Source organism: Dermochelys coriacea, chromosome 14 (genome assembly GCF_009764565.3).
Source record: "Dermochelys coriacea isolate rDerCor1 chromosome 14, rDerCor1.pri.v4, whole genome shotgun sequence".
NCBI classification, from domain to species: Eukaryota; Metazoa; Chordata; order Testudines; family Dermochelyidae; genus Dermochelys; species Dermochelys coriacea.
Window position 1 is genome coordinate 22088458 of NC_050081.1, and position 144179 is coordinate 22232636.

The 144179-nt window shown below is 45.3% G+C and overlaps 2 protein-coding genes and 1 long non-coding RNA gene across 10 annotated transcripts; all 3 read right to left on the minus strand.

The window, feature by feature from the left end:
• Window positions 1-13403: 13403 nt before the first annotated feature.
• Window positions 13404-19734, minus strand: LOC122456716. Its single transcript, XR_006275740.1, has 3 exons — window positions 19217-19734; window positions 17113-17191; window positions 13404-13848 (listed from the first exon to the last, which is right to left on the minus strand). It is a non-coding gene; the product is annotated as an uncharacterized LOC122456716 (long non-coding RNA).
• A 20481-nt stretch (window positions 19735-40215) lies between these two features.
• PMP22 (peripheral myelin protein 22) lies at window positions 40216-73376 on the minus strand. 2 transcript variants are annotated; one of them, XM_038372037.2, is made up of 5 exons: window positions 72983-73376; window positions 69840-69940; window positions 68860-68959; window positions 48256-48396; window positions 40216-41848 (listed from the first exon to the last, which is right to left on the minus strand). In XM_038372037.2, the coding sequence occupies exons 2-5, from the start codon at window positions 69915-69917 to the stop codon at window positions 41682-41684; spliced, it is 486 nt and encodes a 161-aa protein (XP_038227965.1). In that variant the 5' UTR covers window positions 69918-69940; window positions 72983-73376; the 3' UTR covers window positions 40216-41681. The 2 variants fall into 2 exon arrangements, with proteins under 2 accessions (XP_038227965.1, XP_038227964.1); XM_038372036.2 differs by having other exon boundaries at window positions 71694-73230.
• Window positions 73377-84196: 10820 nt separating this feature from the next.
• TEKT3 (tektin 3) lies at window positions 84197-120778 on the minus strand. 7 transcript variants are annotated; one of them, XM_038371772.2, is made up of 8 exons: window positions 120613-120778; window positions 101496-102103; window positions 100599-100682; window positions 94846-94916; window positions 93570-93713; window positions 91725-91947; window positions 86416-86570; window positions 84197-84544 (listed from the first exon to the last, which is right to left on the minus strand). In XM_038371772.2, exons 2-8 carry the CDS (start codon window positions 102072-102074, stop codon window positions 84328-84330), a joined length of 1473 nt encoding a protein of 490 aa, XP_038227700.1. In that variant the 5' UTR covers window positions 102075-102103; window positions 120613-120778; the 3' UTR covers window positions 84197-84327. The 7 variants fall into 7 exon arrangements, with proteins under 7 accessions (XP_038227700.1, XP_038227697.1, XP_038227699.1 ...); XM_038371769.2 differs by having other exon boundaries at window positions 120589-120770; XM_038371771.2 differs by lacking the exon at window positions 120613-120778 and adding an exon at window positions 120426-120544.
• Between the last annotated feature and the right edge of the window lie 23401 nt (window positions 120779-144179).

The window sequence follows — 144179 nt, forward strand, 5'->3', positions numbered from 1 at the left end:
TGTCTGCCCGCCACCACGCAAGCACACCGTGCATGTGCATGAGAAAGGGTTTGACTCATGCGAGTGAGGAGACGTGTGATGTTATCAATCTTATCTAAATGTGTTCTCTCTCTAGATTCTATACGTGGCTGTTGAGGGGGTTGCAGGGTTGCCTTGTGGTTAGGGTTGGGGCGGGCTTGCCTTGGGGGGGACAGGATTAGTGCCGGGTATTTTGCATTTCAAAGCTGATAACCCTTGCCCTAACCACTGTCTTATTGACAATTTGAGGGTGGGTGTCTGTCTATCTCTCTGGAACTGGCATTTTTGAAAAAAAAAAAAAAGGTTTTATCAGCAAATTCCCGAACAGCTCTAATTCTGTGCTCAGTTTTAGACTGCTCTGACCGAGCCTGTTGCAGACGAGTTCCCTAAACCTTTCCCCTTCCCCATTTAAGCAGCACTGTTTTGGGAAGAGGTAATTGTTCAGCCATGTTTTTCCAGAATGATTAAGATATCGTTGGAACTGCAGATTACCTCAAAGGCATGGAAAGCTTAAGGATCTGCCACTGGGGCAGCTCATGTTGTGACCTGTAGAGGGAGAGCCAGGAGGAATGGTGCAAACCATAGTGCTCTGCCTGTAAAATGGAATTATTGAAAGCCAAGGGGTTGGGATCATTGCACATAGCAGGCAGTGGGTCTTGTGCTTTTCACACTCTGGCCTAGCGGATAAAGGATTAGACTGAAATTCAGGTATTGGCTCTCAAGCTCGCCTACTGAGTGACCTTGGACCTTCCTGTGCCTCATTTTCCCTATCTATAAAATGGAGCTAATGATCTAACTTCCTTTGTAAGGCATTTTGAAATCTGATGAAAAGCGTTAGATAGGAGCTAACCATTGTTATTTTATGATGCCTTGTACTCTAGAAAAACCAGCCACCAGCCTGAACCAAAATGCAGGATATGAATACAGCCCAAATTCCCAGGAAGTTTGGGGTCTGGATCTAGACTTCATGCTTGGCCTCTTCTCTGTGAGCCCAAGCCCCTAGTTCCTCATATTTTACAAATCCCTTTACAAGGCACATGAATAGGGTGCACTGAAAAACAGAATTCATATGTGTAGTCAGAGACTGAAGGCTGTGTGTGAGTTTGCATTTCTTATGCATGCTTATCTGTGAATGCATTGATTGGAATATTTCTTAAGAGGAAACAATTCCAGTTTGGTGGAAGAGCTCTTTGTGCCAGATTTCTTGTCAATTTAGTATTTGCATCATTTAAAAGTCAGTGCCCAGTAACCTAAACACCAGGATAAAGCACGGTTTTTCTTTTGGAATATATTATACATATTCATGGGCCTCCACGCTGCAATGCACTCAGCTCAGCAGACCACTTGTCGCCATCAGTGCCAGCCCATTGGGGGCCCTATGCAGGAACTTCCCCTCCCCCCACAACACATACTTATGATAAATAGGTGGGCCCCCTTGAGCTGCTTGGGACCCTAAGCAATTGCTTAGCATGCTTATGCCTAGCAGTGGCTCTGATCATGCCAGATCGAGGCAATAGGGCCAAATTCTCTCTTGACTTCATTGGGGTTATGTGGGCTGTAGTCCACAACAGATTTTTGCCCATGAGTGAGAGTTTGGGACAGACAACACAGACATTAAGGCCCTGATCCTGCAAGGGGCCGAGTGCCACTTGAGCTACTCAGCATCCTCAAACATCCATTGCCTTCTATGGGAGATGAGGCTGCTCTCATGAGCTGATCAGTGTTTTACAGGATCAGGTCCTAACTCCATTGATTATTCTTAACATGAAAGGCCCCACAGTTTTAAACTCAACCAGCCTACCAAAGTCAACTGCGCCCTCTTGTGGTGAGAGATTTAACTTCCAAATTGTCCAGACAAATTGGCCTGATAAAGGATTTGAAGATTCACCAATACAGAGGCAAGAAGCAGATACCACTGTGGAATATATCTGCTGTATTTTCTATATATTACATCTATGTTTTCTCTGTTCCTGTTTCCTCACTGGGCCACACTGACAACCTTTGGAGAAAAGCTGCCTGCATTTTATGGGAATATTTTACCTCAATTGAATTGTCAATTTAGGACATTTTTGATGGGGATCAAATATCTGAAATTTGGGGGTGGGGGGGGAGATTTAAGATTGAAACTGGAAAGGTGTTTGTCTTGGCTTTCTGCTGTTGTGAAATCCGTGTTTTCATTCCATTTGGGATCAGTTATCAGCATAATTTTGGAAATATCCTTTTCAGAAGGCGTACGTCACAATCCCATTCCCATCAATAATATTCTGACTCGTCTCCTCATTGAGTCTTTGCCCCTTTTCTGGTTGTCTTCTTTATACCCAGGGCTGCCTGCCAACTCTTATGATTTTGTTGCAAGTCTTGGGATTTGGGGTGCTTTTTCTTCAAGTTTCAGCCCCTGGTGTCATCACCAGAGGAGAGAGGTTCTGGACCAGTCACCCAAGAGCAGGAGGGGGGCAAACACCCAACCTAGCTATAAATTGGAGCGTTATCAATTTACAAATGGGATTATATGCCAGCATGGCCCATGATACCAAGGGACTGGACTCGCTGACCAAGGAGGTCCTTCCCAGTCCTATGTTAGCATGTCAGTTTCTTTAAAAAAACAACAACATAGTTCTAGCCCTTGTGGTTGTGGACAAAAAGCTGGAAACAGGGAACCCTAAAGTCTTCAAAGCCAGAAGGCCAACAAAGAGAACCCCACATTTATCTTTTTCAAAAGTCTCAGGAGTTTTGAACATTCGGGGTTGGACCTACTGTGTATTGCAGCAGCACCTAGAGGCCCCCAAGGGAGGTCAAGGCTCCATCGCGCTGGGTGCTACGCATACACCTGGTGAAATACAGTCCCTGTCCCAGAGAGCTCACAGCCTAAGCAGACAACACAGGAAGGCGGTTGTCCTATCAGCATTTTACACGTGAGGAATTAGGAAGGGCCAGCAGCAAAACAAGAATTCTGGTTCGCAAAATACTGTGAGGTTTCGGGATTTGTTTTCATTCCACATCAGGATGACCCCAAAACCAATTGTTTTCTCTCTGCTCCGGCTGACTTGGGATCTGAACTCGTTGTCTCCTACAGCCCAGCTGAATATCCTCACCCTGAGGCGATAGCATCTGTGAGCTATGCCCTTCCTCTCTAGTTTGGATCAGAAATTCCACCCTGGGTCTGAGAAAGCTTTCTGATTAAAGTTCCATCCAAAATGATCCATTTCCACAAAAAGTTTGTTTGGACAAATCAGCATTTTGTGACAAAACAAAAACATTCTGTTGAAAACTTTCTAACTAACTCTAGAATTAAGGCATAGAGATTAGGTAATCTGCCCAGGGCCACACCTGGCCTCTGTGTGGCAGAGGCAAGAATTTGCACATTGATTCCTCGAGGCCTAGCTCAGTGGCTTAACTGCAAGGCAATCCTGAAAGATAGCCTGAAAAGGTACCTTGCCCAACCCTTGCCCATGTTTCTTTCCTATCCCCTGTAAAGCGGCTGCAAAGAGTTGGGAGATTCATTTTGGATAGTGTCACGCAAACTGTAAGTGCATTGTGTTGCACTGGGGTGCATTAAAAGGAGAGGATGTTAACAGACATATTTATTCCGTATGAACAGTACCAAGAGGAAGGGGGGTCGGGGGGGAAATCAAGGAAAAGATGAATGGAGGCTGAAGATACAGAAAAAAACCACATTCACAGTCTGAGCTAATAATCTCTCAACTGACACCCTCAGGGAAGTGGCGGGAGCTTCATCCCTGAGACATCTCAAACTAGGGACAAAGCTTTAAGGTCTAGAGAGTGTCTTTTAAGCCACAAGCCCTGAGCAGGAGGCTGTGTGCAGTGCACCATAGACAGGAATGAGACAGCGCTGGGAGGAACAATGTCAGTAGATGGTCCCTCCTAGTGTGCCAGCTTACAGATGGAGGATGGAGCCACGGCCCCACCTGCTCCCTGTCCCCTGCTCCTTTCTCAGCTTCCTGTTAACTGAGAATGGTGGGAAGCAGGAGACAGTAACCCCTGTAGTTCCCAGAGTGGAATGAACACAGAGACTGTGATGGTGCAGGACCCCAGCCCACTGAGCAAGGGGAGGGAGAGGTTCCTTGTTCATCCCTCCATTGCTGCACCTTTAAGCTTAGCGGGATACACCATGTTCTTCTCTCTGATGATCTGTCTACATTTAGTTTCCATCCACAAATAAAACAAGGAGAGAATATTACCCGAGCAGTTCACTATGGCTTCCTCCTGACAATGAACCAAAGGTGTCCAGCCAATCAAGGCAGATTAAAACAATAAATATATGCAGTGGGAAGGTTTCCCTTGAAACTTGATTGAAGCTGCGCAGAGACAGAGGCAGACATAGACACACGTCAGCTTTATTTACAACTCACCGAGGTGCAGCGGGCCCTCCCATGACAGCTCAATCTATAATGCATAAGGCTTTGACAGCCACAGAGGAATATTCTGAACTAAAGTCAGCTGCTGCAAATCTCCACTCCTGCATCTGAACTGCCCGTGACCAAGGGAAACTGCCCCCAGCAGAGGAAGGGAGAAGATTCTTTTGTCCATTTCTTTTTCAAGGCTCTTTTCCTTTGAGGAAAAAGGATGAGTTCTGAACCACAAACCAGTTCAATGACAAATCCATGATAGCAGATCATTCACTTCCATTTGCATGCACTTTTCCCATCATGCATCTCTCCTATGCTCGCAGTTTGATAACACCAGGCCGTACGGCCAGATAGTTTTAATTGGAGCAGGCCTGGGATATTCATCATGTAAATGTGTGCACCCCACCGTGCTCAGTAATCTGCAGGGTCACAGATTAGACTCATACAGGAGTTAATTTCCTGGGTCTGACTAGACATACAGGGATTCCTCCTGATCTATGTATTACAGCTGGTTGCAGGTTATTTTTCCTCATCAAAATGTAAATTCAACGAAAAAGTGGGTTCTTTGAAAATGAAAAGTTTCAAAGAAAAAATCTTTTGATTACATTTTCTGGTTTTTCATCAAAACAGAGAGTTTGGGTAAAGAAAAATTTTGAGTAATAGAAAACTTTTTTTTTGAAGCCTAAACCTGAACATTTTTATTGAAAACAGCTTTCAAAGTCCAACTTTTTTTGAGTTTTAGTCAGTAAACCAAAAACTTTTCATGGAAATTGTTGACAATTATTAAGAACCCCTCTTTTTTTTTCCATTTTGGCATTATTTGACTAGTTTTACTTGGTATCCCATTTATTTGGCATTGTACTGTATATATTTGCCACCCATTACCACATACCACCCCAATTTTGTCCCATTCAAATCTGTAGTGATCTCAGATACCAGTGGCTGTACCATTGGCACGTATGGACATTTTAGTGGCAATCACTGTATTCTGTCAAATCAGCTACTGCAGTTAGGCCGTGCACTCAATTTTACGAGATCGCTCAAGAATTGAATCGACATAAAACTAAAAATCTTATATTCCAGGTACTGGCCATGAAATCATACATAGCAGCCACCCTGCACTTTTAGGAGTGTGTCTTGAAAGCGTTTGTGCTGCTGTTAGATACAAAAGTTTCCTCTGCTGACCCACCAGCCTGAGTGGGCATGGCTGGCAGGTCATGCTCACGAAGACAACATGCATTATGCACAGGCATTGTGGCATGCATCTTCAGGCATAATGAGTATGACTGGCAGATCGTATTGTCTATGCCACAAAGGGCAGTGGTCAGAGATGTCAGCATGCCCCACTATACCACCAGCTATAGTAGGCACAGTTGAAAAGTGGTGCATGTTGTACCACCAGGCATAACAGACAGCGGTAGCAGAGCTTGTACTCCCAAGCACAGTGGGCCTTGCCAGCTGCTCCTTGTGGTCAGGGACTGACTTTTGGTTGTGCATGTGTGCAGCACCTAGGTGTGCAGACCTGGGGCCCCAGTCCCTGACTAGGGCTTCGGAAAGCTAGGTCATAATTAATAATACACTGAAAACAGTGGCGGTGATAAGCCAAATCCAAAATGTCAACATTTCTCTGTATATAAAAAAAAACCTCCCTCATTTTAACTGTGCTGTCAACTAACTGCTTTCTCCTGCACCCAAACACTCTGCATGGAAGTGGCCTGGCAAGGGAGCAGATTTAGGTGCAGACTAGTCATTGGGATATACGATGGTTCCCTGTTCTAGAGAGTTTTAATTACCTGAGCTATCAGTTTTGGTTTTTATATCACACCCATCCCCTTTGTAAGTCAGTATTTTGTGGAGCTGACCCACTATTCCCTTGCACTGGCTGTCTCCATCTGTTGTTTCTTGTCTTATACTGAGCTGCAAGCTTTTTTGTGCGGGAGGAAGGGAGTGTCATTTTGTTCTGTGTTTGTACAGTGCCGAGCACAATGGTCCAGGGTTGGGGCTGCTAGGTGCTACCACAATACAAATAATTAAATGAATCACAGGCATATACAGATGATTCAGAACATTTGTAACAATGAGAAAGCCCATAATGTCTCATAGCACAGCCCATGGCAACTTATGTTATTTATTGACCTTTACGTTTCAAATAGCATGTCATTCAAGATGCAAACAGCAAACATCTCTTTGTTAATGACCCATTGGCAACTCCAGACCTTTATCAATCAATTAACATGTAAATAATTAAAACAATATTTTTGAATAAAACGTTCTATCTAGGAGGCTCTCTGATGTGTGAATTACGGGGTATTAATTCATACATAGTTTTCTTAATGGACCTCGACCTTCAGCCTCATGTCTAGCAACAGCGACGTGTGAATTAATTCACCATATTTCACGCACTGTCAATTCATCACATTTAAAACACACAAACTCCTGAAAGGTCGCCGAGATGGCCCAACCCTTTGGGGAAAAGACAGCGCTGGAAGGGACCAGCAATGGCAGGTCATTCTATTATGCAGCCTTCTGTACCTTCCTGTGACACATCTGGCACTGCCTGCTAACACCGACAGAGTCCTACGCTCTACTGACCACCGCGCTCCGCCAGTGTGAAAATCCCAGCCTTTCTAGCCGTTTACCAAGAGTCCCAGCCTGCACCTCAGATGGTCCATTTGAAAGGTAGCCTCTCAGGCCCACTAACAGGACGAGTTTAGTGCTAACATCTCCCTCATCCACACTACTTCTTGCCGCACCTCCTCAGAGGTGTCCCCCAAAGCGTCGACAGAGTTTGGTATTGCTCAGCTCATGTGAACGGATGTGATCATAGGCAGTGGCAGACTATACCCATGCTGACAGGGGTTGCCCCATCACTCAAGGGGGTGGGAAACAACAGCAAGATTTACACAGCAAGCCCCTGGGGGTAAGGACGGTCTTTTTGTTCTGTGGTTGTACAGCGCCTAGCACAATGGGGCCCTGGGCCATGATTGGGGCTCCTAGGCACTAGCACAATACAAATAAATAACTGAAACCATGGGTGTATAATGAAAAGGGACTGGGGTAAGGAGTTCTATTCTGGAGGGCAACACAGGAGGGAGGGGGAACCTGGTGAGTCCCCCACCTGCCTATGTCCCTGTCCCTGGAGTTTCCTGTTTCAAGGGCCCTCTTCTTCCCCTTCCTTAAGCCAGGGGTTGCACAGCCCCTGAACCCACACACGGCTCCTGCCCCATACTCCATCCCTGCCTCCTCTCCTGGCCTCGCTCATGCTGCTAGGTTAGAGATTTGGGAATGTGGGGATATGGGGGAGGAAGCAGGGCAGGGGATGTGTCATGCTCTCCAGCCCCTCTCTCCAGCCATCACAAAAGGGTCAGCATTAAGCTGAACTCCGACCACAAGCACAGCCACCTCTGACACTGGCTGTGGGTGCAAAGACCCCCATAATGGCTCCAGCCAAACACCCAGGGCTAGCTTCAAATACAGAAGGCATCGTGTTCCCAGGCCCCATTGCCTGGGGCAGAGGGATAGTTCCAAAGAGGGGCAAATTCTATTCTCCATCCTTCAAGGCAAACTCAATTCAAATCAAATCTGGACTGGGGTCATGCCTGCTTTTGCCGCACTCTGAGCTGAGCTTTAATTAAGAGGTAAAATTATTAAAGCTGCAAATTATTATAGCCTCAGGATCCTGGCCCAGTGATATCAAGCAGATGGTCCAGGGGCAAGCAAAAGCCCTTTAATAAAGAAACATTTGTTATTCATGAGCATTAATTATGTCCGCTTCCCTCATTTTAAACTGTTCTGGTTGTCAGCCCTGGTATTGTGTGGCAAAGAAGCATGATGAATTAGGCAAACCCCTTCTGGTTCAGGACATGTTCTTTGTGTGACGAAAATTAAAAGAATTATCTCCCAGAAGATAGAGTGATTAAAATAAATACTCCTATTTCCTCTCCCCCTTCCCACCTTTTTCCTTCCAGACTTCTAACTTTCACTTTGCCACTGGAGAGCATCTCCTCTTTTCAGCCTCTGGGATGGACAATGGCTGAACGTGGAACTGAGCAAGACACAGCATGGAAGGTTCTTCTGGTAAAAGCACAGGACTAGGATTGAGGAGACCTAGATTCTCTTTCACTGGTAGATTGTGAGGCCTTGGGCAGGTCACTTATCCCCTCCGTTCATAATAGCATAATGCCTAGAAGGGAAGGGTTGCCTAGAGGGTAGGCCTGTGGGTCAAGCCTCAAGAGATCCAGGTTCAGTTTGGTCTTCTGCCACAAGCCTCCTCTCTGACCTTGGGCAAGTCACTTAGGCCCACATGTGCAAAGGGATTTAAGTGCCTTACTCCCCTTGAAATTAATAATGTTGAAATCAGTCAATGGGAATTAGCCACCTAACTACGCTTGAGCATCTTGGCCTTATTTTGTCTCAGCACCCCATCTGTCCAGGAGAGGATGAGAGCACTGCCTGGCCTCACAGGAGCGTTCTACGGAGGAGTGCATTAAAGATGATTAGGTGCTCAGATACTATGGTGAATGGGGCCCAGAAGTACCTGACTAGTATTAGGGGCCTGTTGAGCTCGGTACTATACAAAGTCAAAGATAGTCCCTGCTCTGCCGAATTTATAATATAAATAAATGTGGTGTAGATGGGGAAACTGAGGTGAAGGAGGTAGTGCCTCGCCAAAGGTCACACATCAGGGAGGTGGCAGAACCTGAATTAGACTCCTGGTTTCATGGCTCCTGACCATGCCCTATCCACTGCCTGCATGCCTCAGTTTCTCCATCTGTAAAACAAGGGGCAAGGATACTGCCCTATCGCACAGACCTCTTGTGAGTTTCAGTTTAATAATGTCTGCAAGATCCTTGGATTCCTAAGAGAGCTCAGCATCCCACACGCACCCCACCTGCTGAGGTCCTTGAGAGAATTCTGGCCATGAGGTATGGTGATTAGTTTATTATATCTGTTGAACTCACAACCGAGGCTGGTCCACTGTAAAGGGAAAGGTAGGGTGCTGATTCAGTGGGTTCATTGCCTGGATATATGGAGGGCCCAAGACAGGAGCAATGCTAATTACCTTTGGATTCTAGGGCATCAGCATTAGCAGAAGCTGGGAGCATTACAGAGCTGCCCTCAGGACAGGGTAGTCTGCTGGGTTGTTCCTAATGCAGTCTTACAGAAAGAAGCTAATTGCAGCCTTCAGGTGCTGGGGAGGGACTAATTAATGACTTATTTCCCCTAATTTGGGGGAGAGAAAGCAGTGGATGAAAGGGAGGAGATGCAAGCCGCTGGTTGCCCATAGACCAGCAATAGTCACTTCTGATGGGAAGCAAGTTTCCCTAGAGCTGACTGGAAAGTCTTCATGGAAGATCTTTCCAATGGGAAATGCCAATTTCAACAGCAAAATGTCCTATGGGGATGTGTCATTTTTGACTAAGTTTCCCTAGAACCGAGGCAGGTTTCTGGGGAGCCAATGACCCTGGCTCCTAAGTAGCCAAGCTTCTCCACAGCACACCAGGCGGGCTGCTACAGAGGGGAGCTGCCAGAGCTTCCAGGGTCCCCTTCCATCCACCAGGCAGGCCATCAGGGAACCAGGAGTCTGAAAGTACTGAGGGTGCTGGCTCCCAGACACCCAGCTCCAGAGCAGCCCACCAGACAGAGTGCCCAGAGCCGGGACTCCATCCTCTTTTGCAGAGAATTTCAAATTTTTTAATTTTTGTTCCAAATCAGAGCAAAAATCAAAACTTTAACATATCAAAACCCTAATGGAATGGTCTTTCTCCACCCAGTTCTACTTATTACACATTAGTGGGTCCAGCCACGGCCAGATCCCCACAACCACGGGACTGGGAGGACTTTGGGGTGGGAAGAATATCTTTTGAAAACAAGATTTGTCAAAAATGTCCCCTTTGCGAATAGCCCCAATTATATGAGCTAAGATAATTATTGAGAAGGGGGCTGGGAGAGGGAGAGAGCGGAGAGAAACGGGAAGCCATGTGCTTCAAGACTTAATGAGCACTAACCAATGGAGAAGCAGGCTCTTTACCACAGCCAGGTACAAAGGAGGTGGAAGTAGCCCTCTAGAAAGAGAAGAGCTAGGGGTTGGACTGAACAGTCCTGATGCAGGAACTCTAGGAATAGCCAAAGCCGGGGAGAAAGCTTTATGCTCAGCCTTTTGTTATATGTTCACATCCATTCCTGTTAATAACCCCCCCATCCCTCACTGCCATGCTCTGTGTTAAAGAGTAGCTCAGACTATGTCTTACACTATGGAACCTTACAGTGGCACAGCTGCACCGCCGGGAGATCTCCTGCGTAGCCGCTCTTTGCCGACGGGAGAGAGCTCTCCTGCTGACATAATTAAACCATTCCCAACAAGCGGCGTTAGCTGAGTCTGCTGGAGAGCCTCTCCTGTCCACACCAGCTCTTTTGTCGGTGAAACTTATGTCCGCCAGGGGTGTGTTTTTTTCACACCCCTGACCGACAAAAGTTTGACCGACAAAAGTGGTAGTGTAGACAAAGCCTCAGTCTCTTTGGCCCAGTCCCTCACTAGTCAGGCAGCAGGAATGGCAATAAAGGCAAGATTTGATAGAAGTTTATGTTCCCCAGAAACTGCATGGAGGCCGCGAACCTTGTTTCACTTTGGCCACCAAACAGTCAGAAAGATAACTTTCCATTACTACTGGCTAGGCTTGCTTACAAACCAGTGTCCTAGAAGTCACTACAAACCCTTATACCCTCCTTGCTAGCTCCCTGATCTACAGGTTCCAGACTAGGGGACACTTGAGGCAATCATTATTTGTAGAAAAGTAGAAACAATGGTCACACAACCTACATTTTGGGGTGAGGGTGGAGACCTTGAGCCTGGGGTTTGCAGGGACAGGACGCTCTGATGGCTGCTCTTGAAATGAATGTCCAAGCACCATTCTTCTAGGGGTACATTCTGTCATTCTCTGTGCCTGGTCCCATTGAAATCAATGGAGGCTACTCATGTAGAAAGAAAGAGCAGCAGTATCTGCTGCTCATAAGCAGGACACAGCCCAGAAGAGCACTGACTGCACCGTGTTACCTGTAGTCCCTCTGGGGGCTGGCCAGGGGTGACTTCCTTTCCTCAGTCACTTTACACTCACTGCAGCAGTTCTGTAAAGCTAGGGCAGATCTTTATCTCCAGCCTTCTCCCTGGCTTTGCATTAAAGATGTTGCCTGGTGCTCGCAGGCGGGTCTGAGTTCTGGCTGCTAGCTTTCAAGGCAGTGGTGTTGATTCAGACATCTCTTGGTGAGGGAGGGGCAAATTCCAGGCCCGGCCCAAGCAGGGATGCCACTTTAGTCCTTGCTCATTCCCCCTCCCCACCCCTCAGGAACCCTGGGGCTCCTTCGGCTAGGGAGCCTCCCCTCTCTCTCACCCACACAGTGTATGAGCTGGTACCACCAGAGTCCAGTTCTTGGGAGACTCTCCTGTGCACCACTGCACAGGAACAGACTCTCTGTGTGCCAGGCTGCAACATCATTTATACCCTGGACAGCTCAGTGGTTTGAGCATTGGCATGCTAAACCCAGGGTTGAGAGTTCAATCCTTGAGGGGGCCATTTAGGGATCTGTGGCCTGGTGACCACTCCATCCGGACAGAGGGCCCGTAGAAGGTCCCGGAAGGAAGCAGGAGTTTTCTAAGGCTGACAGCAGGAGAGCAGCTAGAGGGGTTTGCCAGCTGACCTCCCCATGCCAGGGCCAGAGGCAGGAGAGCTGGGGAACAGCAAGAGGGTCTGGGGGAAATGAGGGCTGCTTCCCTGACAAGGATAATCTCCCAGCAGAGAGGCTGTAGCAGATCCTGCTGGGGAGAGCAGGTTGAAGGGCTGGGGTGGCTGTCCCAGAACTGGCCCAGAAGAGGATAGACGAGGAGCCAAGGCGTGACACAAGGTGCCAGCATGTGGGACACAGGGCATCCTGTCCTGGGATTTTAAGGGCTCTGTGCATTTGGGTCATAAATGGACTATTTGGGGGTCTTTTGTTAGGGACATATTTGCATTATAGTTTTGATAATAAGCTGACCTCAAAGAAGGGTACTGCTGAAGTCAGAGCGTCCTCAAGTTACCTGAGAGGGGAAACCATGGTAGGTGCACTTGTCATGGCATGGCCTGCCACAGGAGGGCGCTCCAGGCAGGGCAGGGCAGCCCCCCCCCCCGTGTGTGTGTAAGCAAAAGATTCATCGTACAGCACCTAGCACAATCGGGTCCCCACCCATGGCTGGGGCTCCTAAGTGCTGCAGAAATCCAGATAAATAATATCTTCTGCAGACCAGGACAGTAACACACAATCCCCAGTAGGTTACACTTGCATGTTGTGTCCTCTTATAAAAAATGCTGCAGAAAGAAAACCCTTCAGAATAACAAATTCAGATGAAGTCAAGGTCAGCCAGTGAATAGCCAAAAGTGAGGCTAGATTTGTAACAGGCCTGATGAATAGCACCACCTTCCATCACATACAATTAGCACTAGTTTCCTTCACTTATTCCACTACTAAAAAGGCTTCCTTAAATTTCCCCTGATGGGGACCTGAATCAGCCTGCAGGGAAGAGCTGCTCCATATCTAATGTTCCCAGGGCTGTGAGAAATGGCAAGCCATAGAAACCTGCTCAGACAGTCTGCTCTTTAGCCCTAGAGGGCATGAGCTGACCTAGTCTGACCTTACAGCACTAAACCGTCTGCCCTGGCCCCACCAGCACTGCGGCTAATAGATCCCCCCTCTGCAGAGCTCTGTTTAAAGACCACATCGTTTACATTAATAGAGATTTATTGGTTCCTCCTTTTTTTGCCCTGAATCAGCCTCCCTTTTCCTCGATCTTTGTGACCATTTGGCTTTTCATGGACCAACCACAGAGCAACATGGGGCTGCAAGATGCTGGGATTCTACCTGTACAAACAGCATTGCAGAATTCAGCAGAGATGTATCTCAACCATGCTTAAGGACCTCAGTAATCAAGGCCTTGGCCATCTTGAGATTTCAGTCATCTAGAATGCCATGATCGGTTGGCACGGTGAAATTTACCAGTGGGAAATCTGACTCTCAAGAGAAACTTTATTCTCAGTCCAAGAGCTGTACTACAGACCTGCCAGCAACAGGGAGCATTACTCTCAATCAGTCCGCAGATAAAGTAAGTTTGCGGTCTCTAGCCAAAGAAGCTTTTAAAAGCAAACGCTCCTACATATGGATCAGTTTGGGGGGCTAATGGAGTCCAAGCTGCAGTTTGGCTCCTTTTGCCATTGTGCAAAGGGCCAGTATCATGGCTCCGCTGATCATGTTTAGGTGTAGCAACAGTAGTGCCTAGTGGGCGGTCAGGTTATGCCACGTCTCTGCGCTGTTGACTGTGTCCGAGCCTGTGCAGAGGGGAACAGGCAGCATCCGGCAGAACGTTGCCTAGTATTCTAGTGTGAGGTTAGTGAGAATTCTGTGTAGGAAGGAGGCGCAGAGACAATCCCTGGAGCTGGAAAGAGAGGGGCAGTATGCACCAGACAGGAAAGCTTTGCCCTTCATTTGCACTCAGTGACGGGTGCATCCGTCTCTCCGGAGGCACAGGCTAAATCAACTATTACTTCATATTCATGGCACATAATTTCTGCCTGCATCCCAAAGCACTCCACAGACATGAATTAACTGAGCCTCAGGCCAAGCCCCTCCAACCAGGTAGCTCAGTGTCACCAGTTTACAGCTGGGGAAACTCAGGCACAGAGCAGTTAAGAGATTGTCTATGCACTGATCTGCACCAGTGTAAATTACAGTGTGATTTTAAACAGATGTAGATAAACTGACACAAAAAGCTGTGTAGACACTCCTATTTCCTTTAGGTTGACTTTTGTTTGGCTTAAATCACTTAACAGGTTTAAGCTAAACAAACAAAAACAAAAAAACACCACACTACGTCCATACTGGGGTTTTGCCCACTTTAATTAAACCTATAACACAAAATGAATTTAATGAAATCAGTGTAAATGGGAGTGTTGATCAAAGCCCAAATGAGTTGCCATGCGTCACAGAATGTATCACTTGAACATAAGAATTGCCATACTGGGTCAGACCAAAGATCCATCCAGCCCAGTATCCTCTCTGCCGACAGTGGCCAATGCCAGGTGAGCCAGGGGGAGTGAACTAACAGGTAATGATCTAGTGATCTCTCCCCTGCCATCCATCTCTACCTTCTGACAAACAGAGGCTAGGGACACCATTTCTTACCCATCCTGGCTAATAGCCATTCATGGACTTATCCTCCATGAATTTATCCAGTTCTCTTTTAAATCGTTATAGTCCTTGCCTGAGGAGGTTCTGAAGACTAGGAGTTCCACAGGTTGACTGTGCGCTGAATGAAGAACTTCCTTTTATTTGTTTTCAACCTGCTACCTATTAATTTCATTTGGTGGCCCCTAGTTCTTATTTTATGGGAACTAGTAAACAACTTTTTCTTATTCACTTTCTCCAAACCACTCATGATTGTATATACCTATCATATCCCCTCTTAGTCTCCTCTTTTCCAAGCTGAAAAGTCCCAGCCTCTTTAATCTCTCCTCATGTGGGACCTGTTCCAAACCCCTAATCATTTTAGTTGCCCCTTTCCTGAACCTTTTCTAATGCCAGTACATCTTTTTTGAGATGAGGGGACCACATCTGTACACAGCATTCAAGATGTGGGCATACCATTGATTTATATAAGGGCAATAAGATATTCGCAGTCTTATTCTCTATCCCTTTTTTAAAATGATTCCTTACATCCCGTTTGCTTTTTTGACTGCCCCTGCATACTTCATGGACGTCTTCAGAGAACTATCCACGATGACGCCAAGATCTTTCTCTTGATTAGTTGTAGCTAAATTAGCCCCCATCATATTGTATGTATAGTTGGGGTTATTTTTTCCAACATGCATTACTTTACATTTATCCACATTAAATTTCATTTGCCGTTTTGTTGCCCAATCACTTAGTTTTGTGAGATCTTTTTGAAGTTCTTCACAGTCTGCTTTGGTCTTAACTATCTTGAGCAGTTTAGTATTGTCTACAAACTTTGCCATCTCACTGTTTACCCCTTTCTCTAGATCATTTATGAATAAGTTGAATAGGATTGGTCCTAGGACTGACCCTTGGGGAACACCACTAGTTACCTCTCTCCATTCTGAAAATGTACCTTTTATTCCTACTCTTTGTTCCCTGTCTTTTAATCAGTTCTCAGTCCATGAAAACTTACCCCATGACAACTTAATTTATGCAAGAGCCTTTGGTGAGGGACCTTGTCAAAGGCTTTCTGGAAATTTAAGTACACTATATCCACTGGATCCCCCTTGTCCACATGTTTGTTGACCCCCTCAAAGAACTCTAATAGATTAGTAAGACATGATCTCCCTTTACAGAAATCATGTACTACTTCACACAACACACAGTCAACCTGTGAAATTCATTTCCAGGGAATGTTGTGAAGGCCAAAACTATAATTGGATTCCAAAAATAACTAGAAAAGTTCATAGATGATCAGTCCATCAATGGCTATTAGCCAAGATGGTCAGGGATGCAACCTCACGCTCTGGGTGTCCCTAAATCTTTGACTGCCAGAAGTTGGGATTGGACAACAGGGGATGGATCATTTGATAATTGCCCTGTTCTGTTCATTCCCTCTGAAGCACCTGGCACAAGCTACTATTGGAAGACAGGATACTGGACTAGATGGACCAATGGTCTGACCCAGTATGGCCGTTCTTATGTTCTCCCTCTGCCAAACACATCTAGTGATCATGGAGTGTTTTGCCTCTTGATTTAATTTGGCCATGATTTATTTTAGCTATATTTATAAAACATGCTTCCATTGCACAAAGCTCCGTCCACATGAATGCTTTTAGGAATTACAATAATCGCAATATATATTGCCTGAAAAATAGAGCATCATAGGTAGTGCTCCCACCCCGCAATAGGCCTGCAGAGGAGCAGAAGGATAGATAGTTAAACATGCCATGGACACTCAGTACTAGAGCTGCTCAGGGCTGAGTTACTGTGGCAGGGAGGCGCTATGGAAGAAGCGCACATTGCCACAGCCTAGATCACCTCTGTTCTGTGGGGAGACAACTCCTGTCTCCAGGGCTCTGAAAACAGCATCTTTTGGGAGCACTGAATTTGCCTCCAAAAAAAAGAGAAGTCACACATGCATAGCTGGCATATGCACAAGGCTTATACTTTTGCATGCATAGGAGATCCAGGCAATTGTCTGCTCAAAACCATGCATGTTTATTTTTGCATGCCATTGCTTGCTTGCACCCACAAAGGCATAGTTTGCACATGCAATTCCCTGCTTTCACCAGTGCGTGAATAACTAGTAAGCAATTACCTCCTTGCACCTGCATGTGTATAATTTGCATATACAATTACCTCCTTGTACCTTCAGGTATATAACTTGTGCATGCAACTACCTGCCTGCAAATCCTGTGTACCTATTTTCCATGCACAACGTAGGTGCCTATTGGTGCTGACAATCCAATCCCTACCCAAGCATTTTTACTAAACTGGTTAAAATCCAAAGTTAAACTCCCTAGTTTCATTTTGTGACCAAAGCTGCAGCATACCTCCCTCCCTCAAATCTCCCATAGCCAAGCTCTGCTCCTGAGCAATGGGGTCTCACACAACAGGCTGGCTTGTGATTGGGAAAAGGTAACCCATGGAGCTTTAACAATGGGCTGCTGAGCCTGTCACTTCTGAAATATTCCAGCCACCATACCTGCTCCTCTGTGGCAAAGGGGTCAGGTGCAGTTCCACCTATAGCTGTGTAGTTGGAGACACCAGCACTCAGGGGATCTCTCATTAAGGGGAAGAAAGGGGAGAAAAGAAAAAAGATTAGACACTGAATAATAAGGGAAAAGTAATTCATTATCCCAGCTTACTCCTATTAAATAGTCCCATCTTCTTGGCTGGGGAATAGGTGCTGGGAGTTGCTGCCATGTGCTAGGGCAGATGGGAACACTTCCAAATCACCCCCAGGTGCTTCACGGTGAATTAGAGGCAAGGCAAAGCAAGGGAGGGAGGTTAAAGATTATGTAAAGGGCTGGGCCAGGGACACCGCAGGGGGCTCCTCAGTCTGTATCATAGACACTAATTTAGTTTAATTTACTTCAAAGACTTTCCTGTATAGTGGGACATATGCGGATCAGATCTATTTTTCCTGGGGAAAGGGGTAGGGAGAATACTCCTTTTTTCCTGAAAGCAGAGAGAGAGGTTTTACAAGGCAGATAAGAGAAGCGGCGGGAAGCAGGAGGAAAAAGAACAAGAAGGAAATTAAAGCACCACCACGGTTTAAAATAAAGCCTGTCTCAACACAGAACCAGCACCCCAGCAATAAAACCACCATGCAAATGGCTAAGCAAAGACTCCCTCAGAAAGTGCATCCCTGAGCGAAAGTTTAAAGAAGATGTTTAATTACCCCGAGAGGCAAATAAATGAGAGAGGAGAGCAGAAATTTGGTGCTTTTAAACTTTAGCCAGTCTAGCTGGGGAAATGGCTTGTGAACTCTAAACTGGAGTGTGAATGTTTTCCCAGAGTAAACAATGAAGACAGATCCAGAGGCAGGTGTACCTATGGGGCATTGAGAATAATGAACCCTTAGCACTTTCCAGAGCGCTCTTCTCTTCCCAAACTCTTTGCAAATAATGACAAAGTTCCTCATGAATTCATTTGTCTATACACATTAGAATGGTCAATTCGCAAGTGTTCAAAAATCATGAGTCAGATCCCCCAAAATTCCGGAGATTTGCTTAAAAATCATGAGATTTTTTTTTTTTAAAACAATTTGGGGTTGTTTTTATTTAGCTTTGGTTTGGGAGCCTTTGGGGGCTCTACTCAGGTCAAGTTTTCAAACTTCTCTCCCCAGTCATGATACTACAAACTCCCCCCACCCATGGAAGCTAAGATACTCATGTGTTCACATAACTCCAGCAGTCAGGGACTTAAGAAAAACACCAGACAGCACAAGGTTTGCAATGAAATTGTGAACACCTGCAACACAGTTAATGGTGGGGAGAGAGGAGGTTTGCTGAGGATGGCGTGATTTGTTTTTGGCTCTGGAAATCCAGACCCAGGATGGTTCATATCCAAGGTCACATTTTATACAGAACATAAAATGTTAAAAGGATCTGATGAAAGATTCCAGTGTGGACTAATCAATGGCAAAACACTAGGGTCAGATCCTATGAATTGGCCTACATGCACTGAAATCAGTGACACTACAACAATTTACACCCTAGATCAGTGGTCAAAAGGGATGTATAAGGAATTATATCTACACTGTATTCTAGAATAATGGTCCAAAACACTACTGTTTACAGTACTATAGTACAGCATTTGGAAACATTACTGTAAAACACTTACAATATTTAGGGCTAGGTCCAGGGCTTTGCTGGTCTATCTCCCAGGGGTCTCCCGGCTCTGTGGGAGAAGTAATCTACACCAGTAGTTTTTGCCCTACAGGCTGTTCTCCAGGGCTCTGTGTTAGGAGCAGTGCATGGGAAGTCAATTGTAGTGTGTAACAACTTTACTGGTTTCAGAGTAGCAGCCGTGTTAGTCTGTATTCGCAAAAAGAAAAGGAGTACTTGTGGCACCTTAAAGACTAACAAATTTATTAGAGCATAAGCTTTCGTGAGCTACAGCTCACTTCATCGGATGCATTTGGTGGAAAAAAGTTTTTTTCCACCAAATGCATCCGATGAAGTGAGCTGTAGCTCACGAAAGCTTATGCTCTAATAAATTTGTTAGTCTTTAAGGTGCCACAAGTACTCCTTTTCTTTTAACAACTTTACTGAATCCACTAATTTCCAGACAATGCCACTCACCACCATTGCGCCCCCTCACAGGCTTGCAGGGGCCCTCATCTTGGCACCCCCGGTGACCACTTCTTTGGCCCCAAGATGGCCTCTCTGTTTACACCTTCCATGAAGCAGCCCTCCAGTCAGGTCAGATTTAAGGTCAGTCCCCTTCCAGGGTAACCAAAGTCCAACCAAGTGGCAAGCCAACATCTAAACAAACTACATGTCTGCCCATCTTGGGCCCTCCTGGGCTCAGCTCTCACCCCTTCTGGGCTCCCTGAAAGTCCTTCCAGCTCTGTTACAGACAGCTGACTCCCAGGCTGCCTTGGCTGGAGTCCCTCTCACAGCCTACAATTCACTGAAGTTCCCCGTCCTTGGCCCCTGCTCCCACAGAGCTCTTTCCTCCTTTTAATGGAGCGCTGTCTCTCCAGAGACTCTTTTCCTCCAGGCAGATTCCCAGGGCCACTCCATGGCAGGGACTCCAGCAGTTTCTCCCAGGGACCTCCTTGTTTCTTTCAGACCTGTCTCAGGGCTTCCCCCAGAAGCCCGAGTCACTCCTAGGAGTGTGCGCTCTTAAGCCTTTTTATTAGGACGCCCAGGTGTTCACCATCTTCACACCTGAGCCCATTAGTCCCAACCCCAGGCCACAATCCAGTTAATCATGGCACAGGTGCAGCTGGCCCCATCTCCCCTTAAAGGGGCCTGCCCGCTGCAATATCTCCCTATTTTTATGGGCCAGCAGATGATGGTATTTCTATTAACTGGCTACCGCCACATCTCTTTTATAGAGCACGCCTGCAACACCCCAACCCAAAAACTCCCAACCTTGCGATGAGGCTTGAGTTGGCTCAAAGCTGCCCAGGAGGAGGCTGTGTAAGATCTGTTGAAATGGGCTCCTTAAAATAGCTGCCCAACGCACAGCGATTGCAGGGTGACCTATCTCGTGGTGGGCTAGAAATCCAATGAAACAGGCTGTCTCCCAGAGATTTTTTTTTTTTAAATCCATTTTTCTAGAGATGAAAAGTGCTCTTTGATGGATGGAGGCTCGTGATAATGAGAGTGAATTTCAAACAGAGGTGCCAGGGGAGGAGCAGCTGGGAGGCGCTGGAATCGGGCACTGTTTGGATTCCACACCTCACCCCTGTTGGAATCTGACTGATTTTTCTTTTGTTTGCAGTGTTTCCTTTTTGCTCTTCCCACCTCTTATCCCTGCAATGAAAGGGGGTGTGTGTCATTTTTTAGATAACAAATAATAGAAAAGGGCAAAAATAGCCCTAGATAAAAAGTGACATTGACGAATGCAGAATCTAAAGCCGAGGGATTGGGGTGGCCTCCAAATCACAGAAGCAGCAGCGTCTCAGCAGTCTCTGCAGAACATACTCAGCCATTTTAAGTAATGAAGAGCGTTTGAGAGCAGTGTGGTCGAGCAGGTAGAGCACCAAGCTAGCACACAGGAGACTTGACTACTGTTCCTAGCTCTACTACTGACTTGCTCTGTGACTCTGGGCAAGGTGTGTCCTCCAAGTGTGTGCCTCTTTCCCCATCTGCCTGGCAAGGTCTCCAGGGCAAAGACTGTTTCTTAGTCTCTATGCGTGCATAGTGTCCAGCATGATGGGCCTTTGCTAGGTGCAGGACTGTCAAGGTTCCTTCCCCACTCTGAACTCTAGGGTACAGCTGTGGAGACCTGCATGAAAAACCCCCTAAGCTTATTTTTACCAGCTTAGGTTAAAACTTCCAAGGTACAAACTATTTTACCTTTTTCCCCTTGGACTTTATTGCTGCCACCACCAAGCATCTAACAAATATATAACAGGGAAAGAGCCTGCTTGGAAACATCTTTCCCCCCCAAAAATCCTCCCCAAACCCTATACCCCCTTTCCTGGGGAAGGCTTGATAAAAATCCTCACCAATTTGCATAGGTGAGCACAGACCCAAACCTTTGGCTCTTAAGAAGAAGGAAAAAGCAATCAGGTTCTTAAAAGAAGAAGAATTTTAATAGAAGTAAAAGAATCACCTCTGTAAAATCAGGATGGTAAATACCTTACAGGGTAATCAAATTCAAAACATAGAGAATCCCTCTAGGCAAAACCTTAAATTACAAAAAGACACAAGCAGGAATATACATTCCATCAGCACAACTTATGTTATCAGCCATTTAAACAAAACAGAATCTAACGCATATCTAGCTAGATTACTTACTAAGTTCTAAGACTCCATTCCTGTTCTGTTCCTGGCAAAAAAAAAAAAAAAAAAAAAAAAAAAAAAAAAACCACACAGACAGAGAGAACCTTTGTTTCTCCCCCACTCCAGCTTTTTGAAAGTATCTTGTCTCCTCATTGGTCATTTTGGTCAGGTGCCAGCGAAGTTATCCTAGCTTCTTAACCCTTTACAGGTGAAAGGGTTTTTCCTCTGGCCAGGAGGGATTTTAAAGGCGTTTACCCTTCCCTTATATCTATGACAAGGACAGATGCTGAAGGAGTTCAGGGGAGCAGGATCTGCCCAGGGACACAGCAGAAAAGGTTGGGTTTGTGTCCTGGGCAAAGGAGCAGCCATCAGAACCTGCAATTATCCCATTCCAAATTCCACTAAGTGTTTCTGCTATGGAGACAGCACACTGTACTTCTGTGAATCTGTCTGTGTTAGGGTTTAACACTGCTGCCCATCGCCATCATTTCGGAGCATCTCCCCGGATCTGAATATCACTCACCTAATTCAAGCCCCTACCACGTTCCAGAGCCTCCTTCATACAAAGACAACCAAAAACACTCAGCAGCAGCCAGACTTGGTGCAAGCGGACAAGCTCCATAAATTACAGGCATAAAGAGTCAGTGCTCAGGGAAGCAGAAATAATCACATTAAATAATTACAAGGACTCTGGGGTCAAAGTCAGGGCCCAGAGACAAGAAGGAGAGGTTTGAGGGCAGGTTTGAATATTGGGGAGGTGGGAGGATCGGAGAGTTCTGGGGACTAGAAACTGACTACAGAGCCTTTCACTTCCCCTCACCAGTTCAAAGCCTGCCTAGGTCATTAGGGAGACACAAGAGGCTCCAGCCACCCACTCCGATGCCAGGCACCATTGGCCTGGAAATCCTATCCCGTGCATCTGGCTTCTGCTTGGGGTGGAAAGAAAATGTCAAACAAAACAATTGTTGTTAAAGGTGTTTGAACATCAGGTTAGGTTTTGATTTGATTCCAGGTTTGGGAAAAATCCAGGGCCAATTGCCTAAAGCAAAACTTTGGATCCAAACCCTTCAGAATGCTTGGGAACGTCACAATACAAATCCCCATCTGGCCTCAAACCTTGGAAGTGTCCCTGCTCTTTATAATGGGGCAAACCAACCCCTCCTCCTGAACTTGGGCAAGTCAAAATCTATTTCTCATTTTTACACCTTGAGCCCATTTCTAATTTGATCAGAACCAGCTGCTCCCATGAACATACCAGCTGTTGCAGCCAGGCAGTGTTTTGTGGCCTTGTGGCAAAGTTGCGGCAGCAGCATGCCCATGAGGGGAGGGTGGGGGACCATATGAGGTGCTGTGACAGCTGTGCCTCTGTTTCTCTGGTGCCTTCTTTGGCCTGTTTCAGCCATGGGCTTGACGTGACCCTTTACAGGGCCTCAACAGATTTCACCAGTAGACAGCACAACAATTGAATCTTCAGCCCAGCTGGGATCAGCTGGCAGCCTCCTCCTTTGCAGGCCAGCCCCAGCTTCAAACTGTCCCAACATCAACCCAAGTTCCCCAGTTTCCCTCCCACCTCCCAAGGGTGGTCACGTTCTCCCTCTAGCCAGGGATTGAAGCAGGCTGCAATCCCTGATTGACCCCTGTCACCAGTCAGGGTTCCATCTCCAGACTCAGCTTCCCAGGCTTCTCTTCCTCAGCCCAAAAGACAAAGCTACCACTCTCTCTCAGCTGTCTTGATCTCCTCCTTGGCCCTCCTGCAGCAGCCCTTTGCTCCGTTCTCTATGAACTCCCAACCCCTCACTAGCTGGGACTGATCACCAGCTATGCCTAATACCCCTCCAGGTGCAGCCCAGTGGGTTAATGGGCTTTCCAGGCCACTTTAATGCTTTCATCACCTGCGTGGGGCCTATTTGAAACAAACCTGGGACCTGGGTCAAGCGGGGCAGCGTCTCTTTAACAATTAACAAATATAATCAGACATAGTATGACTTAGCGAGCCCCACATGTAAAAGGTGCTGAGCACTCTTTCCTTGCCCTGAATTCAGTGGGAGCCGAGAGGCTGGCTGGGCAGGGCACTGGATTGGGTATGGTGGGGAACAGTGCAAGTGACAGACTTTGTGGCTAAACAGAGAGCTCCAGTTTCAGGTGAGCCCATTATAAAGTCAGGGTCATTTGCAAAATTCCGATCCCCTGGGTATTCAGGAGAGGAGGGACTTGCTTCTGGCCTAGCTGGGGGCACTCGTGAGAACTACACACACTTTAATAACATCTGGTTGCAAAGTAGGTGCAAAAATGTCCAAGACATGGGTGATCTCTGCAGAACCCGAATCTCCTTTTTTCCCCCCCATCTCCCACCACACACCAATGTCCTCTGGGGTAGTTTTCAGTGAGGAGGCCCTGTCCAAGGTCAGCTCCTCCATAACATTTTATGTCACATAAAACAAGAACAACAAAATCTGTGCTCCCCACCCTCCATTCTTGCAAAAAGAGAGTAATAAAAAAATGACTGTGGATGTGCTCCTTTTTGTTTAGCTCATAAAAACAGAGTAAGCGGCTACTTTAACCAAAGCAGGAAAGGAAACGAAAAGGATGATCTGTACCAGGGCTGCTTGATTTGTGCCTCATGCACAAATCAAAGGGTCACTTGCTCGCACTGTTTTCTCCATGCAGCTTGGTCAGGATAATTAATTATGCATTGCTAACAAACTTTACCGCTTTGCTAATTGACTTCAATAAATTTCTCCCAAATCGCTGCAAGGTGTTTGGAAATGGGGTAGGCCGGAGGTATCGCAGGCCTGGGTTGCTTGATGTATTTATCTGGCCAATGATAGTTTCAGGCCAAGATGCTAACGAGTGATTTTTGGGTGCTCAGTTGGAGATGCCTTAAAGAAGCCTAATTTTTTTTGGAAATTTGCTGTGCTCTGAAAATTAGACCTATTGAAGGAGTCTTGAACTGACACCCCAAAACTAAGGAACCCCAAATCACTAGTCACCTTGGAAAATCTTGGCCCCAGAATCTGCAGCCTAAAAACCTCTCATTTGTTTATAAAAAGGATATTTCTACTAGCCCTTATGGCCATGAAAGAAACTTTCCCTAATACAAATTGATGCAATGTTGTATATGACACACAGGAACCGGTGAAAGGAACAAAGTTGCCTCATTATTGTGTTAACTCTGGAACTTACTGGCAACACTTTAAGAGCTAGGTTTGCTTAAGCAGGCAGTTGTACATGCAAATGCACACACAGTTATGTGTATAAATACTACTAATGCACAAGCAGAAAGGCAAATAAGTCAATGGGGCAGAAATGGTGAAAACTGCAAAAATGTCCTGTGTCAGTTTTCCACTGTGCAGTTCTGAATGCAACAATAATTTTAGTAGCTAAATTTCACTCATGCCCCGATCCCTCCGTCCACCTAGGAAAAGTGCAAATTCAGACCGGACTCCAGACTCTGCAAGTCAGGATTGACTCTAATGCAAATACGGATCCTCTGAGTCCAGTGACCAAGAAGTTTCCATTAGGAGCATTCTTAGGTTCCAGCATTTATATTTGGATTTCCACTGGATTTGTAGAGCCTTGGAAACAATCTAAAGACCCAAATAAAGGCAGATCTGATCTTCTTGTGATGTCTGGCTTCCTGGGTGGTAGAAATACCCTGAAGAGGCCAGATCTGACTTTATTTCAGCCATGCCACCTTCCAAAAATGCCTAATAAACATATAACCAATAACTGAAACACTGAGGTCTTTGAGACGTTTTGGATCCTTGCAGAAATCAGATGCACAGCCCTATTCTGGCTTCCATCTCTGATGGCACATTCGGTTTCCATCACTGTCCATTGTGATCCACCAACTCACGAGTCCTGAGCAGTAACACCTATTGTGAATGTTCTTTGGGCACGTCATGGGGCTCTACTCATTGTTGGGGCACCCCCTCATGGCTGTGTCAGGGAATAGCTCCACTCTGTCTGACTCCTCTTCAGTCTCTGGCTCGTGCTAAGGCCCCTCTCACACTCCAGGAATTGCAGTGCTTCCTCTTTGTGGGTGAGGATGCTCCCTCTTCATGGCTTGGCCCTTTCTCTTCATGGCTTGACCCTCCGGCCCAGGCCATTATTCAGTTTGCTCCTTCAGGGGTATCAAAATCTGACTGGACCTGCTGGCTAAGTATCGTTCCCAGCAGTCCTCTAATTCAAAGCTATGCCATTCCCCCAGTGACTGGTAGGGGAACCCGGACCCACCCACTCCTCTGGGATCCAGCTCAGGGATCAAATCAGCAGCCAGGGTCTGCACTGTTCCAAACCTTGCTGATGTTTCTCTGAGCCTTTTCTGACTCCATCTCTATCAGTCTTCTGCTCCACTGCCCTTCGGGGTAAAGCCTTTCCTCAGGACCTTCTGCTCTCCCCCGGGTTTCCTCCTTTCCCCCTCTAAGTCCAGAGAGTGACTGCAGCCTTCCACATGCAACTCTTTTCTGCCCTCTCTTCCTGGCCTTGTACCAGCCCCTCCTGCTCCTGGGCTCCATCCTCCATCAGGGATTGCTTGTCAAGCCTAATTCTCCTTCAGGTGCTGCCTAGCAGGTTAACTGGCCCCTTCTGAGCCCCATTAACCCTTTCCCAGCTAGTGTGGGGTAAACACCCCATCACAAGGCAGGTGAACAATAACCAGCTTTGATCAGAAAAACTTTTACAGAACCACTTTGCATCAGCAAATGCAGTTCCATCCATTGTTGAATCACTTTGTGAAATCATGTCAATAGCGCCAAAATTTTGTTTCAGAGGAAAAAGTTCTGACAGGGTTAAAATGTCCCATTTTGACATTTGCACAACAAAATGCTTTGATTTGTCCTTTCAAACTGATTGTGCACTTTGAAATTCTTTACATTTTGTTTCATTTTCTATATTAGAATAGAATAGAACATTTAAATAGTCAAAATCAAATGCCCCTATCAACCTGAAACCATTTTTTTTTCAGAATTTTCTTTTGCAGAGAATTTTCAGGTCTCATTCCTAATTGGAATGAAAACAAAGTACAAAATCCGCCATGAAATGGAATGTCCATTCTTCGCACTAGCACTAATGTACAGAAGTGCTGAGTCAGACAAAGAAAGGGAGTTACAAAATCACAAAGGTGACTTCGTATAGAATCCTGCAACGGAACCAAGCTAGTGAAATGGCCGCCAATAACCCTCCAGAAACAGGAACATAGGAATCGCCATACCAGATCAGACCAATGATACAGTTAAGCTAATATCCCTCCTCCCCATCACACCGGGCAAACCAATGACTCACCTAATTTAGCATCCCTCTAGGTCAGAACACTGTCTCATCTAGGTCAGTATCCTGTCTCCAGCAAGGACCTGTAGCAGTGGCTGCAGAGGAAAGTGTAAGCCTACATAATGGACAGTTGCACCTATGGGGGGAGTTTCATCCCAGCCCCTGTGGCAGGCTTATGCCCTGGAACATGCTGGTTGAAATCCCTTATATGTTTTTCACTACAGCTAATGGAACGGGGGTGGTTCTAGTTATTCAAATAACTGTCCAAGCTAATGGTGCACGTCCTCTTGCTGTTGTATTATGAAAGCTGGGAAATAAGAGCAGCCACAGGACCTTTTCATTCCATTTGTTATTTTGTATCCCACTCTGTTATGCCCCCCCCTTCCCGATTTGTCTCCTCTCTAACCTGCAGAATCTCAGGCTTTCCTCCTATGGAAGCCTTGAATCATTTCCTTTGTTCTTTTCTGAACGCCCCCCTTTCTGTGTTGTGGTCAACTAGAACTACAGACAAGAGCATCCCATTCATTTATACAATGGCATTAGAATAGTCTCAGTGTTGTTTTCCAGCCCATTCCATTCCTTATGCAGTCCAACGTGCTTTTAAAAGCATCTCTACTCATGGAGCAGAGATTTCCATTGAGCTGTCCAGAGGCCTTTTTCCCAAGAGATCGTAGTGACCTTAGATCTGGTCTGTCAACACACTTGTCTACCTGAAATTTCATTTAAAATATGTGGTTTTAAAAAAACTGGGAGCCAGATCTTGACCTGGTTTCAGTGGAATGACTCTGGTTTACAGCAGCTGAGGATCTGGTCCTGATTCAATATAGTGCTTCTGAACATGATGAGCTAAGAGCCCTGGGTTTGACTGCAATCAAGTACATGCAGGTGCTGTGCAAGAAATACATACACATTGCTCAGTGCATGGCAGTCCTCAGCCCTGTCATCCCAGCCCGGGAGTTCCAGGCGTCGAGGCTGCCATTCCTGCTGAACTAGATTATGGAGTTGTGATGGGAACAATAGGTTGAGATGAAGATTTAGACCCCAGTCTCCAATGCATTTAATGTGCATTCATCACCTCTTGCACAGCTGCCTTTGAAATACATTAACCCTTTCCGTCATACCCCCAGCTCTCGCCCGTGTTTTATTGCTGTGTAATACAAGCAGAACTACACGCTCAACCCAACAATAAAGTTTAGAGCCTCTGAGCTAAGCTGAATCTGACATGAACGATAATGTCTGAAACAAACCTCCTTGAGGCGCTTTAAATGTCTCATCTCTTGCTGCCTCACGGGGGAACTTTATATGACCCCAGCTGCTCTGCAAACCCCGTTCTCCTCTCCCTACCATGGTAGAAACATCCTTTGTCTCCCTGGTCCTGGGTGTGCTATTGGCTGGAGTTCTTTAAGGGCCTGATCCTGCAAAGTGCTGAGCATCTGCCACTACCATTGGCTTCTACAGGAGCAACTGGTACTCAGCACCTTGCAGCAGGTGCTCTGCCTCTCACAGGAGCAAGCCCTAAATGGCCAATGCACCTCAGTGAGCTCTTTCATTGGAGAAACAGCCTGCTCCCAGTAAACACAGCTCACAAGCACCACCATGTGGTCCTGGAAGGGACTACAACTGGCTGGGCTAGAAGTTAATCAAAATCAAAAAGCTAAATAGTGCTTTCTAAACATTAAGTATTTTTTTTATTCCCACTATAATTTTGGAATTTACGAGGTAGTTATTGGAAGAGGAAGATACAGTTTTCTCAGCACATATGGCAAGAATATTTACTGCTGAGCACAGTGGAAAGTCATTAAAATAATTACTTTTATGATATGACACCCATTAAAGAAACTTTCCAAATAGCATTTTTTCCCCATCCCTCTTTGCATCTCCTCACCATATTGTTGTTGTTCTCATGTTCAACTGCCTGCTTTATTGGATTGTTCAGTTTTAATAGGCTGGCATCTGCAGGCCATGCTGAAATTCCCGAAGCCAATTTGATTCGAAAGTGTCCTTTACAGCTGATCCGGTTGCAAGTGCTGAGTCCTGATTAAATGTTGTGCCTCTTCTCATGAGATGGGAGGAGGCAGATGGGAAGAGATGCAACAGAGAAGTCTGGAAGGAGACCTATGAGAACCCAACACAAGGTGCATCATAGCAACAACATGCCTCTGAATCTGGCCTCAGATACGGGGCTTACAATTGTTTGACAAGTGGCTATATGCTTAGATATTGCAATGGTGGGAGCTATAAGCCATCTTAGGTGAGATTAGAGAGAGAGAGCTGAACTCCCTCTGAAAGGAGCAGAAGGGATTTCAGAATTGTATCCATAAGCCTGATGCACTGACTTTAAAGGAGAATGCATTGCACAGGCACTAGCAGCCACAGCTGCCCCGAGTCACTTCTGTTGGTGCTGAGCAATCTGAATGCACACACAGGCAAAAACAGAAGGGGATGTGAAATACATTTAGGAAAATGCAGCCTAGGCACTATGAAAGAGGAAGGGAGGGGGTTGGTAAACGTGCACAGCCATCCAATGGATGATAGCCAATATAGAGCTCCAAAAGCAGGTGAGTCATTTGCTTACATACAGCAGTGGTGGGGTGGGGGTGGGGGGAGAAGGGAATTGGCGGGGGGGGCAGATTGATAGGATGTTGGTGAGGAAATCTTAGTGGAGTCAAATTACAGACTGCAAAGTGATACCCAGCGAGATGGTAGTGCTGCAGCATAAATGTCAAACCCCATGTGGCAAAGATTGCAGTAGCATGTTGGACAAGGAGGGAACTAAGCTCAAAGGAAGCAAAATTAAAGTACAGGAAGTGACGGGGAAGTGTGAGTGATAAGTTTGTGCAAGCAGTAAAGGATACATGCGTGGAAACAGATTTGGCTTCCGCTGACAAGAAGTGGAACCTCCTCAAAAGAATGTGGCTTGTGGCAGCAGAAGAAGTATGTGGATGATACTGATGGGGAAGACGGAGGGCCAGAGAGGAGTGGTGGTGGATCAGCAAAGTGTAGGTAGCAATCCAAACCAAGAGAAATGGCAGGAATTAATGGAGTGGAAATGAAAGCAAATACAAAAAGGCAAAGCAAGCTGCCAAGCGGGCAGTGCAGAAGGTCAGAGAGAGTGCCAAGTTTGTAAATGACCGGCAGTTGGCTGGCAAAAAGATCTATAACATTACAAAAAGGAAATGCAAAGGGAAGGAGGACGGCATTGTAACACGATTTGTCAATGACGATCAGAGGGGACTGCTAGTAACACCAGAACAAGTAAAAGAGAGGTGGGAACAATATTTGAGAATCTCTTAAATGAAGCAAACCTCTATAAAGCGGAGTTGCCAACATATGAGCCTAATGTGGCACCTGAGCCTGACAAAACGGAGGGGAGGGGAGAAATGCAATCCAGGAAATGAAAAACGATTCGGCAGCAGGACCTGAGGAAGTGACAGCGGACATGGCAAAAGTCTTGGGCAAGAGAGGCATAAAATGGATGAGCAGAGTGGTTAAAGTCATATGGAGAAACAAGAGAATTCCCAAAGATCAGTGGAAGTCTATCCTGGTCCCAATACATAAGATGGAGGCATCCATCAATGTGGAAACTATTGAGGGATAAAGCCATTGTCGCATGGGATGAAGATACTGGAACATGTCCTGACTGCTAGGATTAGGAGAATGCCTCCTTGAACAAGAACAGTTCCGCTTTAGGAAGGGACAAGGAACCCCAGACACCAGGTCTGTAATTCGGCAAGGGGTAGACAAGCAGCTAGAATGCCAACAGGACAACGGCTGGGCTTTTATAGACCTAGAAAAGGCATAAGATAAAGTGGACAGAAGGATGCTCACACCATTGCTGAGGAAATATGGAATGTCTGAGCAGTTAATAACTAGGGTGAATGCCCTGTATAGCAGAGCACCTAAAACAGTGAGCCAGACAGGTTTTGAAACAAGTCAAGGGAAAGTCAGACTGCACCAGGGGTCAGTGACCGGGACGTGGGTGGTGGTAGTATATAGCCTTGTTTGTTAACCTGAGATAGAATTTTGGGTTTGATTTCTGATACTTTTATATCCTTACTAATATGTGTGAACAAAGAACAAAGATACTATGTATTGCCTTTCCCACAACCAGGTGGGGCTTTTAGCACAATGAGAAAAGATAAGGAATAGAGCTAAAGTATTGCTGGATATAGTGGGAGTGTAATATACGAGCATATACTTGAAGGACAGTTCTGCCTCAACTCCTCTAACGAGATAAAGTCAAGCAACCAGTTGGGATGGGCGAAGGGGGATGGAGGGTAAGGTATAAGAAACACTAAAAGCCAAAGAAATGCCTGCTCCTGACTGAAGCACATCCTCCTTCCCTACCCCTCCCAAGGGATATATAAGAGGTGATACCGAAGCCCCCAGACCCTCCAAAATGGAACATGACCATAAATTGTAAGGGGAGGGACTAGGGGCGTGCACTACAAGTATAATTATGCCTTCTAAGAAAGGGTAAACCGGGACACTGGGAAAAAGGCTCGACCGGCATGTAGAGCTATGGATATGCGTGCTTGATTAACCCCAATAAATATCGCCTTGCCTGCACTTTGGACTTCTGGTCTTCTGTTTTCTGGCTGCATGGCAAGAACCAGGGGAAGGTCAATGGGAAAGCCCTTAACAGGTGGTCATGCCAGGTGGTTAGCGCAGGAACCAGGTCTAGTGGTTAAAGCAGGATTTGGTAGGCAGGAATCAGAGCCCAGTCAGAGCTGGAGTCAGAAACCAGGATTGGAGCCAAGGGGCAGGGACCCAGTTACCTGGGGTGAGGGGAGGCAGGAGCAGGGTTGGGACCAAGGCAGGGAACAAGCAGGAGCAGCGCTATAACAGCCATAGGTGAATGCTCTGATCAGTCATTGAACTTTTTCTGGGCTTAAAAGCTGGTCTGCTGACCCTTCCCACCAGCCAGGCAATGTAGCCACTCAGGCAGCCTACTGCAGGCCAGCTGTGCTCATTAGGTTGCCCGGAGACTGGCTTTGCTGCAGGTCTCGGTTCCTGACAGGCCCTCAGGCCACTACTACTTATCAGATTAATGGACTGCATCAGCAGGAAGATCCCAATGGGAAAAGGTGAGATGCTGCCACGTGCAGATGACAATAAGGGCATCCTCAGAAGAAGACCTGGAAGAAATCATAAACTAATGATATGACCAGCTAAGCTGGCCTGGGGTGACCAGTTCAAATATCTTGATAGCTGGTCATGGAAGATGGTGAGCATGAATGTGAGGTACAGTTTAGATTTGGGAGTGCTGGAAGAACATGGAATAACATCTCAGGGGTGGTGTATGGCAAGTGTATGCCACTGAGACTAAAAACTTGACTGTGTAGAACAATGATGCCGCACGCAATGCTATATGCTGGAGCAGCATAGGTGATAAAGAGCTGGCAGGTTCAATGCCTCCAGGTGTTTGAGATGAGATGTCTTCACCCCATAAGAGGAGCTACATTAAGACACAGATTTAAAAATGAAAGTATTAGGCTGGAAGTCAAGGTCCATGATGCGGCTGACAAAATCCAGGAAGTGTGACTTCTTTGCTGGTTCGGACACATGCAGAGGATGAATGAAGGGGAGCTGGTGAAGATAGTATGGCAGGAAAGGGAGGTTGGAAAGAGACCATGAGGAAAGCCAAGGAAGTGATGGTAAGCAGGTGGCAGTTAGTGCCACATCACCCATATGAAGAGGGCCGACACTTGCATTATGACTCAACCCCAGTAGCTGAGATAAGAGGAAGAAGTAGGCAAGCGCTTAGGAGAAACCAAAATGCTCCAAGAGAAACTCAAGCTAAAAATTTTAACTAGAGCTGGATGAAGAAAGGTGATTCACTTTTGCGGGGCTTTTAGTTGTTTCAAAATGCAGTTTCATTCCTATTTAGAACAATGCCCAAATATTTTGAAATTCTCTGTGAAATGGCAAAGAGTGGGTGCCTCATCAGCCCCCAAATGGGCTGCCAATGGGCGGGGTGGGTGCACTGGCAGGAAACTAGGTGGTGTTTCTGTCACAACCCCGCCAGGGTTCCCTCAGACCTTCGTCAAAACTGAATTGTCTTTGCCAAACCTTTCCAATTTAACTAAAAGAAACGTTACATCAACACCTTTCTGACCAGTTTTAATGCCACCAGAAAGCAGAAGGGCTACATCTGAAGGGGTTCAAGTGACTTCTCTGAAAGAGGGCCAGACTTTAGAATGAATTTACCCAGTAATGGCAGTCCCTAACCCAGAGATTCAGAAACAGAGCCTGGCTGTGCCCAGATAGCATCTCTCGCAGATGAGCCAAAGGACACTCTCCCGGGCCAAGCCAGCTGCCTTAGCCACCGTCCTAAGGTGGTCCCTCATCTAGAAGCTGTTCATACATCACTGACATGCAATATTCATCTCCCTCTAGTGGTTGGTCCCAGTATCTACAGCAACCTGCTGTTACAGCAGGCAGGAGCTGTACAGGGTTAAGAGGCTGAGGATTGTGCTTCTTGAACTGCAGAGCGTGGGTTCAAGCCCCACAGACGACTTGGTGGCCCTGCATCTGCAGTTAGGGTGTAACACTTGTCGGGGGCTGCTCAGAGTGGGCTCTGGTGATATGTAACCCAAAACAAAGCTAGGCACTTGGTTTGGGATGTGGGTATCTCAGAGATCACTCACTCTTTGCGCTCTAAGACCCAGATCTACAAAAGGATTTAGGCTCCTAACGTCCACTGATTCCAGTGGAAGTTAGGCACCTAAATACCTTTGTGGATCAGGCCCTAATGCAACCGGTAAGATGCTCAAGCAGACAGCACCCCCTGTAGGTCGATGTGTCTACAGGGGCTGGGTGTGTTCACCAGAAGGCCCTTAGCTTCAGAACTTTGGCCCAACAATGCCCAAATATACTGATCCTCAGGACACACCCCATGGCATACTTATTGGCCCCTGCTTCCCCTGCAGGGATGGGCTGAATAGAGAAGCTCCAGTCTTTGGGAAGGTGATATTGGTTGCAGGGGAAATTCTTGTATTGCTGTCTAAGAGGTGGTTTCAGATTACATACTGTGTGTAGGGTCTAGGGAGTTTTAGGGCCTGCTACCTATTATGCTGTGGCTCACAATGGAAGCAGTCAGTGCTTTCTCTTCCCCCTCTGCCCCATGGGACAGTGGGGCAAACAGAGGAGAACGCCCATTACCTGCACTGTTTGGAGAATTCACTGCATAACCCTCTCAGGAGTGCATTAAAAAAACACTACTTGCAAATCCCCTTTAAAAGCCAGAGGCCTTCAGTCAGCATACAGGTTATTCATACAGAATGCAGCATATTCAGCGTTTTATTCTGCTCTATGCACACCAACTCTTCAGGCCTGCTAAGTAGACCTGGCTATGTTTTAAGATCTGCTTCTCATACTGAAAAGGGGGCATTTTATTCCCAGCTGGAAATTATTTTAGCAACCATAAAGGGAAGGTCTGCTTCTGCCTGTGCTGAGAGAAAGTGGGTCAGGTAATATCTTTTATTAGACCAGCTTCTGTTTGTGAAAGAGAGAGAAGCTTTCGAGCTACACAGAGTTCTTCTTGGCAGGTTTCACCACAGGGGGGCAGAGTTACACCACATTTCACACTGCCATGCAGCTGGAGGACTGGCCTGTGCAGGCATGAGAGAGAATAAATTCTGCCTAGGCAAGCATGGCTGTCTGCGCTGTGCCACACATGCAACCTCCCTCATCACGGCCCCAGCAAGACACAGTGCTGTGTGCAGAACCGCCAGCCAAACTGTCCTTCTCCGGGGCACTGCTCTCCAAGTCTGCTGCAAAAACCTCATCTGCAAACATTCCTGTGAGATCAACATCCACTGGCCACCCCATGGGGACAGGTCCACTGCCTTTAAGATAATGACATGACATGTCAGCTGATGACCTGGGCTGGGCAGGGCTGCAGGAGCCTTCGTCTCCTCTGGTCTTATTTGAGCCCATTTATTTCAATAAATTGCTCATTTCCCTGCTTTACCATGGTAGCTGGGTTCATCCCCATAGTGCCACACCCCAGCTCTGCACCTAGATACCACAGGGCTGGGGATCATAAGCCAGGGTGGCCACTCAGGCATTCCCAGGTGCCGGACATTCTGGTACGTCCGAGAATGGCATGGGCCCACCCCCGCCAGCATGACCTCGCACACATGGACCATACAAGGTCACCCACAGATGCCATTTTGAAAAGTGCGCCTCTCCGCCCCGACCAGTGCGAACTCACTCACATGATGCGTGTGAGGTCACACCAGTGGCAATGGAGTGGCATCCCCCATCCTTGATACCGGATAAAAGCAGTTTTGGTTTTGTCTCAATATCGGACAGGGGACAAACCACCTGAAAAGAGGACTGTCCGGCTCAAAACTGGACAAATGGCCTGCCTACTCTAGTCATACCCAAACCAAAGAGACTTCACCTAGCCTTGCACACCGTCCTTTTATCATCTCAGGTGGCAGTAGTGGGATGCAGGAATTATTGGTGAAATCCTCTGGCCTGTGCCACGCAGGAGGTCAGACTAGATGGCCATGAACCTGAAGATTTGTTAATGTAAACAGTTACATTCTTGTTTAACTCAAAAATGGAAGGCAGTTTTTGTCCAAACATCATGGAAAGTTTCAGACTCAGAAGAGAATTTTGAAGGATTTGAAAGTGAAAACAGGGTTACTGTTAAAACTGAATTGCAACCGTAACTGGAGCTCTCATGACCTTATAGCTTGTTGAAAAGGGTTTTTTGAGGAAAAATTGCCTTATTATTACTATTTGCATTAGACTAGTGCCTAGGAATCCTAATCATAGCCCAGGCTCTCTTGTGCCAGGCACATTATAAACCCAGAACAAAAGGATGATAAAAAAAAGAAAGAAAGAAGGGGCATGGGTAGGGGCAAAATAAAAAACTGGACAAAAAATGGAACTTTTCATTCTGTTTTGCATTTTTCCATCAAAAAATAAAAAATCTCTGTAAAAAATTTCAAAATGAAATGAAAAATGTTCATTTTGTTTTTAAAATGTAGCAGAAATTAATTAGGATTTTTTTTACCAGCCCTTATAGAAACTATCATATGTAGCTGGACGGGGGGTTAAACATCTGGATTTCGAACTGCAATACGTAGTCCCTGGTTTACCTGGCTTGGCTCCCTCTATCCACCCTTCATCACTGGTCTGGTATGTGGATTGTAAAGCTCTTTGGGGCAGGGGCCATCCCATTGCTTTGTATGTTCGTACAGCATCTAGCACTGCGGAGTCCTTGTCCATGCCTGGGTCTCATAAGTGCTACCATAACAATAAAACAAACAAACAATTTCACTAGAGATCTCATGAGACTAATATCAGCAGGGATTTGTCTTGCCCCAAATTACTCCTCCCCACACCCTGGGCATTACTCGGTACGTTGTCCTCCTGGCTGCCAGGATCCACCCCAGAGGAGGCTGTATTTCAGTGGGGGAGTGATTTGTTCTTGGTCAGGATGAAAGAAAGCTATGTCAGCGCAAGAGAGGAAAACCTGGAGCCTGCACAAAGTTCCTGGTAAAAACCTGTCATACAGAATGACCAGCTGTTTCTCTTGCTCTTACAAGGGCCTGTTATTCCTGCAGCAGCAATGTCATGCATTGTACCCAAATGACCCTGCCCCTCTGCCTAATCAGAGCCCGGCTCTTAGCTAAATGCTGGGGAGCACAGAGGCCCTAACAGCACTGCCAGGAAAAACAAGGTTCCTTCAGCCAGCGCTAACATGGGCCGCGAAGTTCCAAAAACTGCCGATGCTGTGCGAGAGCCATCAGGCTAGCCGGGGGGGACCAAGCAAACTGGCACCACACCCAGGCCAACTGCCAGAACATGGAGTCCCATGCCATGCCATAATGGTGATGGGCATATTAAGGATACAGACAGGGAGACATACGTAAGAACAGGTTTCAGAGTAGCAGCCGTGTTAGTCTGTATTCGCAAAAAGAAAAGGAGTACTTGTGGCACCTTAGAGACTAATAAATTTATTAGAGCATAAGCTTTCGTGAGCTACAGCTCACGAAAGCTTATGCTCTAATAAATTTGTTAGTCTCTAAGGTGCCACAAGTACTCCTTTTCTTTATATGTAAGAACAGCCATACTGGGTCAGACCAAAGGCCCATCTAGCCCAGTATCCTGTCAGTGGTCAATGTATTAATACAGCTGGTAGAAATCCTTCATGCAGAACGTTTTCCCGCCCAAACAATATGGTTTCCTCAAAACCTGTTTTCACTGGAAAATGTCAATTCTAAGAAAAATTGTGCAGTTTCCTGGGGGAAACATCGAAGGGGAAATTCTCGTTCTGAATCAACCTTTCGAAAGGCAGCAAGAATGTTCCTTGAGTGTCAGCAGCATGTTATTTTCTTTCGGTTTTAGCCCACCCCCTGCTGAAATAAAATGACATTTTATGTCAAAGCGTTGATTGGAAGCAACAAAATGTGTTTTGACTTAAACTATTGTCCCATTTAGGTATTTTTGTAAACTGAAACAAAATGCTATTTTAAGTCAAAGCAAAATGAACATTTTTGTTTCCTTTCAAAAGGTCAATCCAAATATTTTTTCCCAACATTACCAATGGGAGATAAAATATCAGTTTCCTGACCCATTCTAGATGAGGCAGAAAACTTTCAATAGAGCAAAAGGATTGTCCTAACCGAGGCCTTGAGAAACCAGGGCTTGAATCTCTGCCCTGCTACAGATTTCCTGTGTGACCTTGGACCTCAGGCCCAGACCCCCAAAGGTATTTAGGTGCAAACCCCACACTGAGACAGTTAAGGATCTGGATCAAGCCTAGGTGATCAGGCTGTTGGACCACGCAAAGGGCATGTGAGACAAGGCGCCTCCTGTCTCAGTGCCTTGTGTGTGGCCACTGCCCCTCAGGATGTGTCCTGTCACAGGACAACCCCAACAGTGGTTGCAGTCCTGGGTACTGCACACGTTTCTGTGGCAGATAAGCTTATTTGGCTCATCCCTCTAATTGTGCGACTGTTATAAGATCTTAAGGGCAAGAACCATCGTTTGGTTCTGTGTTTGGACAATGCCTTAACACAACAGGGTCTTGATCCATTACTGGACTCCTAAAGACTACCGTAATACACTTAAGAAATAGCAATAATAAGGTACAACAGGGCCCTCCTCTATGACTGGGACCCCTAGAACCTACCATAATACATCTAATAAATTACAATAATAATGTACAGTGCCTCGCACAGTTGTGGCCTGGTCCGTGGCTGATACTTCTAGGCGCTACCATAAAACACCTAATAAATAGCAATAATGCACAGCATCTGGTCCATGACTGGGACTCCTTGACTACTGTAATACTATTACTACTACTGATAATGATCATAAATTGTGACCATTTTGGAATGTTTCTTCATTCACCCTGGTCCAAATCCTGAGTTCCTTACTCAGCTGTAATTCAGTCTTTACTCATTCAGAATTCCCATTGACTTCAATGAACAAGGGCTAAGTAAACTCTGAATAGGGTTGCAAATTTGGGTTGGACACATTCCTGGAGGTTTTATCACAACATAGTCTTTAATTAAAGATTAATCTTTAATTCCTGGAGATTCTGGGACAATCCTGGAGGGCTGGCAACTCTAGTAAGGACTGAGTAAGTGCAAAGTAAAGGCCTCAGGATTTGGCCCAGTATTTATAATTAGCCTCAGGACTTGGCCCACGATGAACCATTGTATCTCTGCCAATCCCCTGGCTCGATGAGCTCAGATTCTCGGCAGCCAAAAGCAACGAGTGAATGGAAACGTGAATGTTTCAACACTAGCCATAAAGACAGTACATACTGTTCACAACCTGCTAATCCCCCAAGTCGACTTCCTAACTGCATCCTCAGGAAGGGCTTGGCACTTTGGCTCGTTACCAGCACGTTAGCAGAATCGCTTGTCCATGGAGGAACTGCAGAGGCCCGTCAAAGGTTGCTAGTGATGTGACACTTATTTGTATAGCCCCACCCATCATTTTGGAAAAGGAAGTGAGTGAGGTTGGGAAAATCTTAACCATGGCAGACTGAGGCTTTGCCATGTGATGGAAACAGACAGGCCCAACATAAACCAGCAATGCAGGTGCAAAGGGGTATCACTCATAATTTCAGGACACAGGCTGGCTGGTGCATGTGCCTCTCTTCCCTAAAAGAAATCTGCCATTGCTCACACAGCATGTCAACCAGGCTGGGCCTATTCAGCTGCCAGCTGAAGTTAGGCTCCAGACAGAGCTACACCTCAAAGAAGCAAAATCATTCCCAGATCTCCCACCTCACACCTTTACAGAATGCAGCATGCTCCTTTGCATCCACCCCACTCAGCAGCCCTCACCTCTTGCCATCTCCTTTGGTGAGAGAGCAGTCCTCATGCTCAGGAGACCATGCAAGCACGACATTACAATGCTTCCTCTCGTACCACTTCAGCTGTGAGGACTAGCTTGGTGGCCAGCTAGTGGGCACTGGCTCCACCTTCTCCACCCATTGGCTCCGATGGGAAATAGGCTTTAAGTGCAGTTCCACTCCCAGTCAGTACCCAGCCTGGCCCAGGGAAGCTAATGATCCAACTGGCGGACCAAATTCGGTGATGAATCTTGGTCACGTGCCACCTGAGGCATGTTGTGCATATGCTAAGAAGCAGCAGCACCCACCTGCACCTGGGTGCCTGCACCTTGGGTTCTTCCTGAAGCTGTCTAGCATAGGAGGAACACCTAATAGTTAAGGCACAGGACTGGGACTCAGGAGATCCGGGTTCAATGCCAAATTTGGCTGCGAACTGCTTGCGTGACCGAGTCACTTCACCTCTTCTGTGCTTTGGTTTCCATCTGTAAAACAGGTTGTGATGGGGTGTCCAGCCCCCACACGAAGGTTAAAGAAGTGATGGTGCAGTACTGGGCCACGCTCATGTTCCTCAGCAGCTGCCTATGGAGGACCAGGGAGCTCTGTCAGGACAGCAAGATGGCAGAGAGGCTGCAGCCACAGAGGCAGAGCATGATCCATGGTGGCAAGGATCAGGACTCTAATGCCTGGCCAAGAGGCAGGGCCTGACCAGGAGGAACAACTGGACTCAGAGTGCGATAGAAAGCACCCCTCTCCAGTTTAGAAATGGCTGAGACTGAAAGCAAACTGAAGGGAAAACAGGGAAGGAGATCAGCCTTCTCTGGGCTGCTTCCACGAGTAGCAGCCAGAAGGGACTGAGCCTCACCTTGGGCCAAGCCCAGACCTGGTGGAGAGGGTGGGTCTGGGTACCCCTACCCTTCCTTCCTCTCCCAGCCTACTGAGACATCCTGGAGGACTTGGGAGGAGGGGGGAAAAGAAACTTTAACTTGGCCATTGGGCCCGCGAGGCTATCCAGAAAAGCCCATTCCGAGACCCGGAGACTGTTTGGCTGCAGCCTGACCACTATGCCTGCTGGCCCCTGAGCAATGCCCACTTTACAGGGATGATACTTCCTTAAATGGTAGGGTGGTGCGAGGCTCAAACCCAGTAACAATCATGAGGTACTCAGATGCTACGGCAAAGGCATGCAAGTAAATCAATTTGATGCATTCACACTGTAGCCCTGAAATAAATAAAGCTGAACCAGTTGAGTTATTCTGACTTTTATTTCATTGCTGCTTAGTCCACACAGTCGGTATAAAATCAGAAGAGCAAAGCAAAAAAAAAAAACACAAAAAACAAACAGAATGTCTGGAGTCTTAGCATCAGAAGGCACCGTATATGAATCTACAGTAAAATGCCCATACAATTCATTGCCAGACACACCTCTGAAGCACAGAAAGAGGATTACAGAAGCTGGACTCTGGAGGATGAAGACCTACAGGTTCCATCCAGAGATTTGTTTCTGCTACTCCTGACCATGAGGGGGAAAAAATTGGTTATAAATGCTTTATTAACAATAATACTAAGAGCAACTTGTCTAAGTACAAAAGCAGTTATAGACCACTTATATTACATAGAATTATTTATCATTTCTATCTTCTTTATCTCATAAAATTGTTAACTGAATTTCCAGTGAGTAAGGTTAAATGGCTAGTGATATAAGGAATGGCAAATAGATAGCACCATTTCACATATTTGGTATTTTATTTCATAGATATATATTGGTTTTGATTCTTTCCCATCTTTATCTACACGGCAAGGAAAAAATACATTTCAAGGTCATAGGCTACAGTTCTTGGGTGGTTTGGGTGTGTGAGGATGGGTATGTGAGAGAGTTGGTTATACACAAGGCCTAACACAGGAAAGTATTGGTGTTCTAAGGGGAAACTTCCAAAAGAAAAAAAGGAGTTAAGGTACACTCATTTCAGTAAAATTTCAATGGACCTGGTAGGTAAAATTTTTAAATGTGCCTACGTGACTTAGAAGCCCAAGTTCCAACTGGGTGTGGTTGGCAAGTTAATAGGACTTTGGCTCCTACATCACTTAGGTAGTTTGAAAATTTGGCTCTGTGCTCCTAAATTCCTGAGGCATGGTATTTATACATGCGCTTCAGGTAATAAGACCGTGGCACTCGTGGGAGAGGGCAGATCCTCAGCTGATGTAAATGGACATCGCTCCATTCAAGCCACTGGAGCGACCCTGATTTACGCCATCTGGAGATCTGGTCTGAGTTGGGGTTTCTTTGGTGGGTTGCCTCGAGGTGGGAGCTTTCAAAGAGGATTCCATTCGCATTCAGGGTAAAACAAAAACAAGGACCCCCAAAATACTGCACTCTTGTTACACTGTTAGGAGTAATAGTTCTTTAGGCACTTTCTTTAGGCTTTTAACACATAGCGGATGGTCAACAAAAGCAAACAATACTATGTACATATATGTAAAAAGTGTTATAAATAGGTTTTTTTTAAACCATAGATACTATATACATCTTCAATTAACACAGTAACCCTTGGTGTTTCCTTCTGGGGTTTTTTTGGTTGGGTTTTTATTTGGGGGGTGGGGGTTTGGTTAACTTCCCCCCCCACCCCAAGTTTTGTCTTCTTTTCTTCCCGTCTCAATCCCCTCCATGGATGTCATGAGTGCCCTTGTCTCGGCCCCCCGCCTCATGCTTCATTATTCACGCTTCCTCAAGATGACGTAGATCACCCCACTGATGACAGCCAGTGGGAAGGCCACCCAAGCCAGAATGTACGCAAAGCCGAAGGAGGTATCACTTGTGGCGAGCTGCCAGTCCGTGTGTCTCACAGTGAAGATGGCTGCGCCACTCATCACGCACAGGCCTAGGGAGAAGAAGTAAATATGGAACAAGCTGCACTGAGGATGCTCTGTGTAATGCAAGAGCTGCCCTTGCTTTCCTGGCTGGTGATGCTGGCAGGGACAATGCTGAACAGCACTGATTAAACCCACCCATCCCACCTATAACCATGTGCCACAAACAGAGAAGCCTGATCAAAAATCTGGATGTATGGGGATGCAGCTAAAAACAAAAAACAAACAAACAAACAAACAAACATTGCTGTCGTTTAAGAATGTAGGAGTTGTTCAGAGCTCTGCATTTATTTGGGATTTTTGGACTGACACAATTAAGCTCGGCAATCACACTCGTGAGACCTGCTCATGGAATCCGATCTATTAAAAGGCAGTATCGTTTGTGTAACCTGTACTCTTGGGGGTGAATTTTCACTCCCAGGGGCACTCCCACTGAAGTTCATGGGACGAAGTGCTTACCAGGGCGAGTAAGGGCTGCATAATCAGCTAATGACCCCACCACAGCGTAGACAGCTACTGTGCATGTTCTTCATAGACAGCTCTGCCAATGCGCCTCAATCCCAGTCTGCACCACTTTCCTCTAGAGAGGCTCAGGAATTGTAAAATAGGCGAGATCACCATCATGCCCACTATTGTGATATACTCCAGCCAACTCCTGTTACATGTGATCCAAGCCATGATTCAAACCCAGGGTCTGCAGGGTGCATGAACCAACGTTCCAGCTAAACAACCAGGCCAGGAAGACATTTTGTGTCTTGAGGAATTAAAGCTCATAGGAGGGTTAGACATCTCAAATTATTTCAGCGGGCCTCAGATTTGATACAGGGGGCATTCAATGTTTAGGTCTTTTCTCTGAGCAATATGGCTGGAGCGCAGATTCATTTCCAAATTCTTGTGCCTTGTGTTAGGAAGGAGAGGCACAGAATTTCCCAAGGTCACTCCACACCTGCTGGTGCAGTGATGCAGAGAGTCATTCTGCATTTGAAATCTAAGCACTCTTTAAAATGGGCCCCTATCCAAGCTTATTTGGTAGAGGTGTGCTCTCAGTCCCCCCTTCTAGTCTCCTCCCCATGCTCTGTGAACAGCTCACAGATGGGAGCAGGAGAGAGGACAGTTTCCAAAGTAATCACTGCCACCCTGGGAAGAGTTTCTAACTGTCATGGGATGAGTACGCTGTCTCCATTTCCCAGCTTCCCCAAGCTCAGGGCTGCCAAGGACCAAGCCTGAGAGTCCTGTGTTTATGGTGGGCCACGCATGACCCCTCAATCACAGCATCGACCAACACTCCAGCAGTGTCACAAAAAATATCCACATCGGGGGCTGCAAAGTGCTCACACAAAGCCACCACTATCCCCCACCAAATACAAGGGCTTTTAGTTGATCCCTGCAATTCCATTATCCATTCACAGTGCTATCGAAGCCAACTCTGTTCCAAGTCTCTCCACCGGGCATCAGGACCACCTACAGCTAACCGCAGTGCTATTTGAGCTGTTATTTCATTTCACACTGCTCCTTTGTTCACAGAAAGTGCAGAAGTGGGAATATATTTAATTAATAAGTTGCTGAATGCTGTTTCCATTTTCCAGGCACAGAAGAGAACTCCTACTGCACTGGCCCATGCAGAGAAAGCAAAATGATTGTCTCGTCTCTGGTGGGATAGAAAACCAGCAAGCGACCATTCCAGAGCCACCTACGGATGGTTAGAAATACTGCAGTCAATTGTCCATTGAAGGAATCTGGTAGAAGTGAAGAGATGACAATGACTGCGTTTCTCTTGGAGATACAGAATTAGTGATTCTGACCCTGGGAATATACTCCAGTGAGTAAATTTCAGCGTAGGGTATCAAGAGAGCTGGGGTATCTTTCCCGTTCCAATGCATACCTTGTGCAAGTCCTTTGGGGTTTGATTTTCAGCCACCTGATGGTGCCGTTCGGTGCACAAAGGCATGTGCATTTGTGTGAATACCTATCTTCCAAGGGGCACTGTGATGTCTTAATTCCCTGATGTCTGAAAAGCACTTTGAGATCCTTAGACAGAAGGGCACATAGAAGTGCAAAGTACTGTAAGGTTATCCTGACCATACCTTGCCCTTGATACCCTATCTTCTGTAGCTCATGGTAGCCTGATGTGGCAACTACTAGGCTAAAACAGCCATGAACTAGGAAGAACTTTAAGTTTAGTCTCCTATTTGGGATAGCGCAGCGTGGGGAAAATTTGTATGCTGGGCTCTAGCCAACGTTCTCTTTTGGGAGCTTCAACACCAACATTCCCCTTGTATGGTCAGAGGAACTGTCCTTCAGAAGAAAATTTAACTCGAGTTCCTTGTCTGCTCTCACCGGTCTTTGAGTAGCAAGATAACCCTGGTACCCTATCTACCATCCCCCTGTTGCACACAAGGTGTTCCAGCACGCAAAGCTGTGTGCAAGCTGTTGCTGGGTGCAATGGCTACGGTGTTTGCATGCGCAGCCACCTTTTCCTCTCAGGGCTTTGCAAAATGCCTTGAGATGCATGGAATGCAAAAAAGTCAGTCGGTAAAACCAGTCTGTATCTAAGAGCCTAAGCCACAAATTAGCCAAGGGTGCTGACTGCAGTCCTGGACACTAGGGAACAAAAAAAGACAAATGAAGTCAGGAGAAGAACAAAAATAATAAAGGGGCTGGAAAGATTGACTTGCAAGCGTTCTTTCAGTCTGCCAACAGCCCGATTCTTCTCACACTTACACTGTGTATGGAATCCATCTAGAAATATGTGCAGTGTGTAGACACCCATGATAGATAGGGAGGAGTTTTTAAGGGTGGCAGAAGGGGGTCCGAATTAGGAGTAACAGGGCTGAACTCACATCTAGGAATCTTTCAGCAGACAGTCAGGAAAAGCTTCCTAACAGTGAGATCTAGACGCCGGAATAATCTCCTAAAGGGAGGCTCACTGCATGGGTCCTAGGGAACATGCTCTAGGTGTACCCAGCTCACTGGCCCAGGCAGAGGGACTAGATATGAATTTATAAGTCTTGTCTCTCTGCAATGCCTACAATTCCGTGTGTTCCACAAGGCAGAGATACACGGAGGGACCATGGGCTGGGTCACCTCACCAGAAAGCAGCAGCAATGGTGGGAGATGAGCATCTCCTCCCAGCTGAAAGGCCCTGCATGGATTGGAACCAGCGCAGCCGTTTGGGAACATCAGAGCTCCTGCACTTGACAGCTCGGTGGCTTCAGCCTTAGAGCGGCCGGTGAGTCAGGCTCCACAAACAGAAGAGTTTACTCTGTGGATCCTGCCCCTGCCAGGGTGACTCACCCAGTCAGTGGGTTGCCCTGGAAGCAGGATTATCTGAACAGACAGTGCCAGTGCTGAGCGATGTGTCTGGGAAGAGACGTCTCCTCACCTCCCACAGAGGCATTTTGCAGCAGCTCCACCCAGCCGCAATAGAATTTCCATCACTCAAACTAGCCTTGCCAGAGGCCTCTAGTAGGAAAGACACAGGCAGGCGATGGCCTGTTCCTGAAGGGACCCTGAATCATGGCTCCTCAGGAGCCACGCCAGGCCTTTCCAAGGCTATAGAGAGGGAGAGGATGAATATCCACAGAGACTAGATGCCACAGGAATTTGCTCTCTTGGCTTTAACCCCAGCCCACCCTTTCTTGGTGCACGAGAAAATCTGGGAGGAGGGCAAGGGGAGACCAACCGGCTCCTCTGAGCATGATGGCTCAGCTCTGGACCAGACCGCTCTGAAGGAGCGGAGGGCATAGATTCAAGCTGCTGTTTACTAACAGCTATCCTGAAATTCAGGATAATGAGGCCTAACAACTGCCCTGAGCTTCTCCATACAGAAGCATGGGCATGCACACAAACTCTTATTGTATCCATTTCTATTCAGCCTGTTGCTTCGACAGAGGCAGAGATGCTGATGGAGTTGATTTAGGAGCTGCTGCCAGAATTTAGTTCCAGCTTAGCCAACGGTGAGGGTATGAGGCAGCGGTCCCTGTCGTGCTGTGGAAGGACGCCCTTTGTTTCTCCACAGAACAGGTAGGTGCAGGCAACAGGGGTACAAACATGCCCACCCCACTGCCTGCCCACAAGCTGCCTCAACCCTGGCTTGGATGAGAGGGGAGTTCAGTTGCTGTGGCCCATTCACTCCTTGCCTTCTTCTGGGACCTCAACAAGGAGCCCACCTGGCTGGATGTGGACTTGTGTCCACTAGGCAGTGGGCTCGGCCAGTTAACAGACACACACCCAACCAACCATTCCTTGAAGTCAAGGCTCCCATTCTCTTCAAAGGGCATCAGACTAGGCCTTTCGCCTCCTCCCTGGCTGCTGGTATGTTTGCATGCTGTCAAGAAGGGACTGGAAAAGTTTTTGATTGGGGCTGAGGTCAGGCCTGTGACTCAGAGAGGACACAGATAATTTGGATTATAGGCTCCAGGATTAGGGTCGGATCCTTGCCTGCACTTACCGCTGCATGCAGGGCTTACTGCCCTGATCAGTCCTCTTACAGGGAAGGGGGTTAGCACAGCAGGAAGCCCTCTGGCTGGGGGTGTGAAGGTAAGCTATGCAGTCTGGCTGGACCCCAGGATCTGGTTCTAACCTCCAGTGGAAAGATACCCTTTTCCTTCTGCGTCTTGAACAGTGCTGAGCACATCATCTGCTCATCACCATCATTAACAACAGGCCATATCCCTGTGCGTGTCCCCGGAATCATCAAGCCCTCATGTTCCAGTGTAACCCTTTTTCACCCATGTGCAGAATTTGAAAGACAGATACCAACAAGAGAACCACATCCAGAAAAACCCTGCCTGGAGAAATTACAAGCAGGAAAACACAACTTTTTGGAGCAAACATAGCACAGGGCATACCACTCAATAAGGAGAGGGATGCCCACTGCGGTCAGACCTATTAGATCGATTCTCAATTGGAGAACTTCATTATTAATGCAGAGTGCGTAGTTAACGATCAATATCCATTTTCTTTACTTGAATCCAGAGCTGTAATGAGTTATTAGTCACAGCCTCTTCCAGAGATCATTGCCCAATATAAGCTCACCACCTGCGTGAAGTCTTTCTACACAGGATGTGTAATAGGTTTCATACCACTCTTGCTACGTAGCTTTGCTCTAAACTTTTCCAAAATTTTTATTTGCAGCCTGCTCATTTGCCAACCACTAAGGAGAGAATTCTAAAACTGATTGGGAGCCTTTCCATTAACCTCAGTGAGCTCTGGATCACCTCCCAAGGTGCTTTTGGATCAGTGTGTCAAATAAAGCTCTGGCCAGCACGATGGCTTCTGCCCTTGAGTCTCATGCTCAGATTGTTCTCCTCTGGGAATACAAGTTTCACAAGAGCCTATTTGCACAATTTGTTTCTTTTTGATTTAACTCTTAGAAATCATCTGCATAATTCCATACTAGGCAACCTAACAGACCCCTCTGTGTTTATGGCATCTATGTCTGAACAAGAGCTGTAACTAACTACATTTAAAAGAAACAGGTTTTCAAAGCTGAACTATAGCTAAGACTTAGATGATGCAGCTGGTTATGAAAAACGGCTGGCTAATTTCGTGAGCTGTAGTGGCCCTGGCTGAGATGGAAAGCACAGTGCCCCCCTTAGAGCACGCCTATAAAGAACGTCTTCTGGGGAAGAAGTCACATGTCTCACGCTGTCAGTTTAGGAAGCCTGACTCCGTTCAGTATGAAATCTAGGAGAGGTGAGGTCCCTGGGGCAGTCTAACTCACTGCAGGCTGTCAGCATCCAGTCTCTCAGCTAAACAAAAGGAAGATGTAGCTACTGGGCCAAACTCATCCCTGCTGTAACAGCACAGAAGTCTATGGAGTTGCCCCAGTGTCTCAGCAGACCCCAAAAGGTGAAGAGGAGGGCATTAATTGTGTTCCCTGCCTGAAAGGCACAGGGGCTGATTTTCAGAGGTGCTGAGCATGTGTAATTCCAAGCGAATTAATTGGGAGTTAGCTCCTCTGAGGGCTAGTGCGCTGGGGCAGAACCAGGAACCTCCAGGGCTAAAAGCAGAAGCTGCTGCAGCTTGAGCTAAAGCCCTCTAGCAGGGGCTATACCAGACTTCTAACCTCCGTGGATCTGGCACAGAGTGGGGACCACGTAACACACATATATACCAGTGGACTACAGACCTATGCGTCTGAAGGCAGAATTGGGCCCTCCCATTCATGCTCCGTTCTCCTCAGTCATACAGTGTAGGTGCCAACTCGGAGGCCTTCGCACTGCAGCTTCTAGAAGAGCCAATTCTGCCCCAATCCTAATACCTTGTCAACTAAAACTAAGTAATAGCCAAACAGAGCCCTCTTTGTTATTCAAGAGCTTACACCTCGTCTGTCATTAGCCCTCATGCCTCCACCCAAGAGCGTTTTCCCCTTTACATCCTCCGAGCCATCGCCCATTTATCACTCCCCACTTACCGGCAAGGATCTGGAAGATTCCAGTAATGTAAAACCGTCCACCCTTGGTGAGCGTAAACAGCTGGCAAAAGAATAGGAACAAGGACAACACGCTGAAGATAATGGACAGGATCATCATAGCTTGGACAGACTGTAGCCACTCTGGGGAAAAAGAGAAACACAGAGTCAAGGCAACATCTGTTACAGCTGAGATTTCTCTGCATGGATCAGCTGCTGCTCCTACTAAAAAGCCTGATTTGACGCCATTAAAGTCCACGAACACGTTCCCATGGACTTCAGTGTGCTCTGGATCCAGCTCATAGGCTCTTGCTGAGCACATGTAACCTCTTGAGGATCCATGGGAATGACGCTACTTGCCTCCATTCTTGCATAGCAGGGAACAACCCTGCAAGGCCACAGAGAAGGGCTGGACTGGCGAGGTCTTTTTCCATCTCCACCATTTGCCATTCATGGGAGAACATACGTCCTTCCCTTATCAGACCCCAGGTCATCACAAGCAACCCCTGCAGAAGCCAACCCCAGTTGCACAAGGAAGAATGGCTCCAGGATTTCTAAGGGCAAGCCGGCTTGGACAAATCATGGTGTGGTCCCAGTGTAGTCACACAAAGCACAGTATGATCTCAGTACAGCTCCTGGTTACCTACCCAAGGGCTGGCATGGGGGGGTACAATCTGGTCTCAGGGCTAGCCCTGGGTACAGTCCTACCCAAGTGCTGACATGTGAGGCAACCAGGAGATCACTCTTCAGCGATTCCTCTTGTCCATATTTGCTCAGCATTATGGATGAGATTTTTCAAAGCTGCCTAAAATATCTGGATACTCAATTCCTATTTCCCTAAAGTGAACAGGAATTGGGCATCAGTCCATTAGGCATCCCTGAAAGTCCCACTTTAAATGGATTGTTTACTTGGTTGCAACCACTTATCTCATTTCATGCTGTTTGGAGCATCTTGTGCTACACGGTCAGCAACACCCAGTGGTCCTTCCCATTTGAGGATAAAACAAGGTGTAACGGGTAACACTGGGATCCTGGAACACGCCACCAAATCAGTGGGCAAGGCTGTTCATTTGTAACTTGAGGAACATTCATATTAGTGGACCCACAGGGACTCAGAGCCTGATCCAAAGCCCACAAGAGTCAATTGAAATATTCTCATTGACTTCAGTAAACTTTGGACCAGGCCCTGAAGAGAAACATGAAAGCCATTCTTAAATGAGACAGACAATGCGCTGGCCAGCTCCTAGGTGATATAAATAGACAGCTGGTATAAACACTCCCACTTACGCCCTTATGGAACTAAGCTCTTAGGAAAGACACTTTACTGTAGCTAAGTTTGGAGACTGGTAAAGAGGAGATTAGTCAGACCAGCCCCTCCATGAGTCACTGCCCAGCTATTTCCATTGTTCGTGGGTGTGTAACTCCCCTTGGAAAACAAAACAAATGCTACAGCAATGATCCAAAATACTGCAACTATACTACAGTAATCTGTAGTGCTTGGGACCATTACAATATCATAGTAATAAACACTGTAGTAGTGGCCTTTTAAATAAAGCTTGACATCATAAAAATCAATATACTATATTATCCTGAGATCTCAAAGCATTTCAAGTTAAATCAATCATGTACAGGAAGCAAGGATTATCATCCTCATTTTATTGAGGCGGAAATTGAAGTACAGAGCAGGGACGTGACTTGCCCAAAGCCATGTACAGAGAATAAGTGGCAGACCCAGGAACATAACCCACGGAGCCAGCTGGTGTGAACAGATGTAGCACCACTGATTTTAATTCACACCAGCTGAAGATCTGGCCGAAGTCTCAAATCCCAAACTTGTGCTCTTCCCTTGCACTACATAATATTGCTTCCACCCTAGGTTTTAAGCCGTGTCCCAGCTTCAGTAAAAGACAGCCAGCCATTATTAAATCTGCACCCTGTCTAGCTATTTGTTTAGCCACATGACAACCAATGACTAGTCTTCTGTGTCCAGCTGCCTCCGCGCTGCTCTATTAAAGCATTATGCAACAGAAAGAAGCTACTTTAGAACGCAACTGTCAACTACTACATTCAGCGACATGGATGTTACTCCCACTGAAGTCCATGGGAGCTGCACCTGTGGAACTTCCCCCAAAAATTTAAGCACAGACTTCAACCAGAACTCTAATTGTAATACAGGCCTGCATCATGCTATTGGAGACAGCTGTGGAAGAGTCCTACAGAATTTAACAGAAAACGATCACTTCACTCTAGATTTTTTTTGTAACATCCTACGGAATAAAAGAAAATACTAAAGGACAATGCATACTAATCTGACTCGGTTTAATTCCATACATTTTTAGAGGAATTTTCATGGAGCTGTATTGCATTTCTATAGTCCTGGTAGTTTTACTCCTTTAGGATTTTTGCCCTTCAGGGCTCTTTTAAAGCTTGCATATGTCATAAGAGCAGTTGGGTTAGTCCCACGGTCCACACCCAATGCCAACTCCTTTAAGATTATCCTGCCCCCATAAAGTTCAATGCAGTGGGCCAAATTCGGGTCTTGATCACACAAGCAAAATGAAGTCAACGGAAGCTGCTCCTGTGCATTTCAAAGCACAGTTTGCCTCACTATTCTATTGTGCTTCCTATCCCAAAGCGCTGTGCAGAGTTGCTCTGAGCTACTAAAAAAAAAAAAAAAGCTGCTGTATTTTATTCCAGAGGTGGCTGCATCTCAGTGGTGAGCAGGCATCCCATTATACACCCGTTTCTAACAATATTTGCCATCACTTAGGATGCAAGGGTTATCACCACTGTAAGCAGTAGAGTCTCAATGATCACTTTATGTTTTAAATGCCATGCACATGAAACACTCTCAACATCTAGTCAATCTCAAGTCCCGCTTTAGGTCAACAAAAGCACAAACTGAACTTTCCTTCAGATCTTTTGCCACTAGACAGCTCCTGGAACGTAGCCATGTTATCAGTGAGATAAGAGCTGTTAATACCGCTAATGTAATCAAATAATAAATCAGGGTATGTCTACACTTAAAACACTACAGTGGCACGGCTGCAGGGTAGACACTCACTGCAGCGACAGGAGACGTTTTCTCCTCGCTGTAGATAATCCACATTGCCAGAGAGGCGGTGCTAGTCAACAGAAGAATTCTTCCTTTGATCTAGTGTTCAGAGTAGCAGCCGTGTTAGTCTGTATTCGCAAAAAGAAAAGGAGTACTTGTGGCACCTTAGAGAGTCTCTAAGGTGCCACAAGTGCTCCTTTTCTTTTTGATCTAGTGCTGTCTATGCCAGGGGTTAGGATATCTTAACTACCTCGCTCCAGGAGGGGATTTTTCACACCCCTGAGAAAGATAGCCATGGTGATATAAGTTTTCAGCACAGACCGCCTCAAATCATTGAACTCAGCCATAGACGACTGGCTATCAGGAGGAGCAATATAGCGACTGCATCTTCAGTACCTCAGCTAACAGCCAATGCTGTTAGGAAAAAGCAGCATAATTTGTCTATACTCAGGGGAATGTCAACAGGGAAGGGGCAGGGAAATCACAGTGATAAGAACAGTAACAATCTTTCTTGTTGTTTTCTCACTGCCATATGAGCCTTAAACTATCCAAAAAAAAAAAAAAGGAGTACTTGTGGCACCTTAGAGACTAAAATTTATTTGAGCATAAGCTTTCGTGAGCTACAGCTCACTTCATCGGATGCTGTAGCTCACGAAAGCTTATGCTCAAATAAATTTGTTAGTCTCTAAGGTGCCACAAGTACTCCTTTTCTTTTTGCGAATACAGACTAAAACGACTGCTACTCTGAAACCTTAAACTATCAAATAAGGAGAGATGGTTTAATACACCAGCTGGCTGATTAAAAGCCTGCTGCATTTCGCTCTTAATATAGGATCTGAGTCAAAGCCCAGTGATGATGCCAACTGGAGCCTTTTCTGATTTCATTGGGCTCTGGATCAGGCCCCTAAATCCTTTTCCTTTGGCGGTGATTAGTTTACGAGAGGGCCTTCCAGAGAGAAAAAAGTTCTGCTGAGTTAGAGAGCAAGGACCCCTTCTTGGTTCTGCCACCTGAAGGCTTTATACCAAATGTGCACATTCCCATGCTAATAGCAATCCACGTCATAGGGATACACAAGCAGCCACTGAAAGCAGCAAGAATAGCCACTGGTAAGTAATAGCCATGGGGTCTAGCAGACAGTGCTCTTGACTGAGACTCAGGAAGCCTGGGTTCTAGTCTGCGTCTGTACTCAGAACCTGCCGTTTGCTGCGGGCTCTTGGCCTCCTCTGTAAAATGGGCACAAGAACACTTGCCCACGTTAGTGAAGTGCTTTGAAATCAACAGATGAAGGCTAGTATTTTTAATGGAGGCAGGTGCCCAAGTCTGAATGAGTTTCAACTTAACTGCCTTAATCTCTTTTGAATATCCCAACCTCCAAGTGCAGAGTGCTACTGTCCAATCACTGCCCCCGAATTATATTAACTCTCCTGGTTTAGTATTATAACCTAAAGATGTGTCTATTTTTCAATTATATATATAAAACAAATAACTTCCAGTGAAAAGATTTGGGGCTCATGGAATCTACTATCGGCTCCTCAGAATCACGTCATCTCAAACCGTGGTTTGTCGCTTCCACAGTGAATTGAGGGGCTCAATCTGTATTTAGGTAAGCATCTATCCAGCCAAGTGTTTGCATCCTTATTTCCAGGAGGAGATGGAAGGAAATACACCAGGGGTGGGAGGGGAGGGGCAGCAGAGGAGACAATAGCACATCTTGTGCCAGGGTTTTTTTTTTTTTAGAGCCCCCTTTCTAACACTAATTAAGTGAATGGCTTTTGGGAAAGGCTGGAATTATTTGAAGGGCTGCCACTGAAATTCTTCTTAGGATCTGCAAGTCCATCCACATTCATCCTGCTTCTCACACCCTCACCAGCAATGAAGAGTCTGCATTCAGAAATATGCAGTTTTGCTGATGACTCGTGCTGTAATGTAGACTCCAGTTCAGTCTTCCAGAGAAAGGAAGGGTTGTCCTGTGGTTAGGACACTAGTCTTGGACTTGGGAGAGCTGGGTTTGATTCCCTGCTCTGCCACCTGTGAGACCTTAGGTAAGCCAAGTTCTGTGCCTCAGTTTCCACACATATAACATGAGGGTAATAACTCTTCCCTACATGAAACACTGTAGAAGTGTCAGATAGTTCAGTGATGGTCACCACAGAGAGCTATGAGCCCTGCTGGGATAGTAATGAAAGCTTAAAATGAGCAGGTATAATGAGAACACAGCTCTGTGCCATTCACTTAATCATCATTTACCGTTTGGCAGAATGAGCACAGAACAAGAGGGAAAAGCGACCACTCAGGTTTGTGAATGATGATGCAAGGTGCTGGACAAGGGAGGAGAAGCCACCACCCAGGAAGCTGATATGCTGTGAAAAATGGTTATCGTAGTGCCCTTTTCCTGACTTTAATTTTAATTCCACAGTAAATTACAAGCGAAAAGAATCTCGAGGTAGATTTCAAACAACCTGCCTGCTTAATCTGCAAAGTTCAGAACATCATGTGAAATGGTGACATGCACAGAACATACCCATGTGCTGTAGTCTGCAGCTTATAATGATACTGTATTTTGTATGCATGGGACATCCTTCCTCCTAAAAGATCTCAAAGTCCAACCTGTATACAAATGGCACCCCCAAAATGCAGCCACCTCTTGGGAGGAAGGCATCAGCCAAGCACAGCCATAGCACACAACATGCATACACAAAGCTAAGGGGAAGGGAAATTCCTGGCCAAGAATGTTAGGGCAAAACTCTACGGTTTCAGGGCCATGGTCTGGAAAAGGTCAGCAGGGTTCATTAAAAACAAGTCTCTACTTTTTGAGCGAACGGGCTAAGCCAGTTAGTGGGAGAAACACCCCCCACCCCACATACTCTACAAGTGGGTTGCAGAGGCAGGATCTTACTTTTCAAGCAGTGTCTGCTTAAAGAGGATGAAAACCACAATGCTGTCAACCTTATAGCAGCTGTAGCTGCTGTGAGGTCCGTAGCGTAGACATAGCCTTAGTAATAGCTAGAAAACACACATGAGGGTGGCCATCTGAATGAAATCTTCTTGCAGTTGTTGTAATCTATGACTCCTACACATGCCCCCTAGCTCAATCCAGATACAGTTCATTCATGGCTGGTTTGTTCTATACCAAACATCCTCTAGCCAAGAGTAGCAGGCAACATCTACACCAGTCACGGGGTCTGACTGCAGTCAGTCGACGTACCCAAGCTAACTTTAATCTTGCTAGTTTGGAGCACTGAAGTCGCAATATAGGCTTTAATAGGTCTTAGCCACCTGAGTGACTACCCAGGGTTCCAGGAAGACCAGCACAAGACATGCAGAAGCCCACGTTTCTGTGGCTTCATGGCTATTGGTACCCGAGCTAACGTGATTAAAGCCAGCCAGGGATTGTCTACATAAACTGCAGTCACACCCCACGATTGCAGTGCATACATACCCTAAACCTGTAAAGCAGTCAGAGATTTAGTGGGGTTGCTAATCCGCCTGCATATCTTCCTATGAAAAGGCTTCAGAGTAGCAGCCGTGTTAGTCTGTATTTGCAAAAAGAAAAGGAGTACTTGTGGCACCTTAGAGACTAACAAATTTATTTGAGCATAAGCTTTCGTGAGCTACAGCATCCGATGAAGTGAGCTGTAGCTCACGAAAGTTTATGCTCTAATAAATTTGTTAGTCTCTAAGGTGCCACAAGTACTCCTTTTCTTTTTATGAAAAAGCTGGCACCATAAATATGGTAACTCTCTCTCTGCTTTGTTCCCACCCCCCATGATCCCTGCAGCAATCAGAGAGGTTTGTGTTAGCCTCCCACTGATGCCTCTCTGAGCAGCCTGTTTAAGGAATCTCAGGTGACTGTTTCAGCGCTGATCCTGCAGATGGCAAGCACCACACTGTTTTAGTTCGTGCTATTCCAATGAGGCTGTCAGGTATAGCATGGTACAAGTGTTCCCGACAGATCTCTGACTCACACTGGGGCTGGACAGACTCCCAGCAATAACAAGTAAAGAGGATGCTGGAGAGCAACAGGAGTCTGGAATTAAACCATTATAAAACTCCACTTTGCAAGCAGGACAGGACTCCTTCTGGAGGGAGGAGAAGAGGGAATTGCTCTCTTTAAATGAAAGAAAGAAGAAAATGCAGCCAGGCTCCCTTTCATGTCTGCCTCCTCTCCTTTATGGACTGGTAAATATAAAGGAGCCCGGAGGCACTTTGCAAGATTCCTGACTGATAAGGGTGCTAAGCATTACATGGAGGAGCTTACCAGTGAGGCTGTATCAGCCCATGCAGATGCCTTACTGCTGCCCTGACTTCTATACCAATCCCTTTGTGTATTAGGGAGGCAAACATCCCAGGGAGTGCTGTTTGAGATCACGGACATTCCTGAGCACTCCTCACCCATTTCCCTGTGCGGAAGAGCAACGGTAACCAGGCCCCATGGCCATCCAAGAACGCTTACTTTGTAGCACCTTGTACCAGGAGAGGTGGGGTGGTCCTGCAAGGAGCATGCTGCCCTAGAAGTCAGGAGATCTGGATTCTATTCCCAGCTCTGCAACAACCCACCCCTTTCTGTGCTAAGGTTTCCACTCCCCAGTCTTTGTCTGCCTTGTTCAGAGGGGAAGTTGCACCAGAGTGGCCCTCTTATTCCAGCATAGGGGTGGCTTAAACCAAAGTACAGAACTGGAGATCAGAGTTAAACTCCTGGCTCAGCAGCTGGCCCTGCTGGGTGACTTTGGGCAAATCACTTCACTTCTCTGACTCAGTTTCCCCCATTGTAAATGAAAATAATAATTCTGAGATCTGATGCTACGAGCCAGGTATTATTATGCCCCTTCCCAAGCAACATAAGCTAAACTGAAAAGAGTCTCTCTTATACTAGAATCGGAGTGTCCACAGGGTGTGTGCGTGGGGCGGTATACTGGTATAACTATCAGTTATAGGTGTGTGTACAGCACCTAGCACAATGGGGGCACGGATCTTGGGTGAAGTTCTAGGTGTTGCTCTACTGCAGATACCACCACCACCACTCTGCTGGGGAGACTGGTATGCACACCTAGCTGTGTTCTCCCCAGGACATTTGATCACTTAAACCCACTATCCACAATGCTGTTTAACAATGATCCCTGCTCTCAGTGTTGTCACGTTTCTTGCAAGAAATGTTTTTGCTTATTGTTGCATTTACTGTTCCATCAGACTAGCCTAGGATTCTGTTCAATAGGCATTAGCTTAGTACATTATGGCAGGTATATGGAAAACAGAACGGAAATCTAAAGAAATCAGTCCCATGGACTCAAGTATGTTCCCATGACAATATCTTGTACTTTGCCATCCAAAGATACAGAAGATGAATGAACTGAGCTTCACAACCTCTCTGTAAGGCAAGGTTTCATCACCATTTTACATCTGGGGAAACCGAGGCAGCTAAGGCTAATGGTCAGGATTTTCAGAGCAAGTGAGAGATTATTTATTTTGCACCCCACCCCAGTCACAAACCAGGCTCCCACTGTGCTAGGTGTTGTAGAAACACAGCAAAACGTAGTCCCACAACTCCCATCAAAACTAATAGGAGTCGTGTATCTAAATGCCCAAATCGGCTTGGAAAATTCCAGCCAGTATTTTGGGCACCAAAAGATAGTCACTCACAGCCAGATATTTAAAGGCATTTAGGTGCCTAAAGATGCAGATAAGCACCTAGTGGGAACTGGGTACCCAACTATGGACCTCTTAGTCCCCTCCCAGGGCATCCTCTTTTGCTCCATTTCCTTCCTTCTAGCTGTGGATCATTCTCCCACCTTGTCCTCTTTTCTTTGCCTCGTTCATCCCTCCTCCTTGCCTTTCCCTCCAGTCCACACTGAAAAAGGCCCTTGTCCAGAAGGCTAAAGCTATAGAAAGCTCCGTAGACTCATATACAAGGCACTGCATAAACAGGGCTGTGAAAGACACAGCATGCCTTCCCACTCTGCAAGATGCCACCATTCTGGGCTTCCAAAAGCAGCCGTTCATTGCTAGCTAGATTGCACCTCCTCCCCAGGGGGAAAAAACATGGCATTTCCCTGCTACTCTTGAGGAATCCTCCCAATTCACGATACGCAGTGGCCAGATCTCTGTGGTTTGGATCCACACTAACTCAATCCATTTGGACCCTGAAGGTTGACATCTAGATATTAAAGTGCCCTGCTGGCACTGGACAACTAGAGGCATCAAGGAAAAAGCTAAGCATTTTCTCACTGCCAGCTTCATGATGTCTCAACTAGCTTTTCGGCAAATCCCTGGGGTTCAGGCTCGTGAATCTGTGGCTGGGTTTTAGCACACGTGGTATCTCCTGAGAGCAGCCAGGATGGAAATGCAGTACACCTTGGGGAGCCCCCTGCCAAGCAGAACTGAATCCTTAGTGCGCAGTGTCAAGGTATGAAGGAGATATTTGTATCATTTCCTCTCTATCACCCACCATCATCTCAACAACAGTAGTCAGGGAAAATCCTGCTGCTGTACAGAGATGGGAAAAATCTGGTGTGGGGTCCTATTGGGGGGCATGTTGTCTGCACCCTCTGTGCACAATGATGGGGCGGGGGAAAGTCTTGCAGAAGGATGATCTATAGTTAAGACACCGAAAATCAGGAGATCCGGGACCCGATTCTGCTCTCAGTTACTCTGGTGATTTGCAGAGAAGCTAGCTGATATGTCCCTTTGACCTCAGTGGAGTTATTTGTGCTTTACTTCAGTGTAAGGGTGGAGAGAAACAAGTCCCTGGATTCTATTCCCAGCTCTGCCTAGGACCTGCTGGATGACCATGAGCAAGTCACTTAATCTCTCTGTGCATTGTTTTTTGTCATCTGTAGCATGGGTATAATGATGCTTCCCTCAACCACTGGAATGGAGCAAGGATAAATTCATTGCTATTTGCAAGGTGCCTGGACACTACAGTGATGAACACCACAGAAATGCTTACAAATATAAGTTAAGGTCTTTCATTGCCCTTCACCCTGCTAAGCACGTCTATTCATGGTCATACAGGATTCAGCCCTCAAAAAGAGATTATGAGAGATGTGCTAGCATCACCAGATACTTCTTCCTAACTTTAAGCCAGTATCAAATACAGTCACTGAGCCAGATTCACTACAATGCTCCAGCTGCTTTGTGCTACTCTGGCAATACAAAGCAGCCAAAATCCACTTCAACAAAGTGGTGCAAAGCCGCTTCGGGCTACTGGTGAATCTGTCCCAGACATCCCTCATCTGCAGGAAAGTAGTATTACAACAGGACAAGGAATTACATTCGTTCTGCAGCACAAAGAAGGATACACAGAACGTGACATTAGTCACTTCAATCCCAGAAGTCATTGGAACTTGTCTGAAGAGATTATACATGAATTGCAGCACACTGCAATCTGCGTTAATGACTAACGCAAGGAATCTTCCACCACAGAAAACATTCACCCCTGACTTCACCCCAGGAAACTCCCACTGATGTCAAAGACAGGGATGACTAAGAGACACCCTTGACACGACAAATTTGTATTTTATTTTTAGCATGTCACCAGTATCATAAGGAACATCATCCAGCTGAAATCTATTGCCCGGATCCGGTAAAGATTTAGGCATGGGATTAGCTTCATGCCTAATCAATTAAAAAAAATCATATATATAAAAAGGAGTTTCTAGCACTACACCCTTCCTCTGAGAGTATGTCTACACTGCAGTCGCGGGGCATGACTGCCGCTCATCTAGACATACGGGAGCTAGCATGAATCTAGCTAGTGCAGGTTTAGGGGCAACATGGCTGCAGTAGCTCAGGCTTCCATGTGGGCTGTACAAACCCGCCTAGAACCCTGGGTAATTACTCAGGCAGCTAGCCTGCTCTGCTGTGGCTTCACTGCTCCAGTACCCAAGCTTGCCAGACTAGAGCTAGGGTCAGGTATCGCTACACAAGTCACAGATGCACCCGGAGATTGCCGTGTAGACAAACCCACAGTCCCCCCGCAACAATGTTTATGGTTTTACAATCACATTTTTTCCCCAGATACTTTTTTTTTTTTTCTTTCCCCCGTTGCTGGGTAAAAGAAACTCCAACAGGGGAAGCTGACTAACTCGCGATACAGGGGAATGCTAAAAGACTAATTATTCAGTTAAATTGAAAGAAGAGGGAGAAAGATACCATAGACTTCTAATCTCATATAGTTACAGGAACAGCAGATGTTCGTAACAAGAGTAGGTAGAAAAAACGTCAGACAAGTGTAGCTTTTAAGCTGACATCATCCTTTTGATATTTTCAGTACAGATTATAAAAATTGGACAGAAAAAATAAGATGTTCCTATAGACCACGTAACAAGAGTAAGATTTAATAGCTCTACATTCTTGACTTTGCCCTGTGGGAAGAAATTCCAGAGCTATGGTTGCCTAGATGCTCGTAGACACTGGGTAGATTCTAACCTCTGTTAGGCTGGTATTATCTTGGAGGCACTCCATTGACTTCAGTGAGGTTACTCCATGATTACAGTGGTGTTACCGCCATCAGAAACGGTCTCTTTTTCATAGTGAAAATTGCGATGAGCTTGAATTACTGCAAACTGAGACATCTTTACACGTAGGCTGCAAACTGCATGGGACCAGCCTTTGCATGTGATGATTAGTACATCTAGTCTAAAGACAATACGATTCCTGGATTCCATTGTAAGAGTACTAGGCATTGCATTGGCAAAAAACTGTCTACAGCCTTGTTAATGTCATTCTGCTGCTGTCTAGCAAAACTATGAGCAGCGACTGGGTTGGCTGTCTCCCTACAGGCTCAGAAAGGTGACGCTGCATTAAGTCACATCTGGAAGGCTATCTTTGCAACCTGAAACACTACAAACCTTTCAAATGTTTTAAATAGACACATTTTGCATAAATTAATGGCGTAGGCCCCACCCTGACATGGAAAGCATCCACCTCTCCAATGAAACAGATATTCTAAGACTTGGTCCAGCTTTTCCAATCCAAATTTACACCAGGGTAGCCGAGTAGAATTTTCCTGCATCTCTGTTTCCATGATGCAGCTCTTTTTGCCCATATGTTTGATTTATACTTGCTGCCAATAACAGAATGAGACACTGTGTGACACTTCTCTTTGGGGCAAACCGGTTTAATGCAGTTTTCAGTCATGGGTCGAGAGCAACACCAAAGACAAGTCTGCAAGGAAGATCTCCACACAGAGCAAATAGGACTTTTTAAAGACACAATCTGTGGTACTCTCCTGAAATGTCGGTTCACAGATTACATTACACAATACTTCACTGGGCAACTTGGTCAAGGGTCTGCTCTGTTTAAGCTACTACACTCTGGGTCAAATTCTGCTCTCCGCTGCATCCATATAACCGGGCTCGGCCCAGGTCACTTGCACCCATTAACAAGAGCATCAGGAGAACCTGGAGAACTCTAGCAGATTAATCTTGAACTGAATTCTCCGCTGGCATTAGAAGGCAGCACTTACATGGATTTCCAGGGACGTGGGCCAATTTACACCAGCTAAGGATCTGCTCCCTCGTGCAAATTAATGAACTAACAGGATAGGAGACTCAATGCCAACTCTCTGCCTCCATGAATATCCTACACTGGAGTTACTCCTAATTTAGACTAGTGTGAACAAATCAAAATAAGGAGTTTAGGCATTTGCAGCTAAGTGGACAATTCTCCTTCTGGGTATTTACCTTTCCCTGCTAATTTGTCTCTTTTGCTCTGTCACCCTTAAGTAGCTAATTGAAAAGAAAACCTGTATTAATCTGCACTGAGACTATATTTCACAAGATAACATTGAGAATACCTGTTACCTTTTAAACGCACTTAGATAAAAGCGAAACAAAAAAGATAAAAAGTAGTTCAAAAATACAGAAATGGCAAATCCATTCAATGTGAAGGCTATGAAGCAGTGTGTATTTCTGCATCATGTGTTTCAAAGTAGATATGAATAGTGGAACTCTTATTAAGAATAGCAGATAGGTCAAATTGCAGGACTCACCGTATTATGCAACCATAACTCAAGTGCTATGTTTCTTTCCTGCTTCTCCCGATGCAAAGAAAATCCATCTGAAGTCTCAGTCTTAGGCAAGGGCAAAATTTTCTTTGCCAGTCTAGTGGGGCTTGCTGTCAAGTATTGTGCACCTATTCCACATGTACGGCTTCCATTGACCTCCCTGCTTTTCCTGTGGGTTGTGGGTCACAGCAGTGTGATTAATCACTGCAAATTCATGGAGAGAATTTTTCTCCAAAAGAGGACCTCTCCAGCAACTCAGAAGCACTGTCTAGCGGTCAGGGCAGGGGACCTAGGAACTCCAGATTTCTAATCCTGGCTCTGCTCATGACTCTGTCTCTCTCAAGGCTTTTTAGCCACCAGTGTAGGCACATTAGTGATTCGCACTGGTGCAGCTACAGCAGTGATCTCCCTGAGTAAATGGTGACTTGCGTTGGCCTGGCTCCCATCTATGCAGATTATAGACTGGACACTCAGCAGTGGATGTGGAACACTCGCCACAGCAGCAGGAGGGGGCCCCAAGAGTTTCTCTGCTTTCCTGGGAATTTAGGGTATTCTGAGGTAGGCCAGTCCCAGCAGCTAGGGACTGCTGGGGCCCAGGGAAGCAATGAACATACCACCTTTCCCCTTCCTCACACCAGCAGCAGCAGCAGGGAGCCACTACTATGGCTCTAGTCTATGCCACTCAAGGATCGCTCTACAAGGAGGAAACCTTCCAAGGCTCAATGCAAGGTTGAGGGCCTGGTGTGCCAGTGGACCAATGCAGAGCAGTCAGTCCAGGATCAGAGACTGTATTGCTGTGAGGTATCCAAGTGTCATGAAAGCAGTTTTCAGAACTGCCAGTGGAACCCACGGATGGGCGTATCACAGGTCCTGCTCTGTGCCCAATCCGTAGAAGGGTAGGAGTTTCTTACGGGCCTGCAGCAAGTTAGCCTTGGCTCATTTAGTTCAAGCTTAGCAGCTTATGCTTTTAGCTGTGCAGGTCCCTCTTCCAGTCCCTGATGTATGGGCCAATATGGTGGTCATCATATCAGCAAACTGGAAAGTCCCTCTCCTCCCGTGGTACTTAGTAACCATCTGCTTTGCAGTCTGGGCAAAATTCCCATGGGATTATTTTCAAAAACCAATCCCTTCAATTACTAAAGGATACCCACAAACCCAAGCAGTGACCAAGCCAGCCAACAAAGTCACAAAGTGGCAATTTGAGGAACAGGAAGAGGAAACAGGAAAAACATGTTACCAAACAATCCTGAAGCCAGTGGGGATGGAAGGGACGGGGGTCGTCCATTTAAAGGTTCCATCAAAAAATGTTTAAAAACATAAAAATTGCAAGGTGGAAAAAATCTGCACATTCTTGTGAAAAATTCTGTTTTTTGCGGGGGGGGGGGGGGGGGGAAGCAGAATTTTTGACAAAAAAAAGTTTGAAAAATTCTGTCCAGCTCTACTTAAGAGCTTTAAAACTCATAGGGTCAAAAACCTCTGCTGGCATAACTCTAGACTTTACTAGATTTACACTAGTACATTGGTACTGGAACTAGGGGTTCTGCCTGCCTGGCTTGAAGTGTTTTCCATTATATACAGGGTTTACAGTTTGGTTCAATGGCTCTCAGCCCCCACACTTTACAAATTGTTCCAGCGCCCCTGCCAGTTGAGAATCTGACCCATAACCTGTTAAATATACAATTCTGGGATTCAGTGCTGAATTCCTCAGATAAATCTGCTCCAGGAATGCCAGGCAGCTTAAATTAAGCAGCGATTGCAACATTTTTGGCATAATTCTCAGCCTCTTGAAAAATGACATTATCTAGCAAGCAAATGCTGCAAACAAAGCAATGAGCCCACAGACATGAAAGCCAAAGAAACGGGGCATCCCACACCGATTGTGATGCTTACTCGTCTCCGAACATCCTTCCATAGTATTGCAACATGCCTGTCAGTCTCGTATGCTCCGGAAAAAATTCCTGAAGTCATCATTCAGCTTCAACTGGGAGCCAACCCGCCAGCTGCTGAAAGTTTACAAGTTCCAAATGAGGGAACTGTGGGCTAGTGGTTTGCGCCTAAACACTAGGAATCAGGAGAACTAGGTTCTGTTCCCAGATGTTTAACTTCGGGTCTGGTTGTGCCACCCACTGATTTCAAAGGCATGACTTGCATGGCACGGGAGGATGGGCTGAAATGTCAAAGGCTCAGCACCCACCACTGGGACCAGATCTTCCAGTGAGCTCAGCTCCCATGAAAGCACCTAAACAAAGACCATGTTCTCCAAAGCACCCACCATCTCCTGCTGGGAGACACATGGCTCGGCTTTCAGCACCCAACATTCTAAGCTCTTCTGAAAATTCCAGCCTCAACCACCACTCGGTGGAAGTTGGACAGAATTCAGCTTGTTTAATTTTGAGCAAGTTCCTTAGCCTCTCTTTGCCTCCATTTTCCCCCCATCTCTAAAATTTATGAAGCTCTGGGATCTATGAACAAACAATTATTATGATGTATTTGCAGCACCTGGACCAGGACCCCACTGTGCTAGGTGAGGTACAAAGACAGACTCTGCTCTGCAGAGTTTCCAGTCTAAGTATGAGCACTGTGCAATTGATGTGGAGCCCAATGAAGTCAATGGCAAAACTCCCATTGACTTCCAAAGTGCAAGATCAGGCCCTATTTTATTGCTAACAATTACGATAATGTTGCGGGAGGTGGTACATGAGTTTAGCAAAAGAGGGGGGAAATCTGGAAAGTGATTACTCCACAATACAGACTTAACTCTTATGGTGGGTTGCCCCCCCGGGGGGGGGAAATCATCTCTACTAAAGGACTAAGTTCTGCCAAATTCTTCAGTAGGAATTTCATATCCACCCCCAAGAGTGGAATTTAGCGCCACATTATTAATTGTTGAGCAGTGTCTTTGGCAGAGGCACAGAAAAAAAAGTTTTCCTAAAGCTTTTTAGGATACTGTGCAACAGGTATGGTGTATGTATTGAAAACACATTTCCATGAGTCTCCCCTGGACTCTTGTGGAACATACTTTGTATTGGGGGTGGGAGAGGGGGGGAAATAAGCACACTTTTAGCTAATAGCATAGAAAATGGAAACAATATGGGTGCTGAAAAAATTGAAAATACTTGGGGGGGGAAGGGGTTAATGTGATTTATCCCCCCAAGATAAAGAGCATTTAAAGTCTCTGATTCTCTTGGGGTGGGGGAAGGGGGGAGTTGTCCAGCAGCTAGGTTCCTGACCTGAGACCCAGGCTCACTTCCATGCTCCACCACAGACTTCTTGTATGACTCTGGGCAAATCGTTTAGTGTCTCTGTGCTTAGCTTCCCATCTGTATGGTGGAAATAATACCACTTCCCTACCTCAAAGCGGGATTGGGAGGATAAACACAGTAAAGCTGGTGAGGTGCTCAGAGACAATGGGAATGGGAAGCAAGATTAGCTTACCTTACCAAGAAAATAAAAATATCACACAATATTTTCTCTATTGAAAAAACACAACAAAACAGATCAGCCTCAAGCAAAATGGAAAACAACTGCAAGAGAGAGACTGTGAGCTCTCTGGGGCAGGGACTGTCTTTTTGTTTTGTGTTTGCCCAGAAAATGGCACCATGGGCCCCTGGCCCAGGACAGGGGATCCTTGGGGCTACCATTCTAAATAGTAATTTAGCGAATGCATAAAGTCCTTATCCTGCAAGGAGATGGATGTAGTCAGACCCCCTTTGCCCATACAAAACTCCGCTGGTGTCCCAAGGGTTTTGCATGGCTCCAGCAGCATGGAGTTCATGGCAGGACCAGAGTCTTCATGTAGGCAAACGCCAGGAGAGGAGCATTCAAAAAAGGATGAAAGGTTGAATTTATGTGAATCTTCCTGGCTTGTGTTGGATTTGGGTTACAATTCCTCGAAGTAGCTCAGATTTCATTATTCTGCTGGCTCACAAGAATGGAGGAGCTGGGCATAAGCAGGAAAAGCACTACTATACACGCATGCATCCTGCGATCCAAATATCCAACTAGCAGTGGCAGGTCAAATTTTTTTTTTTTACTGGCTGCTCAACTGTGTGCCTTTAATAGTAAAAATAAATCACTTGAAAGGATCTAAAAGGGTTCCACCCTCACTGATTCCAGGTGTGAATTTATTCTGCTATCACAAGTAGCTAGAGAGTTCCCCCTTTAAAAAAAAACCTCTTGCCTAAGGTAAGATTATCTTGTTATTTACTATATTCCCTACACTGCCCTGTAGAAAATGTCGAGGTTACTGTAAATACTGGGGTCAAGCTATTTAGTTATCCAAAGTAATAGGCACATTTTTATGGATAACAGTTTTTCTCCCTCTCTGCAAAAAAAAAAAAAAAAAAAAAAAAAAAAGGATGCCCATGTTCGGGGCGCAATTACTGCAGCCGTTATTTTAAGCACATGTACAGCCTTTTTGAGCATGCATGAGTGAATCTGAACCAGCCTACCTACGTTGCAGATAGCAGTATAAGGCCAATATTGCCAAATGCTGATTCAGGACATAACTACGGTAATTTACAGTGATGTAATAGAAGATTCCAGCTGGTTTCCACAGCTGGTCTGACTTGTGGCCACTAGGTGTTGCTAGAAAGCTGTGAAGAAGGCCTAAGCCACTCCACCAAAACCTTAGAAATTTGAGCCTCTTCCCGAGATGAGAAACATGCTACTGCTTTAAGTACAGTTAAAATTAGAGGTAGGGCGAGCCTCTGCTTTTATCTCCCAACATGGGGTCTCCACGAGTATTTCATTACCAGCAGACTGGTTAATTTGGAGTGTTTTAAACCCGATCTCCAGAAAACTCCTACTAGAAAATTACATCAGACTCATTTTCCTGCAGGGTGGAGAGTGATAAGAACTTGCTAAGCTACACAAAGGCTTCACTCCCTGCACATACCACCCACAATGCTCTCCTTTTCCACAAAGCAAATATTCCCCATCAGCCCCGGCATCAGTGTTATGTTCAATCTAGTGGCTCAATCTTAAGATCCTTCCCGCTTCTTGGCGCCTCAGGGGCAGCAGGTCACACGGTCACAGACTGGAGATGTGGTTCTACTCTCAATTACACTAGTGTAAATCAGGAGTGACTCCACTGAACTCACTGAGGATATGCTGGGATCGAACTGTTCTGAGAGGAAAGTCAAGATACAAATTCCTAAAGCTAGCAATGATAGTAATAAAGCCTCATACCAATCGTTCAACTAAAAAATTGTCCCAATAATTGTACTTCGTTCTTACATAGCACTTTTCATCAGTAGATCTCAAAGTGGCTTATAAAGGATGCCAGGATCATGATCCCATATATATATCTGGAGCAATTCAGTGGAGTTGCTCTAGATTTATACTGAGCACAGGGAGCCATATCAAATATATGTATGAGGGAGAAACTGAGGCAGAGAGGTGACGCGGCTGGGTACAAGGTTATTCAACATGCCAGAACTAGAATGCAAGTCCCCTGAGCCCCAGTCCAGTGTGCTATCCACTATACCACACTGCCTCCCCTACATCACTTGGTAGTTCTGTACCCACAATGTACAGAGGCAACTCCTTGGCCTTACACAACACGGGCAAGCCAGCTGATCAAAGCATGAGGCACTCCGCTACCCAAAGCTAGCTTTGGATAAGTGTGCTTTCCATGGGACTTCTACACACCTGAATCTGATCTCATTGACACCACTGTCACCCTGGCTGAAATCAGACGGGGTCACGGATGATTTACACTCATGTAAGGCAGAGCAGAACCTGGTCCCTACCTTCTACGCAGACTTTTTGTGCTCTGAAACTCGTAGGTCATAATTCTGAGCCGTTAATTCTTAAAGAAGAGCTCTGCTCCCATTGACTTCAATGGCAGGCTGGTCTGAAAAGTTGATGGCAAGATATGGCTCCCTGTGCTCAGTATAAATCTAGAGCAACTCCACTGAATTACTCCAGACATACATTCATGTAACTAAAAGTAAAATGTGGTCTATACAAAAAACCCTATTTTGCTCTTTACCCAATATACATGCTACAGAAATAACCACGCATATAAGGAGAACTACAACAGCATGGGTTACTGTGGCTCAAGTTTTAATAGAAACTTTGGGAGTGTGACCCAGGCTCCATTCACACAGGCTGATGTAGAGAGTGCTGGACTAGCCCACCCCAGCCAAGGAATGGGAACCTCTTAGAATGGGAAGCTCTTAAATGCTTAGCTCTCGCAAAGCCACTGTGTTCAGGAAACTGCAGAGATGGAAGCATAGGTAGATAGCAAGCATTGGTATAACGGAGATGGAGCAGGGAACGTCTGCAATGGTTAACTGTCCTCGAACTCCTTCCACCCCCCTGGGATAAGTGACCATCTGGAGCACTAACTTGCACCATAACTGGGGGGAGTTGGGACCCATCCTGGGAGTAGAAGCTAACCACTGGCAGAGGGGAATGTTGGAGATCTGTCCTGGTTGCTTAGCAATATGCACAGAGGCAGGCGGTATAAAAAAAAGTGACTGGCTACCCCAAGGACCCAGTGGGTGTTTTTCATAGAGCAAAACTGCTCTGCTCTGGCCCTTTAACACTTCATCCCCTTCAGCAAACAAGAGGCATGCCTAGAATAACTAGTGCACACTTGTCCCAGCAGTAGAAAGTCCCACTTCAAGGGCTGCCCATGTTTGTTTATCTAGGTATCACCTAGTATGAGTAATGGTGAGGAGCACATTGCAAAGAGGTCACATGGGGTCATCCCCCACTGCAGCTGACGGCACTGTCAACATACCACAAATACAGAATGTAGTAAGGCCGGGGACAGGACCTGACTCATGGCTTCTCCCCATCTAGTAATTCAATGGGCCAAATTCTGTTCTCAGTTACACCAACATAAATCTAGAGTGATTCCACAGATCTCAATGACTCTGGGCTCACACTGACATCAGAGAGAGCAGGAATCTGATCCGCTAACTTCACCATGACTCACGCGCACATCTGAGCCCAAATCCGGCTACGTGGGCCTGATCCTCCATTGCACAGTATCTCATGAAGCCATGCACGCCAGTGCAAAGTGAGTATCCTGCCCCACCTACTCAGCACGGTGTAAATGACTGCACAAAGCTCTGTGCATCAGTGAATTAAGCCCTGGTGTTCTAGTGTTTGATGAGCTGCTGTACAGACAGAGGCCTTGCAAAACAGGTGAGATGTGCCCACTTCAGATACAAGTAAGGAGCAATCCAGAAGAACCATTAATAGAATGGCAGCCTTTACATGAAATTAGTTAAATTCCTCTCCCTCAGTTCCACCCTGCTCTGTAGCTTTATTTAGGGTCTAATTCTTCCACCTCTACTCAGGTACCGTACTCCAGAAGCAGTATTGAGAAAACTGCCTGAGTAACAATGCTTAAAGAACCACTGACATGAGGGACAGAACCAAGCCTCTCGATTAATCATGCTTGACTTGTACCAGAGAGAGCCTGCAGAGATTTTTCTGCAATACAGGTCTATTCCTAAAGGTGTAGGGAAGGAGTTAAAGGGATGAAAATCTCTACTGCTGAAGAAACAGACAAGATGTCAGAGCACTCACCGTTCGTGGAGGATGTTACGCACTGAAAGGAACTCTGGACCCCTAAAGTGCTGCAGTTCTGCCATAGGTCTGCCGTACGCCCATTAACGATGAGCCATTGCTGAAAGAGATGCACAAATCTGTGAGAGGCGGCAGCAAATGCCGGAGGGGCGGGGAGGAAGAGCAGGGTTACCAAAGTAAAAGATAAGCTTGTGCTCAACTAAATGCGCTTGCAAAGGATCCAACATAATAGCGCATGCTCATTCTTGTTGTCTTTTGCATTCTTACAGATGCTTTGGTTATTTCTGTTTCATGTCTTTATTTCAGTGTGTGCACATGCGCCACACACACATACACGTCAACTGAGTTTAAAAAAAAACCCACTCTGCGTTGTTCTTTACCTGATTTAGACTCAACTGCGTAAAAGAGAAGACTTTTGTGATTCTCTTTAAACATATACCAAAGCTCTCAAAGGCTTCACTTCTCTCTAGCGTTTTCTTGGCAGCATGGAAAGCTACAGTAATTATTTCATATGAATCCCAGCTGTAGCTCACGAAAGCTTATGCTCTAATAAATTTGTTAGTCTCTAAGGTGCCACAAGTACTCCTTTTCTTTTTGCGAATACAGACTAACACGGCTGCTACTATGAAACCAACCAGTTTAGAGACCATCTTAGAAGTAGTTTTTAAGGTTAAAAAAAAAAAAGCAGCTCTTTGAAAGCTAGTCTGGAAGGGACTAGCTCTGCATTAAAAAAACAACAACAAAACCCACAAACGTGTCTGTCTAGATTGGCCATGTTAATTCTTTCAGAGGCCCTGTATTAATTAAGGTCTGGTATTGGAGGAATGAGGAGCACCCTTTAATTTCAAAAAATCTGGCCCTTTGTTTTATCTACATAGACAAATCTTACACATGAAAACGTGCAATGGATTCTGATCTACTCACATCCCCCATGTTCCCATACGAAGATCGATCACGGGGGGGATAAAGTTTGTACTTACACTAACAATTGTTGAGACAAAGAGCAGCACCAGAACCGCAACATGGAGCACGATGATCCCCAGCAACAAAAGGAGCATTTTGGCTGAAGTTTTGGAAAGATCTGAAGGGGAAAAAAAGAGACACGCTTTTAAGCGATAGCAAAACCCCTTGCAGTCAGCCCTTGCATTTGTGTCTATGTGGGGTGTGTCCAGCATTTAGGCATAACTAGATCTGAAGGGGCAGCAGGGGTCGCTGCAGCAACAGAGAATAAGCACAGGGGCTCAAGTTTAATGAGGCTCAACAATTTGTATTAAATGCATTTCTTCACCAGTGCAACATCTCTTCTGGCAAACAAATGCAGCTATTGGGAGGGGTCAGGGGAGATTTTTAAAGCACTAACTGGGGTTTACAATGTGAAAGGGACAGGCTCCCAGGGTTGGACTGAAATCCCTGGCATGGCTCTGCAGTACTAGAGACAAATGTTGCAAGCCTGAAAAGGACAGAGCCAGCTTTGAGAAATGCCAGACATCATCCAGCTCGGAAAAGGGCAGCAAACCTATCTAAGAAGGGTTTTCTTTGCAGTGCCCAGAGAAGGGCTGGGAATATTCTAAAAAAAATCTGGTGAAAACATCAAGGAACCTTCAACTTCTACATTATTTTCCTTCCACCCCTTCTAACCTTCCACGCTTAAAGCATTTTATGGTCCAGAGTTTGATGGCTCATGACACAGAGAGAAATGCAAATTCCATTACATTCCTCAAAATTTCCACTAGCTCAGCCTGTCTTGGAAGTGTCATTAGCCAAAGATAAAATAAGGGTTTCTTTTCCCTGAAGCAGCATCACAACAATACGAAAGCCCAGGTTTCCAGACAAAGATTTTTATTATATTATATATAAAAAACACCCACCACAACCAGTGCCTTGATCAAATATTTTTAGCTCAGAGACTCAGGGAAGGGGGCTGGAAACCCTTATTCCACAAAGCCACTATTCTCCACTTCACAGCCAACATTTAGACTCCATTAAAGTCAGGAGCCCCTCGATGGGATCCATGGCCCAGCTCCAGCCGCTGCGCTTCTCAAAAGCTGAGCAAGGCCAACAGAGCTGGTTAAACAGCTCTGCGGAAAGAAAGGGAAACGACCGTGCAGCGCGCTGTGTGTGTGTGTGTGTGTGTGTGTGTGTGTGTGTGTGTGTGTGTGTGTGTGTGTGTGTGTGTGTGTGTGTGTGTGTGTGTGTGTGTGTGTGTGTGTGTGTGTGGTGTGTGTGTGTGTGTGTGTGTGTGTGTGTGTGTGTGTGTGTGTGTGTGTGTGTGTGTGTGTGTGTGTGTGTGTGTGTGTGTGTGTGTGTGTGTGTGTGCCTTCCGAATCTTTCCACAGAGAAACCAACACAGCTACATCCCCACTGCAAACTACAGTCCCTGCACACACCCCACGCAAATCAACCAAGGTTACAAAAATACAAAGCGGGTCGGGGACACAAAAAACCCAGCTAACGTTCTTCAATGGTTCAAACTGTTTCTAATTATAACAAAGTGAGGTCAGGTCTGAAGCAGGTTCCTGGAATCCGTATAGGGGAGTGAATCTGGTTTTTAAAAACACACACCACCACCACAACAGAACAAGCTAGTGGTTTTGGCATAGCGATTACTACAGAACAAGAGGGTGAAACTGCAGCGTAAGCAAGCAACGGGGGACCCACGGACAGGCAGAATCGCGGGCGACGAAGGGGATTTATTTGCGGACGGAGCCAAGACAGCTACTGGGTGGGGATCAGGCGCTGCCACGCGACGGGGATCTCCTCGTCTTCCCCCACATCCTCCCCTCGCTCCCACGATCGAAAAGAACCCGCTCCTGGGCGGCGCGGCTGCTACTTACTTCTCTGCAATAGTCACCCACCAAGCGGCGTCCCAGAGGCTCGACTGGCCCCAAAAGATCAAACCGGAGCAAAGGAGCAAATCCAGCTGGGGGGGGGTGCGGGTATGCGCCAGCCCCTTTGCCCGCAGCAAACGGAGCCAGGGGGCTGGAGAGAGGGAGGCGAGGAGGGCAAAGCGCGAAGTTATAAAGTTTCTCCTTGAACGAGGAGCAACGCCCCGGAGTGCGTCTGTGCCGCAGGGTGTGTCCCTGGGTCAGGCAGAGGGAGCCCGGCCAGGCAGCGGAGCCGGCTATAAATAATCCCCCAGGAGGGGGGAAAAAAAAAAAAAAAAAAAAGCCGCTCGCTGGTTCGCTGCCGCCCTAGGGGACTTTTACTCACGCCCGACTCGGCGCTTCCCCCCCAGCGCCGCGCAAATCTCCTCGGCCCACGTGGGGAAGAGGCGAGCCCACGGCTTGGGGGAGCCGCACGTCCCGGCAGCGCCCCAGAGCGGCCGCGCCCTACACGGCGGCGCTGGCAGGGTGGGGTCGGGGACTCCCGTGCGGGCCTCCCCGTCCCCACAGGATCCGCCCGGCCCCCTGCGATTTGTGCGCGGCGAGGCGGCTGCAGGGGGCATCCGTGCCACTGGCCCGGCGCTCCGCTTGCCTCCAACCGAGCCCCCGCCCCAGCCTGCGGGCTCCGGGCAGGGCTGCGGGCCGGGAGAGCCGCGGGAGACTCCCCACTGCCCTCTGGCGAGGGGCAGGCGGCTGCAGCGGGGGAAAGGCCCGCTCCGCCAGCCCCGGCGGGCACCGTGCAAGCGGCCGCCGCGCGCCCCGGGAACGCGAAGGGCGCAGCGGGGCTGGGGAGGGGGTGATCGGACCCCCGCTCCTCAGCAGTTGGGGCGGGGGGAATACACGCCCCCTGGTCTCCTTAATCCTTGGGGGAACCAACCCATTCACCCTGCTCCTCAAACACTCCTCCACCCGCGGGATCCCCCAGCGCTTGACAAAGGCCTGAAGAGAGGCGTCAGCCTCCTTTAAATGCACCAGACTTTGCTGCCGCTGTTGCCTCTTTGCTTTCTGCCGCGCTCCACCCGCCCGGCTTTCTAATGGTCTTGCCGTGTGAGGCTCATCCAAATACAATTGCGCGTGTTTGCCACACGCTTATTTTCTTGTAAATGCGCGTCTCCAGATTGCACGGCGCTTTGGAGATGAGTCACAGTTCAGGGAAGAGAAAGGCCCGTAGAAAGCGCCCCTCTCTTTGCTTGTCTGGGGGCTTTGCTGATAGAGCTGGGATTTCACCACCAAAGACTTACCAAGTTCCAAAGCGTGCAGCTCCTCCTGCAAGGGTAGCTCCTAGGAAGCCAGCCCAACGTGCATTAAAGTTCCTCCAGCAGGGGCACGATCCCAGAGGATGCTAAAAGCCACTTGTGGCGTGGGTCGAGTTGAAAGGGGGATCCCTGGCGGATCGGAGTCCTTCTCTGAAACCCCAGATCTGGTGCATTCACTGTTTATTCATCCCCCAGTCCAACGCCCAGATCTGTCACGGTGGCCTGAGAGAGCACAGCCTCTAGTACTTAAAGAGACAGCTCCTACCCTTATCTCCTCCCCAGAACACAGCCGGCACGCAGGGGGCTATTTAGGGGGCGCTGGAGATTAAATGGAAAGGAGTGGTTGGGAGACCTCCGTCACAATTTAAAGGCTTATTCAAAGCCCTGGATACTAGAACAATAAATAGCGATCTCCTTCTGGAAGCTGTCATTCAAGGAGTTGGCAAAACAGCTAAACGTTTCCAGGCCTGAAGGGAGAGGGAAGAGGCCAGACTAGCGCTGCTGGGGGGTTAGGGTCAGATCTTCAGCTGATGGAAATTGGTGCCGCTCCATTAATTCTGAGGACTGGCCTATTGGGTATTGTTTGCTTAACAAGGGGCCTTTTCTGACCGCTTTCAGAAGGTGGTGTTGTTTTGCTGTTATGTATATTTTTTAAATACCCAGTTGACTATTTTCACTAAAAAAATTAAAACAATGTGGTTCAAAATCACCTGTTGCTGGGTCTGCAGCAAGTGTGATCACACAAAATGTTTGGGTAAGTCACAGGATCCGGTGGAGTCCTCCAGGTGGGGTGATGATCACTTACATCCAGATTCCACACACCCTTCTTAATGGAACCAGATAGTCCTTGAGTCACCCAGTTCCTTTCCGCAGGGTTACTTGAGGCAAGAGGAGCTCTGTGAAGTGACTAAGGACGTCAGAAGCTGGTCCCAAGTGATAGATTCCCATCTCAGCTACACTGCTGTAAAGTGGACGAAACCCACCAAAGTCAATGGAGTTGGTGCAGAATCTCATGGGATAATAGAGAACACACAGTGGCCCCTAGCAAGCATAATATTCCTTTCCTGCTATCTATCCATCCATCCCCATACATACCTCTCTGTCTATTGCAGATGTGCTTTTAACAAGAGGGAACAATATTCTCTCAACCCACTCCCTTCAGTTCAAGAGCTTCATCAAACTGAATTACAGGCATCTGCAGTCTAGGGGTAGGACTCAAACATTGCTCACTCCTGATAGGCAAAGACAGTTTGTCTATTTCAAAGGCTGCGCAGTTGCTTGGTTACACAAACTCCTACTTTCTTGGAGTCAATGACATGCAGAGTAATTGACTTAGAGAAAACAGCAGAGAGCAGAGAGTTTTTCTATAGTCCAGGAGGGCACCAAAGGGGGCAGAATTCAAGGGTGCCTTGGTCACTGAGGGTACGTCTACACTGCAATGAAAGAGCTGTGGCATGAGTGCAGCCGGGCTGTGGGACTAAAAATGGGTCTCAGAGCCCAGACTCCAGCTTGAGCTCGAATGACTACCAGGGCTAAAAATCCCAGTGAAGCCCAAGTCAACTGAGCCAGGCTCTGAAACTCAGTGCTGTTTTTTTATTGCAGTGTAGACATACCCTGAGAGGTAGTGATATAGCTGCTCTGGTTTACAGTTTTTCTGTAGTAATGGCAATTCAAAAATTCCCTCTCAAAAGCAATAAATAAGCAACTCCTACGAGCAGTTTTCAGGAAGTCTTTTCAATACACGTTGGGGGGGGAAGTCTTAGGGGATGCATCCTGGGTGACAATTATTAGAGCACAAAGAACTGGGAGCTCCTCTTACATCAGCCTGATCACCTAGTCAGATTTTGGAAGTGTGAATTGTAAGAATAGGCATCATCAGGTACTCAGAATGGGGCTGATGTGTGACCATGAAGTCAGTGGGCGGTTTACTATTGACTCTAATGGTGTTAGATTTCACCACCCGGATGCTGCTCATGGTTCCGATAGTATGGTTAAATGGCAGGGTGTATGCATCCAGCAAGGTTGTGCCTGCACAATTTTTTTTATTATTTTTAATTTTTGTGTGTGTGTGTGCAGTAGAAGTGAAATTTCTTCAGGAATTTCAGCACCAGGATTCAAGTGCAAAAGGCCTGTGAAATGCAGTGAGTTTCCACAAAACTCAGGTCGAGATGTTTCAAGCGCCAGAAGGATTTGGTGCCCAACTCCTCTTGATTTTCAAAGAGAGCTGAGCATCCAACTCCCTTAGGCATTTTGAGAATCCCAACCTTCAAGCACCAGCAGAATTCTGTGCCGTGGCTGTGGGGGATGCTGTTCTGGTTGCAGTTGTCTGTTTCCCTCCCTTTGTGGGCTCTCACAGTAGACCTAAGGACCACTTGCACCCTCAAAAGTCCCAGATGCAAGCCCTGGGATCATGACCCCATCCCTGTGCAGGGATGCCAGGCCAGAGGGAAGGCTCCCCAAGACCTCTCACCCACTTGTGCATCTGTGCAGGGTCAGCCATGATCTCATCCCAGTGAGAGAGCTGAACTCAGCTGGAATTACAAATGCTGCCCATCTTTAACCATAGCCCATAGGAGTTAGGGATCGAGGACATGCCTGGTTCTTCCCCCCTGTGCTATTACAGGATGTTACAGTTTGGGCCTAATCTGCCCCCACTCACATTAAGCAGCACCCACGAGGGTTCCCATTGAATCCAATGGGCTTACAGGCATAAGTACCACTCAAGCAGGGATGATGGTGTCAGAATGAGGCCCTATATTATCCAGGATGTTGGTCCGGTCCCACCTGAAAGGATTCAATCCCTCCTTCCCTCAGCAACTAAGTCCTCAGTCCCACAGAACAGGGCATTTTTTTCCTGATTCCTAATTGTTCCTGTTTCCTTTTAGCCATGCCTCCTAGGAAATACAACACCCCATCAGTCTGCCTCTGTGCGTGACACTAAGCACCAGAGGGGGGATCTGTGATTAAAATCCTCTAGCGAGCAAAGGCATTTGGATTCTCATCAGCGGATGCCTTAAGACAGATTCCTACTGGGGGTCTACTCTCCAGTAGGGGCAGGAAGATGAATGAGCTTTAAAGCCAGAAGAAACCATTATCAAATATTATCATAGCACCTAGGAACCTCAGCGGTGGACTAGGTCCCCATTGTGTGAGGCACAGCACAAACAGATAGCCTCTGCCCTAAATAGTTTACAGTTTAGTCTAACCTCTAGGCTGGTCTAGTGGGTAGAGTATGGGTCTAGGCCTCAGGAGATCTGAATGAGCTCCTGTCTCACCTTGGGCACATTGCTTAAATCTACACTGTGCCTCAGTTCTCTGGCTGTAAAATAGAGCTGCCTCCGTATCTCGCAAGGGTTCTGTACGGAGAAAATCCATCTAAGATAAGAGAGGGGCTCAATTCATTCTGCAATAAGGGCCCTAAAAGCACCCAGATGGGTTGACTGTGTGAGCAGAACCCCCATCCATGTAAATGAGAGAGAATAAACTCTTGTTTTCCAGGAATTCTGAAAATGGGGCCAAACCTAGCTTTTTAAGCGAGAGAGAAATATGTGAAACTTCAAGAGGAGAGAAGAGTAGCCCAAGAGTGAGGAAGCTTTCGCTGGCATAGAGCCAGGAAGAAGGAAATCAAGAGGATGTGCACAGCAAAGAGCCCATTCCGCAGACATTCCTCCAGCAGAGTTCTGTCTCTTTTTGGAAATGCACTTTAGCTAAACAGACCGGGGCTTTGGAAATATGTATTGAGCATGTGATTTCCCTTATAGCTCTAGGGATTTGATACCAAGCTGCTTCCAAATATTTCAGTCATGTGAATAAGCTTCTAGGAGGGCTATTCTTTATGCCTTCAGCAGACAGAACGTGCTTGATAAATGTCTGTTAGGATAACATGGAAACTAAACAGAAAGAGGAATGCTTCTAAAATGATGGCACCTAAAGGTCATATGGCATATGTTTGCTCCGTAGATACCAATTTAGACAGTTTGCCATGAGGATTGGGATCATGTACCAAGATATGTGTAACAGGGTCAACTGCCTCTCAAGTACTCCCTCATGGCCAGGGGTAGCTCTACAGACCTCTGCCTCCATTTCCCCCTCCATATAGGCTTCTCTGTGTACACACACCCCTCCTAGAGGTCTGGGTTCATTAATGTAAAAGGTCAGAACAAAACTCAAAGTCCCCAAAATAGAGTCCCTCAAGTCCCTGCTTTTAGCAGGCTGCTCCCTGCCCTACCTGTCTGGAATCTTGTTTCTCTGATGTCTCAAAGTCTCTGCAGCCTTCTGTTCCCTGCAGGAACCTTCTAGCTCTCTGCAAAACACTTGTTCAGGTGTGCCTATTTAATAAGTTGGGTTGGCTAGCCCCAGGGCTGTAGCCCTTCTAAGAGCAAGCCACCCTGTTGCAATGTGTAAAAGCAGCTACTTGCAGTCTCTACATACAGTCATTTAGCTTCTGCAGTAAATGAACATGCAGTCCTGAACATTTACATGAAAGCGGAATAGGGTCTAGACTCCAGGCCAGTCTGTTCTAATGGAATCAAAATAATATGCATGTAAAAGAGTGAACTGCAGGCTGTGTGTGTGTGGGTGGGTGGGTGGGTGCACATACACATGTATGTTTATGAGCGAGACGAAGGGTGTGTAGGGGTAATGTATATGTAAATATACATATGCACTTTAACCACATTTTTCAATGCAATCGTACCTATGAAGTCATGACCAGTGCCTCATCATCATCTAATGTGTGTACGTGCCAGAATATTCCTGGTGTGCCTCCTATACTAGTGATGAATTTGACCACTCTATTTACAAGCTATTCCAGTGTATTTGAGAAGACAGGACTTTCACTGTATGTCTTTCCACAGATGGGCTTCTTTAACCCCATAGCCTTGCCTTGTCAGCAGAATCTTTGGGAGTTGTTTCCCGTTTATACCCTGCTGATTAAAGCCATACACACCTGGAAGTCTGGAATGTGCTTGTGGAGGAGAAGGGGCAGAAATCTAGACTGAGATCAGCAAGCGTGGAATTCATACAGCATAGGAGAATGGGATATAGATGGAGCAGAGAGACGGAGGTAGATTGTGGAGCTAATCTTTCTCTCTTCTAAAATAGCTATAATCGTTTATCTGTATAAGATACCTATAGGTGGGTCACAGGTACACTCATAATTACATGCACAGAACAATCTTCACATATATACATAGAGCTAACTATACAGGTAAGTGTTATCGATTAGTTATGTGGGTTCTCAGCCTTGGGTCATGACACCAGCTGAGGTTGAGAACAGGGCCCTAGCCTCAGTTTGCCAGAAGCTGGGAGGGGGCAGCAGGGGATGGCTCACTTGATAATTACCTGTTCTGTTCATTTCCTCTGGGACACCTGGCATTGGCCACTGTTGGAAGACAGGATACTGGGCTAGATGGACCTTTGGTCTGACCCAGTATGGCGGTTCTTAGGTGTCAGAAGCTCATGATCATCCTCCCTGCCCTCCCCATGTTACTAAACAGGAGCAAGGTCCTAGCTCGATGGGAGAGGACTCATGGGGGTTGGGAGGGAGAGTGGAGAGGTATATAAAAGGTTGTGAACACCTGCATTAGTAGAGCTACTGTTTCTTTTAGTAAAGTATCACTATATGCATCTCAGTACACAAGCAAATCAGTGTAACATTGTTGTTCAGATTCCACTGAAGTCAATGACAAAACTCTCCCTTGAGTTCAGTAGGGACAGAATTTCACCTGATATCTCTACGTAGAAAAGCATGATAGTTGTAGCATGGTTCTATGTGTGGACTCAGATGTTTCAGTGGAACTGTTATTTATGGATGTGTACAGAAGCAGGGGTTTTAGCTCAGGCCTTTTCTTACTTAGGATTGTTTGTTATACGCTGCAAATAGATATATAGCTGAATGAAACTCACGAGTCCCCCCGGCCTGTTACAAATCCACACACTTATTCTAGCAACAATTTGGCAGATACAGGAATTTTGTTGCAGCAAAACATCAATAAAGGCAGACAGGTAATCCTTGGACCCAGGGCAAGGGAAAGGACTCCGATTGGAAGACGGTTATAAAGGTAGTGGAGGCAAGCAAGAAGGACAGAACTTTGATTGGGGGAAACTTGAAGAATTCAGAAGGTATCACAAAAGAAAAGGCACGCTGGTGTCAGCAGAGACCAGGCAGGACAGCTATTTTATGTAGCTTGCTGTGTTCACCACAGACAGGTGCTATTGGGAACTTAATTTTAAGAAATGAGATAAATCTAAGAAACAAAGCTTACTCACCGTTAGATTGTTCTCCAAAGGTGAAGGTCATATCTGTGCACAGCCGCCATGGTGAGACAAATGCACCATTGAAGTCTACATAAACCCTCCAAACAGGTGAATTTCACCCCAAGTATATTCCTCTAAAGAGCCACAAAGCATGAGTCTTGTGTCAGGGTACGTCTCGCCTGCGCTGGGGATCTGCATAGGCCATATCATGTAAAAGAAACATGACTGAAGTTGAGGAGCATTTGGGATACGGTGACCACAGTATTATGGGATTTTTAGAAGATGGAAAGTGCCAGAGGAAGCAACATGAGTGTTTCTGACTTGCGGAAAGTTGGCTTGGAAAGAATGTGAAATACCCTAAGGAAATAGGGAATTCTATAATGTCTGGGAAATCTGCTTTAGAAAATTGGAAAATATTTGAGAAACAAATTAGAGACACTGCAACTGAAGTTCCGCCAGTTAAGGCTAAAACAAAGAACCACAGAGTCCAATGTGTATTGAAAGGGTAGGACAGAGAGAAGACATTTATGGCCAGTTAACTGTGACACTGCATTTAAAATCTCATAAATTACAAGAAGAGTTTAAAGGCATTCGGCTAATTGGAAAAAGACCAGTCTTTGAGATTATCTAACAGAACGTTTCAAAAATCGGAAAAGACTGATGAAGCTGATGAGCGGGGGGCGGGGGGGTGAAAACTCCCACTGACCTCACAGGGGTTAGGATTTTGCCCAAGGAATTTAGGAATAAGTGCTAAAATTTTCAAATGTGGCTATGGTTGCCTCTATTTTTGGGTGCCCAGCTTAAGATACCTTGAGGGAGGGACCTGATTCTCAGGAGAAGACACTCAGTACTTTCTGAATATCAGGCTCCATTATAATGTCTCTAGTTGGGCACCTACAGATCAGGATAGCAAAAATCACTAGACACTTTTGAAAGTCTGAAGCAAGGCAATGCTGGCAGAACAACTTACTACAAAGGAACATATTGTCACAGCACAAAACTGGTTACCGGGGAGTTCATAGCAGCTAAAAGTCTAAATGAGGTCAGCATGTCCATAGATTTATTTCTGGATCAGGAGTGGAGTCTGGCATCTGGTGACACAGCAAAAAGATGGGAGTACAATAAACAGAGAAAGGGCAGGCATGTTAGGCGAGACAGCCTTTTCTGGCTCCTAAGATGCCATGTTCTTAAAAGGAAGGTGCCGTCTCCAACAGACTCAGCCCTGAAGCTCCAAGATACAAATAAAGGGGAGGAAGCCTATTTCTAGTTTGCATGAGACCAAAGTCATGGTGCAAAAGGTCACCGAGGACAATTACTTCCTGTTTTCCATTACGAAAGGAGAATCTGCCAAGATGCAGAGGTTATGGGATGGGATCCTGCCACAAGTTAGAGCTCTGGGACCCTGCATGGGAAACAGTGCGGGGCTCACAAGCTACAAACTATCTCCATAATCTAGAGCAAGCAGTGATTCTCAACTTTTTGATACCAGGGACCAGCTTGCCTCCTTCCTAAACTGTGTCAAGGAGATCTCATGGATGGTCATTGAGAAACACGGGTCTAGAGAACAAAAAATATTGGTGACACTGTCTGCTTTTATCTGTGCTGTTGCCATTGAGAAGGAAACCACCGGAGGACGTTAGCACAGAATGTCCCCCTCCAAAGATGACCTCACACAGAGCCAGAAGCTCTGATATGGAGATCACCCTTATTGGTGATAGACGTTCAAGTCAGAATTTTCAAAGCAATCTAAGTAACTTAGACACACAACTCCCATTGGATTTCAGTGAGATTTGGGTGCCTAACTGCTTTCATCTTCTTTGAAAATCCCCACCTAACCCTGAGCTTTCAAAAATTAATTGCATTACAGAGGCAGGCAATGACAACTGAAGCAATGAGCCATAAGAAGTCTTCCCATATGGTGGCTTGTGGATGCCATGTCCACAGTAACTTGAACAGGTTGAATAAATAGAACGAGATGGGGTGATTTTCTGTTCATGCTCAGTTTCTCATTATAGTCTTAATAATAAGCATAAAATGCTTCAATAGCACTTAGCTCTGTTCTGGTATTTCATCAGGATCACTCAGTTAAAGTGAATAAAATACCTTATGAAGCTACCATTAAGTGAGTTAACACACATAGCACTGCATCCTGTGGTTCAGGCACTAACCTAGGACTTTACAGATCTGAGTTTAATTCCCTGCTCTGCTCCAGACTCCCTGTATGGCCTTGGGCTAGTCATTTAGGCCCAGATTCCCAAAGGTGTTGAGGCTCCTAACTCCCATTACTTTCAAGGTTAGGTGCTCAAATACCGTTGAGGATCTGTGCCTAAATTTCCCATCTGTAACGTAGGGATAATAGCACTTCCCTGCCACACCAGGGAGTTGTGAGGAAAGAAACATAAAAGATTGTGAGGTGCCAGATAATATGGTAACAAGGAACTGATAAATACTCCGTTTAATTATAAGAATGATAAGATAGGAGTGGGTGGGTGAGATTCTGTGGCCTGCGTTGTGCAGGAGGTCGGACTAGATGATCAGAATGGTCCCTTCTGACCTTAGTATCTATGAATCTATAAGAAGCTGGAAAGAAAGCCATCCACGCATGCTGACCCTCACTAATAACCCGGATGCTTACTGCAAGTTAGTGAATCTTGTAAATTAGCAGGTATGCAAGCAATAAATGCATCACCTAAAGCATTTTGCTCATTTATTTGATGTGTTGAATTGTAATCATGTGTGATAAGCTCGAAAGTACACCAGCAAATGTTCCATAGTACACTTTGTAAAAGTACTATGCTGAAGAATAAGTACTGGGAGACCTCACTACAGCACTCACTATTAAAGCTTTGCAGAGAAGCTTGAGAGTACTGCCTTTTCTGTACAAGTTTTAGTGTGTGCTGGTTAGCAAGACTCTGTCTTTGTATTTCATTGCTTCTGGCAGATGAAACCTTCATCTGGCTAAGACCTTTATGAAACTATGCACTTCATTGTTTTGTTCTTGATAGCGGAGGAAGGTTACGAGATCTTCTGAGGTTTAAAATTTGAATATTTCCTTTTGTGCCTTATTTCAGACTCCGCCAATTCTTCTACTCTTCTCTAGCATATAAGGTTGAGATACTCAGTTGCAAACTGGAACAATGGGCCCAGATGTGTCCTTGAGAATTTTTCCAGAGACTTCAGTCGGAACAAGATTGTGTTCTAAAGATGTGAGTGGATTTACTTCATACACTGGCATAAATCAGGAGTGAAAAGAGTTGCACCAAATATAAAGTTGGAGTGAGTAAGATCAAGATCAGGATCAGGCCCAATGAATTCACATTTATCTTTAAAAAATGAAGTATAAGAAATTCAATAAAATATCACAAGGCCAAGTCCAGCCCTCCAACCCCCACATCCATTGCTTACTTTCACCAGACTCCCCTCTTGCTTACACCAGGGTAACTGTTGATGTTTGTGGAATCACTCCTGATTTACATCACTATGAAAAGTGTGTCCGGGCTGTTGATTTCAATGGGAGTTGTGCCTGAATTGGACCATACTTTTTATCTGATTCCTGATTTTAATTTAAATGCTTTTATTTTTAATTTTATTTTTGGCAGTTTAAAGGAAAACTTGATGCATTATCAGGTGACTTAAAAGCAAATATAATGTCATTATTTCAGATAGGAACATTGGGAAACATTTTCAAAAGCATCTCAGTGATTTAGGAGCCTCGGTACAATTTTCAAAGTGATTTAAGCACATAGGGTTAGATTTTTAGAGGTATTTAGGCCTCAAAAGAGGTAGACAGGTGCTTACTGGGATTGTCAAAAGAACATAGGTGCTTAATACCTATTTAAATAATTTATTTCAATGACAGTTTGGTGCCTAACATTCTTAGGTGCTGTTGAAAATCTCACTAGGCACCTATCAGCGTCTTTAGATGCATAGGTTTCAGAGTAGCAGCCGTGTTAGTCTGTATTCGCAAAAAGAAAAGGAGTACTTGTGGCACCTTAGAGACTAAAATTTATTTGAGCATAAGCTTTCATGAGCTACAGCTCACTTCATTGAATGAATGCATCTGATGGAGTGAGCTGTAGCTCACGAAAGCTTATGCTCAAATAAATTTGTTAGTCTCTAAGGTACCACAAGTACTCCTTTTCTTTTTTTAGATGCATAAATGCCTTTGAAAATCTGGTTCTTAGGATCCCAAGTCTCATTGAAAGTCAATGGAAATTTGCTCCTAAGTCACTTAGGACCTTTTGAAAAATGTTACCCCTACACTCGTAAAGTGTCTACTATTGTGCATATGATAGCACTCTTCAGAGCTGCAAAGCCTAGTTATCCTCAAGCAGCTATAATTAGGGTATCTCACCTATTTAAGCAGGATTATATAGAATTCTAGACAGGGAAGATAGTTTTGTAAAGTCTGGTTACTCGAGTGGATGAATGGTACACATTAGGAAGGTTCCGAGGATTCACAATAATTTGTAAAAACAACGAGGAGTCCTTGTGGCACCTTATAGACTAACACATTTATTTGGGCATAAGCTTTCGTGGGATACAATTGTTAGTCTCTAAGGTGCCACAAGGACTCTTCTTTGTTTTTACTGATACAGACTAACATAGCTACCTCTCTGAAACCTGCCACAATAATTTGTGTTTATCCTGCTGCATGCCTAAAAATACATCGATATCAACATCTAATTACTTTAATTGCAGAGTATTTTTAGTTTTACTTCTGCCTTCCCTCCCCCCAACTAGAGAGAAACAGAGGAGAGAGACCCTGCAATTTTAGATTTCTAAAATTACAGGTTGAGACGACAGGAATAATTCCCACTATGTAGTGGAATTTCTCTCAGTGTCAAACAGCACCCTTTCAGATAGTCTCTGCACATTCTATGAATAAGTATAGCCACCAAGGTGGAGAGAGTCTCCCAAGACACAGTCTAACACAGAAAGTGATAATTTAATTCCTATCAGTGCATCCTTTAATACATGAAAATATAACCCCATATTATTAAAACACCAAGGAAACCCCCTATATATGTGCTTTCATCAATCAGAGCAGGAGAAGCTCAGGGCTATATTGGCTATGCGTACCCCACCAGCCTAAGAGTGTTGGGGAAGGTCTTACGCATCCCCATGCACTTCTCCTGATCAATGAACAGAGAGTTGGCTTTGACAGCCAGGTCATGCTCCAGATTAGATTTGGTGTGGACTAACATCTGCAAGGTGTCCTCTGCGTCCCTCAACCTCTGCTGAAGGCTCTGAATGGTGTCATCAATTTCATGGACTTCATTAACCAGGCTAGAAGACAACAACAACAAAAAACAGTTAGTAGATTCTGGGATGGAAATAGTCCTATAACTTGGCATGTTCCTGGCAAGGCATTATTTATAGGGCTTTTGGTGCCATTAAATACCATCTTGGTTACATTCTGAATGTATTGCATGCACATGTTTCTGACTTAAGGCTGATCCTGGATCCCATTGAAGACAATGGCAGAACTCCTTCTGCCTTCAGTGGAGGTCCTTTAACAAACAAACTGCTCTCAAACTCTAGTGACTCATAGAAAACAACTCGCATGACAGACAGCGTCATTTAGAAAAGTGATGGAAAGCTGTGGTTTCCTGTTCTCATTTTCTTTTTCTGGGTTTTTCCTTGCTTGCGCGCACACCAGATGCAAATGTGCATGCGTGTGCGCGCACACACACACACACACACACACACACACACACACACACACACACACACACAGAGTAAAGGGTGAAAAACAGCAGAATTTAAAAATTAAAGAATATGAATGATGGATGAATAAAGACATTCAGGATGCCAAGAGAACAGTCAGGTGAAATAATTTTAGATACAATGACTAAATGGAGTTTCTAGTTGTCTTGCAGATCTTTACATTGACTCACTGCAAAGATGCACTATTGTTAGTTATCTCAGTGCACCAGCTGTGTTGTAATGTACTCGGTGGGGGGTTGGGATGGTCTAGCATTTAGGATGTTAGTCTGGGATTTGGGAGACCCACATTCTATTCCCTGCTCCGTCACAGGCTTACTATGTGATCTTGAGCAAGTCACTTAGTTTCTCTGGGACTCTGTTTTACATCTGTACAATAGAGATAACAGCATTTCTCTAACTCACATTGTCAGGCATTTGGGAGGCTCTTTGGTTAAGTCTAAGCGGCACTATTACATGAAGGACCAGATTGAGCTTGGTCCTTGCACAGATGGACCGACTAAGGGTGTGTCTGTGCACAGAACTCAGGATGGACTCAGCTCTCCTGTGGTAACTGACCAGAGCAGACACTCACTAGAGTACAGTTCTATGGAATACAATGCAGTGTGGGGAGCCCTCGCTGCAGGGGGGGTGCAGCCCTGCCCATGTCAGATATCTGACAAAGCCACTGAATCAAGACTGGGGGTGAAATTCTGGGCCTAGTGAAGTCAAATGTCAAAACTCCCATTGACTTCATCTGAGGTTGCTATTAGGAACTGGGCTGTGGAAACCAAAAAGCTTTAGCTGGAATATTAATAAAAAGAGAGGCTAGGGAGGAAGCGATAGCCAAACCTCCTGCTGAAAGGACAGATCAAGCCCCAGCAGCGCCTTTTCAGACAGACTCCAAAAGGAGGAAGACCCTAGATGCCCTCCCCAGCTCTCCTCTGGGCACTAGACTCCTTTGCAAGAGGAGGTTTAGTTTTCAAAAAGAAACAGCCAAAACACTTCCACGCGTAAAATACTATTGAAGGCCCTATCCTGTCAAGTACTGAATGTCTTCAGCTAGTGCTGAAGTCAATGGGAGTTAAGGATGTTCTGCATCTTAAAAATAGAAACATGGCCGCTCAAGAATCTCCTTTAGTATCTCTCTTGTAAGGACGGAAACCATTAATGTTCTCCTTTGGAAGTGCAAAGGTTTGCATGAGGTTAGCACCATGCCACACAAACCCTAGGAAATTAGCTCACTTGCAATTGACTTTACTACCAACATCAGGTTTCAGGCAAGAACATAAAAACTGAGCTGTATTAACTTCTCTTTGCCATCTTGCAAACCTGTGAATGCTCCAGTGCTCTAACAGCCCTGAACATCAGTGGGATGGCTGGTGGCTTGTAATAACCACTTCATGGAATCATGTTGCCATAAACGTGGCAGTAACCCTGAACTCCTGTCTTACCGTAACTGGGGGGAATCCCGGCACAGCTCCACGTTTGGCCGCCGTGTGCGCTCGTCCAGGCGGGTATGGGCCACCTTTAATGGTGGCCCTTTGTCTCTGATGGCTTTTCGAATGGCTGCTATCGTCATCTCTGTTTGGAAGATTTCTTGTAGCGTCTAAGATTAAACAAAACCAACATATACAAATGAATGTTGCTATTTAGAGAATAGATTTTTGTATTTTCTCTTTTCCCCTCAAAATTCCATCACGTAGCAGGAGATCCTAAATTCAACAAGCAGCCAACATTATACCCAATACAATCTCTGTCTTTTATGCCATAGCTGGCTGACAGGTTTACGTTTTGATCCATATTCACAAGCAAGGAGAAAGAGGGAAATAATATTTACAAAGGTGGCATTGATATTGGGCTCTCTCCAATTCCCACTAATGTCACTGGCTCCCCTGCTAAAGGCCAGAATGGGAGCAAGATCAGATGCACACAAAACTCCAGAACTCCTGCCAACAGGGTGAGGATTTTTTTTTTTTTTTTTTTTTTTTTTTTTTTTTTTTTTTTTTAAGGCTTATCTTTAGAGAAGGAAGCAGCTTCTAGTTCTGACTGTCCTCAGGGCTGGATTAAGGTTACGAGGGGCCTAAGGCTAATGGGAGGAAAAAGCCTAAGTATGAATTACATATTGCAAAAAAATTATGAAGTCAAACATTTCTCTACATACATATTTACATATTATTTATTTATGTAAAATTAACAAGTTTATTCTACTCTCACGACACCCAATTCTTCAAACAGATACTTCTGAGTAAGAGGTAGCATGGGGCTTGGGGAGTGCTATGCTGTCCTTCTCTTAGGTCTCCTTCCTCCTAGGTAGTGGAGTACTCATCTGCATGAGGATGAACACTGCAACATCCTCATCCTGCTCACCTCTTCCAATCTTGTGCTTCTACCCTAAGCTCGCCACATGGCACAGTGCAAAGCCAAGCCCTGCAGGTGTGTCCTCAAGCTATGGACTCTACACATACCCTATCTCACTCTGACTGCAGTCTGGGAGGCAGCCAGCTTTTATTATGTAAAAGAAAACCACTCAGGTGTGAAATCCACTGAAGTAGAGGAAACAGTGTGGGGAAAATTACATTTTAAGTTGTCTTGTTCTGAAAGCTGCCTCCCAATGTTGCACTGGCTGAGGACAATGAATTACTGTTTTCACAATGAACCCAAATATTATTTGTGGGATGATACCCAGTTTGTATAGTTAATTGCCAGTGATTCACCACATCAGGCCATTCTGTCACCAAGCTCTTCCACAATTAGAATCATAGAATAGAATCATAGGACTGGAAGGGACCTCGAGAGGTCATTTACTCCAGTCCCCTGCACTCATGGCAGGGCTAAGTATTATCTATTCTAGAATGTGTGATCAGCAGCTCTGACAGGAGGTTTTTTAAGCATGAGTTCTGCGTGCACCAGCCCCCTACATCCGATGGAGAGCTGTAGCTCACGAAAGCCTATGCTCAAATAAATTTGTTAGTCTCTAAGGTGCCACCAGTACTCCTTTTCTTTTTTGCAGATACAGACTAACACAGCTGCTACTCTGAAGCCCCCTACAGTTTGCATTTGTTTGTTTTAAGCTTTCTGTAAGTAAAAGGTAACAGCTAGAAGGGATACAGATCTTTAAATGGTTGCCAGCCCAGTCAGAATATTTAGCACTTCTGTACTATGTTGGCTCTTCAAAATCACTGTACAAACATTAAACAAACATAATCTAAAGTTTGAATGACTAGGAGTTGACAATACAGAGCTATTCCCTGTTGTGTTCTGTGCCCCCCTGAACAAAGAGACTTCACTGAAATTTATTATCTTAAAAGAACTGTTAAGGTTCTTTTTTCCTTAAAGTGCTCAGAGTTTAGAGGAGGAAAGTGAGTTTCTGCTTATAGCAGGTGTGAAAAAGCAGAAGGGACCAAAATCTATTTTTGTGAGAAAATCTGGTCTCCCTGAAGTCAATAAGACTCCACAGGTGTCACAGTCAGCAGGAATTGGCCTGTTTTCTCATTCCCATCTCAAATCACATTCCATACCCTACATTTTCCACTTGGGAAGAAGTTAGTTTGAGTTGGGGCAGAAAAATGAGAACTAACTTCAGGTTTATTTAGCTTTAAGTTTTTGGAATGAAACTCAAAAGAAATCAAATGTGATGTACTTTTATGATAGATTGAGCTTTTAGAGAACAAGCAAATGGACAGAACCTGCCTTTAGCCTATTCAGCCAGTCTTTCTATCATAGCCTGCTAAGAAGTGGATTTAAAATCCTTGGGGAAGAGGGGAGGGAGAAACCCACAACATTGTGTGCTGAGCTTCCTCCAGTGCTTTTGCAACCCCTTAAAAGTACAAAGATGTGTTGGCCTGTGGAACTAGGCTGAACATGAGGGAAGAACTTGGTTGCCAGTACATAAAAATACATCAAAGAAAAAAATTGGATTTCTTTGATTTTTAGTACAGTTCAATACAGTATTGAACACAGTGTATCATACATCTGAAGCCCCTTGATGGAAGATACTGTAGAAGTTAAAGTGCTGATATCCAGAATGGGACGTTTTGTTTTTCCTAAAAATGTGTGGAAATTCGTTCCTTATACATGGGAGGGACAATAGTTCTGGCTGGACAATGCTAGCTCAAACTACACTCATGGCTGGCACGGGTTCTTGTGGTAACTGGATTTTTAGTGTCTGGTCACCAGTGTTAGCCAGATGACTGGCAGTGTTCCTGCAGCGCAGGGAGACACAGCAGGCTGCCGGCTGAGCTCCTTCCAAGCCACAGGGGGCTGCTTTGCCTTTCCCGCTGGCAGGGGAGTGCTCCATCAGGGCTACATGAGCAAGCTCGCTCCTCCTCACCCGGCCTGGCTGCACCCCCTGCCTGACCAGTAGGGCCTAAAAAATAGGAGGGCCTAATGCTATATCCTTATTAGCCTAATGGTTAATGCCAGCAGAAACTAGGTTTTGGAACACAGCAGTAGGTCTACTGGACTCTGGATGCCTAAGGCTACTTGTTTCTTGTCCACCAGCAGAAACCAAGAAGGACTATAAAAGGATTCTACTCATAGGCATAGTTTGGCTTCTATATTTTGGGGGGGGGGGGGGGAAGGGGGCAGATCCAGTCAAACTAATGGGGCCCCATGAGGGGAGGGGGCAAATTCTGTGCCTGCCTGAGGCTTGCAGTTGTGGGGACAATGCCCACCCTACCCCTACCCCATGGTTCTACTGGAGCCTGCTGGACTTTCCACTGGCCTGATTTCAAGAACCATTCCAGGGACAAGGATCGTTCAGACGGAGCATGGAAAAATTATACCTCCCATCGCTAGCTAATCTCCCTGCTTCCCAGTGAGCATTCACCCCGAGCGAGATGATGTCGGGGGGGGGCAGCTTTGGGTTCCCCTGGGAACAGCATAGGGGTTCTGCCATGAAAGGGTGCAAAGGCAGCGCACTGAATCCGTGCCAGAGGCCCTAGCCATGGTCACGCCCCTGCCAGCGCCATCAGTTTTGGGGCTGTGCTCGTCCTCTGCGGGCTTCCTGGAAGAAGAGAGACTGTGGTGGCATGATGCTGCCTTAATCTCCCATTCAGGGAACTTTATGCCCCTTGGGGCTCCCAGCCAGGTCTCTGATGGCAGAAGTCAGCACAGACGAGTGGTCCCCAAAAGTTTTCAGTGGCACCCCCACAAACACACCTGGTCCATGCTCACCTGGAGCTGCGCTTGGGGGCTGGGAGCAGGGCCAGAGCCAGGGCCATGGCTGGGGCTTGGGTCGAGGCTAGAGTGGGGGCTGGAGCACTCAATCCCCACACCACATGGGGGCTGAACAGAGTCCTGCCACTCCGCGAACGTTCTTCTGCAACCCCCTGGGGGGCTGCTCCCCAAAGTTTGGGGACCACTGGCATAGACCCTGAGCTGAATGGAGCCATGGGTGTTTGGCCACTATTTAGAAAGGTTTCAGAGTAGCAGCCGTGTTAGTCTGTATTTGCAAAAAGAAAAGAAGTACTTGTGGCACCTTAGAGACTAAAATTTATTTGAGCATAAGCTTTCGTGAGCTACAGCTCACTTCATCGGATGCATGCTCAAATAAATATGTTAGTCTCTAAGGTGCCACAAGTACTCCTTTTCCTTTTACTATTTAGAAAGTCATCCCTGCTGCAACACCACTGAAGTCCATCATATCACAAGGATGAATTTAGCTCACTAGACAATGCTGCTGTCTTAGATCTTAAAATGAAGCATTACTAAGATCTCTTGGTGCTGTCATCTTGTCAACGAAAGTTTTATAAAGGAGCCTTCTACACAATTAAGATTTAAAATTAGCTTTTGCCATGAAAGTGGAATAGCCAGGCTGAAATACAGTCCCATCAACCATCAGAGTTTAGATCCTGATCCAGCTTCCATTAAATTCAGTGGAAGACTCCCATTGACTTCAGTAGCCATTGGATCAGGCCCTTCATGAGCATGTCCCAGGAAATAACTTTCCCACATGATCTACCTGTATCAGACAAGATGTCCCTTTACCCTACTCTCAGTTTATTCTCCACTTGATTCAATATACCAAAAACATCCTTGGTACTCCAAGAAATTTCTGCTGTGAACATGAAGCACCAATATTAAAGGCAATCCTTTCAGGGGAAGAAGGGGTTCTATGAAATGTTACAAAGGCATCCAGTTGATGGACATAAGTACAGCAATTAGAAAGTTTATGAAACTGTTGGATTGCTGGCTAATTGGGAGAAACAAACAGGCACTTTTATTAGCTAAAAATCACAGTGGCTTTTTCAGCTTCTCAAGAAATGACAATACACACAAAAAATGCTATTCAGACAAAATATAACGTTCAGTAGTTCTGGTCAAAAATTTCCAAATTTCAAATTTTCAATGAAATATTGTGTCAAAATTTTGCATTTCAACCAAAAAAAAAAAAGGGCAACAAATAAATACATTCAACATTTTTGTGAAATGTTTCCCCCCCATTTTTTGACCAGCTCTATTGTGAAGTTAAAGAATCTAATCTGTGGCTCCAATTTATAAGCAACAACCTTGAGGAAAACCTAGAAAGTTCAGATTTAGGTTAGATATTAGGAAAACAGCACTGACTATATAGATAGTTAAGCACTGGAACAGGTTACTAGGGAGGTTGTGGAATCCCCATCATCAGTTTTTTTTAAAGAACAGGTTAGACTAACACCTGTCAGGGATGGTGTAGGTTTACTTAATTCTCCCTCAACACGGAGGGGATGGTTTAGATGACTTCTTAAAGTCCCTTCCAGCCCTACTGTTCTATGATTACCTTGGCCAGATGTGTCTGGATCTTATTTTTGGCATCCGCTGTCTCAGAGATGCGATTAGTGAACGCGACGTTCACTCTGTTGAACTGGTTCCACATCTCATTTGCAGTCACAACCAGCAAGTTTTCAATATCATCCCTCAGTTTGGAGGAGGCAGCTCGTTCACTCTGAGAGCGTAGAATATTATCATCTGTAAACTTGGCCCAGGACTCTGGCACAGAGATCCTTGGAAAAACAAAACCAGAGGCATGCAATAGCATAATGTAGCTGAAGCTGACTACAGGCAACAGCATATCCTATTAGGGAGGAAGTTGGATTAAAAAATTATCCTTGCTGGAATTTGTGATCCTGACTGACGCATAAAAATTAGAATATCCAGATACAGTATATTCAATAATGCTGATCATTCAAAAAATATAGTCTGCCATATTCATGAAAACAGCCCTGACATTTTATGCAGGCTCCATGTACATAGTCTTAAATGGTGACTTTTGGATCATGTTAAAGATTTTAATAAAAACCACATATTTCTAAACAGTTTGAGTATGTTCAAGCTTCAGGGGACAAAAGTTACAATCAACTCACTCCAGCCGGTAAGATTTATAGCAACTTCACACTGAATAAATAGTACATGTAGTTTGTCCTACTCATTTCTATTTATTCAGAGTGAAATCCATCCCTGTGCAAAGGGCCAGAACAAGGCTGATGCAACCCTTAAATCCCAGGTAAGCCCCGTTTCAGACATGCCAGCCTGCTGCACATCTCATCCACCTTCTGTGAATCTGATCAGCTTTGGGCTTCATTTATTTTCATCGTTATTCTGTTGCACATCCAAATTCCTCTGGCCCCAGTAGGGAGGTAATTAGTCAACATTTAAAGATTTAAAAAAAAAAAAAAAAAAATCTATTCCAGCCCACGAAGTACATGTGTGCAAGTGAACACTAATTTACTCCTTTAGCCCTCTGCCAGCTATGGTACAACCACCCACATACTGATTTATATCCTCATTCATTCACTGCAGGGCCAAGGCTGACTCTAATGAAGAGCAGAACTGTATCTCAAGATCAATGCTCTTCCTTTCACTTCGTTCCCATTTTGTTTATATTATGCCCATTACCAGGTCTTCTTTGGGCAGCAATCAAAACCAACACTTGTTGTCTAAGTGAAGGTTGCAATTCAGATTTAGTGGGCTATAGATCAATGCTGACATATATAAAGTATATATAAAATATATATAAAAATATTTGAAAAATGTGAAGTTTAACAACTGCATCACAGACCAATAGCTAATACATGCATGTTAAGCCCAACAGTGTCACTTTAAATTAAGGCTGAGATTTTTTCAAAGCCGCTCAAGGGATTTGGACACAGAATCACATTAATTTTACTCAGTTGAGTTTCTAAAAAATTAGGCAGCTTTGGAAATCTCAGCCTGAGTGTCTCAAATTAGGCTTTAGATGAACTTTACTCTTCCTTCTTCTGTCTGCTGCCTCCTTTCTACCTCTCCTGTCCTCAAACCCGCAATCTCCCTCCTTTATCATACAGGAAGGCTTATATCCTGCCCACACTGTAATCTTTTGGTTACAGTGCACTCAGAGTCATTATACACTTAAGAGCCTGTACAGTTTCCACTGATTGTTAAAACATGTGCGCTAAAATGACACATGGCTATGGTCTGTGTGTATTGGGGGAGGGCACGTAGCAGCCCATAATAAAGGGAAAGCTGACCTCTCCTGAGAGAGCCATCTCAGTAGTTTTGGCCAAAGGTCTGGATCATGCAGCTAGAACTTTTTCTAACCAGTCCTGTGTCCTAAACAGCTTGAACATAATTCTCAAAATGTACTTACGTAGCATCAACCCGCTCCACTCCTCTGTAGTAACTGATGCCATCAGAAGTGTTCCTTAGATGGTGACACTTGTCATCGATCCGGTGAGCTGCTTGCTTATCACTGAGGTCTTTCTCCAGCTCATGCTGGGCTGCCCTGTCAGATCTGTAACATCAGAAAAAACATTATTGCAGAGTAAATAAAAATGAGCATAACAGGCCACATCTCCAGCTCTGGGCAGTCCCCTTCTGCGCTACTCCAACAAGGCAAAGGGGACTTAAAGCTGCTCTAATGGGTCCGAGAGATGATGAGGGGGCAGAGCTGATGTCACAGACCCTAATGGACAAATCCATGGAGTAGCCCTACAGGTACTTAACACCAGATGCCAGTTCAATTCCCAGCTAGCCCGAGAACTGGGGGGAAACAGAAGAGCGGTTCAGAGGTACCTTTACTTATCCCATCAGCCCACCTGTCGTCAAGCACAAGATTAATAGTATTTACTTAGCATAGGAATATAATTCAAAAGAAAATGGGAAGAGTTTACTATTTCTGAATGACCCAAACAGGAAGAACATGCCTGTGAGAAGGGGATATAATGACACCTTCCACTTTTATAGCACCTTTCACCTAAGCACCATACAAACATGGATCAATTCAAGCCGCACAAGACCCCTGTGAGTGAGATAAGTGCTATCCCTATCTTCAGGTGAGGAAAATGAGGCACAAGATCACATAGCACCTCAATGGTAGAGCAAGGAGTAAGAACCAAGTCTCTTGACTCCTAGTAAAGTTTTTAAATCATTAGATAATGATCATTCCTTTGTTTATTACATTCCGTTGCAGGAAGTATCTGGTAGCTTCAAAATATCCCTGGCCAGTTTCATGTATCCCTTTAGAAGGGCATTTCAGGCCAGATTGTCTAAAGATCACAGCTTCCATTTACGCACCAAAACAAATGGCCAGATTTCCAAGAGAGTTCAGCACTTTGGGTGAATGAGCTCTTTTGGAAACCTTGCCCTAGGTCCACAGCAAATATTTCTTACCCATGGTAGAGTCTCTCTCTAAGTGAAGCTACTCTTATTAAAAAAAGAACACTGCATCATACCCTTTGGGTATACACCAACATGTTCAACAATTAGATCAAATTTAAACAAGAGCTGAGCAATTGTTAAGTGTGCGATATATTTCTCCCCTATAACCTGTATTTTTTGAGGGGGGAGGGGATTTGCTGAGGTATTTACATTAGAAGTTAGAATATAATGCTACTAAGAAAAGTTGAAGTGAAACTCTTCCTTACGCAAGCTGGGCTATCGCCTTATCCAGGTGGCGTTTCATCCTCTCCTGACATGACTTGATGACGTCAACTTCCTGGTCAATTGACAAAAATCAAAATTCCATCAATGTCCTTGCTTATGAATTCAGGTAACTTTCATTCCGAGACTCACCCTCATGCTCCTATGTGGCCTCCTTGAACTCAAGGTTTAGACACACAGCAGTAACCCCATGCTGTGTGCCTGCTACTCCTTACATCCCAAGTGAGTGTGCAGGTAGTGTAGAAGGAGTAAGCAAAGCCTTGGCTTCATCCCTCCCACACACTGTGCAGTGCAGCTGAGCTAGCACAATAGATGCTCAGTGATGAGGAAGTAACTTTAGTCTTGTTCTTGGCTCTGCCACTGATTTGTGGTATAAATTTCGGCAGTCATTGTTTGGGCCCAGTAAGAAATTTCTGCCCCGCTGGAGCAAGCTGGGTGCAGGGAGGAGCAATTGCATCCTTGGGCAGCCCCTGGTATGGGGCAGCTATGCATTGCCCCTGATCCAAGTCAGGTTGTTGTTCACAGTCAAGCCCTACATGAAATGTCTTTGTTCACACACAATGAAACACACACTCTGCATGGATATAGCACCTTCCAGCTGAGGTTCTTAAAGGACTTTGCAGATGTTCCTTATGCATGTAGATTGTGGCTAATCCTTAAGGAATAAGGTGCCCCCCATACTTGGGGGGCCTGCATAATGGTTACTACTAAGTTGCCCCCAGTCAGGGGACAATTCACTGATAAGGGGGTAGGTAAGTGCAGAGAGGGGCAGGGAACAGATGGAACCATGGCTCCATCCCCCACTGTGTACAGGCCAATATATTGCACTCCTCATGGGTTATTACAGTTACCCCCACCAGCATAACTGAGGAGCTCTGACCAGCATCAGTCTCCTGGTGGACTTGTCTTCATTACAGTTGTGTTAAAACATGACCACGAGGAGTCAGACTAGCTAACAGGATGCTGAGCACGGCTTTGCGGTCAGTGTTGACAAGTTACGCTCAGCATCCTGCCCACTAGTCTGGAGTATACCCTAATGAAGGCAAGGCCTAGACAGAATGTCTCACAATGCTTCCCCTTTTAATCTACATGAGTTTACTCAGGCCGACCGTCCATCTGATCGCCCTCTACACACTGAGGTTTGAATTTCACATTAGTCCCATGGGATTTCCAAGTAGGGATGTACCCTACTTGCTGTCTTTGGCAACTGATCTAATTTTCATCATTGTACTTGGGTGCAAGGCATTTATTATGTACCTCCCTACCACATGGCAGAGATAGCTAATTCTACGATGACAGAAACATGCTCCCATGTTTCCATCTCAACATGCCACAATGATACATAGCTATTCATAGTCTGAAATCAGAAAGATATTTTCTTTGAAGTCACAAACCACTTGGTCACTTGTTCCTCAGTGAATGTCAACTTATATAGGCAAATAATACACAGACATACTCAGGGCTGGTTCCAGTGTTTTTGCTGCCCCAAGGGGCAAAAAAACCCCAAAAACTTGCCGCTGAACGGGGAGGCAGAATCCTGCCTGCCAAATACGAAGGCAGAGTGATGGTGCGGCCGCTGAATTGCCACCGGCGACCAAAGAAGAATCATAGAATATCAGGGTTGGAAGGGACCTCAGAAGGTCATCTAGTCCAACCCCCTGCTCAAAGCAGGGCCAATCCCCAATTAAATCGTCCCAGCCAGGGCTTTGTTAAGCCTGACCTTAAAAACTTCTAAGGAAAGAGATTCCACCACCTCCCTGGGTAATGCATTCCAATGTTTCACCACCCTCCTAGTGAAAAAGTTTTTCCTAATATCCAACCTAAACCTCCCCCTCTGCAACTTGAGACCATTACTCCTTGTTCTGTCATCTGCTACCACTGAGAACAGTCTAGATCCATCCTCTTTGGAACCCCCTTTCAGGTAGTTGAAAGCAGCTATCAAATTCCCCCTCATTCTTCTCTTCTGCAGACTAAACAATCCCAGTTCCCTCAGCCTCTCCTCATAAGTCACGTGTTCCAGTTCCCTAATCATTTTTGTTGCCCTCCGCTGGACGTTTTCCAATTTTTCCACATCCTTCTTGTAGTGTGGGGCCCAACACTGGACACAGTACTCCAGATGGAGGCCTCACCAATGTCGAATAGAGGGGAACCATCACGTCCCTCGATCTGCTGGCAATGCCCCTACTTGTACATCCCAAAATGCCATTGGCCTTCTTGGCAACAAGGGCACACTGTTGACTCATATCCAGCTTCTCGTCCACTGTAACCCCTAGGTCCTTTTCCACAGAACTGCTGCTGAGCCATTCGGTCCTTAGTCTGTAGCAGTGCATGGGATTCTTCCATCCTAAGTCCAGGACTCTGCACTTGTCCTTGTTGAACCTCATCAGATTTCTTTTGGCCCAATCCTCTAATTTGTCTAGGGCCCTTTGTATCTTATCCCTACCCTCCAGCATATCTACCTCTCCTCCCAGTTTAGTGTCATCTGCAAACTTCCTGAGGGTGCAATCCACATCATCCTCCAGATCATTTATAAAGATATTGAACAAAACTGGCCCGAGGACTGATCCTTGGGGTACTCCACTTGATACCGGCTGCCAACTAGACATGGAGCCATTGATCACTCCCCGTTGAGCCCGACAATCTAACCAACTTTCTATTCACCTTATAGTCCATTCATCCAGCCCATACTTCTTTAACTTGCTGGCAAGAATACTGTGGGAGACTGTGTCAAAAGCTTTGCAAAAGTGAAGGAACAACATGTCCACTGCTTTCCCCTCATCCACAGAGCCAGTTATCTCATCATAGAAGGCAATTAGATTAGTCAGGCATGACTTGCCCTTGATGAATCCATGCTGACAGTTCCTGATCACTTTCCTCTCCTCTCCATGCTTCAGAATTGATTGAGTCGTGTCCCTGCCACCAAATTGCCGCCGAGTTTGAAAAGCATTGTGACGGAGCGGCCACCAAACTCCCGCCGCCGCCGAGGGTGGATTGCCACCCCAAAGCCTGACGTCCTTCCGCCCCTTTTCATTTGCTGCCCCAGGCACCTGCTTGGTTTGCTGGTGCCTGGAGTCACCCCTGGATATACTGTATCTGGGGAATGCCTTCATCATAAGGAAACACCACATTCCTAACAGAGAGAATCACATTGAAAATATAACCACTGAATAGCTATGTCCTGTTATAGTGCACTGGAATTGGGAAGTAGCTCTTTAAATAGTTTGTGACACCTTTAGTGGTGCTCTCTGTTTCAGAAGCCACCAGCACCCTGCCAGAGCAGCAGTGTACGTGTACAGCTAGACTTTGTATGTTGATGGATGTTTATTAAACATAATTACATGCACCCCACCAGGTTCCTTTATATTATATTTGTGGTGTAAAAATAAAAAATGACAACAATTGCAATGAAGGTGGAACCCTAATCCAAAAGTTCAGTGAAATAGGGAGTGATTGCAGAGGCCCTCATGACACTGAAACTGCAGCCTCAGGTACTGCGAGTGAACTGTTCATTGAGAGAATTTTTTTCCCCCCCCCACATGAGTGAGGTCCCCAAAAGTCATAAGCTTGTATTAAAAAAAACAAAAAAAAACAAAAAACAAAAAAAAAAAAACGAGCTTCAGTTCTTATCTTCTGGGTTCTGAGGCTTGAGATGCACAGTTGGCTCATGTTTTCCAGCTTTCCTCCATTACAATGAGGGCTCAGAACTTGTTTTGAAAAACGATGAAATTTTAGATTCAAAACCTAAATCACCTGTCTCTAGGTGCTGGGGCTTTCAGAAACACAGCAAATATTGTGAGCCTCCTGCAAAAACACAAGAGTTGGCAACAAAGGCCCCCTCTTCTCCTTTCACCGAGTTAAAGGCAATAGCATAAGTTAGAAAGAATTTCCATTATTTGTATCGCAGTAGCACTTAGGAGCCCTAGTAGAGGACCATATTGTGCTAGGTGCTGTACAAACAGCAAACAAGATGGCTCCTGCCCCAAGGGGTTTACAATCTAAATATAAACCAAGAGACAGACATCTCTCTCTAATATCTTAGGACTGACATGACTACAACTACACTACATTGGACCTCCTACAAGTATGTCATGGTGCAGCTACCTCATGTGTCTCTCCAGAAGCCGATTACGCACTTTTCCTGTGACAGACAGAGCTTCTCTTCATGCTGAGTCCTGGCCTCCTGTAAGCTTCTTTATTTAATGGACAGTGTGGGACAAATGCACAAGCTTTCTAAAGAAGTTGCACTTGCAGGTAGAGACCAGCCCTAGAAGATTTCAACCCCAAAGATGAAAGTCTTCGAGTCCTGGAGCAAGTGGGTTACAACAGGAATGAATCTGCAACCTTAACTACAGCAGTTCTTAGTGGAGTACCTTCTACTCTCCTTATCAGACTGATAGTTAGAGTTTCATCTTTATGATGTATTTAGTCTCTGTTGTGTTATCTGAAAGAAAATGTCTTGTATAACTGACTTGGTATGTTAAATAAAAACATTTAATATTATGGATGGGTGGGGGCCAACATAAAGAAGCCGTGTCATCCAACCTCATCAGATATCTGAATTAAAATGGTTGGTTAAAGGTTTTGGTGATTCAGTGTTAGCACTGAAGGTGCTCAGAAATTGTACAACAGAATGGATGGATGGATGAATGGACGGATAGAGGGGTGTGTAAGAAGAGAGAAAGGATAGAGCAAGTCTGATCTAAAGCCTACTGCAGTTGCAGCCAATGAGAATTTATTGATTTTAGTTAGTATGTTTTATGCTTTGCTTAACAGGTAGTTAGTGCTGTTGGATCAGCCCCTCCCATGATAAAACCTTCAGGGAAGGAGCTGTCCTATTGTCATTTGTGCTGGAATGCATCTTGATGCCTGCCCCGAAACCTCGAAGATCCCCAGCACTCTGTGGGAAGTCAGACTATCCACATAGAGGCTCCATTCCTCTAAGCTGGCACTGCACTGCCCGTTGCCCCTTGCCTTGCTAGTACAGCCACATTACCAGAGATTCCCTCTGGAAGTGGCTGGCCCCGCGAGGCCCCTTAGAGGAGGATCATCATCAAGGAATGGGCCTCAGGCTGAATCCTCTTTCTTTACATCCAGAGGTGAAAGTAAGCTGGCACAGTATGACATGGCAAGAGCCAGTACACAGCTGACCATACCTGCAGGGGACAGCTTTCCCAGGCCAGTGATTTAAAAAGAGCCCTGGCCCCTGAAATTGCCGCCAGAGCCCCGCTGCTGGAGCCCTAGGGTAGCGGCGGCGGCAGGGAACTCCAGGGCTCCAGCAGTGATATAAAGGGCCTGGGTATTTAAAGGCCCCGCCTCTTCCGGTTGAGGCGCCACCGCTTCTGGTTGAGCCGTGCCCCACTCAGGACCCCGGACCTGTGTACCAGTTAGTCCCTTAAGTTACTTTCATGCCTTCTTACATCAGCTTTACACAGAACTGATGTGTTTCCCAGCCCAGCCCCTGACTGGATCTCCTCCATGGAGTTGGAGGAAAGGGTAGGTGGTGCTGCAGAGACAGCTGAACCCCACCATTCCATATGGGAAGGTGGATGACTGCATGGAGAGGGTCCCTTCCATGAGTGGATCCTGGGGACAAGATCTGGACCTAGTAAGTATAAGGCGAAATGATGAGGACATGGGTCATGTGTTAAAGCTACAACACTGGGTACTGTTGGTCAGCACGGAGCTGTCTTTGCAGTTAAGTGCCCCATTCCCTAATCAGGCCGTTATGAAAACTTACTGTCAACAGCTGTTTTTCCACATCATCATGGACTAGGTCGATTCCCATCCTCTTCTCTCGATGAAGTAAGCACTCTTGGGCTACCTGTTTGGTAAATAAACATAACTGTCGACTACAAGATGACCAATAAAGTTATACCAGAGAGCTCTGGAAAAGTTCCAATTGCTTAACGTTCATGCTGTCCAAAGCTAGATGTTTATCACACTGCAATATTCAGTAGTGGCAGTAATCTTTGCACTTAGAATGGGAATTTTTCCTTTGGAACATATCTTCTCTGGGGTGTCATGAGAACATGTCATATGTGGAGCCATGCAATACAAAAATACCTATTTGCCATATGCTGGTGTGTTACTGATAATAAACAGCCAAGCTAAAATATCCAAGTGATCAAAACATAAAGGAGCACATACATCCCTTTTCAGAGTAGCAGCCGTGTTAGTCTATATTCGCAAAAAGAAAAGGAGTACTTGTGGCACCTTAGAGACTAACAAATTTATTTGAGCATAAGCTTTTGTGAGCTACAGCTCACTTCATTGGATGCATTCAGTGGAAAAAACAGTGTAGCACCAGTTGAACTCAGAGATGAATTTAGCCTGATCTGAGCCTTGCAATAAAACATGGTAAATGGTGACCTTAATTAGGATTTTTGATGTAGCGCATGAGAAAATATTTAGTTAAGTAAATACTGTTCCTAAGTGCTCAACAGGCATTGGATAGGAAATGTATCAGATGTCAAGGGCTTTGTTTATCTCCAGCTTGGCTAAGGGCCTCTTAATAAAAGACATTCAGCCATAACGGAGCTCAAATGAAACTTAATTAGATATTTGAATGGCTGCAGATGGGGAACTGATAGACTATAAACACATCACAGCATTTATCAATGAAATTGATACTCACCTGGAGAGGACCTTCTGTTTCAGCCAAGGCCCTTTCCAATCGTTTCTTCATGTCTGTAAGAGCATTGGTCTCCCCAATCATCTCATCTATCTCATGGTTGAGCTCTGATTTCCAAAATGCTATATCGTTGACCCGTTCTCCCAAATTTTTGGTAGTGTCTGTTTGGGTTTTCCTAGTTTGCTGATCTTTGTCCTGAATCATGCGGGATGTGTCCACTCTTAGCCTCTCTGCGCTGTGCTGGGACGTCTCTGACTCTTTGTAATTGGTCAGGTTGGATCTGTACCAGTCATCAGGGGTATACCTGGTGAAAAGCGCTGTTCTATTGGAAACAAAGGGAAGCATCTTGCTTTGGGTTAGCCCTTGGGAGCTTTTGGAGAAGGGAGCCAAAGTAGGAGTGATGGCTGCTACTTTATAATAAGTGCTGGGTCGCCATGGAAGGCTCAAGCTATGGGTCAAAGAGTAGTGAGGGAAACGGTTCTTATAGCTCGATGCCATGGTACTGATAGCTGGTAGGAAGTTAGTTGGTGTTGGTCTTGGGTGGGCGTAAGTTGCCATTAAAGTAGAGCCTACAAGCTCCATGATGGAAAACTGCTATTCGCTTTTACTTCCTGCATAAAACAAACACAAAAAGACAACAGAGAATGATCTCATTTAGCAAGGTCCCACTTAGATATAACACCTCTTCCATAAACATATGTAACTCATAATAAAAACACCAACTGTACAATATTTGAGTATCAAAAAGACAGGTCTAAAACTCTCAAAAGCAAAGCCCCATCTCACAGTGCCCCATATATTTGGATACAGGAGGATTGAAATTTCCTAGGCCTGGATTATAGCAAAAAGTTAGCTTGAATCAGTTACGCCACTCGGGTGTGAAAAATCCACCCCCGAGTGATGTAGTTAAGCCAACTTAACCCCCAGCGTAGATAGTGCTAGGTCAGTAGAAGAATTCTTCCAGCCACCTAGCTATCACCTCTTGGGGAAGTGGATTACCTACACTGATAAGAAAACTGCTTCCACTGGTGTAGGTAGTGTTTACACTGAAGCACTACAGCAATACAGCATCTGAAGTGTAGACAAGTACTTAGTTATTGCTCAGTGTCACTTCTTGAATCGAACCAAAGGCCATATTGTGCCATAACTTTTTAAGCAGAACACCCTACTGAGGAGTCTAGAAAGTTCAGCTTAAAAATTGATGGCATTACACACTCCCAAATCTATACTACTGTCCATAATGCAGAGTTAACAGAAGTGCCTAAGCAAGAGCTGTATTTTATTCTTCCTCATTTATCATCAATAGGTCCCGATTCTGCAAACCCTTACATATTATTATTGCCCTGGTATCTAGGAGCCGCAGTCATGGGACCAGGACCCGTTGTGCTGGGAGTTGTACAAAACACAGAACAAAAAGACAGTCCCATACCCAAAGAACTTACAATTTAATTATAAGAGAGGAGACAACTGGAGGATACAGATACAGATTGGGGAGCCAAAGAAACAATGTGTTTTATTTTATTTATCTGAGTAACGCCATTAAAATCAATAGGGCTACTCGGATAATTTAAATTAAGCATGCACATAAGTGTTTGCAGGTTGGGGCCACAAGGACAAATCCACACATTTGTTTTCAGTAGAAGCAGTCTCTTCCTCATATCTACCCAGGGTATACAGGGCAGAAACTGCATGTAACTCCTAGTTCCAACATCTGCAATAATGAGCAACAATATACCAAACAGAAAGAACACAAGTTCCATTTTCAGAACCTAAATGCAGTGTTGCTAAGATGGAGCAAGGCAAGCAAACATCTTTTTTTTGACTTGCAAGGAGAGAAAATTTGATGTCAAAGTCACCAACGTAGAATAAATATTCTTGAAAAGAATAATTACCTGAAGGTCAGCCTTTTCACTCTTAACCATTGTTACACTTCAAAAGTCATTTGAATAAACTTTCCCTCACTGTCACCCTGGAGTGAATGACCCCACAGGAGGGTTTTCGAGGTGGGGGGAGGGAGAGGGAGAGGGGGAATTTTGTTTCAAGTAACTGCATACTGTACTGTGTTTGCTATTGTTCTTTTCACTTTGAGGTCGTTAGCTAATTATGTGTCAGTAATACAATACTCATGGCACTCAAAAGGTAAATATTTACTTGTATACAATACCTGTAATCCATTCACAAATACACTGAGGGGTATGTTGTGCTGTTAGGGAATTCTCTTATGGTTACAAGAATTGATTGCTGGTTTAAATAAAAGGGATTTTTGGCTGCCCTAGAGAGATAGTAACAGCTCCTATAGTTGGAGCAACAGTCTGCAGTGAGATGATGGACAATACTGTCGACAAAGCTACAGTATTCGTAGGAATTCAAGATAGAAAATGTGTTCTCCAAAATTTGTTCCTTACAGTTAAATAAAAACCCTTCACATATTAAACTTGTTCCAGTATTCATATTGTACAAACAACATCAATACATTTATTTTTTGATGTATTTGTATTGGGTAACTCCTAGGAGCCCTGTAACGGCCCCTTGTGGGAGGTGCTGTACAAACACGGAACAAACGGACAGTCACTGTCCCAAGGGATTTATAGTCTAAGGGTACGTCTTCACTATAGCTGCTACAGTGGCACAGCTACAATACTGCAGCTACGCCACTGCAGCACCGTGGCATAGACACTTCCTACAGCAACAGAAGGCGGTAGCTAGGTTGATGGAAGAATCCTTCTTTTGACCTAGCTGTGTCTACACGGGGGTAGGTCAGCCTAACCATGCTGCTCAACATGCACCATTTTTCACAGGCCTGAACAACATGGCTAAGTCAATCTCATTTTTAGGAGTATACCAGGCCTAAATAGTAAAGGCTCTGATTCAGGAAAGGGTCCCTGTTCAGGAATGGTGCTTAGCCTGAAGCATGCACTTAAATCCTATTGAAGTAAATGGGACTTAAGCACTTACTTCATGTTAAGCATGTGCTTAAGTGCTTTCCTGAACAGGGATAGATATAAGCACCTACTGAGTTGTTTTTCTGAGTCAGGACCAAAGAGGAAAAGAGATGTGATGTAGCTGTATTTTCATTCTAATGATCCTGCACTGATACAATGCCTATTATCCACATGGATACTAAACCACTGTACAAAGTGAATAGCCCTATGTGCAAGCCCCTCACACACGCCCTACACAGATCTACCCACCAATGAAGTGGAGCCATCTCTAGGGAGTGAAGAGAAGAAGCTATTTAACAATGCACCACAATGGAAGGTTGGTTTGTCCACACAGGGAAATGACTTTATTCTGAAATAAAAGTGACATTCTGGTATGACTCCACTTTTTAAGTAATAGAGTGTCCAGACAGGGAGTTATAGTGGCATAGCTATAGCAGTATAATTGTTCCACTACACCTACGCTGGCCAATTTCCCATGAGAGAGACTGGTTTATATTTAAAGTTCTAAACCTCTGTGGAGGGAGGGTTTCTTGAGTTTTAGTCACCTCAGCAACAACGGAAGAAAACCTGTTCCTTCCCAGGAGCAAAACCAATAAATGCTGATGATTTATAACTGACATTCCTAGAAGGGACTAGAAAGGACACACAACATGCTTGAAGCAGCAGACTAAGAAAAATATAATGTCTTAATATATTTAGCAAATGATAACGCACATCAGAAAAAAAATACAGAGGAGTGAGGAGGTCAAAATAGGGGCCACCGAGTGCCACAAAATAGATAACTTACGGACCTGATTCAGATCCAACATACACTATTGTACCTCAGGAGTAACACCATTGAATTCACTGGACCAGATCCTCTGCTAGCTCCATTGAAATCAAAGGGCTATGATGATTTTAAACCAGCTGAGGATCTGGCCAAGTGGAATTATGCAGATGTAAAAAGTGTGAGATCAGAATCAGGCAACATGGAAGGAAAGCCACATGAAAGTCTAGGCTGCTGCTATACTAACCAATAATAAACATCTATAACTCATCTTTAGGGTGCTCAAACAAATGATGCTTTAGCAGAGCAAAGTATTATTATTATTACTAATTAATGCTTCCTAATATAAACGATATGGAACACAATACTGCAAATGATCATGCAAACCAATGAAAACTAGTGAGGTCACGGAAGGAGAAAAGAACATTCTCTGAGGCCAGCAAACTATTAAACTTCAGAGTTGGGAACAAAACATTTGGGCTGGAAGAGGAAGGCAGGAAGCCACACGCAGGTCTGGAAGCTGCTATAGATCCAGGAAATGCTGTACATGTTTTCAAATGTCTAGAAAGTGCGACTAGGTGACCTAATAGGACTTTTCCATCTCTAGCTTCTATGAGAGTGCTTTGATGTGCTCAGTGAACAGTGCTTGAGAAGTGTGAAGTGTTATAATAGCAATAATAAATAGCAGATAACTTAGCAAATGCTAATACAAACCACAGAAAAAGAGAGATGAGTAAGAGGAGGTACATGAGATGAGTACGTTCCCTGCATCTGTAAAATTATTAAACTTAAGTGCCCACCCCTTTCGGCTGCCTTGATGTGTGGATGCTCAACCTAAAGACCCCTAGCACCTGACCTCCAGAGGTGCTGCTGAGTTGAGATCAACAGAAGCTGTGGGTACTCAGTATGTCTGAAGATTCAGGACCAAGGTATCTCAACCTGGAAACCCCAATTAGCAAAAACTTTTCAAAATGTGGCCCTTTGAGCTGGCTGTTTTGGCAGGGCTAGGATTAAATTCCATGGCCAACTCCCACTAATCAATTATTGACATTGTGTTGTCCCCCCTATTATGGATTCTCCCTGTCCCCACTGCACATATTTAGACCTTGGAAACAAATAGTTTTGGAGTCTGGAGGACAATTTCTATGGCTTTCCTCACCTAATAATTGCTTGTCCTTCTCTAAATGTGTGCGTCAGCAGGGGAGAGGGGAAAGAGATGGTTTGGGGAATGAAGAGAGCTATGTTGCCCTGGTTCCCCTACTAAAAGTAAATTCCTTCCCACATCCCTGTACGACCCACTCCGCAAAACTACTAACCCATCTACCCCCTCACATTACACACACACACACAAAGGTAAATGGCTGCACCCAGTCAGCCCTCCAAACACATACATGGGGTGCAGAGTACTTTCTTGGGTTGGGGGGGATAAGTTTCCGGAGATTCCACTCCCACCACTAGCTTGTCTATAGGACCATAACAGTATCTCCTTGTCCCCCACTTCACACACACAGATTTCGTTCTGGGGAAGGGAGATTTTGGGCCACGCTAAATTCCCCTGACTCCCTCCCCACTACATTACCACCTCCCCTTCCCTATCCCCCTTGAAGCTCATGCAGGCTGGGCAGGGACACGGGGGGGGGGGAGGGGGGTTGGGTTCCTGTCCCCTGTGCTGCCCTGGTGCTTGATGGGTCCCTTTCTGTTTGTAGGTCCCCAGCAGCCCCTGCCAGGTGCTCCCTCCTCACTGTCCTCCCGAGCCCCCTTGCAGCCACTGGCTAGGGGGGCTCCTGGATGGCAGTGGGAGGTACAGACACTCACCTGGCTGCTGGCTGCTGCTGAGGAGGGAGGGAGCCTTCTGCATCCACGGGCTGCTTACAGCTCACTCCGTGCTCAGCAGCATCTCCCTCCCTCCTCCCCCCACCCGGCTCCTATGCCCACCCCCTTCTTTGTGACACACACCATCCCAGCCCCACCCATTGGCCAAGAGGGGATGGAAGAGGAGGGAGCGAGGAGGGGGGAGCGTTGCTAAGGACTCACAAGATGCTTAGTAACCGAATTCTCTTCAGGAGGCCTGGGGATCTCCTTGAACTTGGGGCTGGGGAGCTAGCGGGAGCAGCGGGGGGGGGAGGGGGGCATCACTGTACAGCCCTGGCAAGACACCATGTCCTTCCCTGCTATCAGTGTAGCTAGCATTTGAACAAAACGGTCACAGTTCTTAAAAGCACTCATTAAACATCCTGCTGAAACCACCTACAAGCAAAACACAGCCCCAGCATAACCTTGGGGCAGGTCCTTGCTAACTTCTATTTTCCCATCTTACCTCCGACTTCTGCTCACACCAACAAGCTCAATTTCCCATACTTCACTACACTTAAGCTAACTTCAGGTCAAGGCCTAATTTAATTTCTACTTAACATAGTCTATACCATGGGCGGGCAAACTTTTTGGACCAAGGGCCGCGTTGGGTTTTGGAAATTGTATGGAGGGCCGGTTAGGGGAGGGGGTTGTGGCCCGTGTCCCACCTCCTATCCGCCTGCCCCCCCAGGACTCCTGCCCCATTCACACACCCTGTCCCCCACCCCTAACTGCCCCCCTCCAACCCCTCCTCTCATTCCTGACTGCCCCCCCCGGACCCCTGCCCCAGCCAACCACCCCTTCTCCCTGACCGCCCCTGGACCCTTGCCCCTAACTTCTCACCCCCCCCCATGCAACCCCCCCTCCTTCCTGACTGCCCCCCCTGCGGCCCCTGTCCCATCCACCCTGCCCTGCTCCATGACAACCTCCCACTGCCCCATCCCACCCTTCCTCTCACTCCTGACTACCCCCCAGGACCCCTGCCCTGACAGACCCCTGCCACTCCATCCACCCCCCCAATGGCCCCCCCGGGACCCCTGCACCCATTCAACCATCTGAGGCTGTCGGGGAGGGGGGACAGCAGGGGAGGGGCCAGGGGCGAGCCTCCCGGGGCTGGAGCTCAGGGGCTGGGCGGGAGAGTTCTGCAGGCCGGATGTGGCTCCCGAACCATTGTTTGCCCACCTCTGCTCTATACGCTACAGCAGGGAGGAGGAATTAGATTTAGATTTAATTTTAGTTTATTGCTTCTTGTAAACTATTTGCACTCTGATGGGGAATGGGGATGATGTCAGATTAAATGATTGTTTGCAGGGTTGTTGGAGCCGTGTTGGTCCCAGGATATTAGAGAGAAAAGGTGGGTGAGGTAATATCTTTTATTGGACCAACTTCTATTGGTGACAAGCTTTTGAGCTACACATTATTTTTCCTAGACCTGTAGAAGAGCATTCAGGTTGTCACAACTAAGTGCAAAGTGGAATAATAACAGCTATGTGGGTGAAACAGGACAAACACTATCCTCTCAAATTAATTCACACAGAAAAATGATAAAATACAAAAATCATATCACATGTAGGCGAACAGTTTTCACAAAACAATCATTCCATAGTGGTCTTCTCAGTCTTCATCCTGCACAACAGCATCAAAAGACAAGCCTAGGAGCTTAAATTCTTAACTTTGCTAAAACTAAAATCACAGTCTTAATAAAGACACTGGATACATGGATTACTACAACAATCTACTAACCCCCCGTTTTGTTTTATGACTGGAGAGGTGTTAACAGGCTACTTCACCTTGAATTGGCTCTGAGAATACGTGTTGACTAGACTACTTATGCTAAAACAGTCTGTTCCACCTTGTATTTAGTTGTGACACATCATCCGAGTGTTTTCCCCACACCTGAAGGAGAGCTGTGCAGCTTGAAAACTTCTCTCTCACCAACAGAAGTTGGGCTAGTAAAACATACTACCTCACCCACCCTGTCTCTCCATATAAATGGTTGATTTATTCAGCTCATTTCTTCTTTTTTTCCGTTTTCCAGTTCTCTGATTTTGCACATATTGATCATAGCTACAGACCCTATGCACATGCATACATCTTTCAAACCTCCACACTCATATAGTCATACATCTATCACCCCTAGTGCACGCACAGAGCTTGCCTACACAAGAAATGTACACAAGTATCGCTTAAGGTGTGATATTAAACCAGTTTAGTCAAGCAGGTGCAGAAGGCTGTGTGGACACTTACTTCAGTTTAAATCAGGCTTATTTCAGTTTAACAGAATTAGGAATCAATTAGGCTAAATTGAAAAGTGTCTGCATAGAGGTTTGCACCCATTTAACTAAACTAGATTAAAAACCAATTTAATTTAAACTAGTGCATTTTTGCATGTAGACAAGGGCTTGTTCTACACTACAGAGTTAGGTCCACATAAAGCAGCGTATGTCAACCTATATCAGTGTCTACACTACAGCCTTACTCCCACCAATGTAAGTGTCCTACTACACCAACATAACTCCACCTCCATGAGAGGCATAGGGCTTATGTCAGTGTAGTTACAGCAGTGGTTCTGAACCTATTTATCATTGTGGGCTGCAGGTTGACCACCACAGTGCCCCCCCCAAAATCACCCTACAGACCCCTATGCCCAATGCTCTGGCCCACCCAAAGACCCCTCCACAGAGTGGGGCCAGGAGCAGACTCCAGGTGTTGGTCTGTGGGGCAGCCCCTACAGCCCTGATCCCACCACGCGGCAGCCCTGACCCCAGACCGTGCTGGGCAGGGTCAAGCAGCAAGGAAGCGAAGCCCTGAGTCTGGACCCTGCAGCACAGGGCCAGGCAGGATAGCCCCAAGCTCGGACCCCCCCCTTGTGCGGCAGGGCAGCCAGGGCCCTGGACCCTGCTGCACCAGATAGTGGGGCAGCCCACAGGCTCAGCAGCCTTTAGCACACAGCTGGGCCTTAGCTGTATGATAAATGGGCCACATATGGCCCACGGGCCATGTATTGAGTACCACTGCTCCAAGCCCTAGTTCAGCAAGTACTTATGCACTTGCCTGACTTTGAGCACAGGAATAACCCTAGGGCTGACATGCTTGGAGTTAGGCACTTTCTTAATACCTTGCTGTACTGGGGAGTCTAATCCTGGCTTGGGGTAGCATGGATTGTGCCTAGATTCTCAGTCTTGCTCCATTTCCATCATGGGGCCCTGTCAACTTAAGAGTCACTTCAACATGCATCTCACCTGCTCTTTTTACAAGCATTATCAAAGGCCTTGATGCTGCAAACACTGGCATTCTTGTGTAACTAGCTCCATGAGTCAATGTCCCCCTGACTCAAGGATTGCTGGGAGAATAGAATTTGTCTCCTCCCCATCTGGAAGAGCATAGCTCCAATGGATTCCACTGTTGTAAACCAGCATAGCTCCATTCCACTCCTTAGAGCTTTGTCAGTTTATATTCTGTGGCCTGTGCTGTGCAGGAGGTTGGACTAGACGATCATAGTGGTCCCTTCTGACCTTAAGGGACATGATTCTATATCAGCTGAATCTGTCTGGCTGTTTCCAGCTACGAAATACCAGATGCACTTAGTCTGGCACCATGCTTCTCTCTTGAAGCCTTTGTTGCATGCAGAACTGGGCTGGGGACCTAGAGGGCAAATCTGCACTCAGCCTTTCTTCAGAAAGGCTCTCTGCAGGGATTCCCTGTAGTGCCATCAGCAGAGCTCTGGGACCCTGTAGTTTTGGCAGCTTTCCCCCTCCTTGGAGTCTTCTCTTTGCTGTGTAGCAATCAATGTCTCCTGAACATGAGAAAACTCTCCAGAAATATTAGTCTCTATTACATTCCTCAGTGTTTAGTAGCCATTTCTCCAGGAGATGCAGCCATTAACTCCCTGGAAGCTTGGTTCTGCCACCACTCCTCTGCTTCCAGGTGACAGCTTGTCCCCCATTTTACAGCTCCCTGCATGACTGTGGGCCTAACAGAGACTCAAGGCAACACAGTGACATTTAAAAAAAAAGTGAGGGTAATTAATTTGTCCTTGAGTCCCAGTGTGCTGAATACAAAATCACTGCCCCATGACTATTGCTATTTGCTTTGAAAAGTTTCCATCTTTACCAACAAAAGATCAGTTTAAGAGAGAGGATGGCAGTGTTGCTTTGGTTTTATCCAAGCAGGTATGTAATACTGATGCTAATGTAATAGATTGCCTAAATAGGTGAAAGAAAGGTAAGGAGCCAAGAGAGGAAAAATTGGAACTGACCAGGGACAAAGATGGGGTGGTGAGGATGGGAGGTGTAAGCTCTGGCCAAGGCCACAGGCATTAGCTAAAGAACAAACTTATAACTGACAGCCAAAGCAGCTCACCTGTATGTTAGTTTTGTTCAAAATACATATTAGTCTTTTAAGAATGTATTTTGTGTTTAGACTCTATGAAATGCTTGTAAATTGCATTAAATCTCACTTGTAATGTCTGTATCCCATGCTATACGATGATTGTAAGTTTTGCTTGATAACTAACCCAGGCAAGGGAATTGCCTCCCTCGCCCATTCAGGCAGGCTATAAAGATTAAACGAGCCATTAAAAAAAAAGTCACAATACAAAGGATTGGTGTGTGGCCCTATTGCACCTTGCAAATGCTACATGCAAGGGAGCTCGAGCCATGAACTGAAAGGCCAAATGTAAAAGGAAGCAGGGTCACAAGAAAATGTTTCATCGCTTGGCTGTTTGAACTGTCACAGGGCCAGAAACTCTAAAGTGAAGTGAGAGATTCCCCCAGGGTTATCCCTGGGTTTGCCCTGAGTGACGTTTTGAATTGACGGATCGCTACAACGCTGTCACTCTTAGACTTTACAACTCATTTGTGTTGCATGCTTGCTTGGACCTATAAATAACTCATTTCTTTTTCCTAGATAATAAACTTGGAGTTAATTTATTACAGAACTGGCTACAAATGTCGTCTTTGGTATGAGATCTGGGATACCAATTGATCTGGGGTAAGAGGATAACCAAGGAAAGTTGTTTTTTGTGGCAAAAAGTGAGGAATTTCATGAAATTCCTCATCAAAATGCCACAAATTATGGTAGCTAAAAAATTTCAGCCAGCTTTAGGGACCCATGTCCCTAAAAAACAAAAAAAACCCAAACACAATCTCAAGGTCCAGTGTTTCTTGTCCCTCAATAGATACCAGACATAACCAGCTCAATAAAATGATTGTTTGTCTGATTGCCAACTCTGCAAACTCAGCCTGGAATCTGTCAGTGTCTGCAGGCCAAATTCTGCCCTCTGCTACACCTGTACAAGCTGTTGTCTTCCAATTATATCCTGTGTTACATCTTTCCAAACACCAATTCTATCCATGAGGTATAACAGAGCAGCATCTAGCCTCAAATTGGAATTTAATTAACGGCTGAGAAGTTTGCCACTTGTTACTCTGACTACCAGTACAGCCAAAGACTGATTTCTGCCCTGGCATAAGCAGGCCTCACCCACCACATGTACAAAAACCTAGTGAGAAGGTCCCACATTTACATATTTGTTTTTTAGATTAGAAAGAGACTGAGCCTTGTTATCTATGGCCCTGCAAAATAGTGATAAAATGCTACCAAATCAGGCTGCTAGTGCCTGATCCCCACTTCTCACAGGTGTCAAAGACAACACAGGGTGAAAGACAGCAGAGCATTAGATCCCAACAATTTCACTACATCCAGTCCCCATCTGACCTTAAATTCCAAACACAAAAGCCATAAACAGAAATGCTCTATTATTAGTGAGATGTTATGGAACTATTCCCCCCCCCCATCCCCTTAAATAAGAGGGAACATCAAATCTTCTATATTCCACTTGCTTGAATGGCACTAGTAGCCCTGCTAAATATTTTGCTCCAGTCTCATAGCTACTTATGTGTTTGCAGTGTTACAGGGATGAGAGAGAGAGAGACAGACAAAGTGGGTGAGGTAATCTCTTTTATAGGACTAACTTCCATTGGGGAAAGAAGTTTGAGTTTACACAGAGCTCTTCTGGTCTGCAAAACGTATTCAGCCTCACATAGATTCATAGATACTAAGGTCAGAAGGGACCATTCTGATCATCTAGTCTGACCTCCTGCACAGCACAGGCCACAGAATCTCACCCACCCACTCCTATGAAAAACCTCACCCATGTCTGAGCTATTGAAGTCCTTAAGTCATGGTTCAAAGACTTCAAGGAGCAGAGAAGTCAACCGTGCCCTCACAGCTAGATACATAGTGGAACAGAAAAAGAAAAGGAGTACTTGTGGCACCTTAGAGACTAACAAATTTATTAGAGCATAAGCTTTCGTGAGCTACAGCTCACTTCAAGTGGAACAGATTAACTACTTATGCTAAAACAACCTGTTCCACCTTGCATATAGTGGTGACCCTCTAAATACTTTTCCCTGACTTGAGAAGAGTTTGAGTAAACTCAAAAGCATTTTTCTTTCACCCAACAGATGTTAGTCCAATAAAAGAATACCTCAGCCGCCTTGTCTCTCTCATTCCCTATCTAGCGGTATTTGTATATATGTGAGGTTTTTATTTTGCAGGAGTGATTGTTTCTCCAGAAATCTGGGTTCCTTGCCAAAGTTCACATTCAAGTAGATTGCTTCATGGCCTCAGATGTCTTTCAGCTCTGGAATTGTAATCATCTCACTATATGTATATTACTCCCCCACAATCATCTGTTTTCCTGCACTGACAGGAATGACTTTCAGCTTTAGAGAAATATGACTTTGCTCTCAATGTAGACAGAAGAGTGGTTCACAGAGGGCCAAATGCTGCAGTTCTTACTCAGGCAGAAGTTGCATTCCTTTCAAAGAGGCCTGAGTGAATCCTGAGAACCAGATTGTGCCTTAGTCTTTCTCAAGGCTGAATCCCCACTCTGGCACTTTGAGTGCAGAAGGTGGGGGCCCGCAAGGATGTTAAAAATTAATACTTGCTACTCCAGGCTTGTATTAAACTACCAAGGTCACAGCTTTTCTCTGACCTCAGCTTGGTAGATGTTACCACCCCCCAAATGCAAAAAACCTCCAAACAAAAAACCACCCTTTGACCCAGGAAGGAGCACTTGGGAACTCCTCCCTGTGGGGTACCCACAAGCCCTTTCACCCCCACCCCCAGGGAAGAGCTGAGAAGAAAAAGAAAGTTAGCTGTTGCCACCAGCTAATCAAACAGCATAGGCACAAACCTCTGAGGACACAACAATCTAAATTCCGTTCTTAAAAAAAAAAGTAGTAAATTTTATTAAAACAAAAAAAAAATACATCTGGATTTTAGGCTTTTGCTACATTAAAAAAAAAAAAAAAACACGCAATCCCAAAAATTAAGCACCCAAAATAGCTTTCTTGGGGATTCAGCTTAAAAGGTTACAAGTAAACAAAAGCATCTGAAGTTAGCACAGAAGATTCCACAAGCCTTAAAAAAAAAAAAAAAAAAACCCTAATTACATCTTTCTGAACATTCCCAATATGCTTGCATATTTGGGTTGTTAGAAGTAGTTCTAGATACGATTGACGATTTTCATATCGGGTTCAAGCTTTACATAGCATTCCTGCTGCCTTGTCTCTTCAGCCCAGAGAGAGCAACCACAGACACAAAGGGAAAGCTTCCCTCCCACTTTTAAAAAGTTCTAGCCTTCCCATTGGCTCTGTTGGTCAGGTGTCCTTTTCTTCACCTGGGGGACTTTAACCCTTTACAGGTAAAGCAAGCAGAGAACAGCTACCAACAGGGATTTTACAGCTAACTGGGTGTCCATAAAGGAGAGCTACCCCCTCCCACCCTTCATTTTTCAGTCTTACTTGGCAAAGCAGGGAAATATCCCCATGTTCAGCCTACCCAGCTCTCGGATCCAGGTATGGTGTGGAGGACAGCCACTGCTCTTCAGTTGCCTCTCTGCTTACAGCCAGTGAGCAGGGAGTAGACAGAGGAGAGAGGAATGGGCTGAGCCTTGGCTCTCTCCTCCCACTCACTGGGACAGGCGCAAAGGGGGACATAAGCGGCACCCTTCCTGCCATAACCCCCTTCTCTCCAAAACCGCTTCTGGTGTAGCAGGTCCATGCTGCCCATGACTAATAGCTGAGGCCTCATCCACATGAGACAGTTGTACCAATTTAGTTGGATGGGTTTAGAAACTGATTTAGTTACATCAGTGTGACCCAATGTGTGGGCATTTAGCTTCAGTAGGTAAAGCTTGTCCACACACAAACCAGCACTGGAGAGAAGATATTCAGCAACTACACAGCTAAGGCAGGTCTACACTACCACTTAATGCATCCAATGAAGTGAGCTGTAGCTCACGAAAGCTTATGCTCAAATTTGTTAGTCTCTAAGGTGCCACAAGTCCTCCTTTTCTTTTTACTACCACTTAAGTCATTCTAACTTGAATTGCTCCAGGGTGTTAGAAGGACATCCCTCTGAGCAGCGCAACTTCACCACTGTCCTGTCAGCATAGAGCATCTTCACCAGATGCAGCGTGATATCTTTGACCATGGGATGGTGTTCCAAGAAGAAGGATTGCTAGGCATAGCCAGGCTCCACCTAATGGAGAGGGAAGAGCATCTTCGCAAGCAGGCTGGCTAACCTCATGAGAATGGCTTTAAAATAGGTTCACCGGGGGAAGGAGACCAAAGCCCTGATGCAAGTAGGATTCCAGGAGAAAGCCCGAGCAGGAGAGCGCAAGAGGGGAGGACTCCTGCCTCATACTGAGAAAGTGGGATGATCAATGAGTTATCTTAAGTGCCAATACACAAATGCAAGAAGCCTGGGAAACAAGCAGGGGGAACTGGAAGTACTGGCACAGTCAAGGAATTATGATGTGATTGGAATAACAGAGACTTGATGGGATAACTCACATAATTGGAGTACTATCATGGATGGATATAAACTGTTCAGGAAGGACAGGCAGGCCAGAAAAGGTAGGGGAGTTGCATTGTATGCAAGAGAGCAGTATGACTGCTCAGAGCTCCAGTATGAAACTGCAGAAAAAACAGAGTCTCTGAATTAAGTTTAAAAGTGTAAGCAACAAGGGTGATGTCAGGGTGGGAGTCTGCTATAGACCACCAGACCAGGGGGATGAGGCTTTCTTCTGGCACCTAAAAAGTTACTAAATCACAGGCTCTGGTTCTCATGGGGGACTTCAATCACCCCGATATCTGCTGGGAGAGCAATACAGTAGTACACACGACAATCCAGGAAGTGTAGGGGACAATTTCCTGGTCCAAGTGCTGGAGGAACCAACTAGGGGCAGAGCTCTTCTTGACCTGCTGCTCACAAACTGGGAAGAATTAGTAGGGGAAGCAAAAGTGGATGGGAACCTGAGAGGCAGTGACCATGAAATGGTCGAGTTCAGGATCCTGACACAAGGAAGAAAGGAAAGCAGCAGAATACAGACCCTGGACTTCAGAAAAGCAGACTTTGACAACCTCAGGGAACTGATGGGCAGGATCCCTTGGGAGAACAACATGAAGGGGAAAGGAGTCCAGGAGAGCTGGCTGTATTTTAAATAATCCTTATTGAAGTTGCAGGAACAAATCATCCTGATGTCTAGAAAGAATAGTAAATATAGCAGGTGACCACCTTGGCTTAACACAAAAAAGCAGCTTACAAGAAGTGGAAGATTGGACAAATGACCAGGGAGGAGTATAAAAATATTGCTCGGGCATGCAGGAGTGGAAGTCAGGAAGGCCAAATCACACTTGGAGTTGCAGCTAGCAAGGGATGTTAAGAGTAACAAGAAGGGTTTCTTCAGGTATGTTACCAACAAGTGTGGGCCTGTTACTGAATGAGGGAGGCAGCCTAGTGACAGAGGATGTGGAAAAAGCTAATGTACTCAATGCTTTTTTTGCCTCGGTCTTCACGAACAAGGTCAACTCCTAGACTACTGCACTGAGCAGCACAGTATGGGGAGGAGCTGACCAGCCCTCTGTGAAGAAAGAGGTGGTTTAGGACTATTTAGAAAAGCTGGATGAGCACAAGTCCACGGGACCGGATGCAGTGCATCTGAGGGTGCTAAAGGAGTTGGCTGATGTGATTGCAGAGCCATTATCTTTGAAAACTCATGGTGACAGGGGAAGTCCCAGATGACTTGAAAAAAGCTAATGTAGTGCCCATGTTTAAAAAAAAAAAAAAAAGGGAAGGAGAAGGATCTGGGGAACTACAGGTCAGTCATCCTCACCTTAGACCCTGGAAAAATCATGGAGCAGGTCCTCAAGAAATCAATTCTGAAGCACTTAGAGGAGAGGAAAGTGATCAGGAACAGTCAGCATGGATTCACCAAGGGCAAGTCATGCCTCACTAACCTAATTACCTTCTATGAAGAGATAACTGGCTCTGTGGATGAGAGGAAAGCAGTGGATGTGTTATTCTTTGATTTTAGCAAAGCTTTTGATACGGTCTCCCACAGTATTCTTGCTGGCAAGTTAAAGAAATATGGGCTAAATTAATGGACTATAAGGTGTCTAGAAAGCTGGATAGATCAGGTAGGGATCAATGGCTCCATGTCTAGTTGACAGCCGATATCAAGTGGAGTTCCCCAAGGGTTGGTCCTGGGGCCAGTTTTGTTCAATATCTTCATTAATGATCTGGTGGATGGCTTGGATTGCACCCTCAGAAGGTTTGCAGATGACACTAAACTCGTAGGAGAGGTAGATCTGCTGGAAGGTAGGGATAGGATACAGAAGGACCTAGACAAATTGGAGGATTGGGCCAAAAGAAATCTGATGAGGTTCAACAAGGTCAAGTGCAGAATCCTGCACTTAGGACAGAAGAATCCCATGCACTGCTACAGACTAGGGACCAAGCTGCTAGGCAGCAGTTCTGCAGAAAAGGACCTGGGATAAGAAGCTGGATGAGAGTCAACAGTGTGCCCTTGTTGCCAAGAAGGCTAATGGCATTTTGGGATGTATAAGTAGGAGCATTGCCAGGATCATTCCCCTCTATTCAGCATTGGTGAGGCCTCATCTGGAGTACTGTATCCAGTTTTGGGCCCCACACTACAAGAAGGATGTGGAAAAATTGGAAAGAGTCCAGCGAAGGACAACAAAAATGATTAGGGGACTGGAGCACATGACTTATGAGGAGAGGCTGAGGGAACTGGGATTATTTAGGCTGCGGAAGAGAAGAATGAGGGGGGATTTGATAGCTGCTTTCAACTACCTGAAAGGGGGTTCCAAAGAGGATGAATCTAGATTGTTCTCAGTGGTAGCAGATGACAGAACAAGGAATAATGGTCTCAAGTTGCAGAGGGGGAGGTTTAGGTTGGATATTAGGAAAAACTTTTTCACTAGGAGGGTGGTGAAACCCTGGAATGAGTTACCTAGGAAGGTGGTGGAATCTCCTTCCTTAGAGGTTTTTTTAGGTCAGGCTGGACAAAGCCCTGGCTGGGATGATTTAGTTGGGGATCGGTCCTGCTTTGAGCAGGGGATTGGACTAGATGACCTCCTGAGGTCCCTTCCAACCCTGATATTCTATGATTCTAACACAGCTGCACTGATGTACTGCATCTAGGATAGACCTGCCCTGAGACACCTGGTTTATGTCCAGGATCCATGTAAGCCAAGCACTCATTTACACACCAGAATAAAGTGACCAGAGCTGGGTGCTGAACACTCATAGAAAATATGGCCCCAAAGGAGATGCTTCTAAAGGGGCCGAGTTTTTGAAATCTGGTCCCACGAGGATATCAATTTCAAAAGGTGCCGAGCATCTGCAGGTCCCATTGAACTCAGATGGAGTTGTGGGCGCTCAGCATCTCCGAAAATGAGGTGATTATTAGATAATTTGGTCTTGGGAACTTAGTAGCATGCAACTGAGGTTTTAAACCACCCTCCCCCCCCCACACACACACCCCCCGCCCAATGTGACATGAGTCAATCATTTCAAATCCATCCTCTCACCCTGAGTCACAAAACTACAGCCTCTCATTTCTCTCAAAGGCAAGTGTATTGCATTTTCACATAGTTAAGATGCAGTTAATTATGTGATCACAACATGTGTCAAGAATTGTACTTTTCTTTAAAAAAAAGTCCCCATTGACCTTCAGTGGTCATTGTGCTCCTGAATCCTCTAGACACATTTCAGGATTCTCCAAGGATTTTTTTAAAGCCACTAAATAAATAATTTGAGTAGCAACTATTGCTCATTGCGATATATTTAATCACAATTTGTTACTATGAGAGACTCTTCCCTCATGTCTGATGCTATTTCGAGACCACAAGTCAAATCTTACCATCAATAAGCTCTACTCTAGTTGGAGTAGAAAATAAAAACAAATTAGTTGGATCAAAGTCTTCTTATAGCTTCTATAAACTAGAACAGACTTAAAGCAATGGAGTCTGGATCCTGTTCTGGGAATTAGATTATCTGATTGAAGTATCCAGTGTTGCAAGAAAGATGTGCTCAAACTGCATCAAATTGGCAAATGGACTGTTCACAAGAAGTTAATACAATGCAATGCTGTTTTCAAGGGCATAAAACTAGAGAAACATAAAAATATATTACCATCTGGAGTCACACACACCCACAGATTTATAGCCATATGAAAATTTATACTTCAGCATAGAAACAAATGAGAATATTAACAGAGTAGGTCATTTAAAGCCTGAGATTATTATATTGCATATGTGGCTTCATATGGAACCAGACCACTGCAAAAAGCCATGGCATAAACTATGTTTAGGTTTTATAAGAACTGTAATCATATGAGCAGGGACAGGAGGTATCATTTGGCTTAGATTCAAGACCATAAGTATCAGGAATATATGTGCTAAACCACATCATATTTATGGCTTGATCTAAATCCCAATAAAGTCCATAAAAATGGATCCAATTGAATTCATTGGCAGCTAGATCAGGCCCTTAGAGATCTGTCATCAAAATCACAAAGGGCATGGAGATCCAAAGGTCCCAACTTCCCAGAGCATAGCACAATGCCATTGGATTGCACCTTAGGAGCCCTCTTCATATTAGATAGGTCCTACAAAGCTATGGTACTGAAGTCACAATTGAGCCTGCAACTAGCTTTCACTTGCAACCCCTTGTCTCCTGGGGTGGAGGTCTGCCAAAGGAGGATTCCAGCAGAACGCACTGATGAAATGCAACAGTTGGGGGAAGGGAAGTTTCCCGATATTCTCTTGGAAGTCTCCCACTTAAAGCATTTAAGCACATGCTTCACCTTCAGAGCACAAGCAGCCCCATTTACTCCACACAATAGTACTATAGCTGCCACCACCCACCTCTAGTTCCCTTTCACCAGGGAGCACCCTTTTAGGAGCACACAGCTTCCAGTCCCCTTCTCAGCCCAAATTCTTTACTTCACTCTTCACCAGGCTGACAACAAAGCAGGTCAAAAACAAAACTCCAAACCAAACATGGAGTCTTTCAGCAGTTCCAACTCCACACAGCATCCTGTTTCCTAGGATCCCCTGGCTTGCTAGCAGGCCTTCTACCCCTGGAGCTTCCTGGTTTTGTCTTTTCCCAGCCACTTCTTCCCACAGCATCCTGCTGTCTTTTATTATATTTGAATTACCTGATTCCTCTCAGGTTGGCTCACCTTGCAAGCAGAGCTGGCTTAGCCCCAGGTTCTCCAAGGGCAAGCCACCCTGTGCCCATGAGCTTCAAGTTAAGCAAATGCTTTAATGCTTTGTTCCGTAGACATGGGATTACTCACTGGATTTGTGTTACACATGTGCTTGAGTGCTTAGGTGGACTGGGGCCTTGATGGCTTCATCAGGCTGTATCTACTTCTCATCAGTTCTGAGCCACATGTGGAAGTAATTAGCATACTCTGAAGACCATCTTGAAGTCTCCCAGTCTTTTGCTAGGTCAGTGTTTATTTTGGAGTTTACTTGCTTGCAGTGAATTTTGGCAGAGCAGCCAGGAACTGTTATGTTATGACTGGTTATTGTTAAATCTCTATCACCTTGGCAGAAGTTTTGGTTGCGGGGAAGGCGAGGTTGTATCCTCCCCCACCCCCCACCAACATATTCAGGCTACCGGACAACAAAGGATTGTTCTTTCTATATCTCAGCTTTTGTCTCCTCTGCAAACACCCAGAGATGAGTGGAGTGCCGTCATGGCAAGTACCCACAAAGCACGTCTGGAAAAAAACAAAATAATAAAAGACAACCTTCCGTGGAAGTTGTTTTAAAAAAGAAAAGAAAATATCCCTCCCCTCATTTGTCAGCTTCCATTGCACTGAGTAGCATACACATGGCCAAGGTGATCTTTCCATAGGAACTTAAACAGCATTCTCAATGGTATTAAACATTAATGACAAAGTGATGACTCTCTCGCTCCACACACGTGCATAGAACCCCCTTTGTCTCTTCATTGCTCCCCTGAAAGAACGTGGCTTGCTGAACATTTTGGAAGCACATTGTTATAAATGCATTGATATTTTTAGTAGAATGTCTCCATGCATTTTGTTTCAGAGTAGCAGCCGTGTTAGTCTGTATTCGCAAAAAGAAAAGGAGTACTTGTGGCACCTTAGAGACTAACAAATTTATTAGAGCATAAGCTTTCGTGAGCATCCGATGAAGTGAGCTGTAGCTCACGAAAGCTTATGCTCTAATAAATTTGTTAGTCTCTAAGGTGCCACAAGTACTCCTTTTCTTCATGCATTTTGTGTCATTATTATTTGTATTACAGTAGCACTTAGAGACCTGATCTGACCTGGGATCAGGACCCCCATTGTGCTGAGTGCTGTACAGACATTTAGTGAGAAATGACACCTGCCCTACAGAGCTTACAATCTAATAGACAAGAGAGCCAAAGGGCAGGAGAGGAAGGAAAGGGAAACTGATCTGCACCAGGTCACACAGCAGCTCAGTGGCAGAACTTTATTTAATGTCTTTAATAAAGTAAATACTAATGGAAACTGCGTGATCATGGGAGACTTTAACTTCCCAGATATAGACTGGAGGACCAGTGCTAGTAATAATAATAGGGCTCAGATTTTCCTAGATGCGATAGCTGATGGATTCCTTCATCAAGTAGTTGCTGAACCGACTAGAGGGGATGCCATTTTAGATTTAATTTTGGTGAGTAACGAGGACCTCATAGAAGAAATGGTTGTAGGGGACAATCTTGGCTCAAGTGATCATGAGCTAATTCAGTTCAAACTAAATGGAAGGATTAACAAAAATAAATCTGCAACTAGGGTTTTTGATTTCAAAAGGTCTGACTTTCAAAAATTAAAGAAATTAGTTAGGGAAGTGGATTGGACTGAAGAATTTACGGATCTAAAGGTAGAGGAGGCCTGGGATTACTTTAAATCAAAGCTGCAGAAGCTATCGGAAGCCTGTATCCCAAGAAAGGGGAAAAAATTCATAGGCAGGAGTTGTAGACCAAGCTGGATGAGCAAGCATCTTAGAGAGGTAATTAAGAAGAAGCAGAAAGCATAGAGGGAGTGGAAGATGGGAGGGATCAGCAAGGAAAGCTACCTAATTGAGGTCAGAACATGTAGGGATAAAGTGAGACAGGCTAAAAGTCGAGTAGAGTTGGACCTTGCAAAGGGAATTAAAACCAATAATAAAAGGTTCTATAGCCATATAAATAAGAAGAAAACTAAGAAAGAAGAAGTGGGGCCGCTAAACACTGAGGATGGAGTGGAGGTTAAAGATAATCTAGGCATGGCCCGATATCTAAACAAATACTTTGCCTCAGTCTTTAATGAGGCTAAAGAGGATCTTAGGGATAATGGTAGCATGACAAATGGGAATGAGGATATAGAGGTAGATATTACCATATCTGAGGTAGAAGCGAAACTGAAACAGCTTAATGGGACTAAATCGGGGGGCCCAGATAATCTTCATCCAAGAATATTAAAGGAATTGGCACCTGAAATTGCAAGCCCATTAGCAAGAATTTTTAATGAATCTGTAAACTCAGGAGTAGTACCGAATGATTGGAGAATGGCTAATATAGTTCCTATTTTTAAGAAAGGAAAAAAAAGTGATCCGGGTAACTACAGGCCAGTTAGTTTGACATCTGTAGTATGCAGGGTCCTGGAAAAAATTTTGAAGGAGAAATTAGTTAAGGACATTGAAGTCAATGGTAAATGGGACAAAATACAACATGGTTTTACAAAAGGTAGATCGTGCCAAACCAACCTAATCTCCTTTTTTGAAAAGGTAACAGATTTTTTAGATAAAGGAAATGCAGTGGATCTAATTTACCTAGATTTCAGTAAGGCATTTGATACCGTGCCACATGGGGAATTATTAGTTAAATTGGAGAAGATGGGGATCAATATGAACATCAAAAGGTGGATAAGGAATTGGTTAAAGGGGAGACTGCAACGGGTCCTACTGAAAGGCGAACTGTCAGGTTGGAGGGAGGTTACCAGTGGAGTTCCTCAGGGATCGGTTTTGGGACCAATCTTATTTAATCTTTTTATTACTGACCTTGGCACAAAAAGTGGGAGTGTGCTAATAAAGTTTGCAGATGATACAAAGCTGGGAAGTATTGCCAATTCGGAGAAGGATCGGAATATTATACAGGAGGATCTGGATGACCTTGTAAACTGGAGTAATAGTAATAGGATGAAATTTAATAGTGAGAAGTGTAAGGTTATGCATTTAGGGATTAATAACAAGAATTTTAGTTATAAGTTGGGGACGCATCAATTAGAAGTAACGGAAGAGGAGAAGGACCTTGGAGTATTGGTTGATCATAGGATGACTATGAGCTGCCAATATGATATGGCTGTGAAAAAAGCTAATGCGGTTTTGGGATGCATCAGGAGAGGCATTTCCAGTAGGGATAAGGAGGTTTTAGTACCGTTATACAAGGCACTGGTGAGACCTCACCTAGAATACTGTGTGCAGTTCTGGTCTCCCATGTTTAAAAAGGATGAATTCAAACTGGAGCAGGTACAGAGAAGGGCTACTAGGATGATCCGAGGAATGGAAAACTTGTCTTATGAAAGGAGACTTAAGGAGCTTGACTTGTTTAGCCTAATTAAAAGAAGGTTGAGGGGAGATATGATTGCTCTCTATAAATATATCAGAGGGATAAATACAGGAGAGGGAGAGGAATTATTTAAGCTCAGCACCAATGTGGACACAAGAACAAATGGGTATAAACTGGCCACCAGGAAGTTTAGACTTGAAATCAGATGAAGGTTTTTAACCATCAGAGGAGTGAAGTTTTGGAATAGCCTTCCAAGGGAAACAGTGGGGGCAAAAGATCTATCTGGTTTTAAGATTCTACTTGATAAGTTTATGGAAGAGATGGTATGATGGGATAATGGGATTTTGGTAAGTAATTGATCTTTAAATATTCAGGGTAAATAGGCCAAATCCCCTGAGATGGGATATTAGATGGATGGGATCTGAGTTACCCAGGAAAGAATTTTCTGTAGTATCTGGCTGGTGAATCTTGCCCATATGCTCAGGGTTTAGCTGATTGCCATATTTGGGGTCGGGAAGGAATTTTCCTCCAGGGCAGAATAGAGAGACCCTGGAGGTTTTTCGCCTTCCTCTGTAGCATGGGGCATGGTTGACTTGAGGGAGGCTTCTCTGCTCCTTGAAGTCTTTAAACCATGATTTAAGGACTTCAATAGCTCACACATGGGTGAGGTTTTTATAGGAGTGGGTGGGTGAGATTCTGTGGCCTGCGCTGTGCAGGAGGTCGGACTAGATGATCAGAATGGTCCCTTCTGACCTTAGTATCTATGAACCAGGAACAGAACCCAACTATGTTTTACATACCTCTCTATAAACTAGGAGGTACATGATAACCACTCACTCATGAGTGCACTGTTGGATGGGCTGAGGGGCCATGAGGACACCCCCAAAGAAGATCTTTACCACCATTAGCTGGATTTGCTCCATGGAGGCCCTCCCCCGGAGGCCTCATATCTGGGTGTAACCAAGACCACGAAAAATTGAGATATGGTTCTATTTATCTGAACCTCCTAGAATGTAGAAGGTCTTGATTAAATGGCCCATGCTGGCCTGTCACTAATACACACGCCTGAAACACGTGTAGAGCTTATGACTATTATTTATTTTCAAATAGCATCCAGTCTCTGCTTGGCACTGAACCCTGCCCCAAGGAGCTTACCAGCTAAAGAGTTATTCATAGAAAAGAGGAGCCAGTCATTTCATGTTTTTTTCAGATAACGTAGATAAGAGCAAGTTATTGTCTTAACTCCATGTGTTGCAACATTTAGTAACTGCCTTTGGTAAAGGGATGTAATCTGCACACAAATTGCATGAAAACCACCCTAATATGTGATGCTAGTAACAACTCCATTTATTAAGTAAAACCTCTATATGCTCTTGTTTACTTTTTGGATTTCATTCAAAATGAATGATAAAAATGGCCTGGCCAATCCCATCTTTTTTCTAGCACACCTGGGCCTGACCCAAACCCTAGTTCTGAAAAGTCCTGACCTATGAAAAAGTTTGGATCCACATCCAAACTTTGTCACTGGCCTTTTTTGTTGTAATGGGCCAAACCAGAAACCCACCTACAAACACAAACACACTTTGGGGAAATTTGGCTCCCAGTCTAGAGACAATCTACTCAGCTCATCTTTAATTTTTAGTCAGTTTAATGTTAGAGTTCTCAAGAATGCTCAGCTGTTGTTTGGGTTGTAAAGATTACAGGCGGATGTTTACATTCTTTTTTTAAAGCCCAAAGTATTTTCATTTAAAGTTAAATTAAATACTTAAAATATTTCTATTCTTATTAGATTTGGTAAAGCATATTGATTTTATTTTTCAAATCTAAATACTGGATCTCAAATGCAGTAGATCCAATCCCCTAATTAAAAATACCTTCTCTTCTGTCACTGTTAGTTCCCTTCATCCATACATCCAAGCTGTGATCAGCCAAAAGATTGTAACATTTCTTTTAAGCATTGCCCTGCCTGACACATCTCTTCAGCACTATCATCAAGATTTCATCACAGAAATATTTTGCGTGGTATTTAATCTCATATTACATGAAATATTTATCCTCAGTACATTGCGGTCCACTTAACCTCCTAGAATACATGGTGTCCGTTAAAGAAAAATGAAAAACAGAGCTGGATCAGCAGCTTTATTCCCTTGCAAATGACAAGTCTTTGATTTCAAACAGTTTAGCTGGAAGGTGTGTTCTGATTGGCTGCTGAACTGTCTCCAGAGGAATGTTAGTCCTGGCATGCCGTGGAGAGATGAAAGATTCTACAAAAACTGGCAAGATGACCAAAGTAATTTAGGAAGGTGTTTCGAGCATGTAGCTTGGCAACATAGTATCTTTTGGCTCTGAGCACTCCACACCAAACAGGTTTCTCCTCCAAAAAGAGCTTTCAGGGCCAACTGCTGGCTGGAGTTTGAACCTATGACTGGGATTTTCACAGAAGCTTTGTGCCCAACTCCCATTTCAATTCAATGACATGAGGGTGCCAAACTCCCTTAGGTTCCTTTGCAAATCCCAGCCTACAGTATGCCAGAGATGCATCAACCAGAGTGCCAGACATAAATGCTTCACCCTGGGTCCAGTACCGGCACAAGGACAGGCTGCTCTGCAGATGCCTAGCAGTGGAGCCAGGGTAGGCTCCAGCAGCATGCACTATATGCTTTTACACACACGCACCATGTCACAATGGACCTTCGCCCCTGCAAGTGACTCTGGCTACCACCAGGAATAATCCGTTCAGTGGGGAGGGTGGAAACCATAGCTGACCCAGCTGGACAATTAACCTGGCCTAGCCTAGAAGGGGCACTATTGCCTCCCAAGCACCCCCTTGCAGTTGAGTGTGGCTCAGCTGGGGCCTTGTCTCAGTTTCCCCTCCCTAAGGGGGTACCAATGAGGTCATTTAAGTAGCCCTGTCAAGGAGAAGCCAACACACTCTACTTTATAGCACCATATCACCTTTAATAAACCCTTCTGAAAGGGGCACTTGGGCCAGAGTGTAAAGGCTCTGGATTCAAAACAAAAGTCTCTAGGTTCCAGCAGCAGCATCTGGGATAAGGGCTGAGGCTTCCCTGCTGCCCAGCGAGCTCAGCAATCCTTTCCCTCTGTACTTCCCACACATAGAGTTTTTGCTCAGTTCAGGCTCCCTAGGAGCTACCCTCCCCTGGTACTTCCTTTCTCCTCCAGAGCTCCCTCTTAACTGAGCTCTCCTCAGCCTTTTACTAGGGCCAGGTGCTCCTTACTTAACTCCCTTCCAGCTACCGAGGTAGTTACATAACCCCAGGTGGGCCTGGTTGGCTTATTCCCTTCAGTGGAGCCTTTCACAGGTAGGCTGGGCAGCTGACTCCCTTAAGGGCCAGCCCCATGACACCTTGATAGTGTTAATATACCATACGCTGGATTCTATCGGAGACCACAGGGTGCTGGAACCTGCCCAGCATCCCCTGACTCTTTCACTGGTCCCCACTGCGCTTTTCTGTGACCACTCAGCCGGGACCTGCGCTCTCTGCCCTGTCTCTTTCCAGGTGTGGCCGCACATGGAGGCGGAGCACCATAATATTCGTTCACGGTTTCGATGGAAGGCTGAGACCTCTGCGTACAGGCCTCAGCCAGACTCAGCTGACCGTGGTTTCTTGATACACATTGTAACAAGCTGTATAATGACACCAAAGCAGACCAAGCCAGGAGATAACTGAAGTTCCCCCAGGGATAGGAGAAATCATCCCCCGGAGTGCAATTATCAACTTGTGCTAACTACACACTTGTGCCTAGCTACTGGCTAAAGGCTCAAGTAGTTACTTTAGTCTACAGCAATCAGTGGCTCCCCTTGCCCACCCTGGTTTATGTGGAAAGCCAGAACAACTGGTGTCCTTCCAGTGCCTAGGGACCAGGAGCACAGGCAGGCAGCCTGCGTCCCCTGAGCACTATAGAGGACACACACAGCACTCCCTGGATCCTAGCATGGGAGGGGGAGGTTTTGGGGGACAGGGTGGGGGAGGAGCAGTGCACCTCTCTCTGTATTCACTAGTCACCTCTACCCTGTGCAGCTCTGAGGAAGCTCAGGCGGGCATGGGGGAACTGCTGTTGCTCTGCAGCTTCTGGGGGAGGATTTCTTTCCCCATCCTTAAGCCCCATGGAGCCCCCACCCCTGCACACAGCCTATGTATGTGGGTACAGCAACAAAGACTTGCACACTCCCTAAACTCCCGTAGCATTGCAACTCCTATTCCCCATGCAAACTGCCCAGGTAAAGGATGTGGGCTCTAGGCAGCATGGGCAGGCTGCCGGTTAAATGTCACAGCCAATGTTTTGTTGATGTATCCTTAACCGCTGAGCTCAGTGTTCGCCAAGGCGCTCTAATTGTCTCTGTTCACAGCATTACACAGAAGGCCTGCATTGATCCTGCTGCTGAGCCCAGGGTTCACAAGCTGGGACTTGTTCCCTAATCAGAAGTTAACTAACTGTACTCTACAGAACGTGCCTTGAGTGCAGGGCTGGGTTCTGTGCAAGCAGAGGCAAATATAGGACTAGGAGCCACTGAAACTGGTTTCTCATGTAACGGGCATTAGGGTTCTTCTTTGCAAATGTTTGGCGCCCATGAAACCAAATGTCTGATACCACTAGTCTAGAGGGCCTAATGCCCAGTGCGCTCTGGACACTGCTTACGCAAATGGCATTGTGGCGCTTCATGCTTATTGCCTCTGAGCAACTCTAGCAAACGTGCTCAGTTTTCCAACTGCCAGCCCTGCAAACTCACCTTGAGATCTGAGCATCACGGTTCTTCCTGACTCATCAAGGATAACGATTCTGCAAGCCAAATTCTGCTCTCAGCTATCCCTACATGCAGGGGTAACTGCGGAATTTGGCCGCGCAATGGAAATATAACTGGCAATTGGGCTGATGGTGCTTGAGCCAGAATACACTCCAGCTCCTGCTTCCTCAGCTGTGTTGGCTTTGCAGGGACAACAGGAATCTTTGATTTCAGCCTATGAAAGGTAAAAAGAGTAGAGCATGTGTAGGGTGACCAGATGTCCCGATTTTATAGGGACAGTCCCGATGTTTGGGTCCTTTTCTCACATAGGCACCTATTACCCCCCTCCATCTCCTATCCTGACACTTGCTATCTGGTCAGCCTAAGCATAAGTGACCCAGCAGAGATCTCAGGTCTCCCAGTAAATTATAAGAGCTGAGAGGTACACCCAAGAATATTTGCATTTTCCCTTTATTTGTTTAGAGATGCGATTTCATGAGGTGCCAGGAGCGACAGTACCTAGTCACTAATAGATCTAGCTCCAGAGAAGAGGAGTAGAAATTGGAAACACTAAAGTACCAGCCCAGGGAATTGAACCCTAAAACCTCCATGCTACTCATCTGAATCCAGTAGTGACCGAAAGTTGCAACAAAGGCTGTGTAGTGACCTAGTGCACAAATCTCCCCATTACAATTAGTACCTTTGTTGACAGGCACAGGAGAGGGCCCAGACACCGAAGAGGCCATAAAGTTGGACTGATTGATTGGTATTTTCTATTATTTAAATAACAGCAGCATGTAGAGGCCCCAGCCAGGATAGGAGGGCCCCATTGCTGGGCAAACACATGGCGAGAGACAGTCTCTGCTCTGCCAGCAATGCCCCTCTGCCATGTACATTGGCCAAACTGGACAGTCTCTACGTAAAAGAATGAATGGACACAAATCAGACGTCAAGAATTATAACATTCAAAAACCAGTTGGAGAACACTTCAATCTCTCTGGTCACTCGATCACAGACCTAAGAGTGGCTATACTTCAACAAAAAAGCTTCAAAAACAGACTCCAACGAGAGACTGCTGAATTGGAATTAATTTGCAAACTGGATACAATTAACTTAGGCTTGAATAGAGACTGGGAATGGATGAGTCATTACACAAAGTAAAACTATTTCCCCATGGTATTTCTCCCTCCCACCCCACCCCCCACTGTTCCTCTGATATTCTTGTTAACTGCTGGAATTAGCCTACCTGCTTGTCACCATGAAAGGTTTTCCTCCTTCCCCCCCCTGCTGTTGGTGATGGCTTATCTTAAGTGATCACTCTCCTTACAGTGTGTATGATAAACCCATTGTTTCATGTTCTCTGTGTGTGTGTGTATATAAATCTCTCCTCTGTTTTTTCCACCAAATGCATCCGATGAAGTGAGCTGTAGCTCACGAAAGCTTATGCTCTAATAAATTTGTTAGTCTCTAAGGTGCCACAAGTACTCCTTTTCTTTTTGCGAATACAGACTAACACGGCTGCTACTCTGAAATCTCTGCTCTGGAGAGATTACAGACTAGACAGACAAGGTGTTGGAGGGGAAACAGGCAGAGACAGGGGAAGCAGGAGGTTAGTGGCACAGCCAAGAATAGAACCCAGTCTGCAGTGCCCTACCCACTAGACAATGCTGCCCTTTATAGCACATGATTTATCTTCTGACTCATGGAGCCCTCCAGAAAGGCTGCAAGCTCTCTGGGGCAAAGCCCAGTTTTCTGGGAAAGGCCTAGCACACCTGGGCACTATGAGATAATAAATAATGACAGTGGCCTAGATCTTGCCTCCATAGGTTCACACATGGAGGAGACTTTCTGCACACCTTCCCAAGTGAAAGGGGCAGGGGCTCAGCTCAATGTGTAATGCCAGTCCACTCCCTGGTAAACTGGGCAAGCAGAGAGGGCTGGAGACTGAGAGAGCCAGGATGGGGGCAGACACTAGAGTGTGCACACTGTCATCCTTCTAGACCTGCAGTTCCTAAGGATCCAATGGCACTGCACTACCAGAGAGCTTGGGGACCCACCAGGGATCAGAGTGGACTTTGTGCCACTGCCCCTGGCCTCGCATGGATCACTGTGAACTTCCAGACTTGCATTCAGACCCTTGCATCATTAAGGAGACCCACCGACGGTCATAGGTCCCCTCCACTAGGGCACACCAAGCTTGTACAATCAGGGCCGTAGAGAGCCATCCTGCAAACCCTTACTCATTTGTGCAGCCTGTGACTGCTCATGTGAGTAAGGGCTACTTGTCTGAGTAACAGGGTTTGCGGCATCAAATCCAAAATCAAACACAAATGATTCACCCATGCAAAGAATACTGCAGCCTTGCTCAGCACTGACCCTGACTGCTAGTGTGGTTTTAACGGCAGTGCTTGTTGGCCGTTACACTAGAAAGCAATACAGCTGTGTCATATAAATAAGGGTACTGTAGCTCTGTACTTTCCACTCACAGAGAGGAGAGAAACAGAGGACTATATCTCAGGTGTGGAGTCCCACCCACCCACAGTGTTATTTGGCTGATTTGTTTAAACACACAAGGAAAGTATCCTTGAAAGGAAGAGGCCTGGGGCAGAGTCACTAGTTCAGTTGTCTGTAGGTCCCAGGGGAGGGATGGTGGGGACATGCTGCCAGAAAAGCTCCAGAGAAGGTTTTTCACTTACGTGTTTTCAGTGGGAACATCTGGGAGGATACAGCAACTCGAAACAATCGGCAACGATGCCTTAAAAAAAGACTGTCAGGCTGGCACAAAGTAAATGTGGATTCAAAGTGATGTGTCTATAAAAACGCACCACAGAATTCTACAGGCATGAGACAAACCTAGTGCTGGGTCCTTGGTTTCTTCATGTCTGCTTTTCAGGAGCCTGGATGCCACTGTGAGAGGCACTTTTGCAATTAGTAAATAATAGTAATAATATGTTTCAGTTTATAATGTTCTTACCGCTCTGCCGGGTCAATCTGTGCAGTCCTTACTCAGACAACACATCTGTCGACTTTAACGAGAGTGAACACAGCCCTTGTCTAATCTAAACATAGATCTGAACCAGAACTGCAGATCCAAACACCCCTACACTTTGCTAAAGTGCTGCTTTTGGCACCTTTCTACAATGTACATGTTATTCCTTCTGCTTTCTTTGCACCAAGTCTTTACATCGCTTCTGTCAGCAGAGAGAAGCAGCCATTTTGAGTTTGGTCCGGTGAAGACAGTCAGCAGAGATACACTTTATGCCGTCTCAAAGAGCCATTATTTTTGTTCTTTCTTGTTTTGTTATTCTCCTAAACTAAAACTAAACTAAACTAAAGGTCAATCAGGTTCTCCCTGGAGAGACTGTTTGCTCTTGGTGTATGGAAAACATAACAGGGAGCATACCTATCTGGACCACAACTGACTATGTTATACTGTATCAGGGAAAATATGTTTCCGGAGCCTATTGGAGCAGGTAAATTACTGATAAGATCCAGCATCATTGCATCAATGACCAAAAACCTGGATTCAGACTGAGAAGAAAATCATGAGGGATTTATTCATTATTGTTAGGTTTCAGAGTGGCAGCCGTGTTAGTCTGTATTCACAAAAAGAAAAGGAGTACTTGTGACACCTTAGAGACTAACAAATTTATTTGAGCATAAGCTTTCGTGAGCTACTGCTCACTTCATCGGATGCATTCAGTGGAAAATACAGTGGGGAGATTTATATACACAGAGAACATGAAACAATGGGTGTTACCATACACACTGTAACCAGAGTGATCACTTAAGGTGAGCTATTACCAGCAGGAGAGCGGGGGGGGGGGGAAGAGGAGGGGAACCTATTGCAGTGATTATCAAAGTGGGCCATTTCCAGCAGTTGACGAGAAAGTCTGAGGAACAATAGGGGGTGGGAGCGGGGGATAAACATGGGGAAATAGTTTTACTTTGTGTAATGACCCATCCACTCCCAGTCTCTATTCAAGCCTAAGTTAATTGTATCCAGTTTACAAATTAATTCCAATTCAGCAGTCTCTCGTTGGAGTCTGTTTTTGAAGTTTTTTGGTCAGGCACTCTGAGGTACGACCTGACATTGTAACAGCAACCCCAATAGCTTCCTTATTGCACTATACCATTTCGGTTCCTGTTTCCTTTGCATGTGCACTCTGCATTTGGGATTTTTATTATACCTTCTGGGTGGTCTGAATGCAAGCAATAGCAGGTGAAATTACTCCATCTCCTGGGGATTACTCCAGAAAATCAAAACCATGGTATTTTCATGGAGCTGCTTTTCCAATGCACATTTTGACAGCTAGCTGTGAAAATAATGGAGCGAGCGTTTTATGGCTCTTGCTGGCTTAAGAATTTCCTATGCTGGCTAACAGCCAGAGCATTTTCTGGCTTGATCCTGGCAATGTCACTCTGACCAACTGTCGAAGTATCGTTTATACAGTATATCTTAAAATTAGGCCTTTGTGCTCCTATATGGGAGAAAACAGTAGCTGCAACACATGGAACTTATCTACCTGGCTGGACTTTATTTGCTGATACACACAATCATTAATGCTTTTTTGAGTGTTTGAAGTTGTAGATAGGCAAAAGTGTCATTTCCTCACTTGTCATTAAGACCTGTTTATTTTTCACCTGTATGCAAACAACCAGGGCAGACAACGGGCCAGATCTGACCTCACATGCCACTCCAGCAGTGCAAGGGAACCGTAGAGAAAGCTCAGGATCTGGCCCAACTTTTAAAACAAACCTCTGAGTGGTTTGAAGTTTTCAGCTTGATTGATCTTAACGTTTCCCCCATGGATCGGTCCCGCTTTCCAGAGCGTGAATTTCAGCTCCTGTGGGTTTTGCAAAGCTGAATGCAAATTGTTTTTCACTCTTTGGTTTGTGTGGCTTTGCTACGCCCACCTTAAGTTTTGCGAGAGTAAGCCCCAAAATATAAAGTGAAACTTGGCCCAAAACAGTGAGTTTTGCCTGGTGGTAGGCCAAAATCATGCAAACGCACCTGTCCACAGAAATTGTCCCAGTTGTGAAGTTGTGCTATAAAAGCAGGAAACTCGTTTTTCTTCTAACAAGCATTTAATATTTGCTGTTGCAGTGGGGCAGATAGAACCACTCTGCTAAGTAATTGGCAACTCTCTGCAGAGTTTTCTAAGCAACAGGAAGTCATACTCTTGGCCCCCAGTCCTGCAGTCTGTTCTGCCAGCGTGCACCGATATATCCATTGGGAGTCTAAGGGTACATTTACACAGCCCAAAAAAACAAACAAACGAAACCCCACAGCCGTGAGTCTCAGAGCTCAGTGCAACTGACTTGGGCTCATGCTGTGGGGCTAAAAATAGCAGTGTAGCCATTTGGACTCAGGCTGGCACCCAGGCTCCAAGACCCTCCCTCCTTGCCAAGTTTGAGAGCGCAGGCTCCAGCCCGAGCCCGAATGTCTACATGGCTATTTTTCGCCCTGCAGTGGGAACCCAAGTCAGTTGACCCAGGCTCTGAGACTTGCTGCTTGCAGGTCATTTTTGGGTGTGAAGACATACCCTCAAGTATCAGAACTGGTGCCAACTCTCGTGATTTTATTGTGACTCTCATGATATTTGATGTTTTTTTTAAATCCCCAGCTTCTCGATTCATGCAATTTGGCTAGAATCTCAGCTTTCATTTGTTAAGAGTGTATTTCTAGAAGGACTGTCGATTAATCGCAGTTAACTGACATGATTAACTCAAAAAAATTAACTGTGATTAAAAAAATTAATCGCTATTAATCACACTTATAACAATAGAATACCAATTGAAATGTATTAAGTATTTGTGGATGTTTTTCCTATACTTTAACCTATGCTTGGGCAGGGCAGGGGTTTAATAATGACATAACGATGGATTCTGCAAGGTGCCTAGTGCCTCTGAGCACCCTGGGTTGAGGGAGCTCCTTACTTCGTAAGAATGAAATTCTTGCTGCCATTGTTTCATCAGAGTGGACTGAAAGAAAGATCAATTTGCCAGTGTCGCCAGCTCTTGCAGTTTTATTGCAAGCATCACAATATTTGAGGTTTTTCTGAAAACCCCTGCTCCTGGAGTCCTGTGATGGCATGAGAAGCGCAGCTTTCCTTAAAAAGTACATTTCTCGACCTCACAGTTATAAAGAAAAGCTTGAAAATGTGACACACACACACCCCCCACCCTGCACAGCCTCAAGTACTGGAAAGTAAATTACAAGGTCAAAAAAGTATTTTTAAAAAAGTCATGATTTTTAAACTGATCTCATGCTAGATGGAGAGGGCTCTGAGTTACTATAGCGAATTCTTTCCCAGGTGTCTGGCTGATGGGATTTGCTGATATGGTCATGGTCTAACTGATCACCATATCTGGGGTTTGGAAGCAATTTTTCCCCAAGTCAGAGGGGCAGAGACCCTATGTTTTTGTTGGTTTTTTGTTTTTGATTTTTGCCTTCCTCCGCAACATGGGGCACTGGTCATTTGCAGGTTTAAACAAGAGTAAATGGTGGATTCTCTGTAACTTGAAGTCTTTAAACCATGATTGGAGGACTTCAGTAACTCAGCCAGAGGTTGGGGGTCTATAACAGGAGTGGGTGGGTAAGGTTGTGTGGCCTGAACGTGCAGGAGGTCAGACTAGATGATCAAGATGGTCCCTTCTGGCCTTAAAGTCTATGAGTCTATTTTGGGGTCTGACACACGATTTTTGAACACTTGTGCATAGCAATATTGTAATCTTGGATCCCAAATTTTTTAATAAGCCAGCACAGAGGGCAGCCATGGGGGCAGGGTAGGGACATGGCCATGTGATCCCCATTTATGAGGATACAGTGATCCTCCCACACCATGCAAGGGGTGACAAGGGGTTGCAGCTGTGGAGCTCTGGTCTATGACCCCCCACCCCAGCTCCTGCGGGGAGTGATTTCACCCAGCAGTAAATATTTCTTGCTCAAGTGAGTTGAGCGAGCACCGCTGTGAATTTAGTCTTGTGATTCAAGCACCTGATTAGGTTTATGCAGGGCTCATTAAACAGTAAAAACATGTGTCTGACTCCTAGCCACCCCCAGTTGTGTTGACAGAAGTTACCATGGAAGCAGGAACACTTGGCTCTGACACAAGATGTGCTCTCAGACCAATTCTGGATGAAAATGATAAAAACCTGCTATATTTTCAAGGGCACAGAAGTTCAATCTGCACTCTTTTCTCACTGGCTTCAGTAGGCATTTGGGGTGCTCCAGGAATCCAATTCATATACAGTAAGAGAAAAGGATAAGAATATCTTACAGTTATTGCAATGGACACATTTTAGAGTCAAACATCTCTTCCTAAAAGAAGAAAATCGAATATGTAAAATTACATTTACTCTAGTCTAATGTATAAAGTTAAACCAGACTTCACTGATGTAACTAGCACAGGGGATAAAGTATACAGTGGATTCTTCTGTATACAGTATTTAAACTTTTCTGCCTGGTTTGGATGACTAGTAAATATTTCCCTTTTCATGCCTTAGCTCTGGGATACAGACCAAATTAAGGATAGATACAGGTACGTAGTTAAAATTGCTGGGTGGGAACCAGAATTTCGGTCTTACAAGAAATTCCACAGTTTTCAGCTTTTTTTGCCCCACTCTGAAATCAACTGAAAACAAAAAATTCTGAAATTTCCTGCAAAACAAAATTCTGGAAAAAAAAATGTCCTTGATCAAAACATTCCATTTCAACAAAAACAAAACAGTTTTCTCCAATTGAGACCTTTTAAAACTTTTTTAAATGATTTATATAAAAAACAATGCATGGCATTTCAAAAGTTGTTTCTAAAAGGAAAATTGAAACGTCCCATTCCAAAAACATCAAAAATATTTTTTTTAAAAAATATATGTCAATTCTGACAAAAAATGTTATAGAAAAAAACCCGAATTTTGGTAATGTTGAAATATCTGGTTTCAATACTTTCAGAATGCAGTGTTTTGATATTATTAAAACACTTAATTTCTTTTTTCCAAAATGAAAAATATTTTGATGTAGATGAAAATGACATTTTTGTCAAAAAACTGTTTCAGTGAAAAATTTCTAACGAGCTCTAGTAACATGCTTAATGATAAACCCGCGAGAAGGCAAAGTGAATGGGATGGCTCACAGACTCATCTCTCTCTCCAACAGAAGTTGGTCCAATAAAAGATATTACCTCGCCCCGCTCACCTTGTCTCTCAGGCTTAAATTTTCCCACTTTCTTAATTATCTTCCCCTGACTCAGGGTCTGAGGTGATCTCATCTCCGACTGACCCACCTGGTTACTCTAATGAAGCTTGAGTATCCTAGCCATAAACCACAAGGACACAGGGATGACTCACCATATGTGTTGAGGTAAATATTTATGGTTCCAAGAGATAATCGCACTATATTATCCCTGAGATCCAAGAAACTGCAGCCATTCATCTAAAGCATTGTCATTTCCTCTGGCTGCAATCCAAAGGGAACCTTAGATAAACCCGGTGTTACATTCCTGATTTGGCGAGTCCGTTTACATCTGCTAGGGCGGGGTGGCCAAAACGTGACCCATGATGGAGATGGAGGGGAGGGGAACAGCTGTACCACCTATAGAATTGGATTGAGACCAGGATCTGTATTTTCTTTGCATTGCCCTTTTGTATCAAAGGCAGGACATCTGAAATATGCTCTAGGTTAGGCTAATTAGTTATAGTTTAAGGGATCGTGGCAAGTTGCCAAAGAGGAAAGTTTGGGCATCCCAAGGGAATACATTTCTGTGGGAGATCCAGGTTGAACGGGGATCTCTTCCTGGCAAGGGTGTGTTTATATGCAGTGGCTGGCTGTGCATTGTGGCAGTATACTCACTCATCTAGGAAGACTCAATGTCACAGGACATGGAAATACAGCTCTCCTTTATCCCTGCCTCAGAACAAAGAGAATGACTTTCATCCAGTCCCAAGGCCTCATCACTTCCTCTCTCTGTGGAAAGTGTCCAGTGGTCAGATTAGGAGCCGGCACCCAGCAGGAGTATTGTTTGGGGTGTGCTTTCCTAGTATGAGGGTGGGGCTCAGATAGCAGTGAAAGAGGGAGGGAATTGATCCAGATTGGAGTTGTGACTCACTCCACCTCCCCTGTGCAGGAAGTTCTCCCCACTCCCTGGACTACCAGAACCACTCACAAAAGCCCTCAAAACCACCAGTTTTGGGGTATCATCCTCCTGGCACCTGGCCATTTTCTCATGGGTTAACTCTCCTCTTTCTGCCTGGCGCACAGACAGTTTGTCTGGGACATTCCCAGGTACATCTCAGCCTGCAGATTTGTGCATGGATTATAATTACAGTTCTGCTCCCCAGCCCTTCCATGTAATGAAATTAAGATGAACTGTGTGTCGAAACAATGAGGAGTACTTGTGGCGCCTTATAGACTAACAAATTTTTTGGGGCATAAGCTTCGCGGGCTAAAACCCACTTCATTAGATGCATGGAGTGGAAAATACTGTAGGAAGATACATATAACAGTACATGAAAAGATGGGAGTAGCCTTACCAAGTGGGGAGTCGAAACAATTCAATTAAAGTGGGCTATTAACAACAGGACGAAAAATCACTTTTGTAGTGGTAATCAGGGTGTCTTATTTCAAACAGTTGACAAGAAGGTATGAGTAACAGTAGGGGGAAATTAGTTTTTAATTCTTGTAGTGACCCATCCACTCCCAGTCTTTATTCAGGCCTAATTTGATGGTGTCCAGTTTGCAAATTAATTCCAGTTCTGCAGTTTCTCATTTTTGAAGTTTTTTTTCTGAAGAATGGCCACTTTTAAGTCTGTTATTGAGTGTCCAGGGAGGTTGAAGTGCTTATGCCCAAATAAATTTGTTAGTCTCTAAGGTGCCACAAGGACTCCTCATTGTTTTTGCTGATACAGATTAACACGGTTACCACTCTGAAATGTGTTGAAAGGGAGGCTGGCAGGCTACCTGAAGTCTTTGCAATGAATCTGGTTGATTTTTGCAGCTGATTTTTAATGAACAGCATCTTAAATCCTAGAATCCAGGAAGGAACTTTGGTCACAGGCCAAACGGAGATGGCTTGGCAGCTCCAAGTATGCAAAGGTCCAGACGACAAAGCAGCCACACCCATGTTTGCACAATAGCCTCCCCTTGGCAAAGAGTCAGAACTGATTTGGATGCTTAGGGCGTGATCACTTGGGGTCAGGGTTGAAACCCATTTCTTAACAATTAAACCCAGGCTATTTATGGTAAGCACTTATGGTTTCCCCAAACTCATTTTCCTCATGGCAATATCCTGAGCTGGGATATGGAAGGGCTATGTTTAGCAATGGATATTTAGGGGATTTGATCGGAATGCTGGAATACTTTTCTTCCTTTAAAGGATGCTGAAGAATGTTGAGAAACTCTCACCTTGGAGGCCTCAGTTTGAAAGGCTTTTATTGTGGCCATTGGATAAACCAAATTAATTTGTTAGCTCCACCTTTAGTAGATGGGTATGACATGCCTGGCATATTCTAGGACCCAACAGCAGGACAAGGTAATTAAACTCCGCTGCTAGGAATGACTGAAGTCGAGTAATATTTATTTTATTTGTTTTGATTAGCTGCCATAGGTTTTATTCATTCCTTCCCATTGGCAGCTTTGAATGGAGCTGGTCGGAAATTTTCCATCAAACCATTTTTTCAAAGGAAAATGGCTTTTCAACTAAATAGAAAAAAAATCTGTTTTCATCTACATTTTGGGGGAAAGGTCGTTGAAAAACCAAAGCCCTCAAAAAAGACTTTTTTGTGGGGAGAGGGTTGGTTTATTTGATGAAAATTTTCAGAGAAAAAAAATAGTGAAAATTATTTTTGTTTTAATTTTTGTCAAGAAAAGTTTTTTCTGGACCCGTTCAAACTTTGAAACTCTTGGAGCCTCAGATAGCCTCTGATGTTTAACTCACAACATTCCCTATGTCGTGCGGCCATTCCTGGGTGACCTCCACTGCCCCACTCACCTTAGGAGTGGTCCAGCCTTTCCAACCTCTGGGCTGAACAGGTTATTTCAAAGGAGGTCAAGGGTCCACAGCCATTAAAGCTCTCCCAGCCCAGCTGGCAATGGATGGGAGCAGCCAGATCTGCTCTTCTCCCTCCCTTACAATATAGCAAGGGAACTACTTAGCAATTACAATGGGAGGAGGCCAGAAGCTGGAGAGAATGATGGTCCAGTGGTGAGGGTGCAAGTCTGAAATTCTGTCAAACTATGGTTTAATTCCTTGCTTTACTTCATATGTTCTCTGTGACCTTAATAAAGTTACTTAGGGCTTGTCTTCACCTTGCATTTAGCCATGACTCACTGAGGGCCTTTCCCACACCTGAAGCAGAGCTCTATGTAGCTTGCAAACTTGTCTCTTGCACTAACCCGAAGATGGCCCAACAAAAGATATAACCTCATCCAGCTCATCTCTCTAATAGCAGGTCAGTGACAATGCCCACAATAGAACTTGTGCTTTCTTCCTTCCAGCCCAGCACTCCCCAGACACTGCCCCATGCTGCTTCTCTACAGCACATGGGCATTTGCTGGCTTCATTAAATCATGTTTGTAAACCTTACATGAAAGATGCCGCAAGAATACCACTGTTCATCCAGTTGTGAGTCCACTACACTAGATTAAACAACGAACTTCCAGCAGGTTTCAGGGGCAAATGCTCAACTCCCCTATGCCAGCAAATCTGTAATGGCCCATCTTATGCTCCCTGCTGAGCATGAGATAGAAATGATGAGATGGTCTCTAATAATAACCTGCATACATGCTACTGTATACTCGGGGAACTATGTCATTTTTATGCCTCTGTTCTGCTCGGAGTCAAGAAGAAACCAAATGCAGAAAGTTCATAACTAGTGAGGGATTTGGGCTCTTCGACGCATCAGGAGGGTGATACTGTGTATGTGAACTGATGTACAATGACAAAGGGCACTGATGATTGGGACTAGACTATGGACTTATTACTCACAAGAATCCAGAATTGCTGTGTGCATTTCATTCGTTCCTAAAGCAACTAGTGATTAGTAGCTATAGGTTCATTGGTTTTTCCTTTGCTAACATCTCTTGCCAAGAAACACCCCAGAGATGAGAGGGATGGTTAGAGTAGGGGATCTGAGCCTTTAGTGACAAAACCAGACACTGACTCTAGAATTCTAGCTTCCTTGGAACTGAAAGTTATTCACTGGAATTTGGGCATCTGGCAAATATCTCACTTCAGCTCTAAGCTCTAGCTGTCGCTCAAGTGGCTAGGCACTGCACCCCCATGGGGGGGGGGGGCAACAGAGCTAGGTTCTAGTCCTTAATCTGTTATTTATCTATCTGGTGCTTGTTGGGTAAATCACTTAATAACACCTACGTAACACTGTTCATCAGTAGATCCCAAAGTACTTTAGGAAGAAGATCATTATTCTCATTTATCCCCACACCTGGAAGCAACTCCCGTCCCTTCCCTCCCGCACAGTGCCGAAAGGCTGCTGCTGGCCACATTCTGGTGTGAACCCTGGCAGAAATCTGGGGGGGAATGACATGTGACCTTGCATGCCCCCACAACGTGTTGTCTTGGGAAGACACAGAACCAGGTACCAGGAGAGGTGGGTCTGTCCTGTAGGGCCAGCCAGGCATGGAGGGCAGAGAGTGCTGAGCAGGGAGGGTCAGGTCACTTGGTCGGTCACCATCCCTGTGTGAGAGAGGTATACAGGCATGTGTGTATGTCATCTCTCCCTGTGTGTGTGAGGGGGGAGGGGAGGGGTGTGTGTCACCCCCTCACTGTGTGAACCCTAAAGGCTTAAAGATAAGAAGATAAATAAAAAGAATCCAACTACACAATGTTTCTTTTTAACAGAGGCTCAGTCAACTTGATGTTAATTTGAACATTTGTACTGCATAGTTCTGATTGATTGCTGCTGATCTCACTTGAATATGAGTAATTTTACCAGGTGTCCCATATTCTGCATAGGGAAATATGGTCACCCTACACATATCAGTTCCAGAAAGAAGTGCCCATCCCACCATTCAGCAAGGGAATGCTGCTCTTGTGCTATTTTCAGCCCAGCTAGAGGCAGGAAGTGTTGGGAGCCTTATGAGAATGCAGGTTCTTGCAGGGTCTCCTGTGGACCTGGGCAGCTCAGAAGGTTTGACTAAGGCACAGAAAAGCAGCACTGTCAGGGAGGGTGTTATACAAGTGAGCGGAATGGCCATGGCACGGTAATGAATTCAGTTGTGTGGTGGGTTCACTGCCACCATGGCGGTACAGCTTATCATTGCCAACAGGAGCTCCTAATGACATTACTGGGAAGAGCAGGGGCACAGGAAATCAGGCAATGGAGATAACTAAGAAGTTGGCCAGAGACAAATAAACCACCATATCTATAAATAATATTTTCGTTTTAAGCACCACATGGTGGCACTCAGTGAAAGGGTCACACCTGCTCCTGAGTATTATTGATCACCATTTTATTTTCATAACATACTGGTGTGCTCAGTGTCTTACAAAAGGGAAAAAGACAATTATTATTGCCTGGAAGCTGCACAAGGGCATTGTAAGAGGCCATCTAAATAGACAAGACAGACAAATGGTGCAATGGAAGGGAGTGTTGCCTAGGGGCTATAGCACTGGTGTGGGACTCAGGAACACAGGGTTCTATTCCCGGCTTCTCTGGTGACATTGTGCAAGTCTCATCATCTCTCTGTGCCTCAATTTCCCCATCTGGAAAATGAGGATAATGATCTTCTTCCTAAAGCACTTTGGGATCTACTGATGAACAGTGTTAAGTGAAAAGAAAAGGAGTACTTGTGGCACCTTAGAGACTAACAAATTTATTTGAGCATAAGCTTTCGTGAGCTACAGCTCACTTCATCGGATGCATTTTCGGCATGCATCCGATGAAGTGAGCTGTAGCTCACAAAAGCTTATGCTCAAATAAATTTGTTAGTCTCTAAGGTGCCACAAGTACTCCTTTTCTTTTTGCGAATACAGACTAACACGGCTGCTACTCTGAAACCAGTGTTAAGTGACTTACCCAACAGGCAGCAGATAGACAAATAACAGAGTCAGGACTAGAACCTAGCTCTGTTGCCCCCCACTCCCAGCCCGGGGTGCAGTGCCTAGCCACTAGACCACACTACCTCACTCCCCCCAAGCTTCTTACAGAGCAATCTGGATGAAGAACATGACAAGGGATTACAACAGATAGGGCCCTCTTCTCCCTCCACAGGATACAGAGAACTCCCATTGACTTAACGCCCCTAGCTGGGTGGAGGAATAGAGGGGGAAAGTAAGACCAGAGAAAACAAGAGGACAGCGACAACACATTTATGGAGAGAGCATTCTTGTCAGAGAATTCAGATGACTGATTGATTATTAACAGAGAGGTGGCCAAGCCGTGCAGACCAGATCAAATTTTTCCACAGGTTGTGGCTGTTTGGATCTGGGCTTTTGGTTTAGGTGTGTTTTGATGTTCAGCATCAGGCAAGAAATAGCACCACAGCTGAAGTTGGTACTGATCAAAAGCCAGCAACTGTCTATGACTTACTGCCTGGAAATCATGGAAGCAAAGCAATTAACTTGACTGCACGGTGTTTCAAAAGATTGGTTTTGCAGTGATGAGTGAACTTGAAAAGTGTCTAAAGTGTCAGATGCTCACCTGAGCCCCTTCAGTACAGGATCTGGGCTGGGGTCTTTGCCGCTGTAGCTTAGCCTCTAGTGAGATTTCCCATGCTCCCTAGCTGAGAGAGGGGTGCATTCGGTCAGGGATATGACTGGATGTATTTCTAAAATACATCCTCTAGGTCAAGCACAAGTTATTAGGCTCGTCGCAGGAAATGTTGGGTGAAATTCTCTGGCCTGTGTTATGCAGGAGGACCTAGTATAAGATCATAACAGCCCTTTCTGGCATTGAAATCTGTGCATTCTTAGGTGGTAGTATGGTGCGTCTGCTTCTGAACCAAGACACACAGAACAATGGGAATACAATTTGAATCTACTTTGGGCCTTGTTTTCAAAAGGGCCTCACCTGGTTTTCATTTTTGTGGCCGGGCAGTCTACTTGGAGGGGAGGCAGTGATACAGAAAACCTGGGATCTGTTCCCAGCTCTGCCACTGGCCTGCTGGGCAACCTTGGGTAAGTCACTGCCCCTCCCTATGCCTCAGTTTCCCCATCTGTAAAATGGGGATAATGATACTGGTCTCCGTAAAGCACCTGGAAATCAATGGGAGTTAGGAACCTAAATACTTCTGAGGATATGGACCTTTGAGATCTACTGATGAAAAGTGCTATACAAGACCTAGTTATTATTTTTACTGTGAGAGCACTTAGACTTCTGACTGCTTGACACCAGGATACAAAGAATAGAGGCCATTTTGCAAAGAAAAAGTGTACCTTTCTTTCTGGCAACAAGATATCAACTATAAACATTTGACACAAATGTGACTTGAACTTTTCTCA

Coding starts and splice junctions, on each gene's coding strand:
- PMP22 (XM_038372037.2), bottom strand. CDS start 69,917: ATGCTCCTTTTGTTGCTGGGGATCATCGTGCTCCATGTTGCGGTTCTG. Junction 68,960..69,839: donor TTGTCTCAACAATTGTTAGT/GTAAGTACAAAC, acceptor CATCTCTTTCAG/CAATGGCTCATCGTTAATGG. Junction 41,849..48,255: donor AATCTTCCAGATCCTTGCCG/GTAAGTGGGGAG, acceptor TCTTCTCCCTAG/GCCTGTGCGTGATGAGTGGC.
- TEKT3 (XM_038371772.2), bottom strand. CDS start 102,074: ATGGAGCTTGTAGGCTCTACTTTAATGGCAACTTACGCCCACCCAAGA. Junction 100,683..101,495: donor AAACAGAAGGTCCTCTCCAG/GTGAGTATCAAT, acceptor TTTACCAAACAG/GTAGCCCAAGAGTGCTTACT. Junction 84,545..86,415: donor CGGGATTCCCCCCAGTTACG/GTAAGACAGGAG, acceptor GTTGTCTTCTAG/CCTGGTTAATGAAGTCCATG.